Raw genomic sequence first — 122,934 nt, forward strand, 5'->3', positions numbered from 1 at the left:
ATCTATTTGTATTCTATAAAGAATTTCAAATCAAATACATGTGCCCAACAATAAAATTGAAAGATGTAAATACTGAAACATCTATCATATGATAAGCGCAATTTAGATGAATAAAAATCAAAGTTATTATCCTCCAAAAGAAAGAAAGTTTTCTTGTTATAATTATTCTTATGTATTTAAAGGAATTTAAGCAACAGTTGAAACTCCACATTTACAAATATCTGTTATTAGAATGTATAGGTTGTCTGCTGTTGATTCAATATAACAAGCCAATTATTTTAATTCCAGATTAAAATTAAGAGGAAATAAAAGGCATCTTTGACAGATTCTACAACAGGGATCCCCAACCCCAGTCTGCAGCCCAGTTCCCCCTTCCTTCCTTCCTTCCTTCCTTCCTTCCTTCCTTCCTTCCTTCCTTCCTTCGAAGTATTTCTGTTAATGATAACCCTAGTGAAGGGAATATAGTATTGATCCAGCTGATTAAAAAGGGAGAAAAGCTCTCTCTTTTTTGAATAACAAAAGCTGTCTTTGTCTGTGTCTGTGTGTTTGTGTGCAGAATGTAGAAGGAGCTACAATAGAAAGAGTATTATATTCCACACACATGCAAACACTATACGTATATATATATGATTTTTTTCTAACACTTGGAAAAATGTTTTTTCATTAAACATTCAATCTTATCTAACAATTGACATTTTTGTGCCAATGATAGTAGATCTTAGAAGCATTCGTTTGTAGTAAAAGCATTTCACTTTATTCTTAGGTTTGTGTGTGCATTTCTTTTAACTGAACTATTTATTTATTCATTAGTTTATTCAATGTCCATAGCCGCTCATCTCAGTCAATGACTATGGGCAGCTCGCAATTCAACTTTAAAGAATCTGTATAAGTAAATGTAAGAGAGAGCACAAACCAGGATTCTAAACATGCAATAGAAGTTATGGCTTCCTTTCTAAATAGTGAAAACATTTTATAGATGTTTTATTTAGCAATAAACTAAATAAAAGAGAAAAGAAGAAGAAAACAATATGTTTTGGGGTTGCTGTTTTGTATCTATTTACATTTTTTCTTTCTAATGTGTGCAGTGTGCTTAACTTGCATATCTTTCTGGCTACATAAGCACAAGTATAAGTTTAAGTTAACATGAAATGAGAGGATTCATTTTCAGATTTCTCTTCATGGTCAATTGGTTAAATGGGAAATGCTGATTGAAAAACAGGCATTTCTACATTTGTTTGGGAGCGGGAATGGAGGTAGAAGCTGAATCCTTCTGCAGGCAGGGCCCTGTTTTCCTTCCCCCCACCTTTCCAGACAGAAAGTGAAAGGACTAGTAGAGCAACTGCTGCAGCAATTTAACTTAAAAATAACACGGCATCTGTTTGCGATTAGAAGATGGATGCAAGATTATGTTTCTTCCATCCTGTGCTGGGTCTATTTTTCCCCCGCACTCCTCTCCCCCACACACAAACACAAAAAAAGCTCTCTTGGAGGATTTTGTCAAAGTCAGTTTTAAACTTTTAAACTTTAAACTCTTTGAAATAAAAATGATTTTTTTTCAGACAAAGGAGGATTCTCTATACAGAGCTACTCCTCTTAAACTGACAACACTGGATAATAGTTTTCTCCTTCAATGCAAGGAGCAATTAGCAGACCAGCCATTCAGGGAAAGTCATGACTATTGACCTTCATCTTTTATTTTCAGGAAACTCGTATTCTGGAATATATGGAATGCTGGTATTTATAGTGTGCCTAATCTAAAATACCATCCTCATTGCAGAAATTCAAATAATCAGCTAGGTAGACCCTTCCTCATGATTCATTTAAAAGGGTCTTAATTTTTTTAAAAAAACTGTTAAGTATTTTTTTAAAACTTCAAATGGCAGCATCCCTTAAAATGGTCATTCTCAGAACAGAGTTTGTCTGTTTAAGTTACTCCAAATTCTTGGCGCTCCTAGAAGATGTATTATATTGATGGTTCAGATATATTATTCTTGTACGGTATATAGCATTGTTGCAGGATCCAATCTGGGGCGGTCACCGGGACCAGAGGTTTAGTCTTCTGAGTTTTCAGACTCACACTGGAGCCCATCCCCAATGTAGCATTGTGTTGTTTAGACATGCTTTCTGGAGTAAGATGATGTGATTATTAAAGACCTTTCCCCTCTACCCAACTTCCAACAGCTCTGTGTGTCTTTTGATAATCAGCTACTGTATGTAACATGGGGACATGTTTCGGAATGGAAAATGCACAAGGGCTCTGGGCGAATGAGAGATCAGCATAATCAACAGCCAACCACTTCTTCCAGTACTGAAGTTTCATTTAGTTATGGTCCAAAATTGACATTTCTATTCATTTCCATAAAGAGATATTTACTATAGTTCTATCTGGATTTGGCTGATTTCAAAACCCGTGTAGGGCTTCTTTGGATGAGACAAGGAGATTCCAAGGCAATAGGCTTACTGTGGAAGCTTAAAAATGTTCCTAAGAAAACTACATGGACAAATCTACAATACATAGTCAGCAGGAGCTGAGCTTGATTTTAAAAAGATGTTATCGCTATTTAATCAAATATTAGGCTTTCTTTAATGATAGCCCATGTTATCTGAAAATGAAGCAGATTTATTATTTTTTAAAAAAACTAAATCTTTACACAGAAAGTTATCTTTAGAACAGGCAGTGAAAACTGCCCTATAAATATTGTAAATAAAAGTCTTTATGAAGATTGGAATGTATGTTGTAACTAGAAGATCATTATTATCTGAATTCATTGGTAATTTCCGATTAAAATTATGTAGTAGAGACAGATAATAAGTACCCACAGGTTGATAACTGACATAATTCTCTTGGTTGAGAAGTGAATAGCACACATGCCCTTCTCTTCTGTGAGTTTCCCACCGCGCAGAGGCTCTATATGTTCTCATATTGCCATATGAGAAAAATACCTGTCCAAGCTTTGTGTAGTTGCTGATGACTGCACTGCTGCCTTTCTATTTCACTATCAGTTTTCCAAAGGAATCTGGTTGATTGATCATTACAGATAGTCCTCACTTAGCAAGCACAATTGGGGCCGGTAACTCAATTGCTAAGTGTCACTGTTATTAAGCGAGACATCGCCTGACTGCTATGGACTTGCCTCACATCTGCCATGGTCATTAAGCAAAACATCATGTGTCCACGACTTGCATTTTACTGCCAGATTCTCCATTCACTCTGCTTGTTGGAAGCAAACTGTGAAGCATGCAAATGGCGATTGCATGGCTATGGGGCACTGTTAATTCATCATTATGCAGTAATGTGTTTCCTTTTTTCACTGTATAATTACTTTTTTCAACGTAAGATTTTTTTTGTATTTTTCTATTAAGAATACTCTACACACACGAAAACCAATTAATTATATTATTCTGATCATTGTAAAATATATGTACTTTGGGTTTTTGTCTTAATATTTATATGATACTTTCACTCATTTGTCCTTGAAAAGACAGTGACATCTAATGGTTGTTCAAAGTAATTTCAAGTAGCCAATTTATATATTTATTTTATTTTATTGTATCACGTTATTGTCCCACTGTGTTCTTGGCATGATTACACTAAAATTTCTGCTGGTTATGCTCAGGTTCATGAAAATAAAATGAATATGCATTTTAACTTACAGAAGTAAAATGTGCCAATTAATGAATACCTTTGCTGTTTAGCAAGTTCCTTCTGCATATAGAGTGGTGCTTAAAAGTTTATGAACTCTTTTAATTTTTAATATTTTTGCATTACGAATTGTGGTGACACAGTTAGAATGCAGTATTGAAGGCTAATTCTGCTGACTGCTGGCTGCCAGCAGTTCGGCAGTTCGATCCTGACCAGCTCAAGGTTCACTCAGCCTTCCATCCTTCCAAGGTCGGTAAAATGAGGACCCAGATGGTTGGGGGCAATATGCTGACTCTGTAAACCGCTTAGAGAGGGCTGTAAAGCACTGTGAAGCAGTATATAAGTCTAAGTGCCATTGCTATTGCTACTGCTATTATTTACGACCTAAATATAACATGTTTCTACACAAATCCAAAAAGTAGAAAAAAGAGAACTCAATTAAACCAATGAGTCAAAACATAATATTTGTTCATTTACTTATTAGGAAAATGACCCAAAGCTACATAGTTTCTGTGACTAAAGAATGTAAACCTTTGCTTATAATACCTGGTATGTCATCGTTGGGCAGCAATAACTGCAACTAAATGTTTCTGATAACTGATCAGTCCTACACATTTGAATTTTAGTTGTTTCCTCCTTCCAGAATAGCTCAGAGATGTTAGTGGGCTTCAGGTCCTTCCTCAACATTTCTGTGGAATTAAGGTCAGGACTTTGACTTGGCTTTTCCAAAACATTAATTTAACATTAATTTTCTTCGGCTTTAATTATTCTTTGGTTTGTGTGTTTTAGGTTGTTGTTTTGCTGCATGTCCACTTTTTCTTGACCTTTAGTTCACAAAGAGGTACCTGGACATTTTCATTTAGAATTTGCTGATACAATTCAGAATTCTTAGTTCCATCAATGATAGCAAACAGGCTTGGTCCAGAGGGAACAAAGCAGGCCCAAATCATGATAGTGCTACTACCAAGATTCACTGATGGTATATGGTAACAAGTATAATGTTTTTGACTCATTTGCTTAATTGGCTTCTCTTTATCTTGCCTTAGGACTTCATAAATATTGGTATTGATTATTTGGGGAAAATGATTAATATACTCAGTGGCATTAGCCCACAAGAGTCCATTGTTAAATTTTCAGGAATTTTGCAAGTTGGTTGAGAGCAGGCCTGAGCTGTGACTCTTAGCAAGCCAATCAGATGTTTGGTGGCTTGCAACACAGCAAAAATAGCGCTGGTTGCTATGCATTTAATAGCATACTACTGAACATAGTCCATTAGTTAGTTATTTTTCTGCGTCTTTGTTATTTTTCTGTATTAATAAGTGATCATTCCATTGTATCTTCTGTGAATGGGAATGAGCTGTTTCTCTTTTTTTGCCACTGTGGATTTGATGGTGAATTGATATATTTTCATGAAATAATGTAGCCATAAAATAGTATTTGTTTTCATAAAATTGATTTTGACATAGAACTTACAAGTTGAGTGAGAAATGTAAAATTTACACAGGCCCAAAATTTAAGAGAGAACTTTTATAAAATGTTTTATAGGTGGCACTTAGATCCTAAAAAATTAGCAAGTATGTATCCGAACTGCCAGCCCAAATGTTGGAGGTGTGGTTGTGAGGATGCAACGTATTTTCATATATGGTGGACTTGTAAAAGGGTTAAAGCTTTTTCGATTAAAATTTGGTGGAATATGCAAAAAATATTCAAGAAAAGGATAAAGTTTTGTCCGCAATTGTTTTTACTGGGCATTATCACAGATACTACCGTTGTGGACACTAAGTTGATGTTGAATTTAATTACGGCAGCGAGACTTTTAGTAGCGCAATATTGGAAGAAGGAAGAACTGCCGACTATAGAAGAATGGACTTTAAAAGTTTCCAATTTGGCGGAAATGGCAAAGATTTCAACGTATTTGAAAGACCAATCGCAACAGAGATATATTGTGGAGTGGAGAAGATGGATTGATTATATCCAGAATAAATATGGGACTAAAAGGTTTCACTTAGCATTTGAATAAGTAGTGGATTTATATGATGTATAACTAGCTTGTAGTTATTTTATTAAGAGTTAAAGTGCGATAGAATTTAATATTTTATTGTTGTTTGCATATTTTAGATTATGTTTGTTTGTATTTTTATACCCTGTATTTAGCTCTGGGAAGTCGGGGAGGGGAGGGGAGAGTTGGGGAGGTTTGGGGAGAGGGGAGGGGGAGGGGAGGGGTTTTGTATTCAAAAATGTACTGTAAAACTTTTCAATAAAAAAAAGAACTTACAAGTTTTGTTTGCTGAATAAAGACAGCTATATTCAAGACATGTGCAATGTATATATGCACTGTATTATAAAATATTGAGAAAATGATTTGCAAAAAATTACTTCTAAAAACATCAAGAGTCTCCCACATGGTATCTGTCAAAGCTTTTGTAACAGAACCATGCAGTAATTTACATCTTTTTATCAATGTATTTGCAGCTTTTGCCTATAACTGGTTGGCATGCCATAAGTTAAATGTTCTAAGAAGCCTAGCCAAATGAGATACAGTTGAACTTAAAAGAAGAATAAATATTACTTCAAGGAGTTGGAGAGTGCTTTCCAGCACATAAAATGGACAATAAATAAAATCCAGTATATAAACAAATAACTAGTTTTCTTTAATCTGGCTCTTTAGCTTTTTCTTGGACTCTCTCTCTCTGTTAACTCTGTTGTTTCTTTTTAGGTACCAAGGCAGCTGCAGAATATACAAATGGTGTGTATGACATGGTGTCACCTGCTCAATCAATGTATTTTGGCTCACTTCAAATTTTGCACCTCTTGGAAGATTTGAAGTTAGCATTGGAAATGCTCAAGGATCCTCAAGAGAAAGAAGCTTTGTGGCACCAAGTACCAGGGGCTACAATAGCTTGCATACATGACTGGCTGGAGGAACATCTGGTAAGTAAAAGCAAAAAACAATGTATATACTGCATTGTATTGCTGGAAGATATCAACTCCTGTTTCTGCAGTACTTTTGTTCTGAAATATCAGAAATGGCTATGTAATAAACTTCTTAAGAGTTGTTTTGAATAGGCCAGAGGTAGGCAACCTTGGCTCTTTTATGACTCGTGGACTTCAACTTCCAGAATTCCTGAGCCAGCACGGCTCAGGAATTCTGGGAGTTGAAGTCCACGAGTTATAAAAGAGCCAAGGTTGCCTACCCCTGGTATGGGCAATAAGGTAAAGGTAAAGGTTCCCCCGCACATGCGTGCTAGTCATTTCCAACTCTAGGGGCCGGTGCTCATCTCCATTTCAAAGCCGAAGTGCCAGTGTTTCTCCGAGGACGTCTCCATGGTCATGTGGCCGGCATGACTAGACGCCAAAGGCGCACAGAACGCTGTTACCTTCCCACCATAGTGGTCCCTATTTTTCTACTTGCATTTTTACGTGCTTTCAAACTGCTAGGTTGGCAGAAGCTGGGACGCGTAGCAGGCGCTCACTCTGTTACGTGGCACTCGGGATTCGACTCGCCAAACTGCCGACCATCTGATCGACAAGCTCAGCGTCCTAACACACTGAGCCACCGCGTCCCTTGGTATGGGCAATACTACTTGATTAAAAAGCCATGGGTTACCACAGTGGTTTTCCTTGTGTTTGGTTACAGTTGGTGGATTTCCAGTTTTAGGATTTCAACTAGCAATCCTGGAAAAGATCCTCGCCAGAGGACTGCATCAAGCATAGCAGTAGATCTGAGACTTTCACTTGGATGGACTACTACTACAAAAAAGTGGTAACAGAATAGTGGTAACAGATGGATTGCCTAATTAGGTTAGAGCAGATATGTCAAACACAAGGCCCGGGGGCCGGATCCGGCCCGTGAAGTGGTTTCATGTGGCCCGCAAAGCCATCCTGGAAACAGTGAGGGAACAGCCCTCTCTGCCTTGGCCCTGGCTCAGAACCCTCCTTTTGCCAGAGACCCCCAGATCTGTCCCACTCCTGCTCCTTGATGCGAACGATGTAGGCCATACGCACTCTAGCCATGCCCACCCAGTAGGCCACGCCCACCCTGGCCATACCCACCCGGTCCCCTGAGGGCAACCGCAATGCTGATGCGGCCCTCAATGAAATTGAGTTTGACACCCCTGGGTTAGAGTAATAATAAGAGTCGGAAGAGACCTCTGAGAGCCCTTCCAACTCTATTATTCTATGTCAGGGGTGTCAAACTCGCAATGTCACGTAATGTGTTGCGATGCATCGTGACTTTTTCCCCATTGCCGGCAGTGGGGTGGGCACAGCTTCAGCATGACGCATCTGACCCATGGGCCAGCAGTTTGACATCCCTGTTCTATGTGGATAGAAGTGTGGATAGAAATTTAAACTATTGCAAGATATGAGATAGTTTTGGTTCCAGAACAATAGCAGGTTATTTGAAAGTTAATACAGTATGTAGTTGTGCTTTGAATCAAGTTAACATGCATTACAGCTTTGGATTACTTGTAGCTGGTTTGATAGCCAAGGGCCCTTTCCTAATGTTTCATAATGAAGTTTGTAATACTGAGAACTTGTGGCTCTTGCAGATTTCAAAACATCTTAAAAGGTTTTGAATAGATTTATAAACTTTCACAATACAAGAGTTTCTAATCTGCATGGTGCACTTCCTTAGAAATTGCTAAAGGTACATATATTGTTTTCTTGTGTTGTGTTTTGAATATTACCTCTACCCTCTTAAGATTTAAATCTGAAGGGTTTGGTTCTGGTTAATCCATTACTTAATAATAATATAGCTAAAATTATAACATTTGCATGATTTATTTTATTAGTTCTTTTACTTTCCTCTACCTCTCTGCAAAGTTAGCTTCCAAAGAATTCTGTGCTTCATTTGTCACCATCCTGATATTAATTATAGGTATAGAGATAGGAAATTGTATTATTTCATTTGACATCTAATTTGTTGCTCGGGAATAAGCTTGCAAGGAAATGTATCTATTATCAGCTAGTAATAGTTTCCTGTAAAGGAAATTGTTCACAAAGAGACACTACACTTTTCCCCTAATTAATATTTGTCATACTATATTCATGTTATCATTAACTGAATTGATCTAAATTAACTGTCTAAAGAGTATATAGTTTCAGATATATATTTAGGCTTATCTGCAGCATTTGTGCAGATATGTATTCATGGCAATCATAACATTAGGAAATGCTAAGGAACACATGAGTTGGTTCCACTGACAGGGTAATAAATCTTCAGCAGTATTCAGAGAACTTATGTAAACAAAAATCAACTTTGAACCCTATACTGTTCTCTTTTTATAATTAAAGTATTTTAATATTGATTTAAAATATGGCCACTTTAAAATCCTATGTCAGGTTGGTCAAGCAGAATAAAGAAATCTTAATTTATTATATTTAACAGTGTCCTCCTAGACCTAGAGTAAGGCTTCATTACATCTCTTCAAGATGAAAAGCTTTGTATCGTTCTGATAGGACTACTCTGTACTATATCAGCAACATTCAGTTGTCAGCATCTTATGATAGAGATTATTAGGAAGCTCCAGAACTGGTTACAAAGAATAGACATTGCTAACTTTGCATTCCCATTAAGAAAATAATTTCAGGGTTACTTTTTAAAATAGGTGGAGCAGTGGTTTTTGCAGTTGCACTTAACGATTTTTTTCCCCCAGTAAAACCAATTTATGGCAAAAGCTGTCCTAACTTTCCCCATCATTAACTCTTTTTTCTTTTATACTTTGAGGACTGAAACATTGTAAATGAAAGTCTGTTTACATGAGATATCACAGTTGAACTATCTTAGAATGGAGTCTCATGCACAGGGTACACAACAGATTTAATTTCTGTTCAGTGAAATCTTTGACACAGTCTTCCAATTCACTATCAAATTAAAATCCAAGATTTTTCAAATTTGAAATGTAACCCAATGCTTTATAATAACGTAGCTCAAATTATAATGTTTGCATGATTTATTTTATTTTAGTTTATTTGTCTTACTTTGCTCTATGCAAAGTTACCTTCCCAAGCCATACCTTTAGAGTATCGTATTGGAAACCATTTTGTATCCAAGTAGGAAATTAAATAAAAGGATGATATTAGCAGAATGTTTACTTGCTCTAGAAATGAGTTTTATATGTAACAGTTGTTTTCTTTTTCCCCAGGTGTAAGTTAATAACTTGATTTCTGGGCAGTCAGTAGTTTGAAATTGCCCAAATGTTATCCATCAGTCAAGTTGAACTCCTTCAATTGCTTTATAAACAAACCTGAAATTTAATGGGTTTCTTTTCTTATATCCTGTATCAATCCCACAGAAAAGTGATATGAAGACATAAAATGAGATTTTGTAATTTGAGTAATATCTGTCACCCATAAGCCTTTAGTTCAAATATCACCACAGGTTTACAGTTTAGCTAATGAGTAATCAATAAAACCTGAGGTCAAAATTTCCGGTTACAGTCCTAGTGCTTCATTAAAAGTTTCTAAAGTTCAACAGCCTGGTTACCACTTCCCTTTTTAACAACTATACAAATATTAAGCATTTTAGTAGATATCTTTAGCAAATATCCCTGGATAGCATTTCTAATGTTAATGGTAAAAGATAAGTAATATAGTTGTTGCTAAACCATTCATGTTCTGGGTTTTTTTTTCTTCTTCTGAGTTCAGCATTTTAATTTCAGTGTGGAAAAATTGAGTTTAGAGGAGATGCTTGAGGCTCCATTTTATTACTCTTTACTTTTGTGCAGGAAACAAAGTGGAAGGCAGTTATTCTTTAATATTAAGTTGAGGGACCAAGGTCTGAAATTTGTCTTATTTCCTCTCCCTGATTTTCTTTAGTGTAGATGTGTTTTACACCTTCATTAAGATTTCATGCACTTTGGGAACTTATACCACTATCGTCTGGCAGCCTTTTTTGCTGGTTTTGATAGACTTGGAAAAAACACACAAGGGAGACAACTTGCAGTCCATCAGCTGATTTCTTGGTATGGAAAGAGTATGTTGTATAATTATGAAGAGTTAGTCTCCTCTGAATCAAATTCTTTCAAGGCAAATAAATGAAAATATTTATTAATTAGCTATTATATAACTTATACACTGCCACAATTCAAGAGATTGTTTTCAGAATATACTTTTAAAAATTTTACTTGTAGTTTCAAGGCAGAGGTACAAATGAAAGCCAATTCATGGCTTGTTGGCTTGAACAATTCATCTTGCACATGACTTTTAATTCTTATTGAAATCCCTGACTTTATTTTAAAAAGCCCTACATAGTACTCTTCAGTGGGTTATGCTAAATCTTCTGTGCCACTTTTCTTTTGATTAATGGCTGGTTTTTTATCTGTTTTGAATGTTATATGCTGCCCATGGTCCTTTTAAATTGGGCTGCCTTTCAGATTATGTAAATAAAGTAATGATCAAGACATGAGTTACTGTCACAAGAATATCTGTAACCAGATAGAGTCATAATTGGTATACCAGCCAAAGCTTCAGACTCTTGCTTAAGTAAGCGTTCCAGAGAGCTTCATAGCCAAGACCCATCCCTTTTTGAGTGAACAAGATAATTATTATTAGCACCAATGTTGAAATGTTGAAATATATAAACAATCTGGTTTGCCCCATCCAAATCCTCACATCCTCTAAGCACCAGTTCAGGATTTACACAGTTTTCCTGGAGTAGGGTGATATATATATATATAGCGGAAAGGTTATCCCAATCTTATTTTTCCCCTTACATAAATAAATAGCTTTCTTTCCATTGCTATTGAAGTATTGCTATATAGGCAATGCATCTGTTTTAATTGTCTGTAAATTTTAGAACCAACATCTCACCTTTAAGATAATATGTGACTTTAATTTTACAAATATTAATGCTGGCTTATATTGTTGCTGAATATCAGTAAAATGGAAACTATTATGGAAACTATTATGACAAAAAAGAATATGTGAATATGTATAATTTCCATCCCACTTACATAATCCTTTGAGTGAATTTTAATTGGAATATATATATGTGTATTTAGCATCCATGGCATATAACATCAGTTCCCAAAGGATTACTGAACTGGAAATAAAGAAACTGGAAAGATTTATTATATAAAACTTATTCTGAGTGCTAAAGAGGTACATAAAAATTCCAGTTGGCTGGTTTAGTGTCTATGATCTTCTGAACTGAAAGATCTGAAAATGCATAGATTGTATAGAATCTATTTCTCTCAAGAAAATGATTCATTCTTCACTTTACAGTTGAGTAACAAAAAAGTGAATAATTTTTGAAGGCAGATTAGAAGTGGCAAAGGAGGGCTATAGGGAAGTGATGAAGCTGATAGTTGTATTTTATCCTGTCTTTGGATTGGCCAGATAAGTTATTTCTATTTTTAAGCATTTCTTAAATTACTTTGTTATCTGAACCCAATTGCCTTCAGTCATGCTGTCATGATAATATTACAATTACTAGGCTGGAAAAAATATCTAAACAAAAAAATGGAATGATTGGTACTGAAATGGTAACAAAATTCGAACTTTTTCTATTTCCTGAGGTTATTGTTTTTCCTCCTGAAAAGGTTTTTTTTAAAGACAATTTTTTTTCTTTATTTATAAGTATGTGTCGCTTTGATGCAGTAATCAGTTGGCAATCATCGTGCCTGCAGGTGAAAAAAATGTATGCTTATTCCAGGTCATGTTTAGGCAGGCAGCACCTTGGATTTGATATAGTTTTAATTCATGTAAAATGAATTGCTGATTTTAGATTATTATCAGAGTTCACAGCTCGTTTGTGCTTAATTTGCTATGTTGGGTCAAGTGGAGCTGTTGATTATTTATTTATATGTGTTTAGTGGTCATGCCTGTATTGAATTGGTCCTCAGAAGACTGAAACGGTGATAAAAGGACAATGGATATATAGAGTGCTAGTGTACATATGTAACTAGTGTACATATTTTCTACATATTTTGCTATTTGATGGTAACTTCTGTGCTGCATAGAATAAGATGTTCTTAGGACAGTTTTTAAGTTATACAATTTATGAGTCACTGAACAATAGTTGAAGACTTATTTTTTGTTTTCTTATACATTTTAATGACTAATAAGGTAATAATAGAGGAATTGGTAATTTAAAAGAAAAAGACTATAGCTGTCTGGGAGTTCAGCCTTTAAACTCTAATGTTCTCAAAGGAAACGCATTTGAAAGAACCTGAAGATAGCAATTCTTGGAGTGCTATTGCCAAGAGAATCACTTGGCCGTGTCTTTGTACACATCGCAGGAATCAAATTCAACTGATCCTTATCGTTTATCTTATTATTTTAAGCCTCAAAAGGGTTTGGCTCAACAGCCTCATATATGCATAACAAATGTCATCCAAAGAGCAAACATGTAGTTAGTTGAAACATGCTGTAAGAATGAGTTTGTGTTTATAATCCTATTAGTTAATAATACTATTAGGGAATCATGTTAGAGTTGGATTTGTTGTTGGGTTGAGTTTTTTTTCCATTTTATCCTATAGAGAGCGCTGTTCTCGACAGGGTGGATAATAATTGATTATTTTTTTAAAAAATAAAATAATGTTTTTTTTTATTTTTATCCAATTTATTTTAATCAAATGCTTTTGGAGTAAAAATCTATCTAAATATAGTTTTCTATTTAAGATACATTAATCATTTAGTTTATTCAGCATGAAATGGAGCTTAGTTATGTAGCATGAGGCTGTATATTCTACAATATTTACATTTTTGGTAAACTCCTTCAATGAATCCATGCACTGCATTGATGCATTCACACAATTTCATAGTAAGCATGAGATAAATCATAAAACAAAGTTCAGGAATAGTCCTTTATTCCATTGTTCTGCAAATCTATGTACACTACAAACTGTATGATTTTTTTGAAGAGGAATGCATGGGTAACAGGCCCTAAGTCAGACATGTCAAACACAAGGCCCGCAGGCCGGATTCAGCCCACCATGTGGTTCTGTCTGGCCTGGGGATCTGCTCTGGAAACAGCGAAGGACTGGCGCACAGCACTGATCTAAGACCTGGTGCCAGCCATCAAAGCCAGAACATGCTCAGCCTTAGATCCACAGGGCAGCCCTGGAATCAGTGACAGGCAACCCTCTGGGCATGCACACAAGAGGTGGCGAGCAGATAGGGGAATCTGGCATCACTGCTGGCTGTCTTGCCCCGCAGGCTGACTTGGCCCAGGATGCTGGCGCTGGCCGTCTCCTGTGCACACACCCAGGGGGTGGGGCAGAGGCGGCAGGGTGGCTCCTTGCTGGTTCCAAGGCTGCCCCATGTATCTAAGGCTGAGTGCGTTCTGGCTTTGATGGACGCAGCCAGGTTGTAGATCAGCACCACCCCCTCCCACCAGCACCTCCATGGCCCCCTCGCTGACCTAGCCTTGTAGCCACGAGGCTTCCCTTTCACCAGGACCAGCCCCGCCCGCCCACGTGGGATAGCAACGGCAGATGGCAGCATGAGACCGGCAGTGCTGGCAATCTGTCCCCCTCCCATCACCCCTTCCTGAGTGTGGAGGAAGGAAAGAGATGAGAAGTACAAGGGAGGGGGAGGGAGGGAGGGAGGGAGGGAGGAAGGAAGGAAGGAAGGAAGGAAGGAAGGAAGGAAGGAAGGAAGGAAGGAAGGAAGGAAGGAAGGAAGGAAGGAAGGAAAGGCAACTTGGTTGGAGATGCCCCAGTTCAGGCAGTTCTGCTTCAATCCTGGATCCATTGAGACTTGGGCTCAAAGGAGAAAACAATTTTGTGTTCTCTTTTGTAACAGACAGGACTTTATTGGCAATCCAAGTTAACATTGGTATTCTTGAATTGTGAACTCTTAGGAAAGTATCCCCTCCTTGTGTGATGCAATCAGCCATTTCCAGTGGGGAAAACAGGACAAAGCAGAGTGGGGAAAAATATTTTCCTTTGCTATATTTCCAGTCTGAATTAGACCATAGCATAGTCCCTACAGGAGAGCTCTTTTAAGGATTATGTATGAATAGAAAAGCAACTAACTTACCTCTGTTCCTAAATGCTAAAGCTGTTGCACATAAAAAACAGTGGAGCTCTAGTCAGCTATCACAGCCACCATTTTGACAGTTTTGCTGTACTGTTGTTTGCGGACGCCTCCACTAAATGCAAGCATGGGATAAACTGAGCCTGGTTTATTCTCAGTCTTTCAAGTGGCCACAGACTACTAGCGAACGTGGCCTTTGATCACAAGGCAAGGAAGCATCGAGAAATGTTTCCCCTTTTGCATTTGAGCATCCAAGAAGGGACAGGAAAGGAGAAAGGGAAGGAGGAAAGACAAACAAAAAGAAGGAAAGAGTGGAAGGAAGAATAAAGAGGGAAGGAAAAAGAAGAAAAGAGGAAAAGGAAGGAAGGAAGGAAGATTATAATGAGAGGGAGGAAGGGTCTGAGGGAAGTCCTACCTTAGCATTTGGCCAGAGCAGCCCTGCTGTCCTTTCGCCATCCCCGTGTCCCCTCCTCTAGGTGGATTCTAATTTCTCCTGATATTTGATTGTGATATTACGATGGTGTTGGTGTTAATGTGTTTTGGGGAAAAAAGCTACATTAGGAAATGCTCAAGAGAATCCTCAGAACATAATTTCCAAAGCCATTATAAGAGAAACTAAAAAGAGGCAATAAAATAAAATCAGTTCTATGAAGGAGTTCATTAATACATTGAGACATGTGTTTATGTGTGTGTATTTAGAGCACAGATTTAAACTTCAAAGGAAAGGGAGGGACTTACTTAACACTTACTGGATTTATGAACTCAAGGGTTAACTCTTGAGATTTTGTTCCAGGAAGTTGCAAGCAGTATGTATACTGACAGTTTACTTTTGTTTTCTGGCATGGAGAAATGGCCACAACGCTCTTCTAAACAAAAGCACAGTATTAAATCAACGTACCAAGTGAGGAGACAGCCATCCCTGTTCGGTGGCATCCTATAGTTGTAAGTAAGAGCAACTAATTGATGTCACCAAATTTCAAAATTGAAAATAATTATTTTTCTTGTATCCTGAGCAGAACAAGTGAACAGGTAGAAAGGAAGTTTATTGAAGTTCCTCACCCATTTAAGGAACATTGTTTGTTCAGTGTTTCACTGTTTGTCTCTTTCTCCAAACTACCTGGGGCCAGAGTTCTATTGTGACCTGAAAACTAAGAGGCAGGTAACAAGGTGGCATGTGATTCACTGGAATGTACTTTGTCAACATTCCTAACTATGAGGAGGAGTGTTGGATTAAAGTCTGTGGAAGTTTCAGTTCCTTTGTAGTGAAGAAGAACAATGAGGGGATCAAGGTTCTGTTATGTGAAACCTGGAGGAGGTCAGTGAATCAGAAATAGGTATGTGGAATTTTTTAAATATGCTGGTTTTGTCCATGAAAGTAGTGTTCAAATGAGTCAGTATTTGAGCTGGCATGCAGGAGAGTCTCCCTTTCAGCTCTTCTTACTTCCTAGCCGGAGACTTTCTTTTCTAGGTAGGAAGACCTGGATTCAGTAACGTATTTATAAGGGTTGGGACAATGGAAAACATGCTTTGCCACTGAGAACGTTCTGAACTCATTCTGTATTACAAGCAGTATAGGGGAAGTACATTTACCCTGAGAAGGGAACTTGATTAGCTATGCTACAATGATTAAAATTAAAGAAATAGTTCAGATGAACAAATCAGAGCATAATGCTACTGATTTTCATTCTAGAATCTGTTTGGGTTCTCCCCTGTTACTGGGATTCTACATAGACAGAAAATGATAGTACTACTTTTCTACTTCTTGGCCATTCCTGTTACATATAGGGGAAATGTGAGGTTCTGCTTTTACTGAAATGTTTTGAGATATTACTCACAAATAAGGATGTAGAAGACATGCAGAATAATATATGACTTTCATATTAGAATTTGGGAAAGAAAAAAATGTTGGAACAATTCTCTAGGTTTAAAATGGGACACATGGCTGGCTCAGGATTTCTGGGAGTTGAAGTCCACAAGTCATAAAAGGGCCAAGTTTGAAGACCCCTCAATTACTCAGTGGTCCCCAGAATATATATTATTACATAATAGGTGGTAATATTTTGTAAGGGTTGATAGTCTTCTTGAATTGATAACTTTCAGGCTAACTGAATTGTCTGCAAACGGATTTTTGAAATGGGAAGCACAATCTGTAGCCTCAAAGAAAACTCTTACCGATCCATCTGCATATGTGTTATACATTTACTGTCCTGATTAATTGAATTAATTGATGAATGATTTAATGTTTTTATTTCCCTTTCAAGATGAAGTCATCTAAGATGGTTAGTGCAATAAATGATGAAACAACAAAATATTGTAAAAAAAAAATAAATGGCAACAGCAGAGTTATACTTTTCTGCTTAATAAGTGTATTAAATTACTAGTTTGAATCTAGATTATGTCATAGAACACTGCTATTTCAAGTATTACTGCATTTGAGGTCAAAAAGCTTGATTCTTAAATGGACTGGATGAACAAATTTTGTTACAGGATCCAATCTGAGGTGATCACCAGAACCAAAGGTGGGTTCTTCCAAGCTTTCACAAGCATGCTGGAGCCCATCTTCAGGGAACTTCTCTCTCTCCAGAATATTTGCACTGGGCACCAACAACATCCTAACTAACAACTAAAAGCTGCACACAACCAGGAACCATATAAATACAACGCATAGAACAGCCCAGTGCACATATTCTGGAGAGAGAGTAGTTCCCTTATGATGGGTTCCAGCACAAGCATGAAAGCTTGGAAGAATAAACTTTTGGTCCCAGTGACCGACGCAAAGTGGGTCCTGCAACAAACTTTTATTAGTTGGAAGTAGGGTCCTTAAATTTATCATAGGTGATACACATAGTAAATTTGATGCTTTGAATAGCCATAATTCCATAACTGTGAGCATCTATTTCATTGGTATATAGTTCCTCCCCTTAAACAAAGGTATTGCTGTGAGACTTTAATTTCTGTAGTTAACTACCGATATGCAGTCAACTTCTGATGTACTCCCCCATAGCAAAAAGTCACCATTCTGATCAGATAGCAGCAGGCATTATACTTATCATATTTTAGTGGTCTATACCAGAGTTCCCTAACCTTTGGGGTTCTGTGGAAAGGTTTTTCTATGGACCAGAGGATGCGTGGTTTTGTGTGCTGCCTGCACCCCGCGGATGGGGCTTTGCTTCTTTGTGCAGGCACAGTTGCTGGCATGCCATGGCCCGATCCTGGTCCACAGACCGGGGGTCCACACCTGGTCTACACCATATTTACCAATATTTTAGAAGCATTCCATTAGTAGAGAAGAGTAGCTTAGTTATACAGCTACTAACCTTACATTCAAAAGATTAATATTTAGACACCTCCAGCAGCTCTGGAGAAGGCCTTGAAATCTTGGAAACTTGCTGTCAATCACTGAAGGCAGTATTAAGCAAGATGGATCGAAGGTTGACTTGGAATAAGGCATTTCCTATGTTTCCACAAAATAAAGTAAATAAGTAAATACGCAATCTTGGTCAAATCAAGATTTTATAAACTTTGCTGCAATTAGCACCCTCGGCTGATGCACAGAGCATAACTGCTTAGTGCTAAGGAGAGTGTGTGGTTATTTTTCTCTATTAATATTTTCATCCAAGTTTACTTTGAATGAATCAAAAGCTAAAGCTAGTGGTTTTGCAGAGAAGATGAAAGGGACACATCAAAACTACAAGAAGGAACCCACTCTCAGCCCTGTAATCTCACGTGATCACAGTCTGGCTTGAGGGCTGCAGGGCTATGCAGTTTTCAACTGCAGTAAGAGTGAATGAAAAGAATGTTGAGTTATGAATTTGAGATATGCTCATTCATCCCCCGCACTAAAAGCAACAACCAAGTGTGGAATACTTGGCATTACAGAGACAAAGTCACTTTCCAAGTATTTGTGAGAAGGGAGCTACTAACAATTCTCAAGAGCAGGGCTTATTTTTAGGCTAAAGCCAGCCTGAAATAAACTGGGACTCTGAAGACTCTTCCGATAAACACAGTGTAAAAAACTGAGACAGGAAATAAGAGGGTCTTGGGGGTAATGAGTTCCAGCCACTCTTGAAACAGAAAGCTAGAGAAGGCATTACTTGAAAATAGTTTCTCTATGACAGCCTGGCAATTTTTAGCTGGTTACTTTACCATCAAAACGAGAACACTCTTGCTGCAGACTTTGCAGCAAGTTCACGGAAGCTCCCGTCTTTTTCTTCTCTTTCTGAGTCTGTTTGGCTTTAGGTATCTTTTGATGTTTTTAGAACGATATGGGAGCCTGTTGATGACTGATCTCCTCTTTTAAAAAAGCCAGATGCTGCTAGTAGAGGAGGTGGGGAATGCAGCCTGAAGTTTATACAGTTGTGTATAAACATAGTACGGTAGAAAAGTTTGGAATAAGCCTGAAGGACATATTAAAGTCAGAGAGGTGCAGACGTTCTGCTAGCTAGGAGCTGGAAGGGAGAGGGGAGCCAAGAAGAGTTTGTGTTTTTCCATAACGGAGCTAAAATTGCTGTGAACCAAGGGAAGATCTTTGCAATGGGCCCGAAGCATGGATAGTGAGATTAATATTTACAAACACTTCACGTGGCTAAAGAGGGTAAGTGACCTTTTTCTTTTTTTGTATTTCTACCATTTACCGCGCTTATAGGGAGAGAAGTCTAAGCATGTTACATTTTCTGCCACTGTGAGAGAAATTGTTCTCCAGTTTGAAACTAGTAGCCCTTTAGGGAGGGGACTGGGGACATAGCCAGTATTCCCCTTTGTCTTTAGGAAAACTCACAAGGAAGTCTAAGGAAAATGATCAAGCAATGCTTTAGCTTGGTGGTGGAACAGAATGTTCTTAACAAGAGATCAAGTTAGAGTCTGTTTTCCAGTGAGGTGGTCATGTTTGTATGCAAAGCTTTTCTTTAGTAGCTTTTGAAAATATAGCGTACAATTAGTTTTAAAAGTAATAAAAGTTCAATTAATCAGAGCAGCCATTAAGCTAATTAGCTTGTAAGGTACCAGTAGGTTTTTTTTTAGATTTAAACAATTTCAGACTTCCTTAAGTAGATAAAAATGTAATGGTCCCAATTGATTTAGATCCACTTCATTTTATAATGTTTAATCTAAACACATTATTAAGAAATACTTAAAAACTGTATATTTTATGTACAGTAATGTTGGAGGTATATTCCAGATATTCCCTCTAGTTCGAGACTGTATTACTACCTTTAATGTTGCAGTTAAGATGTTGTTTACATAAAGGTTTTTTATACAACTTAATTTTAATAATGCAGAGGGAATTGACATTAATTAGATTCAGTCTTCACTACATTCAGTATTATTAGTCACTAAAGTTCGCAAAACCTGACAGTAGGCATTTGGATTTTTTGTATTAAGAATTTCATGTTGATGTTAAATATATCTTTTCATTGGTAAATCCTATTGGAGTCATAATTTATTCCTAAGTAAGTGGATGTAAGATTGCAGCCCCATGTCTATAATTCTGGGAACTTAAAAAAGGGTGGATGGGTGATTTAAGAGAGAAGTAAGAGCACTTTACAGAAAGCTGTACAATAATTGCATAATAATTTCTCATTTACTATGAAATCCTTTTTGGACAATTAATTCTCAAAGCCTTGGGAGAAATTGGGATTATTTGCTAATATACTTTATTAAATATATTTATTCTCTTATTTCTGCTCAGATTCTGAGAAAAGAGAAGTCAGATGGGGTTTTAGTAATTTTGGCTTTATAGAGAAGGCTTTTAAGGAACAAAATGCCCTAGTTCTAAAAGGATTCTTAAAGAAAGGGTTGAGAAGAGAAACTATGTAGTGGAGCAGTAGTGTAGGAAGAGAATTCAAGGAACTTAGAATTAAGGAGAAATTTCCTGATGGTTAGAACAATTAATCAGTGGAACAACTTGCCTCCAGAAGTTGTGAATGCTCCAACACTGGAAGTTTTAAAGAAGAGATTGGACAAACATTTGTCTGAAATAGTATAGGGCTTACTGTCTGAGCAGAGGGTTGGACTAGAAGACCTCCAAGTTCCCTTCCAACGCTATTATTTTGTTATTCTTCCTTGAGGGGAAAAAATGTGATTTGCATAAAATTTCACAAGCTCATTTGAAAAGCAATCTAATTTTTGTTGAAAATTCAGTCTACATTGATTTTTTTTATGCCACATGATTACATTGGTGCTGCATGCTTGGACACCAGCTGTGGTGGTAAACCGATGCTCTGTGGCTGGTAATAAAAACTCTAATTCCTCCGGTCCAGCATGGGAGAGAGAAAGGATTTGAGCTGGACTTCTATCCGTCCTCCGTGGCATTTGCCAAACCAAGCTCTAATTTCAAAGAGAAGGAAGACTGGGGCTGGGGGAGGGGGATTCAAATGAAATTTCTGCTCTGATGTTGCAAGATTGCAAGTCCATTATAAGAATGAATTGAAATAAATAACCTAAAATCATTCACATATTCAAAGGATGAAATAAATTAATGGGATTGAAAAACATAAATCTGCTTTACTTGAAGAAAAAGAAAGGATTATGTAAGATTACACACACACAGACACACAGACACACACACAATCAAACCAATGCCCACAAAGAACAATATTTTCCTGAAAGAGTTCCAAAATTAGTTTGAAAACTAATGTCAGAAAATGCCTTTGTATACCAGCATACAGAAAGGTCAAGTGACAGGAGTCAAATAGTGAATTTTTCTTTCACCAGAGGAGCAGAGTAAACTAATTATCTGTCATCTTATGCCAAAAGAGAGTTAGTAGGAAAAAAGGCATTACTTAACATATGTTTATCCACCTTAAAACGATAACATATGTTGCAAATTAGCCACTTCCTTATTTTGCTTTGTGTTGCATTACTTTTATCAGATATTTTCCTCTTTCCCTATGTTTATCAAATCATGAAATCTACTAAGTCAAAGCAATGGATCAGTCCAAAATAAGCCTTGGTTAATGTATTATCAAGCCTGGATTTTTAAAACCACAATGTGCTAAAAGAACCATAATTGTCTGTTTAACATATAACACTAAGCTATAAAAGGTCGGCTTACATAGAATCATAGAGATGGTATGTGTAATTATCAGCCCTACAAGATAGACTAGATTAAAAAGCTAATGCCCTATAGGTCAGGGCTACTTTTATTATAACAGCTATGATAACAGAATCTTGCAAGTCTGAACATTCTTCTCCCCTGCACCCCCTTCCTGTAAACTTGCCTGGGACAATGTTCTCAAGTTAATTTCTTGGTCTAGGCTCAAGCCCTGCTTATCTGACCATTGCCTTTCTAGTTGGCTCTTCCTCCTGTCCGTCAAGGCCATCAACCAAGCCCTTTTGCTAGGATGCATCTTCACTTCATTTGGTGGGACACTTGGTGCAGAATCACCCAAGTATTTCTCTATATTTGAAGACAGGATCATATTCCTCTATGATGAACTAACCTCTCACTTCAACTTAGGCCATTAGCGACATGTTGAAAGCAACATTCTACATCTTTTTGCATGCACAGTGAGTCCACACAAAGGTGTGTTGACATGGGTCTCCCCACGTGGAGAATAATATTGCTGTACACAGCTAGTTCCCTGAATGTAGCTCAAACCAAGGGGAAAGAGGTTGGCTAGATGATTAGCGATGAGATACATGCTATAACTTGGTGGACCAGTGGGCTAATACCTCCTTAAGTAACACCAGCTGCCTGCAATTAGTGCAGGTTCGCGTACCACCAGGCTCAAGATTGACTCAGCCTTCCATCCTTCCGAGGTAGGTAAAATGAGGACCCAGATTGTTGGGGGCAATAAGCTGACTTTGTAAAAATGCCGCTTGGGGGGGGGGGGCGAAAGTCCTAATAAGCAGGTATATACATAGAATGAAGGCTATTGCTAAGCACATTGATTTGTGCTTCTTAGATTGTAAGCCGCCCTGAGTCTTCGGAGAAGGGCAGGATATAAATGGGAATAAAAAAAAAAAACTTTGTCCCATCGGTTAGAAAGATGTAGCTTATACTCTACAATGTTTCCATTAGGGAGTGCCTGCAATTTATTTATTTATTTATTTATTCATTCATTCATTCATTTTCATTCATCTTATATATTGCTCGTCTTCCCTGAAGGCAACTTTAGATGGTTTTAGCTTCATCCGTTTCGAGAACCATGTGAGGCAGCAAAATAATTCTTGTAGAGCAGTAATCAATAACTTTTGAGGAAGCTAAGGGCTACCCTTTACTATGGTTATCTCCCCCCTCCAAAAAAAAAGTAAATGATGAGTCAAATCTATTTAGTCGGGTTTATTGTCATTTACATTTAAATGACAGTATTTCGAAACCTTGGTGGGGAGGGGGCCCCTCTGGGCCTCAGGCAGTATATTGCATTGTAGAAGGAGATCCCTTAAAGTGGTTCTCCTACATGAGCCAAATTGTCTCTTTTGGAAGCCTGGCTCCTGGTGTGACACTCTCTTTGTCTAAGGGAGAAGAGATTGAATAGAGATATTTGGCTTTGGGATAAATTCTGTTTCTTATCACCTGTCTTAGAGCTATTAGGTTTTTCTTTGGGGAAATATAAAGCAAAACCCAGTAGCAGAGAATCATCAGTATTGTAGGTAAGTATGCTAATGATTGTGCTTGGTATATATGATGCAGTCAAAACTTGTGAAATCTTTCCATATAATTTTTATGAGATTATTACATTAACGATGACACAGTTCAGAGTAAGGAAGCTATTTCATTCTGAGCTCCCCAGAAACTCAAACACATTATTCAACTGGACCTCGGTTTTCTCTCTATTCACATCAGAAATGTGCTGAAAAGCTCAGGCAGCTGTTCCTTCCCCCACTTCTTTTCAAATCTGAGTGTGTGTTAATAAACCAGATCACAGCCTTCAAAACGATGAGCTACTAAACAAATAGCTGGATGACCACATTCTCTTGTCTCTGCTCTGCTTCCGTCTGCCACTTTTCATTAACAGAATGCCACAATGCATTGAACATATCTCAATATTCTGCTATATCTTTTCTGCACAAATAGTTGCTTTTAGGGGACATGAATTTTATTAAGTATTCAAGATAGGATAATGCAATGCAATCTGTTCTTATGATGCAGCACCCTTTTAGAGCTGGGGTAGTTAACTCAACCTGACGTTTTGCAATATCTTGCATATTAACATTACTTTGTTTACATAAATGATAAGCAGTTGTACTGAGCAAAATCTGGCCAACCTTCTTCATATCTGGACCCTTAGCTTGTTTAGGTCCAAAGAACAGCCAGCCTGATTCTGGAGTGTGAAAAACAGAATTTCCCCCCCATTTCCTAGCATATCTTTGCTTAGAACTGTTGCTGGCTTGTTTTATTAGAAGTAGCAGGAAATTTGCAGGAAATATAAGCTATTAAGTGGGGGTATAGTACCCCAAATTTTGTAAATTGTTTCATTTACAATCTTCATCAACAATCTACCCACTTAAGCTATTTTCATAGCATATTCGGAACCTCAGTAATCCTTTGCCAGTGTAATTTGATTGAGCACCAACAGCTTCTACCTACCCTGTTCTTGATTTCTCTAGTGACACTTCCTACTAAACTTACCCCTATCAATAGGTTCAGGGCTTTTTTTCTCATAGAACGCTCAGAACGGAGTTCCGGCACCTTTTTTGGATGGAACCTTGTAGGGTAGGGAAGGTGGGTTGTATGACATGTGTGAGTTCCGGCACCTTTTTCTTTTACAAAAAAAGCACTGAGTAGGTTCCAATTGTAAACTAAGAGAATATTGCTTCCAAGGCAAAAGAAAAGTAACACAAACAGTTCTAATTTTTAAGAGTTTCTGTGGTGGAATAGACAACATGTTGGACTAGGAGCAAGGAGACCCAAGTTCTAGTCTATCCTCACACGGAAGTTCACCAGATAGATTTGAGCCAACTATTCTCTCAGTGCAACCTATCTGATAAGGTTGCTGTTATAGATCTTAGATTGAAGTGCATAGCAAATAAAAAATACTAAAAATGTGTGGGCTAATTAGTTGAACTCAGCCCAGTCCATGTCACATGATTATTTTATGGGGATAAAAAGAGAAAGAAAGATCTAAATCTAATGCATGAATAATCCACACAATAAGGCAAAATAAAATTTAATTAAGTAATGATGCAGCAGGGGGGAATGAAGGAAAATGGCTAAATAAAATCTTAGTAGAATTGAAACTGTATTGTCTCTACATGAAGTAATGAAGTATAATTACTTATGAAAGAGTCAGAGAAAGAGTGGGGAAAGAGGAACTGAAAGGCAAATGAACTAATTGGAAGAGAATTAAGCAAGAATGAATCAAGTGAGAACAAGAAAGAGGATGGTAAATTGAAAAATAACATAGTGGTTTGCAAAAGAAAGTGCTGTCAAAAAGGGAAATTATGAGACAAAGAGATTTTTTTAATTTGTTTTATTATTTTATTGTATGGACTTATGGGGCCACCCAAATCCAACAGTGTGAGCAGTGTGCAGCAGAAAAACAATAGCAAAAACAATAAACCAAAAGAACCACATAGCATTGAATCATAATGTGTTAATGGCAAACAAATACAATAATGAAAACAGTCACTGACTGTGGTACTACTAGTGTATGAATAAACAATATTAGTATGTTGGTGTATATGTGTAATTCTTTCCATCTCCTGTAATCTTGCTTCTTTTTTCATGGCCTCTGATCTGATTTGAAATAACTATTGATTGAAAATTAGAACCAGTATTCAGTAGTCCTCATCCTATCACACAAAGACTTTTTTTTCTTAATCAAGTGCTAGAGGTTTTTGTTGTTGGCTTTTAAAAAAAATTGTTTTTGACCTATTCCATTATCTAGCACTTCATTCTTAATAGAGGCAGAAATCTAAAAGTTTTTGAAGTTGGAGCAGACAAGTTAATTGAACATTTTTTTAAAAAAATAGCTATGTGGAATTGCTTCAGTGTATGTCAATGCATTTTAGGTTCCAGGGCAGCCCCAATTAATAGAACACTTTGGAAGGTTCCTTCCTGATCATGAGTTTAGTATATACTTGTGAACAAAGTTACTAGTGTATTATCAAATCAGTTGCCATGTATATGTTCTCCTTCCTAGTGATACTGGTCTTCATCTCCCATCATCGTTTATTATTACCATAGTCAGCAATTGAAATTGGAAGGCTACTGTCAAGCTCCAGGGAAATCAGGAGATCCAGGCAATTAAAATGGGTATAAATATGTATTGCAAGCTTAAGCTCTCTACAAGAATCTGAATTACTAACAGCCCAAGCAAATTGGTGGTAGAAAAGAGTCACAGGAATTCAAGGTGGGCTGGACTTAGAATCATGGCTGATCAACTTGTCCTTGTCATACACTGTACAACGTTGACGTTCCTTTTTGATTTCTTTATCCTTTGTTCTTCCATTTCTAAATAGTCTTAACTGAAAATCTCTTCTGTTCTCAAATGACTTCACCCATTCTCTCATACTCTGTGTTGAGAATACGATGTCCTAGGTCATGGAATCCTGCTGCTCTGTATCAGTATGTGGGAATGATGTTATCAAGGAGGATAGCCAGTGAGATGTTACAGTTAGTGTTGGACCAGTCCTGAGTGGATTTTGGCTCAAATTCTGAAATTCAACCATCAGCGTAATTATTTCTCTCACCCTAAGATATCTCATAAAGTTATTAGAAGGGATATATATGCTCTTTCAACATTTCAGAGGCCCTTTGGAGGACTTTACCATTAAGTAACTTAGAGAAAGAAGACATGGCTATCAGACTGAAAGCTCCATGTATCAATATTTTAGACAGTATAGCAGATATTTGGCATTCTATGTATAAAGAAAACATATGCCGCTAGATCTCCAAATAATCATAGAGGTCTCTGGAGTGTGATTGATATGATATCTCTGCATTCTACATTTTCTCTGAAGTGATTTCTGATGTAACCCTTATTCCAATTCTGCATTATGAGCCTGGAATGACAGTCCCAGCTGTTTTCCCTCTCTTCTGTACTTCCTGCAACTCTGTAGTCCTTTGGGAAAGTTTTTGAGTTAGCTGGGATCAATGTGTAGCTCAAGGAAGATATCTGCCCTTAGAATATAACATTCTTTTAAACATAGCCAGTAAACAGTTACCAGCTCTTTAAAACATAAACATGTAGCAACCAGATGCTGAAAAAATCTCATAATTATCTTAACACTAGTTGATTGGCCATAAGATATTTGTCTTGTATAATCATGACTGTTTGCTTCAAGCTTCATCCACACACATACTCTTTTGGGGTGTGCTTCTATGTTTTATCTTGTCATTAGTTTTGCTATAGATACTTGCATACTTTTAAGACTGAAACAGAGCAGCTGTTTACTTAATAGATGAACTTGTCTGGACTATGTTTGCCTATTTTTATTAAGGCCGGTAGTAGCTGATGCTTTGGCAGAGCTGATGTTTTTTTCCTTGATTACTTCATCTCATGTGGATTTTAGCTAATGTAGTTTCAGTCTGGAATATTTTGGAGCTTAAATGAGAGTAGGAAGCATTGTAATACTTTATCTATTTATGGCTTAATGTAGAATGATTTTTTCCAGAACAAAATAAGCTAGGAAAAATGTATTGCAGCATTCAAAATGCACCTTGCTTTTCTGCTTACTATACACCCTGTCCATTATACAGAATTTGGTTTTTTATCTCTTAGGTTTGGCTAATTAGGATTTTTCTGATTTATTATGAAGTCAAGCTTCTTAGAAGGTTGAAGATATTGTAGAGCATTTTTCTTGACAGTTAGATATCTTAATTTTCATAGACCAGGGATAGGCAACCTTGGCTCTTTTATGACTCGTGGACTTCAACTCCCAGAATTCCTGAGCCAGCTCAGGAATTCTGGGAGTTGAAGTCCACGAGTCATAAAAGAGCCAAGGTTGCCTACCCCTGTCATAGACTCTACTTTCAAGGGACCCAACAGTGCTTTTTCAAAAGCTACTGGACTTTGTTTTTTCTTAAAGCACTTTGGGGACTACCATGACCTGGATGACTGAGAATCTGCATAGATACTTTCAAGAGAGTGTGCACTGGTGCTTGCTTGTTCCCAATGTTATTTGTGAAGCTTGTGAAGACTGAGTGGGGAAAAAAAGGATTGAAAATCAAACTGCCAATATTATACCACTACAGGACACTGAGGGAACATAGGCAGGACGAAATCTGATCAAGAACTAATAAAACTGATTTGAAGGAGATTTAGCATAACTAAAAGAAAGCACTTCTTCACACAGAGTATAATAAATCTGTGGAATTAGATAACATAGGTCATGATGATATCTTTTAAATTGGATGGCTTTACAAAGAATACTGGAGAAATTAACAGAAGTTAGAACTGTCACAGGCTATTAGTCTTGAAACTCAAGATTACCACCAAGTTGCAGTACAGACAACCAAAAACCCAGCCATAGAGAAACAGGAACAGGAGAAGAGCACATCTCCTGCTTGTGACCACCTCAGAGGCCCAAATGTGAAATAAAATGCTGGACTAAGATGGGCTTTGGCCTTTTTCCATGGCACCTTAGTTTTCTAATGCAAGTATAATTTCAGGATGTCATAGAGGAACTTGGATATAGTGGCTACTTGGACATATGATGTCATGGTTCCGACAGACAGAGACAAATAAAGCAGAACTCGGAGGCTTGCAAATTCCTCAAAGAACATGTTTATTACTTACAAAGTATCAGCACGTCAAAAGTGAAACCAAGTCTGAAGACACACGTAACAATCCCCCAATAAAAAGTTAAGAAATCCCACCCCTAAAGCTATGCAAGCAACGTTCCCCAATACATCTTTTTGGCGGGCTTTTTATGCAACGCCCAGCCTGCAGTCTCAGAAGCAGCCGATGACCTTGGTTCCCATGGCATAAAAGTTTATTTAGACTATCAATGCATCTGGCAATCCACCCTCCCTCCTATGTGTCAACCAAAAATGAATAGGGAAGATGGCTACAGCCAGCCATGCTCATTTATAAAGTTGACAGTATAATTTGCTTCATTCAGGAACTTTCACTAAAGATTTCTTTATTAATTATGTTTTGTTCTGGAAGAAGAAGTCAATATATGACAATTGGAAAATAGGCCAGGAATTGGAGAGGTTTATTATATTGATTTGAGAACTTCTGCAGATTAACATATGGATGCCTCCATTTGCTCCATTGCTAGCTTAGGGGAAGTTGCTGAACTTGAAGTCTGGCATTTTGTATCCTAATTAGATCAACTCTCTAGGAGCTGGAGGGCAATAAATTAATGGCCTATATTCCTAGTTTTGTTCACAGCAACCAAGTTGATCACAGCAGAAAGAATAACAGAAGTGCTCCTAATAACTATATTTTGCTTATGTTTGCCTCTGTTTTGATAGAGAAATGTGATGATTCAAACTTCCTTTCATTAGCCATGACACATCTTTGTTACCACCCATTCCAGGCCTATTTTAAAGCAAGTTAATCTTTTTTACTGAAAGGTATAACTAACAACCCTCTGGTTCAGGCAAGAGTTATTTTTTTGGCTTGTGTGTTCCATCAACAGCTAAATCTTGAGAATGACCTGACCTTGTTTTAACTGTATTTACACAACTTTTCTCCATGTCCTTCCCATGGCTAGTCTAGTCTGATATTTACCTATTTGGGTCCTATATAATATCCTGCGAATAAGATAGAACAACGGCACACACAGAGCCAAAAAAAAAACCTTGTTGCATCCTTTCTGTGCCACTCTCTTTCTCTCTCGTTTCTAGTAATGGAAAGATCTAGCTTTACACAACAATTACATTCATTAAAATGGAATATCTAGATTAATTACGTATAATAATTATGCAGTGGTGGGATTCAGCCAGTTTGCATCACTTCGGCAGAACTGGTAGTTAATTTTTTTGTTGCCCAGGCCCAGAATGGACTTCCAGAAGCGGCATCCACACAGAGAACCGGTTTTTCACATATTTGAATCCCAGCACTGTAATTATGTTTCTGTTACCTGTGCTCTAAACTTTTTCTTCTATTCAGTCCCAGGTGAATCATCATACTTCCACCAGTAATGAGACGTATCAAGAACGTCTGACAAGATTAGAAGGTGATAAAGAATCTCTCATATTGCAGGTATGGAATTTACATAACCTTGCATTGATTATACCATAACAAAGTCTTCCTCCTGATAACTATTGGGATATAGCCATGGGATTTTCTTGGCACTAATTTGGAAGTAATTTAACCTCTTGTTAAAAAGTATGAAATACATTGATTCATTTGATAGTCATGGTGGCGTCAAAAATAATTTCATATTCATTTTCTTCAGATACAGTATGTCCTGATTTTTACAGAAGATGAATCACCTAGCTGCTACATATGAAAGAAGTTTAGGCTTGTAGAACGATTAAACCACTTTATTCTTTTTAGAGCAACTTAAGATAGTCTTAAGAGTCATACACTTGTACAAGTCAATGTAACTTATCAGTGCAGTCTTTTGTGTCCTTGTGTAAAATCAGCTTCCTATATTAAAAGCTTCCATACTGGTTCATCTTGCCTAAGCTAATCATTGCTAAAGGAGCAATAAATGAGAACTTCAGTTTTCCATCTGCTGGATTTCTGCTATAATGGTGGATTCATCTACCATACTATAGATATAAGGGTGTGAGAGACAAATGACCTGGCTAGATTGTCCATTTACCAAAATTATTGCACTTCTTGTATTGGTTTGTTATCAACCCTGGCAGATGAATGGCTATTTCTCATGCCAATCCTTGGAGCATTCTTTCCAAAGTACTCCCTTGGCATTTTACAAAAGCAGTAATGGAAAATAAGCAAACATACAAACCATCAAATCCAGCTATCTACTGGCCCTGGACTTTCAATAAAGTCCTGGAATGATTTATGAAAATAGTTTTTTCATTCGGAGTAAATAGCCAAGCAGGCTGTTGAAAAGACCCCGCGGCCGTTTATTTTTTAAGTGGGGAGAGTGGCGGGTTGTGCTCCAAACTATCAAATGTAATCTCCCACGCTTTCGCTTCTACTTCAACCTTTGGGTGGTAGGTTGCAGTTAAGCTCACCCATGACCCTAGAGAATACACATGCGAGTGCTTTTGCCCAGTCTGGAGTGGGCTGGCCGAGCCACAAATTGCTAAGTCTCTTCCATGCAGATTTTAGATATTGTGTCCTTTACTTTTGGACTACATTAGCACCTCGCAAGAACCCTAATGCAATGTCTGGGTTTGGAGTGTAAGCTTTGTTGTAAAAGTTGCTGTTTTTGCAGCCAATTACGATTTATGGAAATAGGTTTATGGAATTTATTGAAAAGTTCAATATCCTTCACTATACCAGTTCTCTTGAATTCCTTGGCAAAGCCTTGGCTGTCTTGTTTTTTTCTTGTTTGTCTCACATTAACATGAGCCTCTTCTTTTTGTGGCTGCTAAGAACCTGTTTCCTAGCTCAGGTCAATGCTAATCTCTTTTCCCATCATATAGGGAAAAAAGACTTATCAAGCAACTGTAGTATAAAACAGGATAAAACAAACATGCAAAAGTTACAATTATGGTGCAATGTGTTTTCCTTCATTTGTTTTTCCTCATTTGTTTGTTTGTTTGTTAAATTTATTTGCCGTCTATCTTGCTGTGGGGCTACTCTAGGTGGCTTAAAAAGGAAGGATACTCTGGTTTCTCTTCAGATCGTACAAACCTTTCGCCTTTTTAAAAAGGAAGAAATGAAAAGAGTATAAACTGAACAGAAGCAAAATAATAGAACAGTAAAATAAACAACAAAAAAGAACACAATGAGAATACATCAATATGATAACCAAAAGGATGGATGGGTGGAGAGTAGACAGCAAGGAGGGGAAGTGGAGTCTGTCATCAATCCAGCAGCCACCTGGAACTTCCCCATTTGATCCCCAGGCCAATCAGCAGAGCCAGGTCTTCAGGCTCTTGGGGAAGGATAGGAAGGCAAGGACATCTTAGAGGGTAAGATGTTACAAAGGGCAGGTGCTGCAGCAGAGAAGGCTCTTCTTCTGGGTCCTGATATTCAGAATTGTCTCAAAGGTGCTTTGGACTGTTTTTTTTCTCTTCCCCTTGAGGAAGACGTTTCACTTCTCATCCAAGAAGCTTCATCAGTTTTGGCAGGATGGTGTGGTCGATGGAAGGATTAGTTCTGACAGGATGGGTGGTAGTGATTGGAAGGATTATATTTCTTTGCAGTCATCAGGTCATTAGCACTCTCCCTGTGAGGTCTTGAGGCCACTTGGAGGTTTATCTGCCCTCAGAGTCACCTGTATCAGAGTGCAAAGAAGAAGATTGGAACTGCTGAAAGAACTGCGTGGTAGACAGGAGCTAGGGGGTGTCTTATCCCTCCCCCAGAGTTCTTTGACCAACAAGGTTGAAAGTAGGCCCTCTGTGTCAACATATCTAAGATGGGCTTGTCCTAGAGGGATTGGGCAGTTCATCAGGTAGCCTGAAGCAATGCCCTTAAGGGCTTTAAAGGTCAGAACAGAAAACATCTTCATTTTCTGTTTTATCTGGACAAAAAAGATATATACAGTTGTTTCCAAACTTGGGAATTTAGCTACAGTATTCTTAATTTTCTCCAAAAAGTATAAAGGGTTTTCCTTATTTTATTTTATTTTTTTATTTTATTTCTCATGTTTCTAGACTGCTCATTTCCCTCAAGATTCTTGTTAATACCTTGTGTTCCCCAAAATAGTATCGTATTCCCCCCCCCCAAATAAGACCTAATTGGAAAATAAGCCCTAATGCGTCATTTGGAGCAAAAATTAATATAAGATCTGGTCTTATTTTGGGGAAAATATGAGTACTAGAACATTATCCAAGAGAAAGACAAAAGGCCAGATCTATTTGCCTCTTGGAGAATGTATCTTCCATGATAGAAGCAGCATCTTCCATGATAGAACTGCACTTCTTAAACTGTGCCACAAGGTAATCTTGTCCCTATTATTTTTACGAGCATGGTCATTTATCCTTCCATTGGCCTTAAATGTTCATGATAGTTAATTGAAGATGAAGTAATTAAAATATTATTTGTGAATTGCATCTCTTATTTCCTGCTCTAGTATCTATTTCGCATTTAGAAAAGCAGGTGCAAGTCATTAATGTTTCTTTTATGAGGCACTGCCTAAATAGTGCATCATGTAGAAATATGACATTATTTGCAAAAGTACATTTGCGCTGCAAGTAATAATTGATTCAATTATTTTGCAATAGTTTGTACAATTTGGCTAATGCAAGAGATTTTATAATGCATCTAATTATTATTAATAGGCCTCTTATTAGAAATATTTTCATTTTCATAAAATCAATTGCAGCATTTTTACTCACTGAATATGAAATACCTGAACTTTTGTACCTATAGTACAGTACATATAGTAATAAAAACATGGTGTTCTGATTGCAACTAAAAATGTTTAAGGTTGATGTTCCTTCAGACCAAACCAGGATTCCCACAAGTGACTTATTAATATCTTTTAGAATTGTACAGGCATTGTGTCAATGTAAGAATGACACAACATGCTTTACGTTGTCTCAGTTATGGTCAGGTAAAGCTAGAGAAAGCTGTAGGACACTAATGGGAAAATCCTAAACCGAGAGGATACCTGTTTATGAAAAGAATCTGTAACCAATGTTTGCATGCACAGTCAACAACTTTCTCCTTAAATCTACATTACTTTAGAAAACCTATAATTATGTACTAGTACAAAAGGTATGTCACTAATCCCATCATTCTGCAATAGTTCGTTTATTAATACCAATCCTGTCCAAAAGAAGGAAGGAGATAGCAAATCCACAAAGCTCTTCAATCAATTTATCCCAGATTTTAAGTTATATAAAGATAAAAGAAATCTGAATGGTGTGAATCCCCATTTATCATATGATAATTATAATCATATTATAACTACATTTTCAGATGGATTACAAAAGCTGCTTTTTTAAAGAAAACAAAGGTCTTATTGTATTTCCTAATTTCTTTTAGAATGGAGTTATTTATTTCTTAATAATGTTTTTCTATAAATCTCTGAGTAATAATAATTCTCTCTTTTGTGGCCATTTCATGGCATAAATTCTCTGTTCTTGTTCAAGCTTGTATACTTTGAACTGGTGAGAACTAGAACACTGACAGTACTAGGACATGTCTTTTGTGTACTGTGTTGTGTAAGTTAGAGAAGCTTTATTTGATAGGTGAGCTTTTCTTGTAAGAAGAACGGTTATTGGTTAGCTTCCTGAAAGGTTTTTTGCTTTGTGTTTTTCCTGCTTTTAAGGGGAAAATTGGCAAAAGCTGAAAGGACTTTGCTTGCTCAAAGCCTGCTTAAAATATTAACAGGGTTTCTACAGAGGCTTTTTCCTTCGAAGGAGTGTTTAATGTAAATACTGGTGCATGGTCTTCAGGTCAATTTTTAACAGATCATTTTCCCCTTTTTTAAATTAATTAAAAATCCTGTTGATTCATTTTTAAAGTGCGAAGTAGTGGCTTTTAAGGTGAGAATTATATTGTTTTTGAACATAGCCAAACTTTTTTAACAATCAATTTGTAATATTTGCAGATGGGTTAAGAGGTATGTGATATAGAAGACAGATCTAGGTCTGTGGGGAGGTGGGGTTCAAATCCTTTCTCAGACATGAAATTAATTGGAAAACTTTAATATGATTGTGTCCCCCCCCCCAAAAAAAAAACAGATCTGACTGCTGAAAGTGTTAGTATTTTTATGTGGTTACTATTGCCACTGTTGTTGCTACTGCTACAGATAACCTCATCCTTATTCTTATATTACAGGTGAGTGTTCTCACAGACCAAGTTGAAGCCCAAGGAGAAAAAATCAGAGACTTAGAAGTTTGCCTTGAAGGGCACCAGCTGAAGCTTAATGCTACAGAAGAGATGCTTCAACAGGTAGGAAAACAAGTTTTTTTAGTGCAAGTTCTTCTTTAAACAGGCACACTTAATATCACTCTTGATTCTACAGACCCTTTAACTAAAGCTGAGATTAAGTATGTTTCCAATGATCAGCTGTACTTATTTGCTTTGTTCTTGAATTTTTCAGTCATATTGTGTTATATTACTATTCAGCTGGGATGTAAAGTAATACTACTGTGTACATTATTCATGGCTATCTGACGGTGAAAATTCAACAAGAGAACTGGATGTGGATAAGAACCTGTTTGACTGGTTACCTACTCTTAATAATATAGAAATTCATTGTAACTGAGAGCTTAGAAGCTGTTTCTGCTCTCCTTTGTGGCTGAAATTATAGGAGATTTGAAGTGAATTAACAAGTTTGGAGACTGGTTTACACAAATGCTTAAATAAAATATATATTTTTAAATAAAATAAGGAATATCAATGTAAAATTTCAAAATAGAGTCTATAAAATCATATGACATTTTTTTTCAAAACAATTAATTACTTTTATTTACAAAGAATCTAAGCAACACAGCAGTTATTGAACTATGGAAACTAAATTCCATAGTTGCCCAGTTAAAATAAACAATAAAAACAAATGCTTTAACAGATAAGCATAATATAATATGGCATATACAGGTAGTGCTCAACTTACAACCATTTGTTTAGTGACCATTTGGAAGTTACAACACAACTGAAAAAAGTGACTTACGATCATTTTTAACATGTACAACTGTTGCAGCATCCATATGGTCACCTGATCCAAATTCAGAGGTTTGACAATTGGTTCTTATTTATGACGGTTGCGGTATCCTGGTGTCGTGCGATCAGCTTTTGTGCCCTTCCGAGAAGCAAAGTCAATGGGGAAGCCAGATTTACTTAACGACTAACTTAACAACTGCAGTGATTCACTTAACAGCTGTGGCAAGAAAGGTTGTAAAATGAGCAAAACTCATTTAAGAACTGTCTCACTCACAAATTTTCAGCTCAGTTGTGGTCATAAGTCAAGGACTACCTGTAATTAGCTGCTTGCAGGAAACAAGTATGGTGTAGTAGAGAAAGTATTGGATAGGAGTGGGGAAACTTAATCCTAGTCCATCCTCAGCTCCATAAATTGATTGGGTAACTTTGGGTAGTCAGTCTCTCTTAGCCCAATATACCTTTGTTGTTGTTAGCTGCAAAGTCGTGTCCGAGCCATCACGACCCCATGGACAATGTTCCTCCAGGCCTTCCTGTCCTCTACCTTACACGTTTGTTATTGGGGAAAATAGGAAGAGGCGGTGCTGTATAAACATTGAGCTTTATGAAAGGTAGGATATAAATTTAGCAAATAAATAAAATCAAAATTCCAATAGTAAATCCAACTGTTTTCTTTTATAACAAAAAGCATAGAAACATTAGATTGATGCTACTAATAAAAACAAGGATTACTGAATTAAACAATAAGTGATTATTTAAGTCCAGATGGGCTATAATAGATAACAGTACTGGAGTCCACCTGGGACATTCAGTTTCAAATCTCTACTCAGCCATAAAAGTAATTGAATGATTTTGAGCCAGCCATTATCTTTCAATCTAATCTATCTCATAGGAGTGTTAGGAAACTAAGAAAACAACAACAAAAACTGGGGAGCAGATGAGATATTTTTTCTAAACAAAAGTTTGATCCCATCCTTTCTTTCTGAGATCCAAATCATAGAACATAAAAACATACACCACAGGATAGCTTACCTTCCCCTCTGAAGTTTAGGTAGTCCTTGATTTATGGTAGCAGTTGGGATCAAGATTGCTGTTGCTAAGCAATAGGGTCATAAAACATGATGTTACACGAGTACATTGCTTAATGAAAGCAATCCTGGCAGTCCAGGTTGCCATTGTAATCCCAGGCCATGTGGGCTGTTAAGTGAGGAAAGATGGGAATACCAGGTAAGGAGTGTGGAGGGAGCAGTGCTGCAGGCAGGCAGTAGGAAGCATGGCTAATATGGTGGTGGCTATAAGAGAGTCAATGGAGGCCTCAGGTGGGTCAGCAGAAACCACAGGAGAGCCAGGGGAGGCATTGGGCAGCTCAGTGGAAGCCAGTGGAGGACTGACAGAGGGCTGACATCTCCACAGAAGCCATAGAATGGCTGACAGAGGCCCCAGGTGGGCTGCTGGAGGCCGTGGAGGGGCAGCGGGGTACTGTGGGCAGTGGCACATTATGGAGTCCAGGAAGGCAGGGAATGGCAGGGTACCAGATCCCTGTATTTATACAAACTCACATTGAAATTTTCACTCTTCTTGTTGCTAGTTTAAACATTTCTTTCTTTTTGGCAGCATAATATTCCAATTCAGCAAATGTAATTAAATAGCTCTCCAAAGTGGTCACAGACCATCACGCAAGATTATTTTCATGCACTGTAAACTTGCAAGCATTTGTTTTCAGTGATGTTCCTTTAATGTTGACTCCAGCCACCTCTCTCCAGTCTTTCTGGTAAATTAAGAATTTATCTGTGGTAACTTAGGAATTTCTCTATAATGCAGGAAGGAAGTAGTAATTATTTTTAAATTAAAACTGCTAAATATTCACTGCTGTCTCTTTTCAGTATGAAATGTGCTGCTTCTGGGTTAAAACCTATGTATTTATTAATCAATCCACTTGTGAATTCTATTTTCCTTTTTTCCTTTACCTCTCTACTGTAAATAAATGTTTTATGTAAAATAGTATATGTTTTTATATTTTGAATAGACTTGACCACCTGGGGAACATAGCCAATCAGGAATCATACAGAAAAAATGTGATTTCATAGCACCATCCTTTGGCTATTTACATATATACATATATACTGGCATATCAGTTGATGTGTACTCAGGGTCCCTCACCTTTCTATCCTGAGTGATTACACGGGTGGGGGGTAGTTGTCAATTTGCCCTTTCTGGCCCCCTGCGCGATTGCTCATGTCTTAGCGCTTGATATGCCAGTAACAGGTCAACATGCCGCTTAATAGAATACTGGTCAGACAGCCAGGCTTCCTTTAGCAGGTGGCTGCCCTTTGTCGAATCCTGGGTGATGACCTCGGCCCCTGCAAAGTTAAATGTATGGTTGTTTTCAGTCATATATGTCCAAACTTGGGACCGGTGTTCATTTTGCCTGACTGCTGACTCATGTGCGTGAATCCTTGTCTGCAGGCGCTTTGCAGTTTCCCCGACATAGTTGCTTGTACAATCATTGCAACTAAACTAATCCGGTAAACCACAGATGACATTTCTCCTTTAGGCAAGGATTCTTGTATGCCAGTACAGCTGGAAGCTATGATGATTGAGGACATGGGAGAACGGACCGTACCGACTACGGGATCAAGGAAGAGACAGCAACTGTGTGTGTGTATGTGTGTGTGTGTATGTATGTATGTGTATATGTATATTTAAACCTTTAAACTACTAATAGCTGAAGCTTTCAGAGTGGTATGTAATAAAACAGTTAAAACATATCTGATCAAATAAAATACTATATAATTCAAATACATCTCAATACAAATACATACTGATGGTTGTCAAAAATCTAAAACAATATGAATTATAGTGCAATTTTAAAAAGCTGAGAAAATAAAATAATAAAATAAAAAGATCTTCACCTGCCACCAAAAGGATGGTAATGAGCCTCTCTGCAGAGGGTATTCCATTTATTCATTGGCTGCCACCACAAAAATGCTCTGTTACTTTTGTCAGGGAATCCAGAGAAGGCCTCTTTCTTACTTCATCTTCTGGATGGAAAAAAAAAATCAATCGTCTCACATCCTCTTACTTTTAATATTTGTATTCCACAGCGCTTTTAAAATTTAATAGTTCAAAGTTCATTTGGGGTTTATCAGCACTGTTTCTAGGACATATTAATATTTACTATCGATAGCTTTATTTGTTTCTTTTGAATGGTGTATAAATATGGTTTATTTCTCTGTGTCTTATTGATGGCTGACTTGTCTAAATGCTAAGCTTCCAGGAATCCCCTTACATTTTTGGATTTAGCTTGGCCTGTCGTTTATAGTTCCCCAGTTGAAACTATGGCTGAATCTGTCCATGTTTTGTGAGATTAAGGAGTTTTTGAACATGTTGTCTGTCTGCTAGTTGGTATTTACGGATGGACTCTGAGAGTCTTCTGCCCATTGCAGTCCTCACGGTGAATGTAGATGTTTTATTATTGTTTTTATCTTTAGCCACAATGTGAATTTTGTAACAAAATGTTCAACATCCAAACATTGAGAGGGAACTTACAAGAACATTATTATTTTTGGGAAGATCCATGGTGTACAGCCAGAATTGATGTCTGGGATAAAGCATAGCCCCATTTGATCCCATTCTTATTTTTGTTTTATGCAGTTCTAGCATGCATTCATTAGACTTACGTGTTGCAATGCAGAGCTTTGCTATTTTCTGCCATGTACATTCTTCAAGGGACATATGCCTGTTTCTCAGCTTTGCTTGGAAACTCTGAAGCTACCATTTTATTCCTAAGCTCTTTCCTTTTTCTAGGACATTTTTCAGTCCTGGAAAGGCCCAGTTTGGCCTTTAGCCCTGAGTTTCCTGATTACCGGTATCTCTCATACAAGTCTAGCCAAGCTCAGCTGAGTTGTGTCACAGAGGCAGGCAGGCCATTTTTACTGACATGACAACAAGACTGCCCCCTCTCCCCCACTTTCAGGTTTCAGATCTCAAAAAGATAGGACAAAAAAGGCATTAGTTGTTGATGCTATGCAGATATTATAACAGCCAGTCGTAATTAATTGCTGAAATGCTGTAGGAGGTTTTTAGTTTTTTAAAGCTCACCATCTTCGCCCCTGAAAAACATTCTTGTTTAAGCTTTTTTGAGTTACATCTAAAATTAGTGTTGAATATAAATGTATAAGCCTATGTGTTGAAATGGTTTGCTCTGGCAAATTTGGGCTTTCTCCTTTTCCTTAGATTTACAATGTTTTAAACAGTGAAGGGGAAGGCTGCAGGCCAACGCCTGTTACTGTGTAATAACACAGTCAGATTCTTAGCGGTGTTTGACTTAAATGAGTAGTATCCCATCCCTTTTACATCTGAGCTGACACATGGTTCTTATAAACTGCAGCCTTCATACAATGGTGATTCTTGCTGAATTTTGCAGAACAGGTAGGATTTTTTCCAAACTTCTTTCATGAAGAGATAGAACATAATAGTTTGCACTTTCAACAATATATATTTTAATAAAGCATATATATTGTTTTGGACTGCTCCATTGTAGTATAACATTTTCTGCTTTGTTTCTGTTTTCTAAATTCCTGATAGTTGGGGATTTTGCTGCATTTTCAAACTGTATTTATTAAATAATTTTATTTTAAATAAACTTAATGTTTCAAAAACACTGTGCTGTTTTGGAACTTACAATTGCAGTATGAATCTTTGCTGCTGTTCTATACTTCCTTACTATTTAATATACCATATTATTGCTGTTAAGAAATATTTATATATTTATTCAATGTATTTCACATTTTTGCAAATTACACTTGTAAATCATAACATGCAAATAATCTCATGGAAGATCTTTAGTTTAAAAATCAAACTAAAAAATAATTTACACTGCTAATTTATAGTATTATATTTCAAAAATAGGGATGCGGTGGCTCAGTGGGTTAGGACGCTGAGCTTGTCGATCAGAAGATCGGCAGCTTGGCGAGTCGAATCCCGAGTGCCGCATAGCAGAGTGAGCGCCTGTTACTCATCCCAGCTTCTGCCAACCTAGCAGTTCGAAAGCACGTAAAAATGCAAGTAGAAAAATAGGGACCACTATGGCAGGAAGGTAACAGCGTTCCGTGCGCCTTTGGCATCTAGTCAGGCCGGCCACATGACCACGGAGACATCCTCGGACAAGTGCTGGCTCTTCGGCTGTGAAACGGAGATGAGCACCGGCCCCTAGAGTTGGAAACGACTAGCACGCTTGTCCGGGGGAACCTTTACCTTTACCTTTATTTGAAAAATATGAGTGATTGATAAGTGTATGAATCATTCATAACTTTTTCAATCATGCCACCTTCATTGTTTTCATGAAATCAATTCTTTTCTTGGAAACTGTTTTAATTGATAATAAATACATATATATTAATATAAATAAAACAATAATTTAGATGGAAGCATAATGCTGTAAATAGTATATATTCCATTTTCTATGGCTCTACTCTGAGTTCTTTGCCATTCATATTGGAGTTTCTATAGATTTCAGATGGCATATATTGTATTTTCACTTCAAAAGTAACAACTCTGAACTGTACTTTTACTTCTTACAACTGCATGTTTATTTAAGCTGCCTTCCAATTGCATCATACCGCTGGAATACTCTTTAATTTCCACATAGCAAAGTGGGCCATATTCCACTAGCGAATTGGTCAACGTAAGCATCTGCTTGAAAATAGAAGTAATTACTTCCACATGTTAGTAACTGCACCATGGTGATTTCTTTAAGCTCCACTTCAAATAATTTTCAGTTCAGCATATTTTCTGGGCCACAAGTGTCATTTGGTTAACATTTAAGATGGCCTCACTGAAATGTAATCTGGATTAAATAAAAATATAAAACAAACCTTGAGAGTTTATAATTGTAGTTCATAGAGGTTTAGGACAGTATAGATGTTTTGATATGATGTGTACATTATGATGCACATTTATATGTTCAGCTAAAATGTGATGTATTTATGTATAACACAGTACAGTGGAAAACTGCTTCTATATTGTTGAACAATGTTTTTGTACAGGTAGTCCTCAGCTTACAACAGTTTGTTTAGTGACCGTTACAATGGCAATAAAAAATGTGACTTATGGCTATTTTTCATACTTACAACCTTTGTAGCAACCCCATGATCATGTGTTCAAAATTCAGATGCTTGGCAACTGGTTCATATTTATGACCATTGCTGTGTCAAGGTCATGTGATCCCCTTTTGTGACCTCCTAACAAGCAAAGTTAATGGGAGATCCAGATTCACTTAACAGCTGGGTTACTAGCTTATCAACTGCAGTGATTCACTTAACAACTGTGGCAAGAAAGATTGTAAAATGGGGCAAAACTCACTTAACAAGTGTCTCACTTAACAGAAATTTTGGGCTCAATTGTGGTCATAAGTCAAGGTCTATCTGTATAACACAAGTGTCCAGATGACTTGGTTGTTACTTTAAGTCAACCTACTCAATCGGTTTTAGAATTATTGGATGTGATAATACAATATGGACAAGTTTCTGGATTTAAAGTTAATAAGCAAAAAACTAAAATATTAACAAAAAATATGACCATAAAACAAAGAGAAGCGTTAGAAAAATCAACAGGATTTGAAATAGTAAAAAAGGTTAAATACTTGGGGGTATATATCACAGCATCGAATGTGAAATTATATAAAAACAATTATGAATTGTTATGGCAAAAAGTACAAAAGGAGATTGATAGTTGGAAAAAATTACAATTGTCTTGGTTGGGGAGAATAGCAGCCGTGAAGATGAATGTCTTACCAAAATTTTTATTTTTGTTCCAAATGATACCAATACTTAAGAAAGATGCAAATTTAAATGAGTGGCAAAAAGGTATTAATAAATTTATCTGGGCAGGGAAAAGACTGAGAGTAAAGCTTAAAATAATGCAAGATGCATGTGAGAGAGGGGGTTTGAAGATGCCCAATTTGAGATTATATGATGATGCAGTTGTGTTATCAACAATTAGTGATTGGTTCAATTTAACAGATGAAAGAATATTGAATATTGAGGGGTATGATTTATTGTATGGATGGCATGCGTATTTATTTTATGACAAAAAGGTGGATAATATTTTTAAGACTCATATTTTAAGGAACGCTTTGTTCCGAGTTTGGAAAAAGTACCAATATATATTAAATAATAAAATACCTATATGGGAAATACCTAGACATGCAATAGGAAATATAAATGTGGAACAGAAACAAGATGTGATTACTTATAAAGAACTTCTTAGGATGGAAGGGAATATTTTGAAACTGAAACCTTTAAATGTTTTAAAGGAAGAAAAGATAGTACAGACTTGGTTTCAGTTTATACAATTACAAGCTAGATGGAAAGAAGATCAGAAAATTGGTATAATAAAAGTTGATGAAAATTTGATAAAGCAAATTAGAGATCAAAGTAAATCGCATATAAAAAGGTTATATAATGCTCTTATAGAGATTGATTCAGAATCGGAGTTAGTTAAAGATTGTATGATAAAATGGGCTCAGAATATTCAAGAGCCCATAATGATGGATACTTGGGAAAAAATTTGGGTTAGAAATGTAAAATTTACACAAGCACAAAACTTAAGAGAGAATTTTTATAAGATGTTTTATAGATGGCATTTAGATCCTGAAAAGTTAGCATGTGTGTATCCAAATCAGCCACCTAAGTGTTGGAGATGTGGTAGTGAAGAGGCAACTTATTATTATATATGGTGGACATGTAAAAATGTTAAAGCCTTTTGGATAAAAATATGGTGGATTTTTCAGAAAGTTTTTAAGAAAAAAATAAGATTTACTCCGCAGCTATTCTTATTGGGGATTATTTCGGATTGTACTGTTATAGAAACTAAATTAATGTTACACTTAATAACGGCAGCCAGACTGCTGGTGGCGCAACATTGGAAGAAAGAAGATTTACCTACAATAGAACAATGGATACTTAAAGTAATGGACATAGCTGAAATGGCAAAAGTTTCAGCATATTTGAAAGAACAGTCACAAGAAAAATATATTTTGGAATGGAAAAGATGGATTGATTATATTCAAAACAAATATGGGACTAAAAAGTTTCAAATAGCATATGAATAATTCTTAACAATTATAGAAGTGTTATTATAATTACTTTAGTTTTGTTATAAGGGAGTGAAAGGGTGGAAGGTTTGTTATCGTAATAGATATTTAGCATATGTTTGCATAAGATTGCTATATGTAATACCCTGTATTCTGCTTTGGGAAGTCTGGGGGGGGAGGGTTGATGGGGAGAGGGGGGGGTTATTATTTAAATTTTGTAAAACTTTTCAATTAAAAAGAAAGTGTCAAAATTGCCGCATCATGTGACATGTCATGACGTATCATGACTTTTTTTGCATTGCTGGAGCTGGGGTGGGTGTGGCCTCAGCATGATGCAACCGGCCCATGGGCCGGTAGTTTAACACTTCTACTTGTATAACATTCTAAAATGTGTTCAAATGCCTCATGTCTACTTCTTTGACATTTTTCTGCATGCCTTTCAGACCTGATCTTGATGTTAAAAGTCCTCGGTTTATATCTCGTAAACATATTCAGCATGGGTGTCAAACTCGCCGTGTCACATGACATGTCACGATGTATCGTGACATTTTTCTCATTGCTGGAGCAGGGGTGGGCAAGGCCTCTGCATGATGCAACCGGCCCTCAAGCCGGCAGTTTGACACCCCTGATCTACAGTAATTAGTAGATACTATCAGTTTGCTGATATCACATAGAATATTCCTCCGGTTTTTGTTTTGTTATGGTTTTGTTGTGGTCCTGTTTCCTGGGATTTCTTCCATATGCTTCAGCTAAGGGTTTTTTGTTTTTGTTTTTTGGAGCTCATCTTTGTATTTTCCAGTTCCCTGGTGTGATTTCCTGAGATGTTAATGAGAAAGTTGGCAGGGGTCATGCAATAGTTATGTTTCTGAATTTACTCAACTAGCATAAATTGGTTGCAGTGCCATTCTTTTAACAGTTTCACTTTGTATTTTTGCATAGATTATAATCTCTACTATTTGGCTCAGGCAGAACCTTTAGAAAACTTCAACCTTCTTCAAATCATTTTGAAAGTAAGGTCCTTGACTTTATGCATTGATAATCGATTATTGATAACTGTACATTTTGGCAGCACCTTATGCTGGGTTTTCTCTAGAAACACCTTTCTGAAGGCTAAAGCAGCCTGGCCAATTTGGTTGTTGATATTGTCTGTGGCAACTATTTTATATTCTTGCATAATTTGGCCAATGTATGTAAATCGCTCAAGTGAGCTTCATCAAAGGGTGCGGTTGTCTAGGAATCATTGGTTGTGAATACCTTGGTCTTGTCAATATTGATGGTTAGATATAAGCAGGAGTTTTTATATTAAGCATGATTTCATAGGCATATCTTTCTTTCATTGGCTGCAAAATAACATTTAATCTGTGATGAAGTCATCTTGTCCAAATATGACACCATCCTAAAAAGTAGACTTCCACTTTACTGCATTAATCATAGTGTTGAATCCCAAGACAGAGCAATCCCATCTTGCCTTTCACCAATATATACAGGGAAGCCTTTGGACATTTTGTCATTACCAGGAACTTTGTCCTTCATATATTGTATAAGTGGAGCAAGGGGCATATTGTTTTAGCAGGAACACCTTCTGGAGTAGCACCATTTATACCATTGCCAATGGATACTGTCAAATGCTCCTGAAAAATCAGTAAACACAAGAATAAGTCTGTATATTGATGTATTTCATGAACAACTGACATTGTATTTTGGTCACAGCATCTTCTTCCAGGCGAGAAAACGTCCTGTAATTCTTGGATAGTTGTTCTCACCTTTTATGAAGCCTTTGTTGAATTACAATTGACTCCAAGTTAATCCTGCAATAATTATCTCTTTCTTGACAATTAAAACTATTCCAGAAATTTGATATTTCCTTAGACTACCAGACTATTTGAAGGAGTGGAATCAACAACTTTTGTCTATCGCTGCTATCTTTAGTATTCACTATTTCCTTCTTTTTTAATAGGTGTTGCCTTCATGCAAAAAAGTTGTTTATTGACTGTAACACAAAACAGAAATTACCGTATATACTTGAGTATAAGCCGAATTTTTCAGCCCACTTTTTGGGCTGAAAAATTCCACTTCGGCTTATACTCCAGTCAACAAAAAAAACTTACCGAGGACTTGTGCGCGGCCGAGGCTTTGGTGCTTCCGGGATCGCCCGCACCTCTCCCAAGCCACCGCCGTCCGAGACCTGCCGAAGTTTGGGGAGGTTTGGGGAGGTGCGCGCGCACCTCCCCAAACTCCGCGCCTTGCCTGCCTGCTTCTTTCCGCAGCGGAAAGAAGCAGGCAGGCAGGGCGCGGAGGAACGGAGACTTGCCGACGTTTGGGGAGGTTTGGGCGTCTCCCCAAACCTCGGCAGGTCTCCGTTCCTCCGCGCAGACCTGCCGACGTTTGGGGAGGTTTGGGCGCCTCCCCAAACCTCCCCAAACCTCGGCAGGTCTCCGTTCCTGTTTGGGGAGGTTTGGGCGCCTCCCCAAACGTCCCCAAACCTCGGCAGGTCTCCGTTCCTCCGCGCAGACCTGCCGACCTTTGGGGAGGTTTGGGCGCCTCCCCAAACGTCCCCAAACCTCGGCAGGTCTCCGTTCCTGTTTGGGGAGCTTTGGGCGCCTCCCCAAACCTCCCCAAACCTCGGCAGGTCTCCGTTCCTCCGCGCAGACCTGCCGACCTTTGGGGAGGTTTGGGCGCCTCCCCAAACCTCCCCAAACCTCGGCAGGTCTCCGTTCCTGTTTGGGGAGGTTTGGGCGCCTCCCCAAACCTCCCCAAACCTCGGCAGGTCTCCGTTCCTCCGCGCAGACCTGCCGACCTTTGGGGAGGTTTGGGCGCCTCCCCAAACGTCCCCAAACCTCGGCAGGTCTCCGTTCCTGTTTGGGGAGGTTTGGGCGCCTCCCCAAACGTCCCCAAACCTCGGCAGGTCTCCGTTCCTCCGCGCAGACCTGCCGACCTTTGGGGAGGTTTGGGCGCCTCCCCAAACGTCCCCAAACCTCGGCAGGTCTCCGTTCCTGTTTGGGGAGGTTTGGGCGCCTCCCCAAACCTCGGCAGGTCTCCGTTCCTGTTTGGGGAGGTTTGGGCGCCTCCCCAAACCTCGGCAGGTCTCCGTTCCTCCGCGCAGACCTGCCGACCTTTGGGGAGGTTTGGGCGCCTCCCCAAACGTCCCCAAACCTCGGCAGGTCTCCGTTCCTGTTTGGGGAGGTTTGGGCGCCTCCCCAAACGTCCCCAAACCTCGGCAGGTCTCCGTTCCTCCGCGCAGACCTGCCGACCTTTGGGGAGGTTTGGGCGCCTCCCCAAACGTCCCCAAACCTCGGCAGGTCTCCGTTCCTGTTTGGGGAGGTTTGGGCGCCTCCCCAAACCTCCCCAAACCTCGGCAGGTCTCCGTTCCTCCGTGCAGACCTGCCGACCTTTGGGGAGGTTTGGGCGCCTCCCCAAACGTCCCCAAACCTCGGCAGGTCTCCGTTCCTGTTTGGGGAGGTTTGGGCGCCTCCCCAAACCTCCCCAAACCTCGGCAGGTCTCCGTTCCTCCGCGCAGACCTGCCGACGTTTGGGGAGGTTTGGGCGCCTCCCCAAACCTCCCCAAACCTCGGCAGGTCTCCGTTCCTGTTTGGGGAGGTTTGGGCGCCTCCCCAAACCTCCCCAAACCTCGGCAGGTCTCCGTTCCTCCGCGCAGACCTGCCGACCTTTGGGGAGGTTTGGGCGCCTCCCCAAACCTCCCCAAACCTCGGCAGGTCTCCGTTCCTGTTTGGGGAGGTTTGGGCGCCTCCCCAAACCTCCCCAAACCTCGGCAGGTCTCCGTTCCTGTTTGGGGAGGTTTGGGCGCCTCCCCAAACCTCCCCAAGCCTCGGCAGGTCTCCGTTCCTCCGCGCAGACCTGCCGACGTTTGGGGAGGTTTGGGCGCCTCCCCAAACCTCCCCAAACCTCGGCAGGTCTCCGTTCCTGTTTGGGGAGGTTTGGGCGCCTCCCCAAACCTCCCCAAACCTCGGCAGGTCTCCGTTCCTCCGCGCAGACCTGCCGACCTTTGGGGAGGTTTGGGCGCCTCCCCAAACCTCCCCAAACCTCGGCAGGTCTCCGTTCTTCCTGCCGACCTTTGGGGAGGTTTGGGCGCCTCCCCAAACCTCCCCAAACCTCGGCAGGTCTGCGCGGAGGAACGGAGACCTGCCGAGGTTTGGGGAGGTTTGGGGAGGTTTGGGGAGGCGCCCAAACCTCCCCAAACAGGAACGGAGACCTGCCGAGGTTTGGGGACGTTTGGGGAGGCGCCCAAACCTCCCCAAAGGTCGGCAGGTCTGCGCGGAGGAACGGAGACCTGCCGAGGTTTGGGGACGTTTGGGGAGGCGCCCAAACCTCCCCAAACAGGAACGGAGACCTGCCGAGGTTTGGGGACGTTTGGGGAGGCGCCCAAACCTCCCCAAAGGTCGGCAGGTCTGCACGGAGGAACGGAGACCTGCCGAGGTTTGGGGAGGTTTGGGGAGGCGCCCAAACCTCCCCAAACAGGAACGGAGACCTGCCGAGGTTTGGGGACGTTTGGGGAGGCGCCCAAACCTCCCCAAAGGTCGGCAGGTCTGCGCGGAGGAACGGAGACCTGCCGAGGTTTGGGGACGTTTGGGGAGGCGCCCAAACCTCCCCAAACAGGAACGGAGACCTGCCGAGGTTTGGGGACGTTTGGGGAGGCGCCCAAACCTCCCCAAACAGGAACGGAGACCTGCCGAGGTTTGGGGAGGTTTGGGGAGGCGCCCAAACCTCCCCAAAGGTCGGCAGGTCTGCGCGGAGGAACGGAGACCTGCCGAGGCTTGGGGAGGTTTGGGGAGGCGCCCAAACCTCCCCAAACAGGAACGGAGACCTGCCGAGGTTTGGGGAGGTTTGGGGAGGCGCCCAAACCTCCCCAAACAGGAACGGAGACCTGCCGAGGTTTGGGGACGTTTGGGGAGGCGCCCAAACCTCCCCAAAGGTCGGCAGGTCTGCGCGGAGGAACGGAGACCTGCCGAGGTTTGGGGACGTTTGGGGAGGCGCCCAAACCTCCCCAAACAGGAACGGAGACCTGCCGAGGTTTGGGGACGTTTGGGGAGGCGCCCAAACCTCCCCAAAGGTCGGCAGGTCTGCGCGGAGGAACGGAGACCTGCCGAGGTTTGGGGAGGTTTGGGGAGGCGCCCAAACCTCCCCAAAGGTCGGCAGGAGGAACGGAGACCTGCCGAGGTTTGGGGAGGTTTGGGGAGGCGCCCAAACCTCCCCAAAGGTCGGCAGGAGGAACGGAGACCTGCCGACGAGCCGCGGCTACACAGGGTATTCCTGTGTATTCAGGCTTGCAAAATGGCAGATCGAGCCTCTGCTGGCGGCAGAGGCTTGCAGAACGGCGGATCGGCTTATACTCGAGTCAATAACTTTTTCCAGTTTTTGGGGGTGAAATTGGGGGTCTCGGCTTATACTCGAGTCGGCTTATACTCAAGTATATACGGTACTTGTGCTTCATTTATTTGAAATGTTCACTATTAGGCCTCTTCATTTTAGGGCAAATTTCTAGTTCCAGTGCTAGTAATCATTTACTCATGGAATGTAAAAATTGAAGAGGACCTTGGCGATCATGTGGTCCAAACCTCTGCCCAGGGCAGAAACCTACCACTGTAGCATTACTGACATGTGATCATTTCTATTTAAGCACTTTCAGTGAAGGAGAGTCCACCACTATTTTATTTTTGAACAACTGAGGAAATTAGGACATTTTCTCTGACTTCCAACTGAAAAAACATTTTTTCCTTATAATTTAACCCATTGTTTCTTGTCATGTCTTTTACAGCATCTGTGAATAAAATTACTCAGCTGATTTGATTTTGATGCCATTTGCAAAGGGTTTTTTAGTGTTTATTTAGTGCTCCCTTGCCGATATTAATGTTCATTTTTCCAGCTTCCAGAAAAGATGGGGTTAGAGAGCTAGCTGTGAGAAAAATGAGACATGACACTATTAGAAATAGTATCTCCATATATTGTCATGTGACTTTCTGGAATCCTTAATGCTTATTTATCTTCTGGTTCTTTTTAAGATTGTTCCACCCAACAATTTGTGGGAATTTTAGACTAGAACAATCCCACTCACAAAAAAAAAACCCAGGATTAATTTGTAGAGTGGGGATGGTTTATAGATTTCAATGGATCTTTCTGGGGAATTTTTACTTTAACTGTCACTACCAGCCATCTGAGTTAAAATGGATGCCCTCCCTCACTTGGCCACAGGTACATTTGTTGCAGTTTCTAATATACAGAATTCCTTTGTATTTGTATTTGTGAAATATGCCCTATCTAGTCATCTTTGTGGGAAGAAAGAGGGGAAAAGGGCAAACATTTTCCCCAGCTGCTATTTTCTCCTTAAAAATCCAATCTCTCATATATAATTTTCTAAACCTAAAATAGTAAAACAATTTTGTTCTTTATTCTGGATGAACCCTAGGGGGGAAAAACCCTTTATTTTTGGTATTTTTACTCTGTTCTAACAGTTATGACTTATTTTATTTACTGGTACTACATATTTATTTGACTGCTTCCATAATTCAAAACATGCTTAACAAACCATATACCGAATGGTAAATCTCTTGGATAATAAAGTAATTACTGTAGTACATAGTAATAATAATAATAAATCATAAAATACAAGGAGCTGCAAATAGTCAAAATGATTGTGGCAAAAGAAAGCAAAATGGGTACCAATAATAATTGGTATCTTGAGTACAAATCTAAAACATCTGGAGCACCACTTGATCACCATTGGCACTGACAAAATCACCGTCAGTCAATTGCAAAACACAGTTTTACTTAGAACAGCTTATATCCTGCAACGGTAGCTTTAACACCATCAAACATGCCTATCCCAGGTTCTTGGGAAGGACTTACTGGGTGGACAAAAATGCCAAATCCAGTCTAAACATCTGACTGTAGGACGAATAATAACAATAACAACAACAATAACAACAACAACAGTAAAGTAGATGTTGCATATTCATTGTTAAAATCAGAAACAGATGGGTAAAAGACCATTTCTGTTATTTTAGAATTGAATAGCTGGAAAAGTCATGTTCTCTTTTTTCAGGAACTGTTAAGTCGGACGTTGCTAGAAACTCAGAAATTGGATTTAATGGCAGAAGTTTCAGATCTGAAAATCAAACTGGTTGGAATGGAGAAGGAACAAAGCGAGTATGAAGAGAAGCAGAACAAAGCTGAGGTAAGCCTGGTTTATCTTTTCAGTTCCCTAAGCTATGATCAGAATTCTGCACTGATTGCTTTCTACATTATTAAAGCTGACTCCTGCCATATTCCTATGTTGGGGCAAGAAAATTTTTGTAAAGACATAATTTCCAGCAGAGAGGGAGGATGATAATTGTTGTGTAGTGAGTTCTTCGCACAGGAAAGGAGACGAGGCAAGTGGGTTCAACAAAGCTCATGGTTTATTGCTTGCAGAATCTGAACTGAGAATTGGGCTGCAGCTTGCAGCAATTTATAGCCTGGCCCCTAGGTGGCAGCCAATAGGTTTAAAGCAACCCATTGCCGCCTAGGGACAGCCAATAGCAGCACTGGAGACCTGGAGTCTGGGTTGCTGGAGAGCCGTTAGCTGCTCCAGCTTACCAGTTGTGTTACAACTGAGCCTAATACATAACAATAATATTTTCTACATTTTTTTAAGATGTCTTTCATCTTTTTTCTCAGACAAGTTCGAGATCTGGATAGGATCTAGATCTAGATAGATTTATGACAGAGGGAAAGTTAACTAAGTGTGTAAATTCCAAGTTTTTTTCTTAATTTTTTATTAGTTTGTCAAAATATAAAATACAAAGAAAAATTAAAAAAATATTAGAATACTAGAAAAGGGGGAAGGGAAAAGAAAAAAGATAGTGTGATCAAAGAAGAGGGGGGAAAAGGCACCAACTTCTGACTCTCTTTAGCACAGATTAAGATAACAACATTACAATCACAACTTTTTGCTTTTACACAACAGTATGCACAAACCATTTCTATAACAATAAACCTATCTAATCAACAGAAACAAAATCAAAATTTCATTTTCTTTTTCATTGCAAGTACAAAATCTGGAATCAATTTCAAAATAGAAGCAAGATTAAATATGTTCTCATCTGTGGATAAAAGAATCAGTTTAACCATCTCTGCTTCTCATTGCTGTGGGGAATAATATGTACCTCCATTGACTCATTAATCTTTATCCTAGTTCATATTAAGAAAACCCTATATATAAATTCAATCTCTTTTTTTTAACCCTGAAGGAAGAAAACACCTTCCTTTTTTTCTTAACTTCATTTTATGTGGGTTTTTTATGTCAGCATTTTGTTTTACTTATTTATTTTTCACATTTCTGAACTGCTCATTTGCCTCAAGAGAAATTTTTGTAATCGCAATATTGAGTACTCCCCTCTCCCTCCTGTTGGTTTTTTTAAAAAATCAATAGAGGATGCAAGAATAGTGAAATTCTCCTGAAGAGAAAACTGCAGATTTTCCTTTTTATCAGAAAAGCAAGTGGAAGGGAAAAGCTGCCAAAATGAATGGGACTCAAGCTATTTTTGTATCTTTGGGGTGGATGCTTAGGAGATGAAATAGATAGATTAAGCCTTGCCAAACAAAAAATCCAAATTGTTGGCCCCATCTATTCTAATGTGATAGTTGGAGTTATATTCAATCTCCCATTGGCCACACATGTTCTAAAAGCTGCATATTTTATACTCCTGATGTAGTTTAAAAATAAAAAATAATATTTTCCTAACCCCAGGCTTTAAGAAAAGCAGATCATTTTAAAAGCATTCTTTTACTCCTATTATTCCTGTCATGTTTTGTCCATTGTATTATCAATTACATAATTCACTATCAAAGGATCTGATCTAGATTAAATGCATACTTGTGTAATCAGTTCTACAGTTCAGTTAGAAAACTTTCCAGTTTGATTTCTACCTTATATAAATAGCAAGCACCTTCTTCTATCAGCATTATAATCGGCAATATGCAAATGTATTGCTATCTAAAAGACCATTTCCAAAGCAGTCAGAGAAGTATAACAAGTTTGAACATAATTTTGTATGTCCCTTTGCTGAAGCAATATAGGCAGAATACATTACCTGCATATATTTATCTCTTATATTGTTTTAAAAAGCCACTTGGAAAGAGTGCTAAGAGATGCAAACAGTGCAGTTTCATCCTTAATCTTAAACCTAAGGAAGTTAATTATTGATTATAGAACACATGGTCTACAAACTGCCCCTTAGTATGTATGTGTACTGTATAATCTCCATCCCATCTTGTTTTGGTATGTATCGATTTTCTATGGTAAAACATTGTGAGCTGTCCAGAATCAGCTGGAGTCAAGTGGTACCTCAACTGAATTAAATAAATAAACAAATAAATATGATATTTATAGGCATTCCATCTTTTTCATACTTATTTATAGTAGGCAACAGTTTTGAACTAGTAAAAATATTTTTTGCTTAAGAACTTTAAACATAACTGCAGTTAAGTTCCTGTTTAAAATCATGTTCCTTCAAAAAAATATTTATTTTCTGTAAGTCATTGTCTTTCTTTTTAAAAGTTGAACTGATGGAATACTACTGGCTTGGTGAAATTGACTTATAACTACTGAGGAGAAACATCAGAGTATTTTTCCCAAAACAACTAGTTATGCCAGGGTATGCTATGAGAAACCATAAAACCATACATTGGAAGGATTAGAAAGATTATCTAGTCCAGTTTCTGGACAGTGCAGCTTTCCACCATACAGGATCCCAGAGAAGACTATCAGTGAAAATTATCTAGTGAGAATCCACCATTGCCTGGGGTGATCTTTAAAATTGTTGAACAGCTTTTACAATTAAAAACTCCTGATATCTTATCAAAATTACTTTTATATAATTAAAACCGCTTTCTTCTCCTGGAATAACTCTGAAAAAATCTGCCCCTCTTCTACATGATAGCCCTTCCGATGCTCCGCTATGATGTCTCCCTGAAGTCTTCTGCTCTCCAAGCCGAACATACCCAATTCCTCCTCATAAGTATCCCCATCAAGGTGCCTTACCACTCTGAACTTCTTTCTCTGGATATACTCTAATCTGCAAATCTATTTCCTAAAATATAGTCCCCAGTACTGTATGCATGTGGTTGTACATGTGGTTTGACCAGTGCAGAATAGAGAGGAGAAATTACTTCTTTTGAACTTGAGACTTTACTTCAGTTGATGCAGCCTAGGATTGCATTTGCTTTTTCTTCTTTTGGCAATTGCATAACCTTTGCCACTAGAACAAACTAGCTCTTACACTTATGCCTTTATTTTATCTATCCAGATGCAGGACTTTGCATTTGTCATTATTGAAAGTGATACTTGTTTCTACTTTCTGGTTTTAGCTTGTCAAGATCTTCTTGAATGTTGGTATTGGCCCCTAAAGTATTTCCCATCCACCCCATTCTTGTGTTACCTTCAGATTTAATGTTCACATTTTCTAACACCTCATGCAAGTAATTTATTAATATGTTGATGTAGACTCATTGGTATGTACTTGTTAGATACAATTGTTGTATCAGTTCTGTACCCATCTATAAGTAGTCCTCAGTTAATGATCATTCATTGTATTACTTGATGTTGTGAGGACACTGAACAAGTGGTACTTACAACTGATGCTTAAAGTTCCAGCCATTGCGGAACCCATAATCGCACGAGTGTGATCCAGGCACTTGGCAGCCAGCTCTTAGTTATGATGGTTGCAGCATCCCATAGTTACGTGACTGCCATTTGCTGGCTTCCCACAAGCAAAGTCAGTGAGGACGCTGTCAAGAAGCTTGCATGTCAAGAAGCTTGCTGGGTTGTTTTTTTTACTGAGGAGATCCTATGGGGCCTCCTATCTTTAATTGGTTCAGCCTGTCCTGTGTGAGCTGGCACAATGGATTAATTGTTGGTCCGCTCAATTAAACACTGTCATCTCTGTGGGCCTAGGAAACAGGCCTTCTGTGTAGCAATGTTACCCTTTGGAATAAAGTCTCCCCTGAAATCCATATAACTCCCACCATGATTTAATTCTGGAAAGCTTTAAGAACTGGCTATTTACCCAGAACTTTGGATAGCCTGGTATTTCTCCATTTGTGATATTATATATTTGTTTCGTTGTTGGATTGCTATCTTGTGATTATCTTCTAATTATTTTTTGTGCCTGTTTTGGTAATTTCTATGATTTGTTTCTCTTTGTATTCTTTTGAATTCTCTTTGTATTCTTTTATTGTTGTCACCCATCCCAAAATGATTGGAGATGGACGGAATCCAAGTTGAATAAAATAAATATTTCTGCTGCAAACCTGAAATTGGGTTTATCTCCCTTGATTTATCTCTGTAATTTCAGTCTAAACACACACAGATAATAGTACTCTGTTGAGAAATAACAGATTTGCTTAAATCAGAAACGTCTCTTTCCCACTCTACTTGAATCTGTTTCCCATTTTAATTCTGAAAAGAAGTGACATATAAGAAACCAGATGAAACCAATGTAAGGGGTTTTTTTTCCACACAGGGGAATAAACAGAAACAGATTGAAAGAAAAGTAGCAGAATCATGTGGCTCTATAGACTCTGTGAAATGGTTCCTATGGCAACAAAATGTCATGAAAAACAAAGCTGTAATTTTTGTACTTAGTTCTCACACAAGAATTGGGTGGTGAAGCCTATGGGTCACCCTGACTGAGAGACAGAAGCAGGGAAGGGTTTAGCATCTGCTTTCAGCTAAGTGAAGGGAACCTGTCAGAATCCCTATCTCTTCTACTTTGAAAATGAATGCCCTTTGCAGAATATATACAAGTAATCCTCAGCTTATAATCATTTGTTTAACAACTGTTCAAAGTTATGTCATTGAAAAAAATGGCTTAAATGACTGGTCCTTGCACTTATGAGCATCAAAGTACCGCCATGATCACATGATCATAATTTGGGTGCTTGACCTACAGCAGGGATAGGCAACCTCGGCTCTTTTATGACTCGTGGACTTCAACTCCCAGAATTCCTGAGTCAACTGACTCAGGAATTCTGGGAGTTGAAGTCCACGAGTCATAAAAGAGCCGAGGTTGCCTACCCCTGACCTACAGCATGTATTTACCACAGTTATAGTCTCCCAGGTCATGTGGTCACTGTTTGTGCCCCTTCCAACCAGCTTCTGATGAGCAAAGTCAATGGGAAAGCTGGATTTGCCTAATAACCGCGTAATTCACTTAACGGTTGCAGAGATTTACTTAACAACCATGACAATGAAGGTCATAAAATCAAGTATAATTCATTTAACCAGCTTGCTTAGCAATCACAATTCTGGTCCCAGTTGTGGGCTATAAGTTGAAGACTACTTGCATTTCTCTTTCCAGGCAAACTATATGCAGCTGCAGTTTGATTTTGGCTTAGTGAGAATGTTTTCTCTCCAAAATTATGCCTTCAGAATTTCTTCTCAGAACTTAAGGACTTTTTGCAAAATGTTTCCAATTGATACGGCAAGAAAAAAGATTGAGACTTTTAACATTTTCATTCTGGAATATCTTGCCTGGAATTGATTTTCTTATATGAGTTGAAGATACAGTTTTGACTACAAAGCTGATCTATGTATACCTATTTATTTATTTGTATCCTGCCTTTAATAGGTAGTCCTTGACTTACGACTACAATTGAACCCCAAATTTCTATTGTTAAGTGAAATATTTGTTAAGTGAATTTTGCCCCATTTTAAGACCTTTCTTGCCACAGTTATTAAGTGAATCACTGCAGTTCTTAAGTTAATAACACGGTTGTTAAGTGAGTCTGGTTTCCCCATTGACTTTGCTTGTCAGAAGGTCACAAAAGGTGATCGCGTGACCCTGGGACACTGCAACCGTCATAAATGTGAATCAGTTGACAAGCATCTGACTTTTGATCACATGACCATGGTGGTGCTGCAGCAGTTGTAAGTGTGAAAAACAGTCATAAGTCACTTTTTTCAGTGCTATTCTAACTTTGAACGGTCACTAAATTAACTGTTGTAAGTCGAGGACTCCTGTATTATTTTTAAAAATAAGTCGTGTCAACCCTAATTTGTATATAATCATAGAGCCACTCAGAAGCTACAATTTACTTCAGCATAAAGTTAGAGTTGACTTTTTACTGCTTTAATGTTTTATCATTTAAAATGAACTTTTATGTAAAAATAGGTGAGCTGACACCCATCAAAAATAAAAACAAAATACAATGTTGATAGAGCGTTTAATGGTACCTTTGTGGTATGTGTATCATAATCTTAAAAAAGCATAAACTGAGGTTATGGAATGCTAAACCTGATGCAACTGTACCCAAACTTTCTCATCTATCTTGGTTCAATGAACACTGCAAAGGCTATCTGTGCTTCTATTTTCATTTGGGAAATAGCTTTACAGGGAGTGCAGAATTATTAGGCAAATGAGTATTTTGACCACATCATCCTCTTTATGCATGTTGTCTTACTCCAAGCTGTATAGGCTCGAAAGCCTACTACCAATTAAGCATATTAGGTGATGTGCATCTCTGTAATGAGAAGGGGTGTGGTCTAATGACATCAACACCCTGTATCAGGTGTGCATAATTATTAGGCAACTTCCTTTCCTTTGGCAAAATGGGTCAAAAGAAGGACTTGACAGGCTCAGAAAAGTCAAAAATAGTGAGATATCTTGCAGAGGGATGCAGCACTCTTAAAATTGCAAAGCTTCTGAAGCGTGATCATCGAACAATCAAGCGTTTCATTCAAAATAGTCAACAGGGTCGCAAGAAGCGTGTGGAGAAACCAAGGCGCAAAATAACTGCCCATGAACTGAGAAAAGTCAAGCGTGCAGCTGCCAAGATGCCACTTGCCACCAGTTTGGCCATATTTCAGAGCTGCAACATCACTGGAGTGCCCAAAAGCACAAGGTGTGCAATACTCAGAGACATGGCCAAGGTAAGAAAGGCTGAAAGACGACCACCACTGAACAAGACACACAAGCTGAAACGTCAAGACTGGGCCAAGAAATATCTCAAGACTGATTTTTCTAAGGTTTTATGGACTGATGAAATGAGAGTGAGTCTTGATGGGCCAGATGGATGGGCCCGTGGCTGGATTGGTAAAGGGCAGAGAGCTCCAGTCCGACTCAGACGCCAGCAAGGTGGAGGTGGAGTACTGGTTTGGGCTGGAATCATCAAAGATGAGCTTGTGGGGCCTTTTCGGGTTGAGGATGGAGTCAAGCTCAACTCCCAGTCCTACTGCCAGTTTCTGGAAGACACCTTCTTCAAGCAGTGGTACAGGAAGAAGTCTGCATCCTTCAAGAAAAACATGATTTTCATGCAGGACAATGCTCCATCACACGCGTCCAAGTACTCCACAGCGTGGCTGGCAAGAAAGGGTATAAAAGCAGGAAATCTAATGACATGGCCTCCTTGTTCACCTGATCTGAACCCCATTGAGAACCTGTGGTCCATCATCAAATGTGAGATTTACAAGGAGGGAAAACAGTACACCTCTCTGAACAGTGTCTGGGAGGCTGTGGTTGCTGCTGCACGCAATGTTGATGGTGAACAGATCAAAACACTGACAGAATCCATGGATGGCAGGCTTTTGAGTGTCCTTGCAAAGAAAGGTGGCTATATTGGTCACTGATTTGTTTTTGTTATGTTTTTGAATGTCAGAAATGTATATTTGTGAATGTTGAGATGTTATATTGGTTTCACTGGTAAAAATAAATAATTGAAATGGGTATATATTTGTTTTTTGTTAAGTTGCCTAATAATTATGCACAGTAATAGTCACCTGCACACACAGATATCCCCCTAAAATAGCTATAACTAAAAACAAACTAAAAACTACTTCCAAAAATATTCAGCTTTGATATTAATGAGTTTTTTGGGTTCATTGAGAACATGGTTGTTGTTCAATAATAAAATTAATCCTCAAAAATACAACTTGCCTAATAATTCTGCACTCCCTGTATATTTTGAGATATTATTTTCAGCTGTTCTTTCAGAGGATGTTTTCAATGTCTGTGTTGTTGAATCTTTGTGATTTAAAAAGAACTCTGGATGTTTGTAAGATATTCTTTCGATTCATTATTTCTGAATGAGATCTACTCGGCATTAAAAAGAAAAATATTGGTAGATCATGATGGATATGATACTTGCATTTATAATTGATTTTTAAGTGCTATTTATAATTGATTTTTAAGAGCTATCAGGGTTCTCTCAGAACAGTAGCAGTATCTGGCTGTTCTTAGTTGGCTCTGAATAAGCAGTCAAAGCTGGTTAAGCACTTGAATGGGAAATCCCAGGTTGTAGGCTAGACTGGGAAATTGAACACTCTCCCAGAAGAAGCCAGTAATAACATACCTCTGTATTGTTGCTATGAAAACAACAAGGGGGATTCTATTTAATAAGATTCCACAATAGCCAAATTCCCAGGAATATTTTATGAAAGCTTGTGATCTATGAGGTCTTTGATACTTTTTAAAATATAGAATTAAGACTGTCAGTTCTTTGTATACTTTTTGGAAGGGCTTCAGAACATAGCATAAATGTTGTATTTATTTGCAACTCATTAAAGTAACCACTTTCTGCTTTCAGGATCACAAAGCTACAATGGAATGCTTTTTGTTGTAGTTATGTGATTCTGTAAAAAAAAAAAGGAATGCTTTAATGAGTTACAGATAGGTGTGATGTCTTTCCAAGTTTTTGCAGGCATATTTTCTCAGCTGAATCTGAAGAGTTGCCTAGCCTTAAAAGGTAGCACCATTACTTATTACTGTCCATTTTTTATGTTCTTTTAAGAAATGTAAGCTTTGCAGATGCAAGCTTTCCTTCTACAATATGGCAGAAAAGGTACTGGTTTGATGTGATCATAGGCAGTTATTGAGGAAATCAGTTACAGATACACAGTGAGCTAAAACATTTATCAAACTAAAGGGCTTTTGAGTCTTCCCAATGCATTATTTTTATCTCTTACAATGTTAACTTGTCATCTGAGCTTCTTAAGAAGGAATAGTTTTGATAGTTGTTTTAAGCATTAATGGAATCTGTTCTGTGGAATGATCCCTACCCTTTTCACTATTTCACAAAAGAGGACACCTTAATGCCTATTGTTCTATCTCATCCCCTCCCCCAAGAGAGTATGTTTTTGGCTTCATTTCATGTTGTCTCTAGATGTCATTTTCTGTCTTTCTTATTTAGTCAGTAGTCAACCTGATCAGTGACCTGCAAGAACAGATGTGTAGACTGCAACTGGAGATTAATAATCAAATCCAGGGAAGAAAATCACACAGTAGGAAGCCGAGTGTCGAGGCTATTGGTTCTCAAAACAGCACTGAATGGGTGACAGAGTTCCCTTCACAGGAGAATTGCTTTCAGTGTGAAGTATGAAGGTCAAATGTTAGCCTGAATCTATACATTTTCTTTTCTTTTCTTTTTTTGAGGAATAAACTAAACATTACTAATCAGAGTTTTCTGTGACCACTTGGCATGAATTGATGCTGCCTTTACAGAATGCTGTGTTTCTTAACAAAGTAAGAGTCAAGTTTTGCTTGTCTTGTTTTGGAGTTGAGGCAATAACAGACTTAAAGGGATTTTGTTAAACTTTGTCAAAGCTGAAGAGCTGTGCTTGAAATAACGTGCTATTCCTGATATGAGATTGTAATGGTGATCCATCTTTGGATGCATATTTGTAAAACCCACTTTTACAATATGTAAGTAGTCTCAAATTATGGATTATTCCTATGTGTGCTTACTGTCTAATTTGTTAATATATGAACATTTTAACTCACAGTATATTATTAAAGTAGAACCATGCTGCAAATTGTAAAGACCTTAAGAGACTTGAACACTGGGCCCTATCCAAAAAAATGCAATTCATTGGTGAGAAAAGTAAAGACCTCCACATAGGCAAGAAAAAACAAATGCAGAGGTACAGAATAGGCAGTATCTGTCTCAACAGCAATAACTGTGAGAGAGATCTGTGAGTCCTAGTGAATAACCACTTAAATATGAGCCAGTAGTGTGCTGCAGCTGGCAAAAATGCCAATGCAGTCCTAGATTGTATCAACAGAGGGATAGCATCAAGAACACAGGAAGTGACAATACCACTCTATATTGTACTAACTAGTGAGATCACATTTGGAATACCGCACCCAATTCTAATCACCGCAATACAAAAAAGATGTTGAGACCCAGAAAGAGTAGAGAGATGAGCGATAAAGGAGGTCTGGAGGCTTAACCATATGATGAACGATCAAGAGAGCTAGATATGTTTAGTCTAACGAAGAGAAGGATTAAGGGTGACATGATAGCTCTCTTCCAGTATGTCAGACATGTCAAACACAAGGCCCGGGGGCCAGATCCGGCCCGTGAAGTGGTTTCATGCGGCCCGTGAATCCATCCTGGAAACAGTGAGGGAAAGGCCCCTACTGCCTTGGCCCTGGCCCAGAGACTCTCCTTCTGCCAGAGACCCTCAGATGTGTCCCACTCCTGCCCGGGCCCCCATAGGCACCCTTAATGCGAACGATGTAGAGTTGGCCACGCCCACCCAGTAGGCCATACACACTCTAGCCATGCCCACCCAGTAGGCCACGCCCACCCAGGCCACACCCACCCGGCCCCTTGAGGGCAACCGCAATGCTGATGCGGCCCTCAATGAAATTGAGTTTGACACCCCTGCAGTATGTGAAGGGCTATAACAGAGAAGAAGGGGTCGACTTATTCTCCAAAGCACCTGAGGGTAGGACAAGAAGTAACGGGTGGAAAATTGTTAAAGAGAGATTCAACCTAGAACTAAGGAGAAATTTCCTGACAGTTAATCAGTTGAATAGCCTGCCTCCAGAAACTGTGGTGCTCTATCACGGGAAGTTTTCAAAAAGAGGTTAGACAACCATTTGTCTGGAATGGTGTAAGGTCTCCTGCTCGAACAGGGAACTGGACTACAAGACCTCCAAAGTCCCTTCCACCCTTGATATTCTATGTTCTTATGTCTAGTTAAATGTCCCTTAGGACTTTAGGTCCTTCTATGATTCTTTATTAATTTATAATGCTTTTATTTAAAGAAACCAGTCCTCTTAATTTATAGAAGTATGTAAGGAATATTGAACCAAATTGCTTAATTTGGTAAATCTATTTTAATAATGTATAATTAACAAGGAAAGCAAAAAATTATTTCGGATATAATCTGTTTTTTTAATTCAGTGTTATAGTAATTAATGTGTTATTACACCCATTAAGTAATTTTTAAAAGTTAATCTATAATGTATTAGCAAAGTGCATCAAACTCTTATTAGTATTTGATGGACGTGAGAAAATTACTTGACTGAGGGCCTCCATTTAAGGCAATGGTTTTCAAAATGTATTTAAGTTATAGGCATCTGGTTTCATTTATTTTGTACATTTTATTCCAAAGAATCAAATGAATGGGACAAAGGGAATCCTCCATAAAACTCAGACATTTTTTTCTTTGTTGAAAGCTCTTTAAAGTTAATTGCTTATTCTGCAAAAACATCTCAGGGCTATATGGGTTTTGTAGAATAAACTTTCACTCTGATCAAAACCACTTTATATGTCAGACTGAAAGCTACTTTAGATAAGCTGGTAGAATTCAGCAGGATAGGACTGACACTGGTATGCCTAACGTAAGCTGATTTTAAGATTTATTATTAGCTCAGGTTTGTTGAAGTAGCATTGTGCTTTTCTGAAACTTGGAGAATCACATTTTGGACATAATTGTTTTGCTCCTGCTGATTTCTTTAAAGTAATGCCTCTGACTCTATCTGTATGGTTGCTTAACATTAAGTATAACGTAGTAAGGGTTACCTCATATAGACTGAAAAAGAAAACAAAGCTGAAAGAAACTGAAACAAAATATTATATATATTATTTTCCCCATTGGATTAGATCAAGTAGGGTCAACTTCCTGCAGGTCCCATCTATCTTAGAAATGCATTTTTTATTCTGCTCCAATGTGTGGGAATGCTCTCTTTACATAGATCCTGCCTATCAGTTCCCTCTTGGGTTTCAGGAGGGAATTAAGACCTAGCTAGCTTTTCTATCTCACTCAAGAAGAACGCATGTTATATTGGGATACTCTCACAGAAGTTGTCTTTCTGTACTTAAAGCTAAAAGTAGTATTTGAAGTGACTTTATACAGATAGTACTCAAATTATGACTAGTTGCTTAGTGATCGTTCAAAGCTACAGTGTGCCCCCCAAAGGTGTCTGTGACCCAGTTACAACATTCCAACAACTGGGCCCCTCCACCGTCATGTGACTGCATTTCAGTCCCTTGGCAACTGTCCCCCATTTATGGCCATTTGCAGTATCCCATAAACATGGGACAAGATATTTTTGCCCAAACCTGGCATTTTCTTTGAGTTTTGGCAAAAATGCCACATAGTGAACAATTATTTTGCTTAACAACTGCAAAAAATGTTCATAAAATCTAATCCGCTCATGTACTTTATGACCCCCATGACTTAGGAATGCAATGGGAAAACTCCATTATTGTCATAGCTTGAGGACTACTTGTAGAATACCAAACTCCGATATTAATGAAAGGAGATTAAGAATGGAAATTTCTGGCTTATAAATAAAATAGTGCCGCATAAAATAGAATGCTAGATTCTGCTTCTTCTACAACAGTGTTTCTTAAACTTTTTTCTCTCAGGGCCCTTTCGCATTTTTAAAAATTATGGAGGATTCCAAAATTGCTTGTATGGGCTATATAATTATCAATATTTACCATATTAAATATTAAAATTTATGCATTTGCTGCTGCTACCGCTACTCATGATTGCCCGATGGGATTTAATATTATGTTATTTTTCAAAATAGACTTGTGAATAATTTTGATTTTTTTGGAGAGGTCCTTGGACACCCAGAGGTCTTAGAACCACTCTTTATAAAACTCACGCTTTAAGAAACACTGCCATACCGCAATATTTTCAGTCAAGTCGTTTTACCATAACATAAATTTAACCATGGAATGTATTTGTCATTGATAATAATATTTACATGTGATTAATATAATGATGATTTTACCCTAAGTGCAGTGTCATTAAGAAGTATTCTTTTATCTCTCACTTCTCTGCAGAATTTGTTACAGGAACTGAAACACCTGAAAATTAAGGTTGAAGAGCTAGAAAATGAGAGGACTCAATATGAATGGAAACTGAAAGCAACTAAAGTAAGCAGCACAATTTATAAAGCGGTACTAATACCTCACGTGAGGGACGCGGTGGCTCAGTGGGTTAGGATGCTGAGCTTGTCGATCAGAAGGTCGGCAGTTTGGCGGGTCGAATCCCGAGTGCCGCGTAACAGAGTGAGCGCCTGTTACTCGTCCCAGCTTCTGCCCACCTAGCAGTTCGAAAGCACGTACAAATGCAAGTAGAAAAATAGGGACCACTAACGGTGGGAAGGTAACAGCGTTCCGTGTGCCTTTGGCGTCTAGTCATGCCGGCCACATGACCACGGAGACATCCTCGAACAAGCGCTGGCTCTTCGGCTTTGAAACGGAGATGAGCACCGGCCCCTAGAGTCGGAAACGACTAGCACGCATGTGCGGGGGAACCTTTACCTTTACCTTAATACCTCACGTGATCTTGATTCTGTGTCTCTATTTATACAACCCAGGATTGTATTAGCTTTTTTGGCAGTGGTTGCACACTGCTGGCTCATGGTTAATTGATCGTCCACTAGGACTCCAAGGTCCCTCTCACAGCTACTGTTTTTAAGCCAGGTCTTGTCCAATGCTGGCATGTCACCCAGCATTGGAAATAATCAAATATTTCCTACCTTTTAATTAAAGCAATAGCTCATGCTGTGTAAACCCAGGATATGTGTAGGATCATATATGGATCCATTATCCGGTCTTCTAATCCCCTACAAAATAAAAGCAGGGGGGTGGGGGCTTGTTTTAGTTTACTGATATTGTTAAAAGAAATAAAGCACAGTGATTCTTTGTGTATTACTTTATTGGCAAAGTGTTAAGATAGAAATAAAATTATTATGAATTTGGAGTACTGTTAGTAGTATTTATTAAATTATGTTCATATAATAAGTGCTTGAGGGTCAGTGAACAATCTGAAACTTCATTAGGGGTCAATGACCATATCTTAATAGACAGTTGTTCTGAAACTTGAACACCAAAGCTTTTCCTCTCTTGAAACTCCTATAACCAAATATTTCCTACCTTTTAATTAAAGCAATAGCTCATGCTGTGTAAAACCAGGATATGTGTAGGATCATACAGTATATGTATCCATTATCCTGTCTTCTACTCCCCTACAAAATAAAAGCAGGGGGTGGGGGCTTGTTTTAGTTTACTGATATTGTTAAAAGAAATAAATCACAGTGATTCTTTGTGTATTACTTTATTGGCAAAGTGTTAAGATAGAAATAAAGGTATTATGAATCTGTTCCTCTAGGCTGAAATAGCACAACTTCAAGAACAGTTAGCTCTAAAAGACTCAGAAATTGAACGATTACAGAGTCAAATCTCGAGGACATCAGCAAATAATGAAATTGCAGAGAGAGGTAATGGTTTTTGCTTTATTTCTGTTATTTCCAGATGTTTAAAAAATCATATGTAGACTGTTATTATTTAAAATGAAGTGTCCAATAGATAGCCAGGGACATGGTGGCTCAGTGGGTTAGGACGCTGACCTTGTTGATCAGAAGGTCGGCAGTTTGGCGGGTCGAATCCCGAGTGCCGCGTAACAGAGTGAGCGCCTGTTACTCGTCCCAGCTTCTGCCAACCTAGCTGTTCGAAAGCAAGTAAAAATGCAAGTAGAAAAATAGGGACCACTACGGTGGGAAGGTAACAGCGTTCCGTGCGCCTTTGGCATCTAGTCATGCCGGCCACGTGACCACGGAGACGTCCTCGGACAAGCGCTGGCTCTTCGGCTTTGAAACAGAGATGAGCACCGGCCCCTAGCGTTGGAAACGACTAGCACGCATGTGCAGGGGAACCTTTACCTTTACCTTAATAGATAGCCATAGTGCCAAAGAGAATAAAAACAGATTTTCTCAGTTATCCATGCAGCATTTCTGCATTTATTAAGTTACAGCAGTTGCATTCCCATATCCTGCTTCATTATCTAAGTATTGTGTCATAGTTTTAATTGGCTTGCAGCAATTCAGGTGGAATTCCCACTATAATCTTGTTGTATACTAGGCAAGAGTATACTCCTGCTAAGAGTTTGTTGGAGCTAGACTTGCTAAGAGGATTATTTTTCATTAACTACACTATTATTCTAGATTATACAAAATAATGGGCAATATTAAATGTTGTCCCTACTCTCTCTTATTTACCAATATCTTTATATATCACTCACACAAGGAAAATATATGTTTACTGATTGTGTTTCAGTAAAAATTTTAGAAAGCTCATTTGAATTCCTGTATTGAGTCAGGGGTTGCAGCTGATGATGTACATGGCTGTTTCCAACTTGATGGTTCCATAATGTTATATAGTAATTATTCAGCCTTTTATCCTTCCAAATCAAATGTGGATAATAATATTCTTGTTCTCCTATTTATGGGCAGTAAAATTGAATTAGTGGCAGTTTACCGTAGACAAATGACAATTTTAAGATTTTTTTTCAAAGTTGTCTTGAGACACACTAGGAATTGCATTGCTTGTTAAATGGATAGGGGTTCTATTTATTCATAATGTTGTTGCATGCTTTGCATTAAAGACGTTTGCTAGATATGACTATTGGCTAAAAATTGCTGGAAAAGTTAGCAAATGCACTTGTTTTTGAAGACCACTGAATTGTCTGTGGATTCCAAAAGAGGGCCTGTGCATTTTAAGTGACTTAGCTCCTTACAAATGTTCTTATGTCCCTTTGAAAATGGGGAAGAGATTAGAAATGTCAAGTATATCTTTTATTTTGGGGTGCATATTTCAGTGGAAATGAATATAGTTATCTCCTCTGTTTTTTCCTTCATTCTTGATTGACTTTCTCCATTTCCTGTTGTAGAGGAAGTGTATAAGAGAAAGCTAAAAGAAAAACGTAAGCCATGAGACTTCCCTTTCTTGCCTTTCAAACACAAATTGCAGATAAAATGCATTTCTGCAGCAGTGAACATTAATTTATATTTTGCTGCTAAATCGTAATTTTAATATATGTGAATAACTCATTATTGAAAGCAACCAGGCAGCTATCTGAATGATCTAAACACAGGTAGTTTTCAAGTTACGATGATAATCGGGATTGGAATTTATGTCACTAAGTGATATGGTTGTAAATTACAGTGTAACATGTCCACATCGTTTAGCAGCAGCAATCCTGGTAGTTCCCATCGTTGTCACTAACCAAACCCCGCCAGTCATTAAGTGAGGACCCACCCTGATCCACTTCCCGGTTTGGTCCTCCCAGCCCCAATAAGGAGTAACTGCCTCATCTCTGCCTTCCTTTCAATTCCCCTCACCCAGCTCCCTCTCATCTCTGCCTTTTAGTCACCCTGCACACTGGTACTTCATGGCAGTGGTGCTATGGCTGAATAGAGGCCCAGGGCCTTCACTCTCAGTCAGCCGCCACCATTCACAGGTCGCTAGTTCAACCCTAATGCCACTGCTGAGGAGCACTTCCTCAAACTCCATGCCATGGCCAACTAGTCCAGAGCTACAGCACAAAGCCCCAGCCACCCCTCCACTCTGCACTCCACAGACGCACAGCTGAATTTTGTCATCTTCATCCCTCTGTTAATGAGACGTGCCCACCTCAGCCCAGTGCAAGGCAGCTGCTGGCCATGCCAGGTCTTCTTCCTGAGGCTACTCGGGCTGTTCTCCAAATAGCCTGCACCATTCTCGCAATCCTTTGGAAAGCTTCCAAGCCCTTCTGTAGCTTTGTGAGAATAGTGTGTGGACAGTAGTGCAAGTGGCCAGCTGAAACTACTGAAGGCCCCAGGCCTCTACTTTAGCCCCAACACTGCCACCACCACCAAGGAGTCCCTGCAAGGTGGACAAAAGGGCAGCAACATTGGGGAGATGGGAGAATTTGTAATGCTCCTCTGGTCATAACTGGGGATGGACTGCCAAGTCCTGGGTGACTCTGGGCCAGTTATTCTCTCTCAGCTCAGCTCTACATGGTTGTTGTTGAGGGGAAAATAGGAGCAGAAAAAAGGACTATGTATGTTTGCTACCTTGAGTTACTAATAATAGAATAAAGGTGGGATAAAATGTAAATAAATCATAAATGTTGATGACATTACTGTGGGATGCTGTAAAGGCCATAACTTCAGGGACTTATAACAGTTGTTGAAAAAAGGATTGTTAAATGAGGACTACTTATACTGTAAGGTTTGTGTTGCAGATAACATTTTTGTTGTTTGTATCTGACAAAAATAAATCTCAGTTTGAAATTAGATAATAATGTAACACTTTTAAATAGGTTCTGTCAAAGTCAGTAAATTCTAATACAAGCTCTTTATGGCTACATTTTGAGTAACTAGAATGCTATAGCTTAATTACATGTTGTTGATTTTGGTGGGTTTATTTTTAATAAAATCTAGCTCTAACCCATAAATGCAAAAGATCTTTTTTAAGTGCTTTTCTACAGAGGGTCGCAATACTCAAACAATTTTGACAGATTTTTAAGCAGCAGTTTAATGGATGGTAAACAGCCAAGTTGTAGGGTAGACTGGATAGTTGGGGGGAAAAAATCCTGAAATGAAAATCGCTACTAGTTGCAGAGAAATGACAGGATTGTATCAACCTCCATTTAAGAACTTATTTCCTTTTTACTTTCAGTACCCATCCAGCATTTATAGTTTTGTAAAAAAAAAAGTACAAATTGACCTTTTAAAATATTTGTCTAATAAAGTACTTTTAGGAGAAGAGTTCTTAAATATTAAAAGACCTTGCTGTGACTCTTTTAGAAGGTTAATGTTTGTTTGTTTGTTTATAACTCATTTTTATTAACTTTACAAATAACTCAAGGCAGTGAACATATCTAACTTATCTTCCTCCTGCTCTTTTCCCCAGAACAACAAACCTGTGAGGTGATTTGGACTGAGAGAGAGTCACTGGCCTAAAGTCACCCAGTTGGCTTTCATGGCTAAGGTGCCACTAGAACTCACAGTTTCCCAATTTGTAGCCTGGTGCCTTAACCACTAGACTAAATTGGCTCTCAAAAATCTCTAAATACAAGATGAACTTTTTTTTCTGTCTGGTTACTGCACATTGTATGGCCTTGTCTTTTTTTCACCATCTATGCCAATTTTAGTTTTTAAGATAAAATAAAACAAAACATATAATTATTAATTCTGCTACCCCCTCAATATACTTTACAAAACTTTATAAATCATTAGAATTAATAATTCAAATTTTCTGCATGAAATTATCTCTAAACAATATTTCCTCCATGCCATACTAATATCCGTAACTAGTGCTCATTCTTTCTTTGAACTTTCCTTGTGTGTCACATTGCCATCTTTGCAGATTATTTCTTTGAAGCTTAAATAAATTGAATCATTTTGCATTGCTGTACAAAAAACTCTCAAACTTGGGAAATGTTCATTTAAAATTCCTCAGAATTGTTTGGGCAGATATTATAATCAAATCCATTTTTACATTATCAGCTATATCTTTTTCCTAAAATGCTAACAATTTTATGTCTACAATGAAGACTCTTCCATCCAGTTAGCAGCATTTACAATATTTGAGCCATTTATCCACGTTTCATCTTTGAAGGGTGACTGGACTGTTCTATTACAGTAAATCACCTTAGATTAAATCCAACATAAAATTAAGATTTTACATATAGGCTAAAACAGGGCAACCAAACTGGCTGCAAGAAATCCAGGCAGGCCCTAGTTGTTAGCAAAGAAACAGAGTTTTTCATATTTCTTAGCTGCCATCTAGTGATTACAGGCATACTTGCGATCCAATCTGGAAGAAGACCATGAAGGTAGCCCACATTAAAAGAAACAGACAAACAAAAATCTTATAGTTTAATAAGACTAGTGAAAAGTTGTTATAGTATGTGGTAAATATTTTTTGCATAACAAGACTTTTCCTAAAATTCTCTTAAGCAAATTTAAGAGAAAAAGATACAGTGGAGCAGTTGCTACCATTTTTCTCTTGAATGAAATTACTAGATTTTTTTTTCCTGAGGAATTTTATATCATTTAGTAAAGCAGAAAGAGGCAGTTATTCTTAGAAATCGGAAAGAAAAACAAAATCCGAACTTTATAAACATCTTTGTCTTTTCAAGTCACGTTTTAAGCAGTTGGATTTTTTTTTAAAAAAATTGTTAATCACTCTCAATTACTTTGGTTTGAACTGTCCATTTTCTCATATTTAAAATATTGACACAATGTATTGCTTTTTAATAAGCAACTAGTTTCTGTAGTCCATAGAAATCTGTCTTTTTACAGACACAGATACGGTTATGTGTATACTTAAACATACCAGTTGTACAACTCTAGGCTAATTGTTTTCCTCTTGTGTTTTTATTTTGTGCTGTATTTTCATTAACTTGAATGTTGTATAAAAATCAGTGACAGAAAATTTTTCCACATTCTCCTCCCTTGTGTAGCTGTCTCAACTTCTCTCTTCCACCAAAGGAAAGCTATTGTAGGGTGGAATTGTGAAAAAAAAAGCTGAGGCCAAAACATCACTAATTGTGCGAGAAGGGTGAGGAAGAGGAACAACAATTGAAACCTCCTAGGAGACATGTAAAGGGGGCGGTAGGCTGGTGGTTAAGACGCTGTGCTTGTTGATTAGAAGGTTAGCTAGCTAGCTCCCAGTCTTGCCCCAGCTCCTGCCCACTTAGCAGTTCGAAAATATGAAAAGGCAAGTAGGTAAATAGGTACCACTTTTTGGTTGGAAGGTAACAGTGTACCTTCCTTGGTGGATAGTCACGTTGGCCACAGGACCATGGAGGCAACTTTGCTTCACTGGCTCCCTCAGCTGGAAACAGACATGAGCAGGATCCCTTAGAGTCAGACACAATTAGACAGGGAAAACCTTTACCTTTTTTTTTTAAGGAGACATACACATCTGATAAAACCTGGGAACTAATACTCAGCAACTATTTGTCATCTGTATGTCATTTAAATGGGAAGAGGGGCAATGAAGCTATTACAGTTCACTAAATCACTCATTTTGTATTCCATTTGGGGTAATTCACACTATACAAATATTGTTTCCATTTTTAGAGCAAGAAGTCCAGTGTTTAAAAGTAGGAATGGAATCACTCTTGGCTGCAAATCAGGAAAAGGTAAGAAAGCAGTTATGAGTTAGTCCTGGGGGTTGGGGTTGGTTTGGTTTGTTGGAAGGCAATGTTAATAGATAATCAGTTTAGCATCCAGCTGCACCTGCCTTATGCCTTTAGTTACAGAGCTGAACTAAACTCTGCTCTAATTTTTCCTATCTGATCTGAAGAACAAGCCCAGCCTTTCCCTCTTAAGGAGATTTAAAAAAAAACCAATGTTATTAATTGTTTTGAATAGCATAATAAAAGATAATACAAACCAGAAGATTAAAAAAAGATAAAATAATGTAAGGAAAAGGAAGACAAATGTATGAAAAGAACTCCCTCCCCCCAAAAAGTGATTTCCCACTCTCATCATGACAAATGTAAACAATTTCATAATCTCTTCACCTCCTCTTTTAGCCATAGGGAAGTCACATAGTGCCATTGTTCTTCAATCCAGTTACCAGCAAAAGATCCAAACAAAAATCTAAAATTGTAACGTTAACTAATGTATATATGGAGCTAAACATTCTACATCTCAGCTGTAATGTCAAGGTTGTGGCTGATGATCCCACGAAGTAAGCACACCTGAGACATTCCAATTCCCTAATGCAAAACTTTATTGGGCAAAGCATACTGGCACTAATGAATGGAAAACCAGCTCTGGCAATATGGCACCAGAAGGATAATTTAAAAAGTAAAACTTTCCCTTTCCTCTCTGACAGTCCAGGTCACATTGTCCAATTAATCTTCAGGCAGTTGTTATGAGAAGAAATTCTCTCCTCGCCATAACATATCTCCAGCAGCCTTGCTTCCCATACGGCTAGAAACCACTATGCATTCCATATGCTCCCGTTCCCCCTCGTAACTGTTGGCAAGCTAGAAGTGGCATGGCTATCCCAGTGAAAGTAGTCTTCGTAGCTTGGCGTATAACTTAATCATTTATAACATTTAAAAGCCATACAATGGTTCTAGTATCGTAATGTAATCTAAATAAAAGAAAGCCCACATTTGACAAAAACCATTCCTCCCTTACAAAAAACAAACTCCAATAAACCACATTCCAAAAAGCACCTTATCCCTATAGCGTACATTCCACAACTCTAAGGTATAAGCACATTCACATTTCATATATATATAAATCAAGGGACGCGGTGGCTCAGTGGGTTAGGATGCTGAGCTTGTCGATCAGAAGGTCGGCAGTTTGGCGGGTCGAATCCCGAGTGTCGCAAAACAGAGTGAGCGCCTGTTACTCATCCCAGCTTCTGCCAAACTAGCAGTTTGAAAGCATGTAAAAATGCAAGTAGAAAAATAGGGACCACTACGTTGGGAAGGTAACAGCGTTCCGTGCGCCTTTGGCGTCCAGTCATGCCGTCCACATGACCATGGAGACGTCCTCGGACAAGCGCTGGCTCTTCAGCTTTGAAACGGAGATGAGCACCGGCCCCTAGAGTTGGAAACGACTAGCACGCATGTGCAGGGGAACCTTTACCTTTACCTTTTTATATATAAAATAATCCTAGTATCATAATATAAACAAAAGAATAACATTTAGCATAACAAAGAGAAATATTTTCTCCTTTAAAAAGACCAAGTCCTCACTTTAATTTTTCAAAAAGCAGTTAAATACAAAGCCAGTTTAACTTCTATAAATTTAGGATTTCATAAAGTAGGTATAAGGAAAAGAACCTTTACATCATATTAAATGTGAGCAAATTGGACCCGGAACGGTTCCAGAGGGCGCTTGGGCCTATACACATCACCCTTACCCACAGCCCAGTCGATGCTCTGGTGGATGCCTGGGAAAGGGCGGCCGCCGGGGCACTTGACTGCGTTGTACCCTTGCGACCTCTGACCCGGCGCAGATCCCGCCGGGCTCCATGGTTCTCTGTGGAGCTCTGGGAGATGAAGATTTGGAGATGAGGTCTAGAGAGCGGTTGGAGGTCCAGCCGATCCGAATCTGACCGATTGCAGTTAAGAACCTTTATAAGGTCTTATCTTGCGGCGATAAGGACGGCGAAGTCTAACTACTTTGCTGCCCTTATCGCGTCCGCAGATAATCGCCCAGCCGCCCTGTTTAGGGTAACTCGCTCCGTCCTTAATAAGGAGGTGAGGGAGGATCCCTTGCGGGGACGAGCCGAGGAGTTTAGTCATCATCTGGCGGATAAAATCGCTCAGATCCGGACTGGTCTGGACTCTGACTGGGCAGAGTCTGATGTGGAGGAATCAGACAGTCTTGAGCATGTTATCTGGACTGAGTTCGACCCTGTTTCCCCTGATGATGTGGACAGGATCATGGGGAGGCTGAGCACCACCACCTGTTTGTTGGATCCGTGCCCCTCCTGGCTAGCTTATGCGGCCCGGGAGGGGACACGAGGCTGGTTCCATGCAGTAATAACTGCTTCTTTGAAGGAGGGTGTCTTCCCTGCCGCCTTGAAGGAGGCGGTGGTGAGACCCCTCCTCAAGAAGCCTGCCTTGGACCCTGCTGTTTTAAATAACTATCGTCCAGTCTCCAACCTTTGCTTTTTGGCGAAGGTTGTTGAGAGTGTGGTGGCGCATCAGCTTCCTCTGTTCCTGGAGGAAACTGATTATCTGGACCCGTACCAATCGGGTTTCAGACCCGGATACAGCACGGAGACGGCATTGGTCGCGCTGGTGAATGATCTCTGGAGGGCTAGGGACAGGGGTTGCTCCTCTGTCCTGGTCCTATTAGATCTCTCAGTGGCTTTTGATACCATCGACCATGGTATCCTGCTGCGGCGTCTCAGGGGGTTGGGAGTGGGAGGCACTGTTTAACGGTGGTTCTCCTATCTCATGGGCCGCTCGCAGTCGGTGTTGACGGGAGGGCAGAGATCCGCCCCGAGGCCTCTCATTTGTGGAGTTCCTCAGGGGTCGGTTCTCTTGCCCCTCCTGTTCAACATCTATATGAAGCCGCTGGGTGAGATCATTCGTGGTTTCGGGGTGGGGTATCATCAGTACGCTGATGATACCCAACTTTTTCTTTCCACCCCTAACCAACCCAGCGATGCCCTCGCCGTGATGTCCGAGTGCCTGGAGGCGGTCCAGGTCTGGATGGGGAGAAACAGGCTTCGTCTCAATCCCGCCAAGACTGAGTGGCTGTGCATATCGGCATCTCGGGTCAACCAGACTATTCCATCTCTAACAATGGGGGGTGAGGTGTTACCCCCCATTGATAGGGCTCGCAACTTGGGCGTCCTCCTGGATTCACGACTCAATTTTGAAGACCATATAGGAGGCGTGACCAGGGGGGCTTTTGCCCAGGTTCGCCTGGTGTGCCAGTTGCGACCCTATCTGGACCGAGATGCCCTACGCACAGTCACTCATGCGCTCGTGACCTCCCGTTTGGACTACTGCAACGCTCTCTACATGGGGCTGCCCTTGAGGGCCACTCGGAGGCTTCAACTGGTGCAGAATGCGGCCGCGCGAGTTGTGATGGGGGTCTCCCGATACTCCCACGTAACACCTCTACTCCGCGAGCTGCATTGGCTTCCGGTTGCCCTCCGGGTGAAATTCAAGGTGCTGGTGATGACCTATAAAGCCCTACATGGCTTGGGTCCGGTATATCTGAGGGAACACCTGCTGCCAGCATCAAGTTCCCTTCGTCCAGTGCGCTCCCACAGGGAGGGTCTTCTCAGGGTGCCACCGGTAAGAGATTGCCGGCAGGTAACACCCAGGGATAGGGCCTTCTCAGTGGGGGCGCCTGCCCTTTGGAACCAGCTGCCAGTGGAGCTGAGGACTGCCCCCGACTTCCGTTCATTCCGCCGGGGCCTGAAGACCTGGCTCTTTGAGCTCTCTGGCCCAGGCTGAGGATTAATTTATTTTAATTGGGGTTTTATTTATACAGGGATAAATTTAATCTTTTTTAAACTTGGTTTTTAACTTTTGTATTTTTGGTTTTTAATTACCCTGTAAACCGCCCTGAGTCCTCCGGGAAAGGGCGGTATATAAATGTAATAAAATAAAAATAAAATAAAATAAACAAATAAATCAAGTACCATATTTTGCCAATTAAAATATCAGTAAATTCAGAAGGGGCCACCCAAAATAACATATCCCATTTTATTCTTAGTTGAATAAACCAACTTTTTTCTTCTATAGGGGCAGTCTTTTTCTGTAATCCATTCAAATGGTTGTTGATCCTGGTTACAAATTACGTTAGCATTTTAAACAGTCTCTTTTGTAAATCCAGCAAAAGGAAATTATTGCAATTGTCCTTTGGGATTATCATTTTTATTTTCTTTGTAATTTGTAGAGCCTAATCGAGTCTTCTCTTTCTATCTGGTGACAAATACTTATTCAGAATCTTGTTATAGTTTTGTCAAATAAATTTTGCTACATAAGTTGTTCCGTAACATTTTCATCTGGGAACCAAGTGTTCTCAAAAAGATCCAACAAAGCTAACATAAATTCATGATGCAAAACTCCCTGCGGTTCCTAAAGGTGTGTGTAAACTCCATTATAAATTGCTTGTCTTTTATGCCTCCAGTCTCAAAACCCAAAATTTATTTCCCACAGGCATACATTTATTTATTTAAAAAATAATCTCAAGAGGCTTAATGTTCAAAGCCCAAAACTCCAGAATTTTCTGACCCCTTAAAATTTTCTGTAGCCAAAACTTTGTCTTGCTCTCAGCTGTTTACCGGTAAGTTCTTAAAGATTATAAAAGTAAATCTTTATATTCTTATATTGAAGACTGAAAGCTCTCACCCAGTACTTCTAGCCTTGCCCCTCTGCAGGTGTCTTTAATTGGTTTAAAGTAAGTAAAAGGCAATTTCTGAAAAAAGGCAGCAAGGAAGGTGCACAAACTGTGTGTTGTTCGAAAGACTTTGTTTGCAGCTGGGAAAAATATGGTGCATTCCCATCTCCCAATTTCATCGTCACCCCCACCGCCAGAGATAACTGTCTTGCAGTCTCTTTGTGAGGAAGAGGAGCAACCATAGGGAGAAACAGCTTGAGCAATTTCTCATCTCTTTGATCCAGAAGATCATATGAGACAATCTGTACCAGCTCCTTTGTAAATTGCTGCAAATGTTGGATCCACTTGTCCATTGAGCTGTATTCATTCTGCCATATTCCTCCAGGAATCTCTTTAAGAGAGAGATTTTAAAAGGGGAAAAAAACCCCTCCTTGCTAAGGAATATCCTGTCCTTACCATTCTGCATTTCTCCACCCCGTTTAAACTGAAAGATGTTGAGTATCAAAAGTTTAAATCAAGATGCAGTGGGTGATCATGTAGCTATGAATATTGCTATTTGGTGTTAACAAAATTTTCTCCCAAATCCAGCTAGCCTTATTTGTTTGAGTTCCAGGTATAGACAGTCACTTTCTTACTCCTCTTTGACAAATATGCACAAACTCCTTCAATAGCTCACAAGCAACTGCAGCTACACATTCACTCATCTCTCTTGTTCTCTCACTGCTAAGGTAAAGGTAAAGGTTCCCCCGCACATGCGTGCTAGTCGTTTCCTACTCTAGGGGCCAGTGCTCATCTCCGTTTCAAAGCTGAAGAGCTAGCACTTGTCTGAGGACGTCTCCGTGGTCATGTGGCCGGCATGACTAGATGCCAAAGGTGCACGGAACGCTGTTACCTTCCCACCATAGTGATCCCTATTTTTCTACTTGCATTTTTACGTGCTTTCGAACTGCTAGGTTGGCCGAAGCTGGGATGAGTAACAGGCGCTCACTCTGTTACGCGGCACTCAGGATTCAACCCACCAAACTGCCGACCTTCTGATCGACAAACTCGGCGTCCTAACCCCCTGAGCCACCAAGTCTCTTATTCTCTCACTGCTAGTTCTGGCCCAATCCAACTCAAGAAAAGGGAAGTTTTCCTGAGGATAAAGAGCATGCCACTTGCATTGTCTCTTTTAAAAGGTTTTATATCTGTGCTGTTGCTCAAAATCTCACTGTGCGCAATTCTAATTGGTTAATGCATGCTCATTTATTTCTTTGGCCGGCTTCTTCATTCCTTAGATATCTGCTCTGTCTCCCTGTTCCTCTTTGGAAGCTATCCGTGATGCACTCATTTTAAGGTCATGGTTTCTGGCATTGTATAATGTACTGGCCTTTTAGTGCTTTGTTAATCCCTTATGCTGACTCTAGCCTTTCAGAATTTTGTTTTTATTTTTAATTATTACAGTGGTAAAATATCTTAATCTTTTATTATAATTATTCTATTTTTCTTTATATTTTATGGAATATAGATTATATTCAAGCTATAACTGGGGAGGGGAATTGGTTCTTTATAAGGGACCTCCTCTTTGCATGGTAATTTAAATAATTTTATATCAGTATTTCTTAAAATATGGTTATCCAGAATTGAAGTAGCTAACTACCCTGTCATGATTTTTTCCCCACCCATTTCATTACCTTAGAGAGACCTTAACCATACGTCTTTTTGTGCCTGGAAATAAAATAAAACCAATAATGTCTAATGAATACTTGGACTGGAGAAAGGACTGATGGCTTACTTCCATGAACAAACTGGCTATCATTCTGGGGATTGTATTAGCTTATCGAAAGTTTAAATCAACTGTGTGGTTTAGCTAAATTAGACTAGCATGTCTTTGAGAAATGGGGGCGGATAGAGAGGATGATAGATAGTTTTGTATTAATGTACAGGCTGATGCATCTTACTGAAATAATAATGTGACTTTTAAAGCAAATACTGTGTATATTATTTTGCTAACAGTTGTAGTTAAAAAATGTTGCAAGCGGCCTCACATGCTGTCTCATTACCAAGATGCTAGCCATCTGCAGAAGGAGTGGCAAAGGCACACTAATGCACTTGTGCACTGTTGAATATGATGGTGCATTATTTCAGATTTGATTCAGAAGAGGATGTCCAGAAAACACAGGACCACTAACATAGCACCCATTTGCTATCACAGGAGTTGATACACGGACACTTCCATACCTATCATGGAGTCTTAAAGGCTAATGGGATAACCTACCTACAGGGTTACCTATAAACCATCCCACAGAAATAACTTCAGGATTTGGAAGACTAGAAAAAGTCTCATGTATCTAATGTTCCACTCAGAACTTTCTGTGTGATTATTTTGATACTCTTATAAATTCAGTGTTGTTGTCTTTTCCTTTATAGGACCGTCGCATAGAAGAGTTAACTGTTTTGCTAAGCCAGTACCGAAGGGTGAAAGAAATAATGCTGGCGGTCCAAGGTATAATTAATTACTGATGTATTGATTGGAAGATCCTCAAAATGGTCTCATCTAATTTAATAACTAAAATTTATCTAATGCTCAAAAAATGGCCAACTGCCTTCATTACCATCTCTTCTTTGAAGCTCTGTGGATATTTTGTGTGGAACACAGTGTAGTAACCTCTATGTTTATTATGTAATCACATGCTTTTCATCAGTAGATTGCATTGTCAATATGGGAAAGGTAAAAGAAGATTAAACTTTTTTTTGCTGTACCATTTGCGTTTTTAGCAGGTGAATATAGTTTAATATTGATTAGAGCTATAATCCACAAGCTACTATATAGAAATACAGTTGTGGGAAAAACAACCTATTTCCATTTCCTTTAAAATTGAATGGACTGATAAATGCTTGTGCGGTTGTTTCAGAGGGAACATTTTAAAATAATATGATTATGCAGCTGTTTACTACAGTGTACTATAAAAAGGTAAAAGAAACAGAAATGGCTTGCTGCTGATATGTTGAAAATAACTAAAGAAAGGCTGTATTCAGAAGGCAACAGAGGCAGAAAAGTTTGCCCAGCTACAGGCTGAATTAAATAAGAAGAGACATCTTACATCTAAGGAATTACATCTAAACAGACACGACAAAGTGGGTGCGGATAATATTTGGAGGGAAGTACAGGAGATTTATTTAAGAAAATTAGGATAACATGTTATGTAAATATAGAACACAAAGATCTGAAGAAAGAATATTAAAAAGGTGAAAATATTTGGAGGAACTTTGTTAAAAAGATTGTAAAATTGATGATGGGTAGAAAGGTTTGATCACTGAATTAGAGCTAGATATGAAGTTAAAATGGGCCCTAGAAGATACAGCTAACAATCAAGCTGCTTAGATATACTGAACCACAACGTGAAATCAAGAGTATTAGAGAAGGACTGATCATTGGAAAAATAAAAGGCAATCAAAAATAGGCTAACAGAAGACAACATGACTTATATTATCTCTGGTGATTTAAACTTGAACTTATTAAAACTCGAGAAAGCAGTTATTGACAGACAATGTAGACAATCACTAAGAATCAGAAGGAACTGAACAGCAAAGTACAGATTGAAAGACGAAGAAAAAACTTTGATCAAATCACCCTTTTCATACAAGGAATAGGTATGGATAAAAATCACCATATCATTGCCTGCAAATGCCTTTCCATCATTTGCAAGTCAAGAAGAAGTGATAAAATTCTCAATTAATAACTGTAAAACATTCATACCAGTAGAAATTGTAAAATAATTACATTGGAACACATTTTTAAAACCTTATCTTTAAAAGGGGAAAGAATGCCAGCAAGGTAAGTTGGTGAGTGTAACATAAATGTAATGTGTTTTGTATTCTGTGTAATTCATATCCTTTTCACGTGCAGGAATTTAGAGAACATTGTAACGTAACAAATATTCCATTTATGCTTTCCAGGAAGCTTCATTGTTTGAGATCTCAATCACCTCAATTTACCTGTATAGATTACAAAAGTCTCCAGATGTCAGAGCTCAAAGTATTGCTTAGTTACTATGATAATAATAATTTTGACAATGGAAGCATTATTATTGTTTAATAATGATTTTTCCCACAATAACGTAAAACTAATGAGAAAAACAATAAAAGTTGAAAGAATATTAGTTGGTATTTGGTCTCCTGTGTCTACATTCTTCAAACTGTCTTCCTTAAGCATGAAACGTTTATTGGATGGTATGGCAAATTGTATTCAGATAATTCTTGCTTCCATTGTTAAAACTGATTTCATTCTTAATCTATTTTCTTTGTGTTCACTTATCTTCATGACTAGGCTTTTCTAAATACAGGAACTGACAATTTATGTGGATATCTAGTCAGAATGGAAAGCATATATATAGAACATTTATTCTTCCTTCTTTAAAATAAAAGCTGCATACCCAAATAAAATAGGTTTCAAACCTATTTAGCCATAATAATGTACAACTAATGCATTATAGTTTAAGTAAACCTGTAATTATAGTATTGCAGTTTAAATAAAGCTATAGTGTAATACTTGCTGACATGGTACATAATTTGACATCAGAAATTACTTTAATCATCATATTTCCCATCTTGTAGTCATTATTAGGCTAATACCAAGCCTAATCCTTTAATATTTCTTAAATGATAGGTCTAGCAAAAAAGTTGTGCTAAATTGCTCAGTTTTTCCCCAGAGCAGGCAAAAAATACAGGAAGAATTGCAAGAAGTAACTTCTCTGTGGCCTTGCCCCCATTTATCTAAACATGATATGTAAACTAAATATTATGGGGCAATATTTTATTGTGAATGGTTATATTTTCCAGTTGTGTAATGTATCTTTAAAAAAACCTATTTACCACAAAACTTTTAGTGATCCAATCTGCTGTAATTAACTATGTTTGGCTACTATGGGTAAAACTGTAATGGAACAACATAAAAAATAACCTGATTACTGTACCATCCTTCTCTCTCCCTCTCTCCCTCCCTCCCTCCCTCCCTCCCCATATTCATACATAGTACTCTATATTTCTTACATAAATGGTATTTATATATTGTAGTTTTGATTTAATGTTACAGAAATTATACTTTCTTTAAATATAATTTGATTAGCACCTCCTTCTACATAGGTAAATCTAACAAATATTATTTGGCATAAAACTCTGAAGATTTTCCCTCTGAAATATGTCATGTGGAATTATCTATATCTTCAACAGAGATTTTTGAATCTATTTGTTTTGGGGAAAACGTTTTTTAGCCAGAAGCTTCTTATATATTGTTATACCATGGAATAATCTATATTTGTTTTTCTCAAACATTGAATAATATTAAAATTACCTTGCCTTCCCATGAGTAGTTACTAGAGAACTACTTATCAAGAATAATTATGCTTTTCAGGCATCCTCAAAATGCATCAGAGTTATAACTGCAGTATCTATATTTATTTAATTTAATCAGACAAATTTTATTTATGTATAAAATTTATTAGCTGCCCATCTTACCATAGGGCAATTCTGGGACTTACAATTACATCTAAGTTAAAACATAAAAAGTTAACAAAAGAACCATTAAAACCAAAGACACATGGAGAGGATGGGGAGAGGTGGGATCTGTTATTACTCAATCAACCACCTCCATGGGGCTGGTCCCCCCTCTGAAGCCTCAAGCTGAGTGGCAAAGCCATGTCTTTAGGCCCTTATGAAAAAATAAGAGGGTTGGGGCCAACCTCACAATGGGGAGGGGGGCAAGATGTTCCAGCAGAGAAGGCCCTCTTCCTGGATCCCGCCAGCCAAAATAATCAGGCTGATGGGATCCGCAGCATGCCTCCTCTGCCGGCACAAATGGTACAGGCCAATCCCAGTGGGTTGAGAAGATCCCTCAAGTAACCTGGACCCATGCCATGAAGGGCTTTAAAGGTGATTACCAACACCTTGAATTGCACCTGGAAGCAAGACAGGTAGTGTTACAGGAGCCATTCTTGAGGCCCCCAAAACTACCTGCCCTGCTGCACTCTGCACCAGCTGTAGCTCAAATGGTGCTCAATCATCTTGATTAATTAGTATTTGTAATATTTTTTCCACAAGGACCAATGTTAATGAATTACTTCATCAAATTTCTAGATTTAAAATTATTTACAGTAGATGTATTCTCTCATTTTAGGGTTACAGAAGAGAACCTTAATAATCTAGCCATTTGGTGCTGATATGTTAAAAAGCTGTAGAGCTGTCTTTACATGATTGCCAATACGTAGAAGCCCAGGTGGCTCAGTGGTTAGAATGTAATACTGCAGGCTACTTCTGCTGACTGCCGGCTGCCAGCAGTTAAGCAGTTCGATTCTGACCAGCTCAAGGTTGACTCAGCCTTCCATCCTTCTGAGGTCGGTAAAATGAGGATCCAGATTGTTGGGGGCAATATGCTGACTCTGTAAACCGCTTAGAGAGGGCTGTAAAGCACTATGAAGTGGTATATATGTCTAAGTGCTATTGCTAGTTGAGATCTAATTACTTCAAAACCACAATCTTTCCCATCTAATGATTGTGTTCTTCTATATACAGGGTTCATATTTCAATTTCATAAGACATTTAAAGCAGAACAGATTCTCAGTTTTGATTGTGTCAACTATAACTTATAATTTTATGTAGTGATTTATACTGAGCGGGCCATGGTTCTTGAAATTAATTCTTGCTCATAGCATAATATGATTTTTAGTTATCTAAGGCAAAATATTCAATCAGTTCATAATTTACTAATGATATACTGGAAAATTATAATTTCCCTAGCTTTTTAAGATCCTTTATTTATTTGTACTTTATCCTTTTCTTTCTCTATTTTATATTTGCATTTTTATATACTTTGTATAAAAAATAAATTTCTGGGATTAGTTCCTGCAGTTACCTTGTAAAGATTTTTGGAATTGGTTTGCCATTAAGTTCTTCCTAGGGCTAAGGGAGAGTGACCGGCGCAAGGTCATTCAGCTGTTTTCGTGCCAAAGGTGAAACTAGCACTTACCTGTCTTCTGGTTAGTAGCTAGTGCCTTAATTACTACACCAAACTGATATTCTTAAAATCCTTTAACCATTTTCAATTCTGAAATTACAACTTCGGGAAATCATATCTTTTCCTTTCTAGAAAATGTAGAATTATATAGTTGTTAAAGAGATTATGTAACAATCAGCAACATATATCAGAAATTGTTTATTAAATGAATCCACTTTATTTAATTTTTCTTGCTGAATTCTTTACATATTTGATTTCAGCCAATTGGTATTTAGACTTTGGTAATATTGTGAGCTTTGGCCCTTTTAACTGACGTTTTAAAAATTTTGCACCTTCAAGGGACCTCAGAAAGAGTTTTGTCTGGTAGTGGGGAAGTTGATTTTGAAGCAACCTTAAGGAAATGGAACCACATACATGCACCACAAATAGAATATAAATCAGAGGTTGGTTTGCTTTTTCTTTCTTTCAGTTATGCACTTAATTTGTCGCTTTTTTCTGTGAAAGTTAATCGACACTGAAATGTTTTCTACATAGATACCTCAGGGGGACTTGGCCCCACCTATGTTACTCCCTGCATCACAGAAAATACTGGAAATCAGGTAAGAGCTAACTTTTTCCTTAGTTTGTTGAGGTAACTGAAAGTATCCTATTTCTGCTATACAGTTTATTTTTCACAGTTAATTGTGGGCTACACAGTTACTCTATGTATGTTTGTTTGGGTAATATAGCCTGAGATAGAGTTAAACTAAGTAAAAGATTGCCCCTTAAATTCTATTTAAATTAAATTCAAATTCAAATAACACCATATTTATTTATTTTTTTATTTATTATTGGGACTTATATGCCGCCCTATCTCCCGAAGGACTCAGGGCGGCTAACAACAATAAAATATTGTTATCATCAACAGGGGAAGCTCTCCAGTTCCCTCAAATAAACTATCTTTGACAAATGGGGAAACCCTGGAATTTCAAAATAGGTAAGAAAAATAACTGAAATCTTTTTGATCAAATTATCAAAGTCATTGTAAGAGATACCGCTACAATGAGTTAGAAAAACGTGTCTATTCTGGTCCATCTGTAGGAGTTTATTGTCTAGTTTATCTAAATGAGGTTTTCTATCAATATATCCATTGATGCATACACCTCTCGCTGTTACCTTTCAAAGTAGATTATGTTATGAAAAGCACAGAAAAGAGTGTACCACCGAATGAAAGAAGTTAAAATAAGTGGTAAGGGAAGAAAAGGAAACAAATCTTAAGTTGATCTAGTTTAAGCACCACTTCTGAATTTTCTCTTTTGGAGGATATTATTGAATCCATCAACCAAAGCTTTTTTTTTTTTAATCCCATTTATATCCCGCCCTTCTCCGAAGACTTAGGGCGGCTTACAATCTAAGCACAAATCAAATGTGCTTAGCAGTAGCCTTCATTCTATGTATATGCCTGCTTATTAGGGCTTTCGCCCCCCCCCCAAGCGGCATTATTACAAAGTCAGCTTATTGCCCCCAACAATCTGGGTCCTCATTTTACCTACCTCGGAAGGATGGAAGGCTGAGTCAACCTTGAGCCTGGTGGGACTCGAACCTGCACTAATTGCAGGCAGCTGGTGTTACTTAAGGAGGCATTAGCCCACTGCTCCACCAAGGCTCTTGTTATGTCTTCCCCTTCCTCACAGCCTATTTACTTGTTCTTTATATATTTATGTGTTTTCTTTATATGATCTATAAAGTGCAATTCATTCTTCCTCCTTTGCCTCCCACATAGTCTAATAATAATTTACTTACTACGTTCACAGTCTGTTTTGTTTTCCTTTGATAAACAAATCAGTCGCCCTGGAGTCTTCTGTGTTCTGGCATTTGGATGGCAAGGAAAAGATTCTTGCATTCCCGATGCATCTGTCAAAAACCAGTACACTTCTGCCCTTCAAATACAATGTATATTACAAATTATGTCCATATTAACGTTCTGGAAGCATCTTAACTTGCTCTAGCCTATTTTCATGTAGATGGACACACCCATGTCTTAACAGCTAAGAGTCCTACTGGTGGCATTTATTATTCAAACTTAAGATTGCAGGTTATGTGGAAGGGTTTTGTAAATGTCAAATAATTGTTGCTATCATCAATGTGATTTGGTATATGTATGATTTCATTAATTGTTGCCATTATATTTTGAAGGATATCTCAGAAAAAAATTTCAAGTAGTCTAGAAGACTTGCAAAGTGAATCTCTGGAAAAGGTTAGCTCCAATATTTAAATTTTTGTCTAATAAATATGCATTGGAAGCACATAAAGATGGATATAAAACTCAATTCATAGAAGTTTCATGTAGCAGAATAATTCTATTTCCACTGTTGCCTTGACTGAGATAAAAAACAACAACATGGCTCTGTACTGTCAAATGCATCAATATTGCTAAATCACCAACATCAGGAAGAAGCCATATATTTGATAAATTCTGAACAACAAATGCAATATAAATCCAAATCTAAAATAATTTGATTGAACATAACTAACTATACTCATTTATTCATCATGAAGGTGATATATCAGTTTAATAGGCTAATCTGTGGGCTTTCCATTGTATTCCTTCAGTATAATTTGTGTTCTTATGCATAGTAAATGAAGAACTAACTTTCCCAATTACTATATAATTCTAAGGTTTATTTTCTCCTTGTTTTCCACATTTACTCTGTTCTTTTGTGGCGTATAATTTGGATGTACATACAAATAATAGATTTTTAGTGAGACCTTGAGATTGATATACTGTAATGGTGATACCAGAGATTGTGCAATTGGCAAATAGATCCTAGGCCATGGGTAGGCAACCTCGGCTCTTTTATGACTCATGGACTTCAACTCCCAGAATTCCTGAGCCAGCCGTGCTGGCTCAGGAATTCTGGGAGTTGAAGTCCATGAGTCATAAAAGAGCCGAGGTTGCCTACCCCTGTCCTAGGCAGAAGCAGAAATAGCTGATTGTGGCCAAAAACCTGAAAGGGAGACCTTATACCCTTAGGCCAGAAATGGCAGGTTTGTTAATGCTTATCGGGAATATTACAGATTCTGTTTCATTTGCAGCATCCTAGCTGAACCATATCACATACTGGAGCCCTGGGATTCCATACTTGTGAGAATTTGTTTTATAAAACTGTTGGCCATCCATTAATGCACTTTTTCTTCAGTGCACACCTTTCTCTGAAGTTGCTCATTTGCAACTTATTTGAAGCTGAATTCGCTATACTGTAAACAGATGGTTCTATTCCTATTTTTAGTATATAAAAAAATGATGGAACAGAAGATTTGCATCACTTCCATGCACTCTCTATGCTGCCTATATTGCTGAATCCGATCTTTATAACCTAAAAGCAGTAATGTATTGCCATTCACTTTCACAGGGGAATCAGCAGGTCTTTCGTTCCACATAGATACGATAAAAGCACTGATTAGTACAATTAGTATATCTTGCATTCTGTTCATGGAGGAGTGGTGAGATTGGAGTGGGTGTTATTTTTTACTACATTCCAACATGTGCTATGTGTATTGATTTCTGCAGTGGCCAACTTTTGAAGTTTGTTTTCTGTGAGTCAATGATCAGAAAGAATGGAAGGTGACTAGGTTCAGCATACTGTCTGTAGCAACCCCTGCAACAGATTCCATTGACTTGGTAGAAGCTAGACTTAGAAGACAGAATAAAAGGGTTGGAAGGGACCTTGAGGTCTTATAGTCCATTCCCCTGCTCAGGCATAAGATCTTATACCAAATGATTGTCCAATCTGTTCTTGAAAGCCTCAAATGAAGGAGCACCCACAGTTTCTGGAGGCAAGCTATTCCATGATTGTCTTCACTGTCAGGAAATTTCTCCTTAGTTCTAGATTGGATCTCTCTTTAATGGTCTTCCACCCCTTACTTCTTGCCCTCCCCTCTGGTGCTTTGGAGAATAGGTCAACATCTCTGTGACAGTCCCTCAGATATTGGAAGACAGCTTCTTTGTCACTTCTAGTCCTTCTCTTTGTTAGAGTAGACATACCTGGTTCTTTCAACTGTTCATCGTACAGTTTAGCCTCCAGGCCCCTTATCATTTTTGTTGCTCTTCTCTGTATCCTTATGAGAAATGACATGCACATTAATATCAGTATAGCAGGACACTGGATATTGAGGAGAAAATAAACCTATTATTGTTATCCAACAGACTGGACTAAAAATATCGCATCATTTATGTCTACACTAACCTTTTGTTTGTTACTTTCTCTCCCTCATACTTTGAAATTGCCCTTCTTGCAACTTCATAGCATGTTGATGGGAAACCAGTAGAACGTGATCTAGGAGAAGAGGTATATTAACTCCATTTTAACATTTACACTCTGAAAACCATTTCTTTATTTTGTGTGTAATTTTCTTACCTGTGTTACCATGGAATGTGTACTTGAGAATTTTTGTATGTGGGCAGTCTGTGCAAATTAGCCAAACTTTTATTTTTAATTTTTGTATAATAAACATTTAAGTTAAGTCTTAAAATTAACATTTACTAAGGCTAGTGAGTAGGTATAATAGGATGAAGTCATGTCAAAATGCTTGCGTAACTAAATATTAACACATTACTCCTTGCTTTCCTAATCTATAAATGATAACAATTAGGTATTTGTAACAAATGGTCTGTGTAGGCTTCTCAACAGTGAGAATAGTTAAATCGGCCACAAAAGCTATCCATGACTATTCAGCACAGAATTCAGGCACTCAGAAGATATCAAGTGTCAGATAAATTAAGGACATCCATGGTGCATCTGTTCCAGATGTCACACGGATGGTGGCATTTATTTCCTTAAATAATATAGTGATTCCAGTAGCATACAAGGATAAATTAAGATAAAGTAATTACTATAGATTTTGATATGTGGCATGTAAACATTTATATGTGATGAGCACTGCCTTCATTACTCTATTTTTAGCTGTCAAATCCTGCTCTCTTGTACATTCTTTAATCCAGAAAGTCACCTCTCTCCACAATAGTAGAGAATGTTTGAGCACAGTGAGAATTTCTATATTGGCCAAATATTTTTACTTCTCAGAAGACAAATGCTGATAGCTTCTGAACAAAGCGAATGTAGCGTTTTTTTAAAGAAATAATGCTAATAATAACCCTAATTATTTCTCTCTTTTTGTTAAAAAAAATTGTAATGCATAGAATAAAACTCATGTGAAAAGCAGCAAGTACCAAACCTTGCCAGGAAAACTTCCTCGAACAGCACACAATGGAGATAACCACTTGTACAATACACCTACTACTCCATGTTGTATAAATGGCAGTGAGGACAACGGCATACAGAGCCTGAGTATGTACTGTGGAAACAACAATGGACTTGCCATCTATGTGCATTTGTGTATGGTTTAAAAATATTTTTAGAATGTTGCTGAGTAAAATTTGGACTTGTCAGAATAATATGTTATCAAGAGTAATGAATCTTAATTTCCATCAATATGGCTCTTACACTGTAGTGCAGAAAGTTGGAATTTCCTAATTCCCTGAATTCAGAACTGTTAGCTTCATAATTAGTTGATGATGGCCCTAAAATATAATTAGTCTGAGAGTTTGGAGTGTCTATTGATCTAGGAAGAATTTTGTGTATACTGAATTGTTGCATCCACTACAAAGGCTAGAAATGGAACAACTGCAGGGATATGCGCAGAAAAGTTACAATGGCAGCCACAACAATGTCATATGTGACACACATTAAAACCTTGTGGATACCTCTGTTCATGATTATAACTAATCACTGTCAGACCAAGGCAGTGGTGTCCATGCCAGGGTAGGCCCAGGAAAGATAACTTCCATTATTTATTTGTATTACTTTAGTTCCTTCATTCTTTATTTATTATTATTTAATACACTGCCTACATGTTGTTGTAAACCTATTGCACCTTTTTGAATTGCTAATTAGAAATGTCATCATGTCAGCTGAAGCTACCCACAAATTTAACTGGGGCATGTAAATAAGCTGCATGACTTAATGGTTGAATTCCTAACAACTAGGCCAGAATTCCTAAGAACTCTGCCTCTGCTTTTCATTTACATTATAGAGACACTCAAAAACTCAGGCCTGTCAAAATAGTAAACAGTCCTTTTCAAATGCATAGATTCTCCTTGGAAAAAAGATGGTTGGCCTCTCTTTATAAATAAAACTGACAGCTGAGCCCAGAAGATCAGCATGATTTGTTTTTAAGGAGGAAAAAGATGCACATTTTTGCTATGAATTATTTGCATTTTAAATTGTACATTTCTCATAGTAAAAGATTTTCATCTGTACGAAGTACACTCTGCTCCTGAGCATTCAAATTCATCTGCTTTGCTATTTTGCCTCCTGTCCATGTTATTTTTCTTCCTTCGGCTGTTTGCTTTCTCTGCTTTTCTTTAACTTTGTTTTGCTTCAATTTTACATCATCTTTGCTTCTTCATATGGCTTTCTGCTTCTTGGAATGAGTGAAGATCGCATCAGGAGTGTCAGTGCACCAATATTAGGTATTGTATACCTAACTAACATGCCACCTTTATGCTAGAAATAAATAACTTTATCGAAAATACGAACTGCAGGGAGTTGCCTTTTTTAATTGTGATTTCTGATCCAGCAAGTGAAAGCCACATATGGTCCTAATAATACAAGACTGTGTTTAGAGAGCAACACGAGGGATTCTGTGGTTTTTAATGGATACTGGACATGCTTGAAATCTGTATTTAGTGCTTCGAGAGAAAACACTTAGGTTTCGGGGAAAATTTTTTTAAATGCATCTTATTTTTGCCACTAAACCATGCAAAACATAGCTTATGGGAAAACATTTTGGCTATTCCATGCCATAGAGAATTCCGTTCATTTGAAAAATCTTTTTTTTGCATCCATGTTACAAATCAGGCTTTAATTATCATTAATTACCAATATCCAGAATGGGACACCTGCTCAATTTATAATATGATCAGTGAAGTCTTCAGCTAGCCATCCAAGGTTATAGATTAGGTAAAGGTTTCTCCTAGAGCAGGGGTCTGCAACCTTGCGGACTTCAGCTCCCATAATTCCTCAGCATAGCTGGCTGAGGAATTCTGGGAGCTGAAGTCCCCAAGTCTTAAAGTTATCAAGGTTGCAGACCCCTGTCCTAGAGTCTATTATGTCAACAATAGGGGCAATGCTCATCTCCGTTTCTTAGCTGAGGGAGTCAGCATTGTCCAAAGCCATTTCAATGGTCATATGGCCAGCATGACTGTACACTGAGTAAATTAAGTACAATTGCCTTTTTCCCCTTAGAAGACCAGTTTATACATTTGAGAGGATGCAGGCTTTTATTTTTGCAAGCAACAACGGATGGGAATTTTTGCAATTTTGCCCAATATACTCTGAGCAACTGGAGTTTCATAGATATCCTTTGTACTCCACAGGAGCCCCTGACCACATGGACAGCGCAACTTCAGAGGAACTTTCACCCTTGTCGTCTGGAACAAATTCAGGTGCACAGTCTCCATTATCTCCAGACAGTAAAAGAAGTCCAAAAGGAATTAAAAAAATATGGGGAAAGTAAGTGTGCTCCCCCCCCGCTCTACCTCATTTATTTATTTATTTTACATTTACATTTACATTGCTCAGTACACATCATGTATAGTAACAATAATAATAGATAAAAATCGCATAGTAAAACAAAATATGAAAGGAAAATCCAGGAGACACAAGTAATAATAAATTAATGAATCCACCTGAAGAAACATTAGAAACTGTAGGGTACCTGACATTAAAAGTTCAGGTATTGGTATGTAAAAGTTGCTGAAAGATGAATCTCTGACGACTTAGCATTTTTAATATCTCCATAAAAGGATACGTCGAACTCAATCTGGAAATTTCCCTGGAGATGATCTAGGCTTAGTTGAATTTCGAAGAGGTGGACTCCGTGCAACAGCTGGACCTCGATTATCTCGGTCAAAGGACACCAAGGGACAAAAGAGGTAGAAGATGGCTATTTATTTATTTTCCTGTGGCTAGCTATTTGCTTAAGTGTTTCTAGTCCCTTGACTAAATTCACTATGCAGTGAAAAACATTGATTTATCATTATGTAGAGATTTTCAAACCAATTGCTGAATATGTACTTGTAGTCATGAAATGCTTCGAAAGATTGGTTCTCCAACATCTTAGGACATGCCTCCCACTGGACTTTGATAAACATCAATTTGCCTACAGGGGAAATAGGTCGACAGACGATGCCATAGCTACTGCTTTACATTCTGTAGCAAGTCATCTCGAGAAACCTGGTAGTTACGTCAGGATGCTTTTTGTTGACTACAGCTCGGCTTTCAACACCATTTTGCCGAGCATTCTCATCGAGAAGCTGACTGACTTGAAATTCTCCCCCGCTATCTGCGATTGGATTCAAGACTTTCTTGGGGATCGGGTACAAACAGTGAGGGTCGGGTCTGCTTTGTCCACCCCCCTGAAGCTTTGCACCGGCACGCCACAGGGCTGTGTGCTTAGCCCCTACCTGTACTCTTTATACACTTATGATTGTGTATCATCTGACCCATCCACTGCGATAATCAAGTTCGCAGATGATACAACTGTGGTGGGTCTTATTACAGGTGGGGATGAGACAGCATATAGGGCGGAGGTACAAAAACTATCCATATGGTGTAGTAACAACAACTTGCACCTAAACATCGGCAAGACGAAAGAGATGGTGTTAGACTTCCGGAGGAAAAAGGAGGAACCTGCCCCACTTTACATCGGGGAGGACTGTGTAGAGAGAGTTTCCTCCTTTAAATTTCTGGGAGTCTACCTCTGTGAAGATCTGACCTGGAAAGTTAACACAACCCAGGTGGCTAGAAAGGCCCAACAGAGGCTTCACTTTCTTAGGATCTTGCGGAAGAACAGGGTAGAACAACAGCTAATGACCCTCTTTTACCGGTCTACCATAGAGAGCGTCCTCTCGTATGGTATTGTGGTTTGGTATGCTGGTTTGACAGCCGCGGATAGGAAAGTATTACAGAGGGTAGTGAGCACAGCACAAGACATTGTGGGCTGTCCCCTGACACCACTGGATGACATCACCAGGGCTCGCTGCCTTGGAAGAGTGAGGAAGATTCTCAGGGATGACTCACACCTGGACGGTATCTCTTTACTCTCCTACCATCCGGTAGGAGATATAGGAATATAGCCAGCCGTACCAACAGGCTGAAGAATAGCTTTTATCCGTGGGCTGTTAGGCTTTTAAATGGGACGTAATCTTATGCAGAATTGACTTGGGAGGCCGGTGTGTGGTGTAGTTGGTTCACATAGTGTGGTGGGATGGAGGGTTTGTTGTCACTGTGTGTTGGGGGGAGAGAGCACAGGGGGAGGCTCAGCTAATCTCAATGTACACATGTTGTACTTTGACAATAAAGGTTTATTATTTATTAATTGTACAAGATGCATTCAACTGTTTAGGAACCTTTATCAGTAGTAATTCTTATTTACACAGCTTCACTGTGCAGTGGGAATTTTTTCTTTTCCCACTTATATTTGGTTGCAGATTCTGGAGCAAGCATATTTTTCGCTTCTGTGCTTAGGCTACTTCCCATTAACCTTATCAAAATGGACTTTGGTTGTTTGCAACTGAGTCATAGCAAGTGACCAAAGAGCAAATTCATTTGCATTTGCAATGGGATTAGTATGAAATGCTAAAATCTAAATGTCATGCTGAAGCTATTGGGGTTCCATTTTTGCCAAATTAGTTTATCTGTATGTTTCTGAGAAATATTACAATTTTATCAATATTCCAAGTCGATGCATAGCAAATTTCCTTATTCTTGAAAATAAAAACCAACTGCAAGGAAGCAAAAATATACTGGTAATTCTTTAAATCTCTGTGCTCAAGATTTTCTGCATATAATCTCCCCATATTATTATGATAATAATCCAGATTAAGACCTTAATCTGAAATGACTGATAGTTAGAAAAGTGTTATATATTTATTTATTCAATTTATCTTACATCTTAGTCCCAGTTGTGGATCGCATATTGTTGATAACGATATGCTAATTTAAATCCCTTTTCCTTAATTATGGTTCTTAGTGATCATAATGCCCCATTTGCCCAATGGGGCACTGAACGCGTTTGCAACTGGCTTGAGGACTTTGGTCTTGGTCAGTATGTCATTTTTGCAAGACAGTGGATAACATCTGGCCATACACTTCTGACAGCAACACCTCAGGATATGGAAAAGGTAAACGTTCTAAATTGCTAAAAGTTCCATTAAGAATTCATTCTGGGGTGTTTTTTTCCTGTTTGCTGGTTGCATTCAGGTGATACTATATATTAACACGTGAAATGTTAGTACCGCTTCATGATGCCTTGGTAAGATCACATTTGGAATATTGCATCCATTTTCAGTTGCCATGATATAAAAAGATGTTGAGAGTCTAGAAAGAGAGCAAAGAGCAACAAAGATGATTAGGGGTCTGGAGGCTAAAACATATAAAAATGGCAATAGGAACTGGGCATGGCTAGTCTAATGAAGAGAAGGACGAGGGGTGACATGATAGCAGTGTTCCACTATCTAAGGGGCTGCCACAAAGAAGAGGGAGTCAAGCTATTCTCCAAAGCGCCTGAAGGCAGGACAAGAAGCAAAGGATGGAAACTAATCAAGGAGAGAACCAACCTAAAACTAAGGAGGAATTTCCTGCCATTTAGAACATTTAATCAGTGGAACAACTTCCTCCAGAAGTTGTGGGTATCCAATACTGGAGGTTTTTAAAAAGAGATTGGACAACCATTTGTCTGAAATGATACAAGGTTTCCTGCTTGAGCAGGGGGTTGGATTAGATGACCTCCAAGGTACTTTCCAACTCTGTTATATGTAATTTTGAAAATATTAAAGAAATATCCCCTGGTGTTACTTGATCTGGCTGCAGCAGTATGGTTGGATTATCTCCCAAAAATATAAAGCAGAGGTCTAAGCAGGGAAAATGAATACATATGTCAGATATAATTGACATATATTTTTTTCTGCATATTTTAAGCTTAAAAGTGAAATACAGTATTTATCATCCATAGGTCCAAAAAAAAAATCAGCCATGCATATATTGAATTATTCAGTTATTCAAAAGAGTTGCTCTTTTTAGCAACTTTATGTCATGTACTAGCAGGCAACAAATTGGATATCTTGAGGTTTAAACATTAAAACATTAATATTACTTTGGAAATTCCCAATTTCCAATTCAGCATAGTATCTTTTATTCAAGAACTTCAGTGTATTTGTGATCTATTTGAAGAGGTGTCAAGTTGAAAGGTACTGTTTTAGTTATCATCATTGCTTCCCCTTACAGGAATTAGGAATTAAGCATCCTTTACACAGAAAGAAATTGGTTTTGGCAATCAAAGCTATAAATGCAAAACAAGATGATAAGTCTGCACAGTTAGATCATATCTGGGTTACACGTAAGTATTTGAAATGGCAAAAGGAAATGAAAATCCGATTGATTAGGTTTCTAGCCTACTTTACAATTTAAAAATGTGTATGTGTTTTTTTTTAAAAACCTATTCAGCTTTAATTTCATCTCTAGAAACATTACAGAGATATGTGGCTTTATTTTCATTTTCTTCAGTTTTATTTCCTTGACATGTTTTTAAGCATTGCATTGCTTTGTATAAACTATGAAATTAGATGGAAGATTTCTTAGAAAACTTTTTTGATGGGAAAAATATTAAATATGTAGAAGTGACACAAACAATAGGGATGGAAATCATATTATTCCCCAGAGAATATAGGAAGAAACCTTCTGCAAAAACAAAATTTAGTCTTGTGAACAAATGAACTGGTGTTTTTTTTTATTACGCAGTAAAATATATTTGTGTGCATTCCACAGGATGGCTTGATGATATTGGTTTACCTCAGTACAAAGATCAGTTTCATGAATCACGAGTTGATGGCAGAATGCTGCAATATCTAACTGTGGTAAGGTAGCTAAAATTTGTATTTTCAAAGTTTGGGACTAGCAAAAGTTCCTTTCTTTCATTCAAATGTGTGACCTGGAGCAGAAGAGAATAATTTTATCCTAGCATTTCTTTCTTTCAAAACCATTTTTAGAATTTGCATTCCCAAGTATTGTCAATATTTAACTTTCCAGACACTTTGAGTGGGCAGAAAGCTAACTCAGATCATTTTGGGACCTTTATGGTAAACATGACAATGGGAAACTCCCACACACATACTTTTTTAAAAAACCAACACTAATTGCTGCTCTAGCTTAAAACAAGTGAATGTTTTTTTGTTAAAATCATACTACAAAAAAGGATAAATCTCATCCTACAACACATCTCAATCCTATAAAAATTATTATTAAAACGATAGATCAATCTAAACAACGTACTATGTGTACATATTTTTTTTGTTCAGCCATGTCCAATTTTCAGAGGCTTCCTGGACAAATCCCTGCAGTTTTGTTGGCAAGGTTTTTCAACAGTGGTTTGCCATAGCCTCCTTTCTGACTGGATCAAGGTCACCCAGAGGGCCTTGTGCCTAAGACGGGATTGAAACTCATGGCCTCCTGTTTTAGTCTGATGCCTTAATCATTAAATCAAACTGGCTCTCATGCATACACAATATGTTTATATATACTGCCAGTGTCATAATACAAAGGAGTAAACAAAACAGAACAGACCAAAACAACCACCAGATTTTTATTTTATTTTTTTTGATCCAGAACTGAGATGTACAATAGGCAAAAGAAACAGTCAGCTTCAGAACTCCAGCACACTGTAAAATGGAGGGGAATCTCCCGCTCATTAGTTGCATGAGGCAGCATTGCACCTTCCTTAAACTGATGACTCCCCAGTATTTTATAAAGCACATTAAAGGTAGTCCTCAGCTTAAAATCATTTGTTTAGCAGCCATTCAGAGTTACAATGGTACTGGAAAAAAGTGTCTTTAAGACTGATCCTTGCACTTACAGGCACTTGCCAACAGCATGTGTTTGCGACTGTTGCAGTGTCTCAGGGTCATGTGACTTCCATCTGCGTCCTTCCCAGCCATCTTCCAACAAGCAAAGTCAATGGGAGAAGCCGAATTTGCTTCACGGCCATGTGGTTTGCTTAACACACGTTGCAAAAAAAAAAAGTTCCTAAAATCGGGCCTGACTCACTTAACAACTGCCTTGCTTAGCGATGGAAATTCTGTTCCCAGTTGTGGCTGTCAGTCGAGGAAGATTCCGTGGTGACAGAACAAGAAACGGTGCTTCCCTTTTTACTTTGTGTGCTCTGATAACAGTAGTAGAAATCACAGTGATGGTACATACAGGCCCCAATAGGAAAAGAAAAATTGTGTTGTTCTGGTTTCTTAAACTAAGAAATTCCAATTCTACAGTTTAATAGCTTTATTCTATTAAACCAATGGTTTCCTTTACAGAATGACCTCCTCTTCCTCAAAGTCACAAGCCAGCTGCATCACCTCAGCATTAAATGTGCCATTCACGTGCTACACATGAACAGCTTTAACCCACATTGCTTACGCAGAAGACCAGCAGATGAGGTGAGATAAAAATCATTGATTTTTGCGTCTTAGGCTCAGTGCTCATATATCCATTGGTGAGGAAATCTATCAGACTTTTTTGTTCCTGGGCAAGCTCACTAGTTAATTTCTCCTTGCCTTTTGCTTCTGCTCAGAGAAATATGAATGCCAGGTCCATATTTATATGCAATTCTAAGTATAAGATTGATTACGGCCTACATTTTACCTTACAGATTGAAATGCAAATGGATATTTGTGGAAAAAGTGGGGGGGGGGGGAATTTAAATAAAGCCTACAAAACAGATTAAGGAAGAATTACTGAATATTTAGAAACATCACTTTATTAGCAGCATCTAGGTGTAGTTTACTGTATTTACCATGCCTTTTTTCCCCCCTACAACACAGAATAATGTTTTACCATCAGAAGTAGTTCAATGGTCAAATCATAGAGTGATGGAATGGCTCCGATCAGTAGATTTGGCAGAATATGCACCAAACCTTCGAGGAAGTGGCGTTCACGGTGGACTCATCGTAAGAGAAAAGAGCTTAATTTCCTTTAGGTTTTGCAATATAAATATTAACATGACGGTTATTGACACAGCAGCTTTCAGTTTTCAATGTTTGTGCCTATTTTGTTTGAAGAAGAGGAAAGCCATAATAATAATAATAATAATAATAATAATAATAATAATAATAATAATAATAATAATAATAATAATAGTAGTAGTAGTAGTAGTAGTAGTAGTAGTAGTACATTGTAAGTTTATTACAATGGCAATTTTTTTCCTCTGAGTGTTTTATGTAAAATAAATTTGGCAATATTTAACTTAGATTTTACAAATCATCTTGTGTTATAAACCAGTACCCAAATCATTAGCACTTCATATATGAAATAAATTAGAGAGCAGAAACTACTTTTGATAAAATGTTGGCTAAGTCTTAATGAATATAAAGTATCCCAGGCAAAGGAGAACACATTATCCTTCATCATGAATCGTTTTAAACAACAGTGCAAACTCAAGTGGCTTAGACTGAAGATGGACAGTTACAAATGCTCTTTAAAACAATTGTGTTCTTGACATCAGTTATTGTTTATCTTATTTAAAACAAGCTCACATTAGCCTAGGAACTGTATACATTTCATAACGTTATATCAAGCATATAATCCTCCTCTTCCTTCTTTTAAATCTTTTTCTACAATTGATTCCTTCCTTTGTGCCTCTAAAAATGACACAACAGATGTTATGCATGTAGATAGTGTGTATGTATGTGTATGTGTGTATACACACACACACACATATAGTCCTACTTAATTCTGTTCATCTCTTCTTCTTACAGTTTTCTGTTCTTTCTTTCTCTTGTGCTATTTTTCATCATTCAACTATACATGTAATATCCATTGAGGCAATGGCCTTGTTATAAATGACCGATACCCCTTTTTAAACATTGGCTTGGATCCTGGCTTCCGTGAACAAAACTAAGCTCCCCAAAGTTCTCACTGCTGGACAGAAAAGTTGGAATTTTTTTATACATTTGTTACAATCCCCTCCCATAGATTTGTTGCAATTGAATGGGGCACCCTCCAGTATAGCATGGAAATATAGGAGGAAAGGGAATTAATCATTTCTTTTCCTGACATTGGGAGTTTCTGCTGACTCAAAATGCTAGGAATTACTCCAGGATCCGAGTCATTATGGCTTGCATTAAGAAATGTGATCAAATGGAAATGGAAGGGCCTACTCATCCTACAGTATAGATCTGAAACTTCAATATAACTGTCTGAAACAGATGTTTTTGTTTGATATCCCAAAGAAGTGCCGCTTAAAATGGCATTTTAAAAAAATTATATTTCCTGTTAATGTGATAGAGTTGCCGGAAACAGATTATAATGGTTAACATGTGAAAAACCCTGACGCTGCTTTCTGGCTCTGTGATACAGTAACACATCCCACATTAGCAGAGCAAATGAAACCAGGCAATCCTCAGAATAGCCTTTGAATACCTTGCTGCTTAGAGACCACACTTCAAGCAGCACAGATGCTCTTTGTTTCTCCCACAGATCCTGGAGCCTCGTTTCAATGGAGACACTCTAGCAATGCTCCTCAACATTCCACCCCAAAAGACTCTGCTAAGACGCCACTTAACCACAAATTTCAATGTGCTGATCGGGCCAGAGGCTCAGCAAGATAAAAGGGAAATCGTGGAATCTACCGCTTATACAGCTCTGACTACCACCGCAAAAGTCCGGGTAGGCTATAGAGAAGCCATGCAAACTTTAGAAATCCTGCTTGAGTTCCTAGTTGGCAATTTAAAAGCCAGTAATCTCTTAGGCAGCAATCTTGTATTTCATGTTAACTACTTGAGAGTGAGTTTCACGGAGAGGTCAGTAGGAGTTCTTTTGAAATAGTTGGATAAGAGCTGTTATAACTGGCATGTTATTTGAAAACCGAGGCTTTTAGTACACTAAGAGCCTGCGTCCCCAAAGAATTCTGGGAAATCTGGCTAAGTGAGGTTGAGGATTTCATTTAGTGTCCTCAAAAAGGAAATACCTGCTCTGGTTATTAAGCCATTTTGAGGCTCTAGCAACAGTATCTGCATCTGCAGAGTATTGCAGGCTTTTCTTTAGTAGCTGAAATACTGTACTTAAACGTATCCGTGGGATGGAAAGGCAGCATAGCTTCCAGCCAGGGAACAATGATGTAAACATTACCCTGCTGATGGTTGCATCTGACATATTCATTTTATGTTCAGTATATTAGGTTAAATTTTAAAGCCAGTCTGGTCTCATAAGTTAAGGACTGGGCTGGAGTGGGGAAACTTGAATTCTAGTCCTCTTTCAGCTTTAGAAGTCAGCTAGGTGACTTTGAGCCAGTTATTCCCTCTCAGCCCTAGGAAGAAGGCAGGGGCAAAACGATTCTTCCAAAATAATGCAGGGGTTTATATCAAGGCACACAGATTCAAAGGCACACATACAAGGCTGATTCACACACACACACACACACACACAGAGAGAGAGAGAGAGAGAGAAAAAAAGACAGAAGATGAGATAGTAGGGCTTATTTCTAAGTGAACATAATAGGAGGATGGTCATGTCTGTGATGTTAACCAGGATTCATTATGGGGCAATATATTTGCAATGATAATTTTCTTTTTCTTTCTTTCTTTGGAAACAATGCTTGTTTGTCCAGATTTTTTTAAAGCTTGGGTTTTGTTTTTTTGTTTTTTCAAAAAAAAAACATCCATGGGTTGTTGCTGCTATGGTTTTGTGCCACTTGAAAGGTTTGATATTTGGGAGCAGGTATGGAAGAAAAACTCTCCATAATGACATATGGAACTTTGTGTGTGTTTCTCAGCACTGAGTAGAGTAGTTTGTTTGTTTTAAAGAAGCATTTATTTATGTTCTGCTAGTTTGCATATCACACATTCTGCACCTGGGATCAGTTTTTCTTCGGTGGGTGAATTAGTGCCCTTAAAAGTATGCATGCCCTTAAGGATCTTAAATGTACCTAGAAGAGTCAAGGTTGAATAGGAACAAGATGGCAGCAGTAGAAAGTTTAGTCTCACTTCTCTCAAGACTTGTCTGGCTTCTCGGAAAGCCTGCCTTCTTGTAACCAACGAGGGATGCTGCTGTTGTATCTTACACTGAGAATCTGCCTTTAACAGGAAGCTGGACTAAATAACCTCTGAAGCATCTTCTAGTATTTTGATTCTTTGTGTAGGGAGTCCTGGAATTCTATATTGGGATTTGCAAATACTGTGACTTTGGAAGCACAGAACAAATTGTTTTAAGACTTCATCTAACTATTATCATCCCTCTCCTTTTAAAGGATAATATGTTAATACTTCTTGCTGAAATGGTGAACAGTTACATTCTGATTTTTAAAGAACTTTACTTCAGGTTCGTTTCCCTACACAGAGTCCAAAAAATTATGTCAGTGAGCCCATTACTAGCCATCCTCCTCAGCAAAAAGACAATCCTCCCCTTTCCTTTTAATGCATTTGTTCATTTCCTACAGGAACTTGAAAAATCAATGAAAATGTTCAAATTAATCTTGTAAAGTCTGTGAAAGGTGTTATTATTTAGCAGAGGTCATTTTTAACTGTCAGTGTTTTTTCTGTGTTTCCTCTGTAGTGATTATCTGACAAAGCTTTCTCTTTTTCTCCACCCACCCTTCATTCTTGACAGCCAAAGAAACTTGGATTTTCACATTTTGGAAACTTAAGAAAAAAGAAGTTTGATGAATCTACAGATTATATTTGCCCTATGGATACAAGTATAACCAATGGCACTCAGAAGAGCTATGGTGCATATAGAGTGCATAACACCCTCCCTGACAAAGAATTAGACAAACTGGATCAGGTGGGCCAAGGGGACTGATAACACTCACCTTTCATCCTCTTGATGTATTCTGGAGCTTACAGATAACCTTTTCTTATAATTTAACTAAAGTGCATAATGCATCTGCATGTCTTTAGTTAATGTATTAGGATGAAGCTTGAAGAATCTTTAAAATATCATTTGGGAAAAAATTTTTCCCCCATTTGCAACTGTTTCATCCTACTCATCTTCTCAAGCCCTTTTTCAGGAAAAGAAAAAGCTTTACACAACAGTTGTAGCTGACATTCAAGGCACCTAAAATTGAGCATGAGTGTTCTCTGAGCTGCTGTGGCAGGACAGAGCTTTTTATATTTCATTTATAATGCCCAACAATAATTTTTAACATTTTGTATTAGCTTTTTCATGCCCACAGTGGTAAGAATGATCTATTTTATTCTTGACAGCACAGCTGGATTGTATATTTTTATTAAAATATGTTATTTTAATTGTGCAGTGTCTGCACCATAGTGGTTACATACAATAGAACATTAAAATATAGGCCTAATCAATCTTTTCTAAAAAAAAATCTGAATACAATTTCTTGAAGAAAGCAATAAAATATTTACTTGCGAAAACCTCTAATTGTTTTTGTTGTGATTATTCTTTTTGTGATTGAATTATGGTTTAAAAAGTACTTAGAGTGATTTTATGAATTGCTGCCCCAAGGAATACTACACAGAAACATGTGTAAAGTAATTTTTTAAAAGCCTGAAAAATGGAGTAATTGGGAGTTTTCTGCAAGATATAAAATAGCAAGCCAAACCTCCACTTAAACTGATCAGAAAAATTATGGTAATAACACAAGATCAATTGCAAAGTTTTTTTTCATATGCATGATTTACTACATCTAACACATTCCATTTTTCTCTCATTTAAAATGTAATTGTTTTTCTATTTTGTTTAAAGCATGTAATTTGTTCGGTATGTGTTTGATTTAGACACGATCAGAACTATTTTAATGTTCGGTTTATTTTTAAAACACAGGTTTCAGTCTAACTCCTGGAGCTTCTTAAAATTAAACACTCATAAAGTATAGATTTTTCCTTACATTTTCTTAGCCTCCTAACTTTGAGCTCAGCCTCTTTTCATTTCAGACTCACTGAGAACTCCCCTCTCAGTGAGGATAAAGGATCTGCGTGGTTTACAGGAATCAGTTTTGTACAGAAAAGCTTCTCAGTACGCATGCATGTAATACCACAAAGTAAATGAAAATTAAACTTGGAATTTGCATGCTTTAAATATTATGATTCCTGGTAACTTGTAATTTGGAGTTATATGCTGTTTCACTGTCCATTTAAAGCAGTCATGGTTACAGTTTGGAAACCACGGAACCACACACTGTTTGAAGACCCATCTGTTCTGTCCCAATTCATTTAAAGCAGTGTTTCTTAAACTTGGCAATTTTAAGATATTTGGACTTCAACTCCCAGAAATTTCCAGCCCGAACATTGATTTAAAAGAAGTCATCAAAATTTAATTGAATTTCCATGAACACTGGCTTGGTATGGAATACCAGTGTGGAATATACAGCTGAGTAACATTCATGGACTGTATCTTAGAGTCATATTAATAAGTATATAAGTTTGCCAGCTACTGTTTCCTTAGAAAAATCATTACAGAGATGAGGCTCTCTTGTCTTAAAATAAAATGTTTATTTTAATGGGAGGAAAACTATGCTCTTAAATTGTGCTATCCCAGATGCTAGCCCTTATGGCTTGCAAGAATCCTTAAACACATCCAGTCAATTGTATGATTTGCTAGTAGGCCTATTTGAGTGTCACTTAAGGCTGATTTGTATAGAATACTGTAAGGTTAGACAAAGGTGTCTATCCCAAAATAAAGCCCAGGCTATCTGGAATAGGGAGATTATAAGAAATCCAACTTTGGAAAAGGCACACATCTAAGTAAGGCTCGCTGATAAATGTCAATTTCTAAAATTTGCAAGGGGAAGGGATAGTGTGAAAAACACAAGTCAACATAGGCCACAAGAATTAGCTATAATTTATTTTATTTATTTATTTTATTTATTTAGATTTATATACCGCCCTTTCCCGAAGGACTCAGGGCGGTTTACAGGGTATTTAAAAGAAAATCAATACAAAAGTTAAAACATAATTAAAAAAGATTAAATGAAACCCTGAGAAAAAATAAAAACCCAGTTAAAATTAAAAATTAAAAAATTCTCAGCCTGGGCCAGAGAGCTCGAAGAGCCAGGTCTTCAGGTCCTGTACTTAGGCACCTAATCTCCCATGGATCTAAACAAGACAGGCAGCCTAATCAGTTCAGAAACAAACTACCATCACCACGAATATCTCTGAATACCGAAATTCAGGCCCTACAATGGGGACGTTGAGTGGGATTGAAAAGGGGAAAGAACAGTGGTCATATTCCTACTTTCTCTGTTACAGTGACAACTGCCATGACTAAATACTGTAATGGAGCCAAATAAAAAACTGAAAAACATTTTAGAATAATGAAGCATTGAACATATTAATGGATATCTTATGTGTTAAACAATGAACATGAATGTTTGAGCTATTAAAATAGTTATGATAAGCATTTGAATCTGTGCATGAGATCAAGAAATGCTTTTTGAATTACCAAAAACAGCTCTGTTTCATTCTTTTTATTTAAAAATATAGTATCAAACTAGAACTTTTTTAAAAAGAGAAGTTGCGATGAATTGCCTTTTCATTTTTGGTCCCATTAACCTACTAATTGTTATATGGAGTGGTGTCAGATATATGTTTATGGAAAATGTGCAACTTGGAAATATTTCCAGTATTGGGGGTGGGGGCAATCATCTAATTCAACTTCAACTTCCTGAAGACAGAGACATCTGTCATATGTGTGGAACCGTTCAGCTATCCCAAAACTTGTGCATGCAGATTTGACTAAGATTGCATGGCTGCTTTAATTTCATCTAGTTGCCGAAATGATTTTGCAGATGGACCATTCAGAAGGAACAGTGATGCAAATAGGGGAGCTGTCTCGAGGAATAAACAACCTTACGGTATGTATGAATTCAAGAGGACCATCTACAAGTTTTATTATTGATCATTGCTAATCAGCAATATAATATTAGCTGCCATCGCCATGCATGAGAGGGATTCCTGAGCTCTATCAAGCTCCCCTCATTTATGTTTTTTGTTCCCACTGAGGTCATTGGAAGAAAACACTATTAATTTCAAAATGTATCCTTTAAGAGAGGAATGAAGAAGGCTAGGCTTCTGATACAGAAAAGGATTTTGGGTAAACCCTTTCATAAATTATAAAAACATTTCTTACTTTCTGATATATCTGACTAGATATGGCTTGATTTTTTTTTTAATTTCCAGACAATGTTAAGCCAAGATCAAATGCTGAACAACGATCAATTTTTAACATCGACTTTTGAGGACTGGAGATAAAGATGCCACAGGAATAACACTAAATCCTTTCTCCTATCATGCCAGAAAACTGATGCAACAAGCTGGATGCTATACCTAGAAATATATCATTTTCTTTGCCACTAAAATATGTGAAAGTTCAATGTGCTTTTAAAGGATACACATATACACAGAGATAAATACTATAGTCTAGGTAGTAAAAACATGCATTCAACAAACTGCAATTTTTCTAGAAATTTGGAAATCAAAGATCAGTTGTTAATCTATTTTAATCACTATGAACAATTTAATAGTGATCCATTTTTCTATCTTGTAATTCTAAGATTTGGTTATAGTGCACAGCAATGGAACTGCAGTAGATTTCAAAGCTGTAGCTATTCTTTAGTGTTGTTTGTGCAATGATGTATATTGAATCTGAACTATGGTAGTGAGAAAGTGATTCCTTGATGCATTAAAAATGTGTTCATTGGTTCAAAAGACAGTCATGATCAAGAGCAGCCTAACCCCTGATGACTCAATAGATGCAGCCATGCAGCTATTTTTAAAGCAGTATGGAAGTTGCCTTTTTCTTCATTTTTTTAAAGCTTTCTGGGCTAGTCTACAATCATATTCCCTGATGTTCTCCCATCCAAAAATTAACCAGGTGTGTTCCTGTTTGATTTTCAGAGCTGGACAATGTTAACCTGGTGCTACCACCAACTGATACACTCACTGTTTTCTTGAGCACTTTGACTAATCACTATGAGTGTCACCTACTGAGTACTAGAAGCTCCCAATATTTGATGATGAAATCATTCCTATCCTCTGCAATAATTCTTGTCTTCCTTCCACTTGCTAATTCTGAACTATACATTCACTCTACAACAAGAACCCTTGTTACCCGGGCTAAGTGGTGACAGGTTAACAAAAAACTTACATTAGTTATTTGTATAACATTTCATTGCTGTAGTGTGATAGAAACTATTGAAAAGTTAGAGGTGACTGTTCTTCATTCAAGGGTTTAAATGGGTGCATTAATTCATGCAACACCAAAAATGTGTCGTAAATACTACTAAATTCTACAATTACTTAAATATTACTAAATTCTATATTTTGTTTGACTTATTCAAAGGAAACACATAACAACATGTTGGCATAGGTTTTCACGGCTGACATCAAGGAAGCAGTGATGAGTTTCCTGGCAGTATGGCAGGCTGGGGAATTCTGGCAGTTGAAGTCCACGAGTCTTAAAGTTGTCAAGGTTGGACACCCCACTCCTAAACCATAGCCATTCAGTCAGAAAGCCCATCACTGCTTTATACATAATAGCCTTGCAGATCAGTTTATTTTTGTCCTAATCAGCTGGAAGCTAAACATTCTTTGAAATATTCTATAGATTGAAGTTAATTTGAAGTATGAAAAACAACGAAGGGACCAAGCAAATTTATTTATTTTAATTTTATTTTAATTCCATTTATATCCCGCCCTTCTCCGAAGACTCAGGGCGGCTTACAAGCTTAGCAGTTGTATTCTTGTTGTCATCCCGCTTATTTTTCAGTGCAGAAAATTCTTGAAGTCATCTCCCAACTATTAAATTTTAATATTTTCTTAAATTACAGTAATCGAGAGAAAAATACCTTTGTCAGAAAAGAACCATAATTATAATTAATGTTATAATTAATAGTTACATCTAAACCACCAAAATCTGTGATCCAAGTTCACCACCTAAATTCAGGGGGAAGGATTAGTAATATTTCAGTGGTGTGTGAGAACAGATTACCACATCAGGGGAATATTGTTAATAATTAGAGTCTGACGTGGTATTCTCTCTTATCTCCAACTGCACTTTTGTCTGCTTCAGTTTCCTCTTGAAATGAAATAAATGGGCACACCTCAACACTATTCTTTTTCAGGACTGATTGTGGGGGGGGGCAATCGGCCACTCTTAATATTTTTTTTTTGTGGAAATATTTGCCGATCTGTCAAAAAGGCTTGTAGCAATCTACAATTTAAAGGCATAAATTAAAGGGCTTGAAGCAATTCTAATGCAACCGTGATCATCTAAATATCTTTATACACGTTTGCCACCTAGTGGCAAACAAATTCCTTGTTTGCAAAATACATTCCCAAGTTATTGCTGACATAAGCACAGCCTTGAGTGTACTCTTCCTGCAGAAGTATTAACCTGAAGATATCAACAAATTTATTCTGTGGCACCAGCCTAGCTTTCACAGTTAAGTAAGAGAGCTTTGGATACCATAATCAATGGTAAATTGCAGAGACACGGCTCAATGTTCATCCAGAAGATGTCCCTTTCAGACCTATGTACCCTTTTGAACATATTTTTATTTGTTGTATAGGTATAATTCTGGATTTCATATACTGCATGTTCAAACGTCAAACTTTATTCTACAATTTTTTTTTACAAAACTAATGTTGCATTACAAGCATGTATACAGATGTTCCTGGAGCTGAAGCATTATTTGGGCTACAAGGTAAAATATTTTGGACCAGAGTATCATATATCAGTAAATGAAGGAATTTTGATTTCTCTGCTGCAGAATATTTTGAATCCAAATGAGGTATTTTAGGTTCTGCATGAGAATAGGTTTTAAATAATTATAATTTCCTTGCTTGTCTTCTTTATTATCTAAATATTAAAGTCTTCTGTGGAAAATGCTTATGCTCCAAATGGTATCACATATAATTAGGTGATGTCACTCTTAGTTGTATTTACAGCTATTAAGTTGGTTTATATGAAGCACATTTCCCACCAGTAGCTTGGTGTGAAGTTTATGATCGGAAATTGTGCTGTAGTTGCATGGTTATTCTAAATATTGCACCTGCGAAGCTGCATATTTGATTCAGAAGACAAATATTTTGGTCTTGCCAACATAGCAGATGGTAAATTAGATGGCTTTTTACATGACCACCATCTTTCCTACAAGAAACATCAAGCTAAATGCATCCCTGCTTCTCTTCAGTCAGAGACTGCCCAATAAAAAACTTCGTCAATAAAGAAGGTGAGGAGCATTCTTTCTCTCTAGGGATGCCTTGGTGTGCTAATGGTTTCATCCAGTTCATCTGGAGTCAATATTTGGGGAAGCAACTCTGAATATAAATTAGCTATTTAAGCCCAGCAAAACCCCAATTGGATTTCTTTTGGCCATACTTGAATTAAATCTTTTAAATTGTATGTTTGAAAAACTGCATGTCATAGTTTTTACATTGGTGAAAAACTGAAGTCAGCTTCAGCAACAGTAGCCAGAAGAAGATCCAACAACTGCAAAAAAAAATGGACTACAGATCTTACAAGAAGCCACGGGCTCCTTACCACTGTCCATTGCAATTAATTCCTAACCAACTTTGTTTCAAAAGCGGTTCATGCTTTATACACTAATAAAAATTGACATAAAATCATATGGAAATTCAAAGTCCACAAAATGCAGGGCTTTTTTTGTCATAGAATGCCTAGAACGGAGTTCCGGCACCTTTTTTGGATGGAACCTTGTAGGGTAGGCAAGACGTGTTGTATGACGTGTGAGTTCCGGCACCTTTTTCTTTTACAAAAAAAGCACTGACAAAATGCATCAGCATTTCATTCACATGAAACAAAAAAAGCTTTATAAAACTTTATTAAGGCTAGGCAAGGCATTAGAAAGTATGAGATAAGAGTCCTCTTTTGAAGGATCAGCACAGGTCCTGTGAAGTCTTTCCCCTCTGTAATGTGTGTTTGTCAGGCACAGGCCTAGAGATGATACTGCAACATGCAACTGAGTTCATTGCTTCATTTGCTTACAGTTAATAGAATCTGGCCAGACTAAAATTGTAACCTCCTAATTTACTAGATACATCCTGAGAGAATCTAGACTGTGTCTACGCTGAACCTCTTCCCCCCCACACACACACACACAGCTTGGAACTGTGCAGCCTTTTACTCTGGGCCTCTCTCTGGAAAAGCTCTATGTTGCCACAAGTCCCTTCCACCCATCCACTGCTTTTCCAGGTGTGCATTCCATTACAGTATTCTTGCACAGACAACACTTCTCTGGGATTGCCGGCCAACCAAAGCAGTTGCAAAATTACACGTTTGGGAAAATTCTTCAAGGTAGCTGTAGGGACACTCCTACAAGTCATGGTTGCTTCAAGGAGGAAAATTTTGCTAACATCAACCCACTGCAATGTGCACCTTCAAATGTTTTGCGTAACCATAGTACCTATGACATCTGCTAAGTGAATTGCATTCAAGTTCAATAAGCAAATGTGCTCTCTTTTGCATATCCCAGCAATTCAAGATTGGGCTGACAGGCAAATTGAATCATGGGTGGAGGTCCACACATCAGAATCAAAGTGTCCCCAGAGGGGGGAGGAAGATGGTCCTTTATCATGTTTGCAGTAACAAAGCCAGTGCTATACTTCCATCCTGCAACAAAAAGGAAAGAGAAGCTTTATGGCAATGTCTGGCAGAAGATAGTACTGCACACACTCATGGTGTTCTCATGGCTTCTCCCTTTCAAAGAAATCTAACTAAGCTTGATTTCATTAAATTTGAATGTTATATTTCATAGTAACACGATCATTCTCTTTATATTTAATAATTTCCTCAAACCATATTGATACTTGGATAGCAACATCTGGAGATACCCTACAAACACACATGGCCAAGATTGTATACCTCTCCTTCAGAGATAGAATCATAACCTTAACTAAGATCAGTTTATCCACTGGTTAAAATGCCAGGCTAGAAACCAGATTTCAAGTTATAGGTCTTAGGCATGAAAGCCAGCTGGGTGACTTTGGGCCAATCACTCTCTCAACCCAACCTGCCTCACAGGGTTGTTGTTTTTGTGGGTAAAATAGGAGGAGGAAGGACTATTATATATATTCACCACCTTGAGTTATGTATAAAGTAATAAAGGCAGGGTAAAAATCTAACAAATTTGTTGTTGACTTGCACAAACATAATTGCTTAATTACTGTTATTACTACAGGTGGAAAGACTGCATTATGAATTTTCATGCTACTCTTCACCTTCCCGTGTTAAAAAACGTGTCGCTAACTGTGATAGGTAATCCATTGCTTAGAAACACAGCACAGTAACTATATACTTCTCAAGTAATTTTCTATAAAGACTTAATATCTGATATTGTACTGCTCAAATCACAGTGGAAAGGTGCTTGGAATAATGGTAATAATTTCAGTCCGGAAAGGCAATGTGTGAAACATTCAAACTCTACTTTGGTAAAAGTGGTGCATCATAGCAAGGCAAACATCCCATATGATTGCAATAGAGATAAATGTGTTATCTTAAACTGTTCTGTACAGAAGAGTTCACTTAGCCTTTGAGCAACATCAACTCACCATGAGGTGGTCTGTCCAAAGTATACCACAATTTAAATTGGTCTGAGTGGTTTGCAGCTACATCTTCAAGTTCTGGTTTCAGTAATATATCGTGTTCCGTCTGCCAATCAAAAGTCAAGTATCCATTCAGAGTTGAACATTCAGGTTGATACAGAGCCCATTGTTAGTATTAGTTTACCTTTTGATCTAGGATTCTTATTTTATATATTGTTTTGCAGCTTCCCTGTATTCATCAATTCTCTTTGCTGTGGAAGGCAATCTATTCAACCTTCCTAGAAGTGAGTTATTCTCAAGTAGAGTAGCTTGCATTGTGGGCAATGTGGTTAGAATTAGATGTTAGCAATTCTGTGGAATCAGAAAACTATCAATACCACCAGGGGTTTCCTATACATCTGGCACAATATCTTATGCTGGTTCTATTAATTAAATATGCAATTTAGCATTGGGCTTAATAATAAGAATGTGCTAAGTATAATCCCTTTCCAATGAACCCATGGGGCATGCAGAATTAATCTGTCAGCACCTGACTGGGCATATATCAGTCTTAGACAGGAGGTATATAAGAAGATGAGGAGGCTACTCAAACTATAGTTCTTCCTGGCTACCTCACCATCCTCCCACCTACCTCTGTTTGAAATCAGCAGCATCCAGCTTTTCATGGAACCAGAAAAAAATGTTTAATTTTCACCAAAGGAAGAGCAATGAAGAAACTTTTTGATATGTATTCGGGAGGATGATGTGGATGTCCAAGCAACTGCTGGTGGCTGTTGCTTTTATAGTGATTTCACAAAAACGGAAAGGCAAACAAAACGTAAGTCAACCAACCTGATTAGCAAAAAGGAGATAACATTTTGTTTTATCGGTAGGGTCCTTTGTGATATGGCGGATCAGCTGAAGCATTGGAGTAATTCCTGTCAAATCAAAGCCAAGGTTCAGAATGAAGTAATATTTTTTCCATAGCCCAAAAGTAGAACCATAACGTTGGGTTCTTATTCCTATCCTTGTCAACTATAAAACTAGGTGGACATTTGTCTGAGCATGAAAGGCATACAAAATAGAACAAATGTGTGCTTTTTTAATACTCAGTGAAGGTAATATAATTCTCCAAAATTTCCAAGATAAGAAAAGAGAGAAAGAGAGAGAAATGATAGATAAAACAGTCATTCCCAAGATTCAAGAATATTGTTATTTAATACTTTGTCTAAGAGGATATCTTTTTTTCTCCTCCTTTTATATTAAATTTAATATATTAAATTATATTAAATAGTCTCACACTATTTATTTAATTTTACATTCAGTTTCTGAGCCACAGGTTCATGGGTAATGACAGAACATTAAATTATACTTAACTATAAAAGAGGATCAGTAGAAAAGAATCTTAAAAGATTTCAAAAATGCCTAGGCTCATAATAAAAATGTGGCTTTTCAAAAGCCAAAGTGTCAAATTGACTAGGACTTTATGTCATAATCAGCGCTTCAAACTGAGTACAGAGTTAGCTTATTAAGCAATTATTTAGACAAGGGTAAGTACTCAAACATTTTTAGAAGTAAATTAAGTTGTGCATCAGATATGACATATCTTCTGTTCCATGCTAAGCCTTGGTCAGGTCTTCTGTGCTTACTCTTTTGCAATAGAGGGGACAATAATAAATATTAATTTGACGAAGTTCCTTTTAGAGCATACATCATAATCAGGAAGTATATGGCTTTTTTTTTAATTTATTCAAGCCTCCCTATTCCCAAAACAAGGAATACCTACCTGTTCCCCCAGCAATCATCCCAAGATGCTTAACAAACTTCATCTTTGCTTCAGACTTTTTATCCAATTTGATAGCAAATTTACCTGTGTAAAATTACAAGCGTCAATTCCAACAAAATTGAACCAGTGCAAAGCTCTGAATCACGGCTATATACATTACTGTATATTAAATCTGCAATATTATATCAATTTCTAAGTGTGAAAACCTGTACAGTGCTAAAGGCCTTCCCTCTCATATATCAGAGTTAAGCTTGATATATATTTGAAACTAGCTTGCTGAATAACCCATAATTGCCTGAGCTCATACAAAGCTAAATATTAATCCACAAGTGTACAATCTGAGTCTCCAGAGCATTTTACGGCTCCTGGAGGTTTTCTTGTGACCTTTGGAACCATGCTATTCAATCTGCTACAATATGAACATCTTTAGATGGTGGCACAGATGTTCTGTAAGTATTTGCTACCATTATAACAGAGTTATAATATTTGGTAAGTATTTGCTAGGATTCTGTAAATATTTGCTACCATCTGGTTACATTCAGCTCAGATCCAATAGTTTGACCAGAGACTCCCAGGAGTTATTACCAAATTATATTTAGTGTAACAGAAAGGGAATTCTATTTGTTATAAATAAGACAACCAGTTTAGTCTAGTAGTTAAGGCACCAGGCTAGAAAGCAGGAGACCATGAGTTCAAGTCCACCCTTACCCACAAAAGCCAGCTGGGTCTCAGCCCAACCCACCTCACAGGGTCGTTATTGTGAAAAAAATAGGAGGAGGAAGATGTGTTGGAAATGTTTGCTACCTTGAGTTATTTGTAAAAACAACAGATAGGATACAAAGAAATAAACAGAATAATGTGGTATTTGTTGAATGCCATATTCCAGACTTCCCCAAACCTTCGGGGTTGGCGGCCCAAAGGGAGGGAGGAGGGAAAGAAGGGATGGTTTTCTGGGGGGGGGGAATAAATGCATGTGTTCATGCGTGCTCACGCAGCAACACCCACTGCTTGCATAAGTGGGTGCCTGTGACAACGCTTGCATGAGTGGACCCATGAATGCCCGTGACGCTCGTGGTAATGTTTATACATGTGGGGCCGCGAACACTTGCAATGCTTGCAATGCTCCTGCAAGTGGGGCTGTGCACGCACGTGCAGACACAAGCACTGGCCAGCCACTCATGCAGCCTGGAAGCCAATAGGCCCAGCCCGCTAGTGGACCACAGCCCACAGATTGGGGACCCCTGCCTATTCAATGAATTATATTCAACCACATGAATAATGTGATATTCATTAACAGCAGGAGAGGAGAGGGAAAAAGTATGCTAAAGTTGGAGATGCTATCTAAAATATCCCCAAATTATTGTAGGTCAAGTGGCTACGAAGCACACACAAACAACTTAAAATTGATTGCATGGGCAAAAGATCTAAGGTTTGTTTAACTTGTGACATGCTATATTATCCGCCCAGAGTCTCTCTGTAGAGAGATGGGTAGTTTCAAAACTTAATAAATAAAATAAAAAATAAATATCTCTCATCTGCCTACCGCTTTTATTTCTTCAAAAGCAGTTGATTAAACCTATTCATAATTATAAACTTCTTGGGACTTGACAATGAAATAGTACCTGATCCTTTATAAACCAGAAGCCCATTAGGCCCTCTGAAATCCATGGTGTCACCAATCTTCATGGCATCTAAGTACTGGGACATCTTTCCACCTTCAGGAAATTTTGGGTGAACATTTTTGTGGTAAACCTAGAAAGAATACACACACATGCAATAACTGACAGTGGTCTGTATTGGAAAAGATCATTTTGTACTATTACATAAATCCTGAATTAGAAGCCAGAAAAAGCCACATTTCTCCTGTTTACGCTCTATAAAACAAATCCACTGCACTGCTAGGGGCAAATAATTTTATCCTCAATAAACTGTTATTTTTGGCCAATTATGAAGTATTTAATTATATCCCCTAAACTCTGCTGAAGATGTTACCTATCCTGATAAGAAAACATTCGGAAACCAACCCACAAGCTCAGAGAACAAACTTTCACCCTCAATTATGTATTTTACCAGGTATTTAGTGGCCCTATTTATGTACTTGTTTTAGACTCCAAATTGTTTGGGAGCGAGTTGCCTTAAATACCATCTTAAATATAAGCTGGATCTTTAGAATTCCTTCTCTATCGTGTCCTCTCTTCATATAGCAAGTAGGGAAAGCTCTAATGAGAAGGCCTTTTCAGTTACAGAACAGTTTCCCCAGAGAAATTCATCTGAAGACACATTAATGATCTTTTCACAATGGGGAAAGAACTTTTTAATTAACCTTTTGAAGAACATGTACTCTAGGCTGAGCTTCTTTATTTATAACCTGTTTTAAGTATAACTGTTTTATACTGTAGCGGGTTTTAATGTTAGATATGTTTTGTGAGGTCTTAAGAGAATGTGTGCCTCAAGGAAGCAACATTAACGTGGTAAATAAAAATGAATAAACCCAAAACCATGATCAACATCACTTCAGAGTAATTTTGAATACGTTGCTTACTAAGCTCTGGATGATATTATTTCTTCATTATACATACAGGCAGAACCAAACATAGTATGGTCAAGAAGAACTATTCACTCTGGGTCTTTATCTCAAATTAGACATAAAATACTTGGTTTAAAAAAACTGTTTTAAATTTATATCACATTCTATCTTTTGATACCCTGGTATGTCAATATCCATTAAGACTTTTTACTTTTACTATGAACAAGAAATTCAAATCAGGACTCCTCAGATGTTTTAGAAGCACCTATAGTAAGTAGGTACATTGGTTTTGCTGAGAAAAGTAAGAAAATTAAATAAGCTATAGAGAAGTAGATTTTTCATCATTTACTCATTCTTCTTCTCGGTCTCAGTGCTTTATCTCTAAAATAATTGTGCACAGTATTCCAACCATATATTCAAAGATAATTTCTAGATATCAAATGTGGTATATTGTCTGTTTTTAACAGCTGCAAAGAAGAAGTGAGGGTCAAACTATTCTCCAAAGCACCAGAGGGCAGGACAAGAAACAATGGTTGGAAACTGATCAAAGAGAGAAGGAACATGGAATTAAGGAGAAAACTCCTAATAGTGAGAACAATTAACCAGTGGAACAGCTTGTCTCCAGAAGTTATAGGGGCTCCATCACTGGAGGTTTTTAAGAAGAGACTTATCTGAAATGGTATAGGCTCTCCTGCTTGAGCAGGGGGCTGGACTAGAAGACCTCCAAGGTCCCTTCCTGCTGTATTCTATTCTAATTTGACTTATGTAACTTGACTATTAGGGACCAATTTATTTGAGAAACATAGCAACCAAAACAGACTAATTTACCTGGTCAAAACAGTTTAAACTTACCTTTATTACTAAATCAACATATCCTTTCACTTCATCACTAGAAACTGGTGTATAAGCCCGAATCACAAGGTTATCACTGACTTTGGCAGAGAGGTATACATGTTGACCTAGAGAAAAATAGTTATAGTTCCAAAGTTTATTATTATGGCATTAAAGAAGAAAGCAAATAATTTGGGATCCCTTTTCAAACTGGATAACATCTGCAAAATTGGTTGGGAACACAATTCTTCTCATCCCCAGAGAGAAATGTCAATTCTTATATACCTAGTTAAGAAAGAAGGACAACCTCCTATAGTTGTAAAGATAAACATAAAAATGCTGGGTGGGAGTGGAAGAAGTAAGTTCCAACTAGCTGATAAGAAAATAATAACTGGAAATATACAAATCCCCGTGAACTGAAGATCCTGCAAAGGTGTGGAGTGTCATCATTCAAGCTTGTGAAAAAGTAGAAGGCCACCAAACAAAACATGACATTAACTGCATGACTGAAGTTATGAGCATGTGTTAATTAACTATGGCAGCCTGAACTTTAGTGTTCAGGACAGGGGATTAACTCTTTTCTTCGCATAACTTGACCACCTCTCTTAAGGCATTTGTTTGGCAGATACATCTTAAAGAGGTTAATGACTATATTAAAAGGATTGCAGCAGACAGCATGCCTGTTGAAATAAAATACAGATGCAGCTGCAATCAACAGTTAAATTCCAACCTATTTTGAGTAGTTTCTGCCTTTTCCAAAAGTTAAGAGATCACAGTACAGTGCTAGAATTCTACCTCATTGGAGACCTATCTTTTATGCTAAAATATCTGCCTAGTTTCCTAACCTGTTTCTGGTTTAATAAGTCCTTGTCGTCTATGTCTTCACCATCCATGAGTCACACCTGGCTTGGAAAAATCATGACTGACCACTATTTAAAACTGAAATATTTTATTCTCCCCGGTGTTCAATGAGAGATGAGTTTTAAATACTGTATATGCCACCTTTCGGCTGTAGTTTTACTTCTATGGCCTCTGTGTTTTACTTTCTCATTTTATTTTGCAATCCCCATTATGATATATTAAAGGACAGTATATAAACACCTGCAATAAAAGAACTTTAATAATAAGGCAAGTCAGCCTGTGTGAAACTCTAGTTAAGCAAATCATCTATCAGGGAATGGATAGATGTCTGGGCATCATATAGTTTCCTGTAAAAAGGACAGGGTAAGGTACGTCCCTCAAAGAAGGTGGGTGGCAGAGCCGTAAGAAGAGAAAAGAACATGTGCACACAGCTGGATGCCTCACAACTGGATGGTTTCCACCCATATTTCCCAGAACTGATAGATAACCTCTTCTGCAACACAATTAGTTAAAAATAAAGTCAACTCTTGTCCATTGGATTTATCCAGGAAAGTTTGCCATGACTGCATTTTGACTGCTTCCCCTACAATGTGAACAGGTTCCAGCCTAAGTATGTCTTAACCCATCAGCATCCATTTAAGAGAGTTGTTGAATGAAATAGTAAGTGTAACTTAGTAAGCGTAACTACTTACTTGGAAGTAACTTTGCTACTCAGTTTGATACAGACTGTGAATTAATTTTCAGTCCTTTGGATCAAGTGAACACTATTCACTTATAATGCTGACCAATGCTGTTGAAAACAGACTGTTATCTCTAAGAGTCTTTGCATACTATAGTATTTATTCGACATCTCAACATTAAAATCACTTATGATTTCAAGGAGATAACTAACAAAAGATTTTGTGCAGTGCTAAAAAAAAAACCAGCTTCCGTATCAAACAAGTTTCAGAGAAGGGCTTTTCAAAGATGTTGGGACTCTGCATCAGGAAGTGATGAAGAATAAGGCTATGCTTACCTACAGGCAAGCCCAATATGTGTTTCGGTGATGGAAGTGCAAATCGAAATCTCCTGGTGTCATGGCTGATATCCTGGGAAAAAGCAATCAGGTGAAAAACATTGAGCAATAAAGCATCACAAAAATAATTTAAGACCTTTTCATCATGACAAGCCTCACTTTCCATGTGCTAAAATATACAGCTGAGGAAAAAGGGGGGAGGCACCATAAATTGTAAGGGGGAACTGAGGATACCATAAGTGACCTAGCCATAACAAGGCAGAGAACGTACAAGATCTTTGGACATTGGTTCATTCGGAGATCTCAAACATTCAGCTTGTGGCCATATCTGGCCCACTGAGAGTTTTTTGGTTTGGCCTATGGCAGCCTCACCCATAAGGCACTACTGCCTCAGCTTCTCCTCCCATCCCCACTGTGTGCATCTGGCCATGCCTGGCAGCCAGCATCTCAATAGGGTGACCATGCCTCCTGGGTTTATCATTTGTCCCAGATTTTCAAGCTCCAGGCACCCATTTCCCATGTTTTTTCCCTGGCATTGCTGGATTCTCTCCCATAGTGAATAGCACATTACTCTTCCCCCACAGAGGAAGCCAACACTGCAACCCTGTGTGAGAGAAACTGATGCCGTATAAGCAGGCACTGGGGGGGGTGTAAAAGTGAAGTCTGAGCCTCACAAGCTGTGCAGCAGGGAAGAAGGCTGCCTTTGCTTTTCCCTCAACACATTGGCTTGTGTGTCTTCTCATTTCACTTCCCTTGAATCAGATAGTTTGCCTATCAGTGAAGAACCACAGCTGGAATTCCCTTGAGGTGCTATAGGGATAGACAGTGAGGTCAGTGGGAAACATAGGAAAATTAAAAACATTCAGAAGATTTATGTAATTTTAATATGTGTTTATTATTTTTTAATGTCCCCCTATCTCTCTCAAAGTGTCCCTGTTTGGATAATATGGTTGCCAATCAATGAGAAACATGGTTGGTTGCCACACCAGGAATATGACGCTGAGTACACTGAATAATGTTACCTAATATATTTCATATAAAACATGCAGTTTCAATTCAGTTTTTAATATTTCTATGGACATGAATGCGGCCCACCAGGTAGCATACTTTATGCAATGTGGGCCCCATAATCATTTAAGTTTTAATTCCTTGGAATATTTCTTTTTCTTTCTTTTTATGCCTCTATTAGATCACTGCACAACCGCACAGAACTGAATATACAACATACCCAGTTGTGGGTTGGGAAAATCTTGCACACGCTGGATTAGAATTTCAAGCGGTATCTGCTCTGTTGCTGCTTCAGTATATCAGAACTGCTGTTACTGAACATTATGCAATATCCCAAGGGCAAAATTACAAAATAACTTGGCATATTTATGGCCTTCCAAACATGAGAAAATAGATGTAAGTCAATATCGCATGCTCAAATCTTAATGTTTCTGAACAGACACAATCTTTTCAGTGCACATGCTTTCTGTGCCAAAGGCTCGAATCCAACCCCTGCAATCTCTCATTTAAAATATAGATCTCCAACTTGGCACATTGCTGTCAAGAGTTTTATCTGGCATTTTCATACATTCAAGCCAAAAAAGAAAGAAAGAAAAAGAAAGAAAGAAAGAAAGAAAGAAAGAAAGAAAGAAAGAAAGAAAGAAAGAAAGAAAGAAAGAAGAAAGAAAGAAAGAAAGAAAGAAAGAAAGAAAGAAAGAAAGAAAGAAAGAAAGAAAGAGGGAGGGAGGGAGGGAGGGAGGGAAGGAAGGAAGGAAGGAAGGAAGGAAGGAAGGAAGGAAGGAAGGAAGGAAGGAAGGAAGGAAGGAAGGAAGAAATGACAGCTCACCTCTTTCTCCATCAAAGACAATGGATATTTGATATTTGGATCCTGCAAGGTCACTGGATCTTTCTTCCTCTGAGATCCAATTATTTTATAAAGCAGAAATAGCATAGATGGTACAATTGCAGCCACGGCAATCAAAACGGAAATGTCCTAAAAGATGGGGGGGAAAGCACAGGTATGCAAAAAGAATGAAAACTCCACTGCAAAGATGTACTCGCTTCTCAATCAGATTATCATCTAATTGATCAGCTTTAAATCTATTGACCAAACCTCGATCCTGTATGTGGCATCCAGAGACAATGTCACAATCCAGAACATAGCAGAATTCCCTAACCCCATTTAACATTTTAAAGACTTTAGAAAAAATAAATGGGAAGCTATCATGCTGTAAAGCAAAGCACCAGTTTCAAGAATAAGCAGTATCGGTAGTCCTCAAGTTACGACCACAGTTGAGCCCAAAATGTATGCTGCTAAGTGAAACATTTAAGTGAGTTTTATCCCATTTTATGACTTTTCTTGCCACAGTTATATTTATATTTATATTTATTAAACTTATATACCGCCCTTCTCCCATAGGACCCAGGGCGGTTCACAGGCAATTAAAACAACATTACAATACAAAAATTAATACCAATTAAAATAGATTAAATTATCCTTAATTAAAATCTAAAACCCCTATAACTCTGATTAAAAACCCAATTACAATAAGTTAAAAAATTTTTTAAAAAAATCCTCAGTCCTGGCCAGAAAGCTCAAAGAGCCAGGTCTTCAGGTCCCGGCGGGACGAACGAAAATCAGGGGCAGTCCTAAGCTCTATGGGTAACTGGTTCCAGAGGGCAGGCGCGCCCACAGAGAAGGCTCTCCCCCTGGGTGTTGCCCGCCGGCAATCCTTTACCGGTGGCACCCTGAGAAGGCCCTCCCTGTGGGAGCGCACAGGACGAAGGGAACTTGATGCCAGCAGCAGGCGTTCCCTCAGATATCCCGGACCCAAGCCATTTAGGGCTTTATAGGTCATCACCAGTTGCTAAGTGAATCACTGCAGTTGTTCAATTAGTAACACAGCTGTTAAGTGAATCTGTCTTCCCCACTGACTTTGCTTGTCGGAATGTCTCAAAAGCTGATCCCATGACCCCAGGACATTGCAACCATCATACGTAAGAACCAGTTGCCAAACATCTGAATTTTGATCATGTGACCATGGGGGGGGATGCTGCAATGGTCGTGTGAAAACAGTCATAAGTCACTTTTTCAGCACTGTTGTAACTTTGAACGATTACTAAATGAACTGTTGTAACTTGAGGACTACCTGAATTTCCATGATGCCTGAGTGCACCCAGAATCAATCTTAGAAAATGAAATAATAATAATAATAATAATAATAATAATAATAATAATAATAATAATAATAATAATAATAATAATAATAATAATTGGAAGGGACCTTGGAGGTCTTCTAGTCCAACCCCCTGCTCAGGCAGGGAACCCAACCATTTCAGACAAATGGTTGTCCAGTCTCTTCTTAAAAACTTCCAGTGTTGGAGTGTTTGGCCCAGGCTTTTGTTTGGTGACTTGCTCTCAAAATCCAAAATGTGCCCACCAAAAAGACCAAGGACCCAGAGAAGGAGCAACTTGTCTAAAAGTTATACAGTCTGCTTTATGACTAAGGAAAATTTAAGCTTTCGGTTTATTAAAGACAAGGGCAGAATTCATTAACTATATGTGATTCTGGATAATGAAAAGGCATTTCTCTAACCTCCATTTATCACTTTCCCACCTAAGAAATGCGAAACTTGTCTTAATGCCGACATGCACGGCTTTATGAACAAGTTAGTTCAAGTTACAGCTTTTCAGAGGTGGAGCATATATGAGTTGTACTTTTTCACTACCACTTCTTGTGCCAACTTTTTAGATTTGTGTCCAAGCTGGGGAAAAATAAAAATAAATCTACAGCATTACTTCAGATCATCAGACAATAGATAAAGGAATAAATTACCACAAATGGAAGTGTTAATGCTGGTAACCATCAGCCACCACCCACCCACCCCGCCTTGAAATATATAATTTCTTTGATTAAGAGGGGTCCCTTAGGCTTTGAAGTCAAAAATCTCTGCTTGTTGTGGGAATCCAGATAGTTGGTTCACATAGTGTGGTGGGATGGAGGGTTTGTTGTCACTGTGTGTTGGGGGGAGAGAGCACAGGGGGAGGCTCAGCTAATCTCAATGTACACATGTTGTACTTTGACAATAAAGGTTTATTTTATTTATTTATTAAAGTATTAACCGGACTGCCTATCCAATGAGCAGAAGCCCGCCCTACGCTGTGACACCGCATTTGTAAGGAAACGTCTCCAAAAAGGCAGCTACAATCTGCCTTACGAATGTCAGGCGAATGTCCCAGGTCCAGGATAATGTTGCAGGGTCCAATCTGGGTCGGTCACCGGGACCAGAGATTTTGTCTTCCGAGCTTTAGGATTAGAAAGCTTGGAAGACAAGACCTCGAATCCCGGCGAGCAACCCAGATTGAATCCTGCAGAATCTGCCTTCCTGGAACTGCCTGAGCAGGGGGCGGGGAGGGGTGTTGGACTAGAAGACCTCCAAGGTCCCTTCTTGTTATTCTATTCCATTCTTGCCAGCCAGGGGGCTTCGGTGTCGCTTACCCAGCTGATCGGCTCCATGGCAGCAGTTCCTCCGCAGGCAAGAACGGAGGGCGAAAAAGCCGAAGTAGCTTCGCAGGTTCCTCTCTTCCCCGCTTCTGGAGCTCTCGCCGCGCCTTCCCACGGCCTCAAGCTTCTCGCTGCTTCGGCTGCTCCAGAGGACAAAGGGCGCCGCTGGCTTGGCTCGGGGCCCGCTATTGCAACACCTGCTCTGGCTTTCTCCAGGCTGCGTACCTGTTCTGCAAAGGCTAGGGCGGGGGTAGGCAACCTTGGCTCTTTTATGACTCGTGGACTTCAACTTCCAGAATTCCTGAGCCAGCCATGCTGGCTCAGGAATTCTGGGAGTTGAAGTCCACGAGTCATAAAAGAGCCAAGGTTGCCTACCCCTGGGCTAGGGTGATAGCAGAGGTCGGCGCCCATTGGGTGGCAGGGGAGGGGCGGCCCCGAGGTAGCCCCGAGGGCTGCCGGGCGCGGGACAGTGATTGAAAGGGAAAGCCTTAGTTTCCCCTCCCCCCCCTTGATCTTGGACAATGGGGTTCATAGGTTTAGGGTAGACCTTCCCCTCCAGTTTTACTATTCCGTTCCTTAACAAGATGAAAAATTATATTTTCAGCAAGATTGATCAGAGAAGACTCTCTGGGCCACCAAGAAAAGCTCAGCTTGCCCGTTGTTGCTTTAGAGCAGGGGTTGGCAACCTTGGCTCTTTTATGACTCGTGGACTTCAACTCCCAGAATTCCTGAGCCAGCATGGCTCAGCATGGAAACCTCTCCCTTTCTCCTCAGCATGGCTGGCTCAGGAATTCTGGGAGTTGAAGTCCACGAGTCATAAAAGAGCCAAGGTTGCCTACCCCTGGGCTAGGGTGATAGCAGAGGTCGGCGCCCATTGGGTGGCAGGGGAGGGGCGGCCCCAAGGTAGCCCCGAGGGCTGCCGGGCGCGGGACAGTGATTGAAAGGGAGTCCCTTAGTTTCCCCTCCCCCCTTGATCTTGGACAATGGGGTTCATAGGTTTAGGATAGACCTTTCCCCTCCAGTTTTACTATTCCGTTCCTTAACAAGATGAAAAATTATATTTTCAGCAAGATTGATCAGAGAAGACTCTCTGGGCCACCAAGAAAAGCTCAGCTTGCCCGTTGATGCTTTAGACCAGGGGTAGGCAACCTTGGCTCTTTTATGACTCGTGGACTTCGACTCCCAGAATTCCTGAGCCAGCATGGCTCAGCATGGAAACCTCTCCCTTTCTCCTCAGCATGGCTGGCTCAGGAATTCTGGGAGTTGAAGTCCACGAGTCATAAAAGAGCCAAGGTTGCCTACCCCTGGGCTAGGGTGATAGCAGAGGTCGGCGCCCATTGGGTGGCAGGGGAGGGGCGGCCCCGAGGTAGCCCCGAGGGCTGCCGGGCGCGGGACAGTGATTGAAAGGGAAAGCCTTAGTTTCCCCTCCCCCCCCTTGATCTTGGACAATGGGGTTCATAGGTTTAGGGTAGACCTTCCCCTCCAGTTTTACTATTCCGTTCCTTAACAAGATGAAAAATTATATTTTCAGCAAGATTGATCAGAGAAGACTCTCTGGGCCACCAAGAAAAGCTCAGCTTGCCCGTTGTTGCTTTAGAGCAGGGGTTGGCAACCTTGGCTCTTTTATGACTCGTGGACTTCAACTCCCAGAATTCCTGAGCCAGCATGGCTCAGCATGGAAACCTCTCCCTTTCTCCTCAGCATGGCTGGCTCAGGAATTCTGGGAGTTGAAGTCCACGAGTCATAAAAGAGCCAAGGTTGCCTACCCCTGGGCTAGGGTGATAGCAGAGGTCGGCGCCCATTGGGTGGCAGGGGAGGGGCGGCCCCAAGGTAGCCCCGAGGGCTGCCGGGTGCGGGACAGTGATTGAAAGGGAGTCCCTTAGTTTCCCCTCCCCCCTTGATCTTGGACAATGGGGTTCATAGGTTTAGGATAGACCTTTCCCCTCCAGTTTTACTATTCCGTTCCTTAACAAGATGAAAAATTATATTTTCAGCAAGATTGATCAGAGAAGACTCTCTGGGCCACCAAGAAAAGCTCAGCTTGCCCGTTGATGCTTTAGACCAGGGGTAGGCAACCTTGGCTCTTTTATGACTCGTGGACTTCGACTCCCAGAATTCCTGAGCCAGCATGGCTCAGCATGGAAACCTCTCCCTTTCTCCTCAGCATGGCTGGCTCAGGAATTCTGGGAGTTGAAGTCCACGAGTCATAAAAGAGCCAAGGTTGCCTACCCCTGGGCTAGGGTGATAGCAGAGGTCGGCGCCCATTGGGTGGCAGGGGAGGGGCGGCCCCAAGGTAGCCCTGAGGGCTGCCGGGCGCGGGACAGTGATTGAAAGGGAGTCCCTTAGTTTCCCCTCCCCCCTTGATCTTGGACAATGGGGTTCATAGGTTTAGGATAGACCTTTCCCCTCCAGTTTTACTATTCCGTTCCTTAACAAGATGAAAAATTATATTTTCAGCAAGATTGATCAGAGAAGACTCTCTGGGCCACCAAGAAAAGCTCAGCTTGCCCGTTGATGCTTTAGACCAGGGGTAGGCAACCTTGGCTCTTTTATGACTCGTGGACTTCGACTCCCAGAATTCCTGAGCCAGCATGGCTCAGCATGGAAACCTCTCCTTTTCTCCTCAG

The 122,934-nt window shown here is 38.6% G+C and overlaps 2 protein-coding genes across 8 annotated transcripts; one reads left to right on the forward strand and one right to left on the reverse strand.

Moving 5' to 3' along the window:
- The first annotated feature begins 18,792 nt into the window (after positions 1-18,792).
- PPFIBP2 (PPFIA binding protein 2) lies at positions 18,793-104,403 on the forward strand. Of its 7 annotated transcripts, XM_083348899.1 has the most exons (28): positions 18,823-18,865; positions 19,146-19,220; positions 29,632-29,724; positions 34,396-34,509; positions 50,370-50,501; positions 59,492-59,674; positions 63,389-63,481; positions 64,722-64,830; positions 66,279-66,311; positions 70,462-70,523; positions 77,626-77,701; positions 82,547-82,650; positions 82,742-82,806; positions 83,115-83,183; positions 84,383-84,443; positions 86,494-86,535; positions 87,387-87,534; positions 89,625-89,760; positions 90,054-90,182; positions 92,282-92,432; positions 93,535-93,646; positions 94,075-94,163; positions 95,613-95,735; positions 96,120-96,245; positions 97,774-97,962; positions 99,901-100,074; positions 103,040-103,105; positions 103,431-104,403. In XM_083348899.1, exons 2-28 carry the CDS (start codon positions 19,173-19,175, stop codon positions 103,500-103,502), a joined length of 2,799 nt encoding a protein of 932 aa, XP_083205025.1. In that variant the 5' UTR covers positions 18,823-18,865; positions 19,146-19,172; the 3' UTR covers positions 103,503-104,403. The 7 variants fall into 7 exon arrangements, with proteins under 7 accessions (XP_083205024.1, XP_083205027.1, XP_083205026.1 ...); XM_083348898.1 differs by having other exon boundaries at positions 18,793-19,220; XM_083348901.1 differs by lacking the exon at positions 86,494-86,535 and having other exon boundaries at positions 18,793-19,220.
- Positions 104,404-107,381: 2,978 nt separating this feature from the next.
- CYB5R2 (cytochrome b5 reductase 2) lies at positions 107,382-120,432 on the reverse strand. The gene is made up of 9 exons (XM_083348373.1): positions 120,302-120,432; positions 117,649-117,795; positions 115,815-115,887; positions 113,960-114,066; positions 112,203-112,332; positions 110,581-110,664; positions 109,647-109,732; positions 108,822-108,921; positions 107,382-107,883 (listed from the first exon to the last, which is right to left on the reverse strand). The coding sequence occupies exons 1-9, from the start codon at positions 120,317-120,319 to the stop codon at positions 107,711-107,713; spliced, it is 918 nt and encodes a 305-aa protein (XP_083204499.1). The 5' UTR covers positions 120,320-120,432; the 3' UTR covers positions 107,382-107,710.
- Between the last annotated feature and the right edge of the window lie 2,502 nt (positions 120,433-122,934).

Source organism: Vipera ursinii, assembly GCF_947247035.1.
Source record: "Vipera ursinii genome assembly, chromosome: 1".
Lineage (NCBI taxonomy): Eukaryota > Metazoa > Chordata > Lepidosauria > Squamata > Viperidae > Vipera > Vipera ursinii.

What these genes read in the sequence shown, in the direction of transcription:
- CYB5R2 (XM_083348373.1), bottom strand. An exon ending in TGTCTTTGATGGAGAAAGAG is followed by an intron (nt 115,888 to 117,648) that starts GTGAGCTGTCAT and finishes GCTTTTTCCCAG; the next exon opens with GATATCAGCCATGACACCAG. An exon ending in ATCTCCTTTTTGCTAATCAG is followed by an intron (nt 108,922 to 109,646) that starts GTTGGTTGACTT and finishes TTTGATTGGCAG; the next exon opens with ACGGAACACGATATATTACT.
- PPFIBP2 (XM_083348898.1), top strand. Translation starts at nt 19,173, where the DNA reads ATGGATAGTGAGATTAATATTTACAAACACTTCACGTGGCTAAAGAGG. An exon ending in AATAATGCTGGCGGTCCAAG is followed by an intron (nt 77,702 to 82,546) that starts GTATAATTAATT and finishes TGCACCTTCAAG; the next exon opens with GGACCTCAGAAAGAGTTTTG. An exon ending in AAAGTGAATCTCTGGAAAAG is followed by an intron (nt 84,444 to 86,493) that starts GTTAGCTCCAAT and finishes GCAACTTCATAG; the next exon opens with CATGTTGATGGGAAACCAGT.